At 41.7% G+C, this 144,179-nt stretch overlaps 1 pseudogene; it reads left to right on the forward strand.

Annotated features, from left to right (window-relative positions):
* The first annotated feature begins 128,415 nt into the window (after positions 1-128,415).
* Positions 128,416-128,532, forward strand: LOC124742900 (annotated as a pseudogene).
* The last annotated feature ends 15,647 nt before the right edge of the window (positions 128,533-144,179 follow it).

Consider the following 144,179-nt stretch of genomic DNA (forward strand, 5'->3'; position numbering starts at 1 on the left):
GGAGACTATATGGTACGAAGCTAAACGTGAAACTACCTGCGAGAAGTACCATAACTGAGTACTGACGTAAATAATTATCAACTTGTGAAGCAGGCAGAATAATAGCTAACTGCAACTATTAATAACATAACAAATATCACCAAAACACATAGGCCTAAATGAAAAGAACCACCACAACCAAAACTGTGAAATGTGAAACTGAGGACCGAGTATTTTGTCAGTAAAAAAAATCCATTTTCAGCATTAGTTATATGAGATCTAGAAGTTTGACAAGTTTATTATGGAAGATACTTCTGTATAGATCATTTAATGTATAGGATAAGGGAAGGGATTAAAAAGGGCTAAATGAGAACTAAAGCTGTTTTCATTATTTGTTGCCTAGTATAAACATGTCCGCAGCTCGTCATAGCGTTCTCGCTTTCCGAGCACGGGGACCCGTGTTCGATTCCTGGCGGGGTTAGGGATTTTCACCTGCCTCGACATGAATAGGTGTTGTGTCGTCTTCATCATCATTCATTCCCATTACGGTCAGAGGAAGGCAACGGCAAACCACCTCCACTAGGACCTTGCCTAGTAAGCGGTGCTGGTGTCCCGCATTGTCCCCTACACTCTATTTCGGGGTATGGGACTTCATTATCATCATCAACATCATCATCAGTATAAGCATAAACAGATGAACTGTTACCAGCAACTAAGTGTATATAAAGTAAGAGACAGTAATATTCAGTGTAACTAGTAATCTTGTGGTAAACATCTTTTTTTTTTTTCAAGTTTAATTTCCATAGAATAAGTATGAGATGCACTTACACATTGAATACCACCAGCCGGCCGTTGTGGCCGAGCGGTTCTAGGCGCTTCAGTCCGGAACAGCGCTGTTGCTACGGTCGCAGGTATGAATCCTGCTCGCGCATGGATGTGTGTGATGTCCTTAGGCTAGTTAGGTTTAAGTAGTCGTACATCTAGGGGACTGATGACCTCAGAAGTTAAGTCCCATAGTGCTTAGAATCATTTCATCCATTTTTTAATACTACCAACTAAATGACAATTAGTTAAAACTGATAGTGAACTGTATGTAAACAGAGTGCGTTCTCTGGTCACACTTGTGCTATGTAGGGTGACACTAAACTGAGCTGATCATATACTGAAAGAAAGATATACAGGCCATGTAATAACTATACTCATACCGTAAATATTGGTATGCAAGCAGCATGAAAGACAGCATTTCTAGTACACTCCTGGAAATGGAAAAAAAATATATTGACACCGGTGTGTCAGACCCACCATACTTGCTCCGGACACTGCGAGAGGGCTGTACAAGCAATGATCACACGCACGGCACAGCGGACACACCAGGAACCGCGGTGTTGGCCGTCGAATGGCGCTTGCTGCGCAGCATTTGTGCACCGCTGCCGTCAGTGTCAGCCAGTTTGCCGTGGCATACGGAGCTCCATCGCAGTCTTTAACACTGGTAGCATGCCGCGACAGCGTGGACGTGAACCGTATGTGCAGTTAACGGACTTTGAGCGAGGGCATATGGTGGGCATGCGGGAGGCCGGGTGGACGTACCGCCCAATTGCTCAACACGTGGGGCGTGAGGTCTCCACAGTACATCGATGTTGTCGCCAGTGGTCGGCGGAAGGTGCACGTGCCCGTCGACCTGGGACTGGACCGCAGCGACGCACGGATGCACGCCAAGACCGTAGGATCCTACGCAGTGCCGTAGGGGACCGCACCGCCACTTCCCAGCAAATTAGGGACACTGTTGCTCCTGGGGTATCGGCGAGGACCATTCGCAACCGTCTCCATGAAGCTGGGCTACGGTCCCGCACACCGTTAGGCCGTCTTCCGCTCACGCCCCAACATCGTGCAGCCCGCCTCCAGTGGTGTCGCGACAGGCGTGAATGGAGGGACGAATGGAGACGTGTCGTCTTCAGCGATGAGAGTCGCTTCTGCCTTGGTGCCAATGATGGTCGTATGCGTGTTTGGCGCCGTGCAGGTGAGCGCCACAATCAGGACTGCATACGACCGAGGCACACAGGGCCAACACCCGGCATCATGGTGTGGGGAGCGATCTCCTACACTGGCCGTACACCACTGGTGATCGTCGAGGGGACACTGAATAGTGCACGGTACATCCAAACCGTCATCGAACCCATCGTTCTACCACTCCTAGACCGGCAAGGGAACTTGCTGTTCCAACAGGACAATGCACGTCCGCATGTATCCCGTGCCACCCAACGTGCTCTAGAAGGTGTAAGTCAACTACCCTGGCCAGCAAGATCTCCGGATCTGTCTCCCATTGAGCATGTTTGGGACTGGATGAAGCGTCGTCTTACGCGGTCTGCACGTCCAGCACGAACGCTGGTCCAACTGAGGCGCCAGGTGGAAATGGCATGGCAAGCCGTTCCACAGGACTACATCCAGCATCTCTACGATCGTCTCCATGGGAGAATAGCAGCCTGCATTGCTGCGAAAGGTGGATATACACTGTACTACTGCCGACATTGTGCATGCTCTGTTGCCTGTGTCTATGTGCCTGTGGTTCTGTCGGTGTGATCATGTGATGTATCTGACCCCAGGAATGTGTCAATAAAGTTTCCCCTTCCTGGGACAATGAATTCACGGTGTTCTTATTTCAATTTCCAGGAGTGTACATAAGTCAAGCAGAAGCTAGTACAAGGTGCTATTGGACTGATATTTTATTTTGTATGTGAATATTTATATGTATGCTAATCTCTTGTTTATGTATATCATGTGAGATGATATGAATTGTATTTTGAATTAGAGAATTTCTTATGCAAAAGTGTAGTGTCACAATTTCATCAACATGATACATTATATGTTAAATGATGTGAGACCGCGAGTTATGTGATTTTACGCGGAGCAGGAGCTCAGAATTTTTGCCACATGCGATTTTGGCGGCATGTGTTTATTTTGTGATCGCGGTCTGTGTTGTTTGGATTTTGTTTGTGCTTTGCTCGTTGCCGATTCGTATCTAGAACGGGGTTATTTCATGAGCACATGGTAATATGACGACAAACCAAGTAATGGTACTGAATCTATGAAATATAAAATGAGGGAAATAAAGAATTTTGTGAATATCAAACCACGCGCAATGCATAGTAACGAAAATGGCTAACATTATAAAGCTACACAAGCGACACATTATTCATATACAGTACGCCACTTATAAGAAAGACAAATGTAAAAACTACATCAGTAGTTTGTACAAGAAGTACATGCGATCCAGGGAAAGAACAGACTGGTGTCGATAGGAAAATGGGACTCATTTATTTGTGAGTGTTTTTATGAAAGAAGGTTCAGACGTAAATTGGTGGACAGTGGTCGCAATAGGACACTCAAGCGAGTGACGTTGTGGATCCAAAATGTGTAAAGTAAATAAGTGTTATGCAAAGTGAACAGTTCATATTTCAAACTCACCGTTGTGAACTGCACCCCAGCCAACGCAGTGAGAAGTCCGATGGACGCGACTTTTCTTCGATGCGTACACACACGTTGACGCACATATCCGCACACAAAAGCGACGTGCTGAACTTATAAAAGAGATTATTGCACTGGGGAGATAATGAACAAATAAAAAGCTTCCTCGTCAACAAACAAACACGTGTGAAAGCGTGCCTAATTGTCGCTGTACACAAACTTCGCAGTTATACACTGAATGATTTTTTTTTAACAATTGTAATCAGTGGCTCTGCAGAGACGTTCTTGAAATACCTGTGGTGAACACTACAAAGCCGAGACGAGGACTGTTTGTTAAGCCAGCAGTCAAGAACTCAACACATTTAGTTCGAAAATACTCCATGATCTGTAGACAGTGGTGCCAATTACAAACTAGTGATAAATAAAGTTCCCTAAAGATAAACCGGAAACCTGGATCGCAAGAACAATACAAATGCTAGACAATAATGAAAGTGAAACCCATTGTACTAATAAAATTTTTCTGTAGGGCAGATCTGTGATACAGTACTAATTTTTGTAGAGCTGATACTGCTTTGCTTTGATCTGCATGTATCAACGGCCGCAGCCGGTCGTCACTTGTGTGGAGCAAGCACGAATGGCGGCGTGACCAGCCACCAGAGCCCTCTCCACGCATTCCAGCTATGATGGGCATTTGCTGGGCAGCGGGTTTTCTGGAATCGTCACCAGAGGTCACCAAACGAACTGACGGTCCCGCCTCCTCAACAGAGCGCGCCAGATCGAGAAAGTCTGTTGTGTCAATCGGACGCGCCGCGCGTGTTTCGTAGCTACAGACAATTGCGTAAAGATTTTTATTTAAAAAAATCAGTAAGTAAGAAAAAGAGATAACAAACTCAGGCAGAACTTATATCTGCAGTACTGAATTTCTGTATATTGACTATGTGGTGTCACCGCCAGACACCACACTTGCTAGGTGGTAGCTTAAATCGGCCGCGGTCCATTTAGTACATGTCGGACCCGCGTGTCGCCACTGTGTAATCGCAGACCTAGCGCCACCACCAAGGCAGGTCTCGTGATACGAGAGAGCACTCGCCCCAGTTGTACGAGAACCTAGCTACCGCCCAGTTGTACGAGAACCTAGCTACCGACCAGTTGTACGAAGCCTTTCTCTCTCATTAGCCGAGAGACAGAATAGCCATCAGCTAAGTTAATGGCAACGAACTAGCAAGGCGCCATTTGTATCAGTGCATATAGCTTACGAGTATTCAAGAGAGATGTATTCCAAAGAACAATTAAAAGATAAGTAATAAGCATCTACATACTTTTCTTCTTATTCATTTATAAGTTCTCATGTTCCAGACTTCACGCCCGTTTGCTTTAGCAGTGCGTGCACTATCGGCTACAGCGTTAGTCTAGCATTCATTTTCAGCCATCAACTTCACGGTGTCGGCCCAGCTACCGACACAACAGACTAAACCTTTATGAAGATTTTCTAAATGACAAATGTATTTGAATAAATTTTAAAAAATATGTACACAAAGACAATAAAGTATAAAGTGTATGAACCAAACATTTTCTCTAAAAGAACTGCCAAATGGACAGTGTATTTTATTAGCGATTCTGTTGGAATATGATATTTATTTACACCTCACAATGCATACTAATCTTACTCCAGTTGAACCCTCGTTTTGTATTTTTAAGGACAAAATAAGAAACAAATGTTCGAGGAGTCAATGACATGTCACTTTCTAGAATAATTAATAGAATAACGCCCAATCTTTTAATGAAGGCTAAAATATATTTCCATTAAATTTTCTCTGTGTAATTAAATCTGTAAGGTAAGGCGAAATGGTCACGATTAATGTAAGGAAGGTACTTTTTTGCTGTTACGGTAAAGAATGTTCCAGAGAAATATTTTTGTATCGATACTGTAACGCAAGTGGAAGGCAGTCGACGTAATTTGTTTTTGGATTGTATAAAAGCAGGAGCAGTGAGCTCTCAGTCGCTCACGTTTGGTTTCGCTGGCTGTTTCACAAAACGTAAGAATCGCTCTCGCGTCTATAATATTTGATTGAATAGTTACGCTGATTTAATTACAATAACCATATTTAAATTAATAACCTACTTTCCTTTTTCATTAATTCCACATATCAAATTATTATGCTGCTGTTACCAGACTATTATTTCAGCGTCCCTGAGATCTCTTTCAGCGGTCGTCATTATCAGTTTCCTCGCAATGTAATTACGCAAACTGCGTAAATTTGAGACCAATCACTGGCCTCTAAACAATGCGGTCGGTCAACGTTCTCGTCGGTCTGATGGGAATCTGATGCTGGTTGGCGGAATATATAATTTCATTATCCACAAGTAAAAATTTTCTATGCACCATTTTACCATTTCAGAAGCTTTGACACCAACAAAACCGATAAATATAATATTACACTAATTTAAAAAAATACCTTTAATGTTATACAGTGTAACCTTCTTCCATTGTAACCTCATCTGGATTAACCATTTTTTGCCGTAACCAATTTCCAGTATAAACATTTCCCAGTATAATTATTGTCAGTGTAAACCTTTCTACGGTCTAATCAGTTCCAGAGTAACCAGTCTTCCCTGAAGCAGTTTCTACACTAACATTTTCCCACTGTGTCCTCTCCCAGTGTAACCATTTCCAATGCAGCCATTTTCCATTGTAATTGTATATCAACATAACTGTTTCCCAATGTAGCGTTCTGCAGTGAACAATTTTTTAGTGTAACTTTTTCCTAGTCAAAACATTTGCCAGAGTAATTAATTCACGGTGTAAGCATTTTCCGGTGTAACTGTTTTACAGTGTAAATGAGTACTGAGGTAGATTTTTCCGCCATTTTCTGTATATGTGTAACAGTGTAATGGTTTTCCAGTATGACTGTTTCTAAATTGTCACATTTCCAGATGTACCCCTTTCCAGGGTAACCATTTTCCAGTCTAAATTTCTTCCGCTTTACCATTTCCAGTGTAATCATGTTCCTTATTTCCAATGTTGCCTTTAGTCTGGTAAACCACTTCCACTTTAACTATTTTCCAGTGTAACTGTTCTCCAGGGAAGCTGTATTCCAGTTCAAAATGTTCAAATGTGTTTGAAATCTTATGGGACTTAACTCCTAAGGTCATCAGTCCCTAAGCTTACACAGTACTTAACCTAAATTATCCTAAGGACAAACACACACACCCATGCCCGGGGGAGGACTCGAACCTCTGCCGGGACCAGCCGCACAGTCCACAACTGCAGCGCCCCCGACTGCTCGGCTACTCTCGCGCGGCTGTATTCCAGTGTAACAGTAATTTAGTCTAGGTATTTTCCAGTATAAGTACTTTCCATTGTAACTATTTTCGTGCAGACATTTTCAGTGAACCATTTCCAGTGCAATTAATCTCCAGTGCAACCATTTTCCAATGCAATTATTTTCCAGTGCAACCATTTTCTAGTGCAACCATTTTGTAGTGTAACTGTTTCCCAGTGTAAAAATTTTCCATTATACCCACTTTTCCACATAAACATCTTCCAGAGTAAAGCCTTTATCAGTGTAAACATTTTGCAGCATAGCCATTTTCCAGTGTAACTGTTCCCCCTGTAAACATTTTCCAGCGTAACCATTGACAGTGTACCTGGTTTTCATTGTAACCATTTCTGGTAAAACATTTTTCAAGTGTAAACTTTTGCATTGTTACTATTTTATTGTGTCACTGCTTTCTAATGCAACAATTTTCCAGTGCAAGATTCATCTAGTACAACCATTTTCCAGTGTACCATTTTCCAGTGTAACCATTAAATGGTGTGCCATTTCCAGTGGTACGGTTTTGGAGTGTATTCGTTTGCCAGTGTAAGTGTTTTCAAGAGTTACTTAGTCTGGTTAAACTTTTGCAGTGTAACGTTTGCTCAAGACTTGTTCCAATAAGCAAAACATACAGATTCCTGATGTCATATCCTCAGGTCAGCACGCTTATCTGGTGAGCACTAACCATGAAGCCCTTAAGTGTGATGCCTTAATATCACTGATGTTTCACTGACTAGCTTCATGTAGTGGTATCATTAGCACATGTTTACACTGGGAAACACTTACACATGAAAATGTTTATACTGCGAAATAATTACCCTGCGAGCTTTTACACAGGACAATGGTTCCACTATAAAACACTGGGAAACTGTTACGCTTTATAAATCTTTCTGTTAAAATGTGTATGTTTGACATGTGTATCTACGGTTAAAGTTTGGCATTTTCAAGAGGCAGTTTGTTGGCTCTAACATAGGCTTTTACAATTTTTGCTGTGACATAGGTTCTCGCAATTTTTGTGGTAACATGCATTGTTACAATTTTTACTACAAATATAGGCTGTTACAATTTTTGCTGTGACATAGGTTCTAGCAATTTTTGCGGTAACATGCATTGTTACAATTTTTACTACAATTTTGGTTGTTTAATGATCTTCTTTACCACGTAGCATAAATTAAGCGTGTATTCAGGGTAACAGTAGTCACTCATTACACCCACACACTGACAGCTATTGATGACACAAAATTGTCTTAAGACCAAATAACGAACACTGCCAAGTAATGACACATACACTATCACATTTTGGGAGTTAGAATGTCAGTTTCTGGTGTCACAAATCTAATTCAGTTACGCATCCCCTTTTGTTTGTGTAAAATAGCAATATCGTGCGTGAACATGGTTGTGGTCATCAGAGTTTAGGTCCTATGTTTTTGAGTGTCAGATAATGGTTTCTCAATGTGCTATGTGGCAGCTGACATTATCTTATGATGACTAATGAGAGATAGACGGTTGTTTTTCCAGATTTCATCAATGATTCGTGTGAAACTATTATAATGTAGCAATCACCATTAGCTGTCCTGAGATTGCTCACGGGCCTGCATTCCCTGGATAGAATTTTTTTCGAGATTTTCTACGACAATGAACACGAGGCCGTTCTGGTACTTTGTCCTTCAAGCAGAACAACCAGCAAGATCCAATAGTGGTCACATGCATCAATACCAAAATCCAGCAGATGCGTTAAACACTTGATGCAAGCATAAATAAGACAGTACAGCCCCCCCCCCCTTTCATATTCTTCTCCCATCAACAATAGACTGTAAGGTTATTAGAACAGAAATCGCAAAAACAGGCAGTAGTGGCGGCGACTTCTCAGCCGAGGTGCCACGGGTCCAGATCGCTTCCGCACGAGGCGCCGTTGACGACGAGAACGTCGACGCCCTCGCAGATGTATCGGACGTGTCGGCGGCTCAGAAGTGCCGGACGCTTCGATGGGGAGAGCCGCAGCGGTGGGTGGTAGGGGCTCTCCAGCGCCCTGTAGGCGGAATAAAGAAGCTTGAGAATTTCGCCACCAAACAACAGTCTACGTACTTCAGTGGATTGTTTCAAAGTAAATGACAAAAAATTGCGTTAATTCCAAAGGCTATCAGTTAGCGTGAATGTCGTAACAATGCTGTTCTAATTTTCAAATTATCGAAAGCACATGTTAGTCGACTTGGCAGTTCACAGACATTCGTGTGATCAGCTCACTGGTGCTCGTAGCTGTTAAGACACTGTTCTACGTGGGTGACTATCAAGACGGTCATACGGAGTGTTTTGCAAACACGTCTTTCACTCGCTAAATAGTTCACTACTGAAACCTGGTACTTTATACTTTGTGGATCATGTTGCGCAGAAACGAAATTGACATAGGTTGTCAATCAAGCAGACGTAACAGCACCTGTAATGTTGTCAGTATACCTAACTCAATTATTGCCTGGTATCAACAGCATCAGGTGTCTACAAGCCACTATCACCGTATGGTGAACCTAAGGAAATGCAAAGATAATTACAAAAAATTTCCAATAGGTGTACTAATGGCAGCACTCTCTAACTAAACGTAAATACAAGATAATGTCTATAAAATAGATAAGTAGCCGTAATTCTGCCCGACTAGACATGTCTCGGCATATAAGAATTTAGAGGTAATTACAAGAACCAATACAGAGTGGGATAAATACTTCAATCAGTATCAACAAACGAAAATGTAGGTCAACGATTATGGAGGTCAGAGGCTTCTTGGAACGGTTCTGCGAAAATACACTGCATACATAGGAACATTTTACGAAAGGCACCAGATATAACAGTTCCGCGGTATTGCCCTTGCGTTAAAGGAGTTCTCATGAAGTAGGAACGTCTGCTCGCATACAACGAATTCAGAAGCGTACTCCTAGCGTGGGAAGCGGTCGGTTTAGCCCATACGAAAAGAGTAACAGAGATGCACGCCTTACTTTAATGTCACTCTTTGGACGAAAGAAAGTGCACTTCACCTGAAACTTTGTTGGCTAATTTAGAGATCCTTTATCTGAATAGGAGTGTACGACATTATACTGCCGTCGTCAACATCACAAAGAGAACATCAGAACAAGAGACTAGGATGGCACAGGGGTGGCTACACAGTCACGTTTCCTCACTCAAGACGAGAATGAATTTTCACAGATATTCGTTCACATTGTTAGGAAGAACACTCCACCATGTACCACACTCTGGGTTGTGGAGTATATTGATAAATGCAGATTTACCACTTCGGATTGTCAGCAGTGAATGTAAACTGAAAGCTTACGAAGAATACGCACATTAAGGAATTGCTTATATAATAGACGATGCCACTATATTTTCTGCTAATTAGTAAGTTCTTTGACGGAGTGAGTACTTTCTCTTGCTTTCCTGCCTCACTCGCCGGTCTAAATGAGAAGGGCGATAAAGTTAGGAAAAATATAACTGATTCAATGGTTAGCAGACATTCAATCCATCCACACTTCATTCGCAAAGCAGCACAGAATATAATGAAGCGATAATGGTACCAGAAGAACTCCCTGCCACACACAAAGCAAGACTGAAGTGTCTAGGACACAAACGCTAATTAGAGAGTTGAGTTAGCTGATCGATACTTACTCCCAACATTACATTTGTGAATAAAAAATGGTGCGATAAGAACACTTTCGAGGACAGTTGCCACTCCAGTCGTACAATTTGTGAAATCCAAGTGGATAAATTATTTTAACAAAGCCTTATTGGAGTTCCAGGGAAACGCGACAGAGTTTAGTAACTAGTGGATGAGTTAAATGCAATGAGGTTGCCACTGTTCCGTTTGCCCTGTCATTAGCTACATAACACGATAGGCCTCACCTGCAGAGTGTTTGGGACCGCAGTTCGGCTCTGCTCCTCCTCTTCCACGTCCTCCTCCATCTCCTGGTATCCGGCGCCCAGGCAGCATAGGTTCCTGATGCGTTGGAAGATCTGCATACACAAAACAAGGTGTGAGACAGTGGCCAGAGCAAGCGAATTGCAACGCAATTTAATACATGCTGCTGATGCTCTACAGTACAGGTAACGCAAGAATCACGAGCTTCGTCCTCTTTGCTGAAAAACACCTGAGTGTTTGCAAAGTGTGTGGAACCATAGTTTGGCATCCTTCAGAACAAACAAACGTTGAAGTTTCAGATACTGCATCTGCGTTACTAGCAAGCAGCAATTACCTTGTGTTATGAAAGTTCTATGTATTCTGCGTCATCGAATCGGTAGACTCAACAAACACTAGACATCTCCCGCCCTACAATGCCATTACTACAGTTTATCTTCCCCTTCGTCGTACCAACTGAGAAGTGAGAACAAGCTATTGTCTCAGTCTACGTGTATACTGCAACTGGAATTCTGCATTCGAATAGTAATGGCGGCTGTTTGGGGACGTACCGTGTGGCGTCCAGATCGTCTTCCCTCTCCAATAGGATGAGGACGCGAAGCGTGGTGTGGTGTCTCTGAAGAACGGGACGGCTCGGTGTCCACACTAGTCCAGCAGGCAGACCAGGCGCCACCAGTGTCCTGGAGAAAAAAAATTATGAAGTTTGAAATAGCGCCGTCTTGCAATGGTGTGCTCGACAGATGTGTATGGCAAGGATATAAGAATTAGTGGTAATCTAAAGTTGCTGCCTTAGTATTGAAAGGTTCGTGTTACGGACTATACGAATCTAAACGAGAAACTTGGTGTCAGCTTCTTTTTTTCTGTCGTGGACTAACTTCAAGACAAAAGATATTAGGGTGTAATTTTGTTGGAAGTTATAACACTGTGATTTTTATTAGGTTCACTTTACTTGTAAGTGATCCGCTATGTAATGCAGTGGGGTATGTGTCGCTGTTATTATTGTTTCATTTGTCTTCAGTTTGAATACATGTTCGATGCAACTTTCAAAGCTAGACAGAAATGTGCAAGCCTCTCATGGTCAGCCCCATTTTCTTTAACCTGTTTTTAGTAGTCACATCTTGCTCTCCTTGTACAATGGTTAGCTCCTTTCCCCCTCCACACACGTTCTTCTCTACATGACCACAGTTATCATAGCTTAATAATTTGCAATTAGTTCCACCATTAAACTGTATTGTAAGTGTCTTCCTGAATCGTTGCAATACCTCCTAATTAGCTGACCAGCTTACCCATCCATTCTTCAGCATTCTTCTGTAGATGGCGCTAGGCAATCAGGATTATGACCTTACTGAGTCGTAAAGTAAATTCCAACACTAACTGCACAAAGATATTTGCAAACTAAGCGTGTGTTTCTCAGACACTTAATAAAAGTGACGAGGGCGCATTCTGTTTACTCTGCAAAGTAAATAGGCCAGGAAAAAAACGTTGTATAGGTGCAAGACGCCGTCTGCACTGCTAACATGTAATGACTGGCGGATATATCCAGTAGTTGCCTCCAGACCACTCCTATAACGGAAGAGTACGGAATCTGCGGTACTTACCCCTCCAGCTCCACGCTCTTCCTGTCCATGCAGGCGGTTTCCAAGCAACAGAAGAAAGAACTCGTCCCGCGTCACAGCTCGCACCTATTGGGGGAGAGAATACGACTGTAGACAACGAAGATTTAGTTGAAGTGTTGGGATGGTGTAATATTCAACATATCTGGACTGTTCGCTTCTGTATCAGTCATCACACTTTCTAGGCACTCGATAAATATTTACATTTGTGTTGTCTGATAACAATAAAAAAAATAGGAATATTCGAGCCATCGTGCTATCGTTGGTCAGTCCGAATCTTAAAGCTGACGCTGTCGAGTCTTGTCTGCATGTGGAATTACATGGAAACCTTCGTAAAAGACTGGTAATACACAGTATTTACAAGAACCAAGGGGCAAGAGTCAGAATGGAAAAGTAAGAGACAGGTGTTCTCATTAAAAGCGTAGTAAAACCGGGATGCAGTCTTCCTTCCCTATTGCCATTGCTGTACATCAAAGAAGCAATGACGAAAATAAGAGAAAGGTTCAAGGACGCAATTAAAATTCTGCGTGAAAGAATAGCAGTGGTAAAATTCGCAAATGAGGTTTCAACCCTCTGTGAATGGGAGAACGGTTTACTAAACATCATGTAGAGTGAACTGAGCAGTGTAATGAGCAGACAATGTGCCCTCTGAGGAAAACAACGAATAAACAAAAGAGAGTGGGTGGCGGGGGGGGGGGGGGAGAATTCTCCAACGTTGGAAACAAAATCTCACAAGACGGTTAAAGCGAGAAAGCTTCAAGAAGTAGACCAGAACAGATGAAGACGGTGATCCCCGGTAAATGGAGCCTGCTAATATCAAACACAGGTCTTAATTCGGGGATTAAATGTCTTAAGTTTATACGTCTGTAACACGTTATGAGCCATGGGAGAATCTGAAACGAAGAGAACTGAAGCGTTTTGAAAGTGTTGTTGGAGACTTCCATTAAAATTCAGAGGACTGGAGAGATAAGAAATAATGAGTTCCTCCGGTGAGAAAGAAGGAATATATGAAAACACACGGACTTGAATAATGATCTTCATTAAATGAAATCTGTCACTATATCAGGGAATACATTCCATTTTACCACAGCGAGCTGCAGAGTGTCAAATATTTAGCTGAAAGCACATCTTGCAATGCGTTCAACAAATAATTCAGGACGATGATGTTAAAAGGTATTATGAGACGAAGAGGTGGGCACAGACTTTTTCTGTTCTTGCTGGCCGCTTCAAACTGGTCGGAGGACTGACTGCATTTAGTTTCCGTCTCATAAAAAATTCAGTGCATCCTAACGCCTATAAGGCTCTCTCTATATACATCACCAGAGCAAGCGATACACCGTTAATCAACCACACGAGCTGCAATGGTGTCTTTCATCGCCAGGTCATGCAGCAGGTCTTTTACATGAGATTCCTCTGTCACAAAACGCTGCGACATCACTATCTGCTGCTCTACTCTGACGTTCCCTGTAATCAGGTTCCTTCGCATTCTCAATACGGTCTTGCTACTCGTAGCCAACGCCATAAGTAGCTTGTTGTTGAGTGCTTTTGGACACTTCAGTTCTTTCAGTTACGTTAAACTGTTTGCGTCCCGGCAGAGTCTAACTGACTCGAAACAAAAACGAATGAACAATTGTCATCCCCTACAATTTAAGTTTTGCTCTCGGAAGCAATGTAACACGACGATACTCACCTGCAAGGTGTCTTCTTCTGGAGAGGCGTCGTCCCACATGCGCGTCTCCTCCGTCTCCCCTGGCGCTGCTGACAGGCAGCAGAACCACTCCCTCACACGAGAAAACATCTGTGCAGAGGAGGCACCACGTGAGATGTAGTCCAGGCAATACACAGGGACAAACATTACAGGAACAATTTCGCTGCAAATCTTGTAATATTAAATACCTCAATCATTAGGGAAATTGGGATTTTTCTGTAGTTACTACACTGTCGTTTAATAGGGAAGATTGAAATGTACATGGGATCTGTTAATGTTTGAGTGTCGGTATCATTCGGCTTTGGTTACATTCGGTTCCTTGGTAGCGCTAGGTACTTACAGTGTGTGTTATACTTCTGGATAGACCGTCTTTTGGTTTACGATATCCTGCCCCCCTCCCCCCGCTCCCCTTTCCCGCTAAACCACCAGAAAACGAATCTTTAAACTGTTGGGCACAACTGTCTCTCGTACCATTTGTTGCTTGAAAATGAATGTGTGTTCAGATGACGAAATATTGGCGATGGTCGAGGATGGTTCCCGGCTTTATTCCCATAAGTTAGGATTTCAGTGAAGAAGTGGTCGTCAATAGTTACTTGTGTTACATACACGTCAAGATGATAAACCCAATGGAGCCATCAGTCCAAGGATCTTACAAGATTTGTTTGTGATTTCATGAATGGTGGTGTGTGCAAAATCTGTTGGAGGTGCTGGACACCTAAGGGTGACAAAAAAGTTATTAGAAGGGAAACGGTTTAGCAACTATAATCTCTGAACGTCGGAAAATGCTATGTTACTCGAGAGTAACGAAAGTTGTCAACATCTGTACTTATGGTAGAAGTTCATTCGCTCATGAGAGAACAATGCATTCAAATGATCGATGTTGAAACATTAGTGCAACCCTTTTGAGCCACCTTAGTAAAAGCAATGTCTGCCATTCAAGATATTCACAGCAACACCAACACTGGGAATGCACCATCTGATAATGAAACGCACGAACCCAACCGCACAAGAACTCTCACGGCAACGTAGCACACTTCTTGCTGGAATACAACTAAGAAACATTCGGGAAGGCGACTCTGAGTTGAATTTGTGGTGTTATTTTCTTCGAGGTCAGTTAGTGAGTAAATTTGTTCAGGCCAACTACAATATGGGCATGGTTTAAAACAAATGAATCTTATGGTAGTAAAACATTTATGATGTTCGTAGGAACTACTTTCACCACATTTTTGCAATTGGTACATCTAATATGTTTATTTTCTTCAGTTTTAAATACTTCTCCTAAATACAAAGATTATAGACAGTAAATTCGATTACCGTAATTCAGTTTCTCGTGCTACAATACGAAAATAACTTAACGTAAGGCTACCAAAGTAGCACCGCTCACTGCATTCCGGAAATGAAACAGCAGTAAAAGCAGAGTTTACAGGTATGTAAACATACAATAGAAGAAGAATGGGTAGCTCTGAGGGATGAAGCAGTGAAGGCAGCAGACGATGAAGTAGGTAAAAAGACGAGGGCTAGTAGAAATTCTTGGGTAACAGAAGATATATTGAGTTTAATTGATGAAAGGAAAAAATATAAAAATGCAGGGATGGCTAGAGGACAAATGTAAGGATGTAGAGGTTTATCTCACTAGGGGTAAGATAGATACTGTCTACAAGAAAATTAAAGAGACCTTTGGAGATAAGAGAACCAGTTGTATGAATATGAAGAGTTCAGATGGAAACCCAGTTCTAAGCAAAGAAGGGAAAGCAGAAAGGTGGAAGGAGTATATAGAGGGTCTATACAAGGGCAATGTTCATGAGGACAATATTATGGAAATGGAAGAGGATGTAGATGAAGATGAAATGGGAGATACGATACTGCGTGAAGAGTTTGACAGAGCACTGAAAGACCTGAGTCGAAACAAGGCCCCAGGAGTAGACAACGTTACATTAGAATTACTGACGGGCTTGGGAGAGCCAATCTTGACTAAACTCTACCATATGGTGAGCAATATGTATGAGACAGGCGAAATACCCTCAGACTTCAAGAAGAATAAAATAATTCCAATCCCAAAGAAAGCAGGTGTTGACGGATGTGAAAATTACCGAACTATCAGTTTAATAAGTCACAGCTGCAAAATACTAACACGAATTCTTTACAGACGAATGGAAAAACTGGTAGAAGCCGACCTCGGGGAAGATAAGTTTGGATTCCGTAGAAATATTGGAACACGGGAGGCAATACTGACCCTACGACTTATCTTAGAAGCTGGATTAAGAAAAGGCAAACCTACATTTCTAGGATTTGTAGAGTTAGAGAAAGATCTTGACAATGTTGACTGGAATACCCTCTTTCAAATTCTGAAGGTGGCATGGTTAAAATACAGGGAGCGAAAGGCTATTTACAATTTGTACAGAAACCAGATGGCAGTTATAAGAGTCGAGGGGCATGAAAGGGAAGCAGTGGTTGGGAAGGGAGTGAGACAGGGTTGTAGCCTCTCCCCGATGTTATTTCATCTGTATATTGAGCAAGCAGTGAAGGAAACAAAAGAAAAATTCGGAGTAGGTATTAAAATCCATGGAGAAGAAATAAAAACTTTGAGGTTCGCCGAAGACATTGTAATTCTGTAAGTGACAGCAAAGGACTTGGAAGAGCAGTTGAACGGAATGGACAGTGTCTTGAAAGGAGGATATAAGATGAACATCAATAAAAGCAAAACCAGGATTATGGAATGTAGTCGAATTAAGTCGGGTGATGCTGAGGGAATTAGATTAGGAAATAAGACACTTAAAGTAGTAAAGGAATTTTGCTATTTGGGGAGCAAAATAACTGATGATGGTCGAAGTAGAGAGGATACAAAATGTAGACTGGCAATGGCAAGGAAAGCGTTTCTGAAGAAGACAAATTTGTTAACATCGAGTATAGATTTAAGTGTCAGGAAGTCGTTTCCGAAAGTATTTGTATGGAGTGTAGCCATGTATGGAAGTGAAACATGGACGATAAATAGTTTGGACAAGAAGAGAACAGAAGCTTTCGATATGTGGTGCTACAGAAGAATGCTGAAGATTCGATTGGTAGATCACATAACTAATGTGATGGTACTGAATAGAACTGGGGAGAAGAGAAGTTTGTTGCACAACTTGACAAGAAGAAGGGACCGGTTGGTAGGACATGTTCTGAGGCATCAAGGGATAACAAATCCAGCTTTGTAGGGCAGCGTGGAGGGTAAAAATCGTAGAGGGAGACCAAGAGATGAATACACTAAGCAGATTCAGAAGGATGTAGGTTGCAGTAGGTACAGGGAGATGAAGAAGCTTTCACAGGATAGATTAGCATGGAGAGCTGCATCAAACCTGTCTCAGGACTGAAGACTACAACAACAACAATAGGTATGTGACGCACAGCATCCCCTACAGACTGTTGTCAGTATTTTCTAGGTAATTAGTATGAAAGGTAATATTGTATGAAAGCGTTTTCTGTAGATGATTTGCTAAAGAGGCAGATTTTTGGAGGAGACAGTAGGATTTAGATCTACTCTAAATGCAAATCTAACTAGAAGAGGAAATGGGCTGAGGCCCTGTGATTTGGCGCGGACTATGTGAGACGCCCTGTCCAGGTTCCTAGAGTATTTCACGTGAGTGACTGTACGAAAATGTAAAATGTTCACTCGTAGATTATGAGCGATTTTTGAGCAGCAGATCACTTATTGTCGTGGCAGCCCAGTAGTCAAACACACCGATTAGTAATTCGTCGGCTTGAATTGGTTTCCACTTCTACCACCTTTCTTTCATTTTTGTTTAGTCTCTGCGATGTTAAGCGATTGATTATAAAATTTAAATATCTTTAAACAGTTCAGTAAAATTAATATATTCAATTTAGTCATGATTGCCACCCTTGTATGTCCAAAGGCTATAGGCCACCAAATTGTAGCACACTGCTAAAATTTTCCTTGGACCACCACTGAGTGGATGCGTATCACCGCCTCAGCCTCCGGCACTGGCAAACTACACTTTAAAATATGCGTTGCCAATAAAAGCTGTTTAACTTCTGAGGGAGTTCTCTGACTTCGGAGTCGCCACGGATCCGTCATCATCTCCTGAGGCCACCCATACCCGACATCTTGCGTTCTTGGATGACTACATAATAGTCAAGAACCTGGACTGCTATGTTTTAACCAGGGAAAAAGCAGAATTGAAATATTGATCTCCATCTCTGTTTATAAGGTCACGAGCTCGTGTCATCTCAACGGTGTCCTCAATAACACTATACCAGTAGCTGTAAGTGTGTGCCGGCCATGGTGGCCGAGCGATTCTAGGCGCTTCAGCCGGGAACCGCGCGTCTGCTACGGTCGCAGGTTCAAACCGGCCTCGGGCATGGATGTGTGTGATGTCCTTAGGTTAGTTAGGTTTAAGTAGTTCTAAGTTCTAGGGGACTGATGACCTCAGATGTTAAGTCCCAGAGTGCTCAGAGCCATTTGAACCATTTCTAAGTCTGTGCCAGAGGTGTATTGTTTTATTCTACTGTGCGACAGATACGGAAGCCATTTTCTGCAATCACAGGTTTGCTCGGCTAATGTAAATGTGTGTCACGCTTCTGGTCTGTATACCGGTCCTCTATTATCCTGATCGCGGCACCGATGTGATACATGCAACAACTGCGCAAGATATCGTAGACACCTGCCTTACGCAAACCAAGACCATCCTTTCTTTACGTACGGTAAAACGAGCCTCATTTTGCATAGTGTGCTTTAAAGGCACTTCACACAATGATTCCCATAATGTTTCGTCAGAATACGATCAATTCTCTTTGGAAATGCCACATACGTAAGGGAAAAATAACTGTGGATTCAGAATTTTCTCCTCTTAAACAGGCAGTATTTCCAATAGGACTGGTTGTATGTGGATCGCTATGACACACAGTTTTCATGGACGATGGGAAAGGGCCATGATATATGGAGTCCTTACACGAAGCCGAACTAGTAGGAAACTAAGTATCGTGGTTTGTACGAAATTGTAGTCTCATTGCATCCGTTATTGGAAACATTGTAAGAAAGACGAAGTATGTCATCATAAGTGGTGGAGGTACTAAATTACTTTAGTGCGCTGCAAACGACTCGATCTTTGTGTTCGTAAGTCTGTCCAACGTGTTGTGGCCTCATCTCACTTTGCTCATCTTCTTCGTGAACCCTTAGGAAAACGCCCACTGAAATATGTATGGAGTGAAAGGTTAAATTTTATGGCCATCTGGCTTCTTCTGAAACACTTCTGGTTGCTTCTAATTGGATCGTATAAAATGTCTTGTGTATGACTTGTTGAGCACGAAGAAGATGTCCTGATTAGAAATATCGTTGTATCGACATACGTAGAATAACATTGGGTGCGACGGATATTTGTCATGCGTGCTTTGAAATACTGTCCGAAATTCAAGTTCTAGAGATAAAAAAGAAATAACAAAAGAAATTGTTTCTTATGGTTTTTTATCATCGCCAGAAAGCCAATGGTAAATATGGGCTCTCTATTTCATTACTGACTTACGAGGTGTGGCTAGAAAAAAACCGGACTAGTACTGGTGAAACAATAAAACGAATGTAATAAGGCTGAAAGTCGCGTGGCCTCTCACGTGACTCTCGCCCCGCCTACTGCTCGAGTTTCATCTGCCTCCTGCACTCAGTCTGCCCGTGGCGTCTGTTTTAAGTAGTTGACGTTTTGTCTGTGCGTCGGAAAATGTTGAGTGTACAGAAAGAACAGCGTGTTAACATCAAATTTTGTTTCAAACTAGGAAAATCTGCAAGTGAAACGTTTGTAATGTTACAACAAGTGTACGGCGATGATTGTTTATCGCGAACACAAGTGTTTGAGTGGTTTAAACGATTTAAAGATGGCCGCGAAGACACCATTGATGACACTCGCACTGGCAGACCATTGTCAGCAAAAACTGATGCAAACGTTGAAAAAATCGGTAAACTTGTTCGACAAGATCTCCGTTTAACAATCAGAGCAGTGTCTGAGTTAACAGGAGTTGACAAGGAAAGTGTTAGGCAGATTCTTCATGAAAGTTTCAACATGAACAAAGTGTGTTCAAAAATGGTTCCAAAGTGTCTCACAATTGAACAGAAGGAACGCCGAAGAATGATTTGTTCTGACATCCTGGAAAACATTGAAAGTGATCCCACCTTCTTACAAAATGTTATTACTTGCGATGAATCGTGGTTTTTTACTTACTCGTACGATCCCGAAACCAAACGCCAATCGATGCACTGGAAAACTCCTGGTTCTCCACGACAAAAAAAAGCACGAATGTCAAAATCGAAATTCAAGGCAATGATGATTGTTTTTTTTTTTTTTTGACATCAAAGGGATTGTGCACATTGATTGGGTACCAGAGGGACAAACAGTGAATCAGCATTACTACATTAGCATCCTGGCTACCCTACGTGAGCGAGTACGGCGAAAACGGAACGATTTGTGGAGAAAAAAGTCATGGGTCCTTCACCAAGACAATGCCCCAGCTCACAGTGCGTTGTCAGTGAAGACGTTTTTGGCAAAACACAACATTCCCATCTTAGATCATCCACCCTACTCACCTGATTTGGCCCCCTGTGACTTTTTTCTTTTCCCTAAAGTCAAGTCAGCTTTGAAAGGAACTAGATTTGAGACTGTTGAAGCAGTAAAAGAAAAAGCGACGGAAGTAATGTATGGACTTACCGAAAATGATCTGCAGCATTGCTATGAACAGTGGAAAATTCGTATGGAGCGGTGTAGAGACCGAGGAGGAGAGTACATTGAAGGAGATAACAAGAAATTGTAAATAATTGTAAATAAATGTTTTTTCCAGCATCAGTCCGGTTTTTTTCTAGCCGCACCTCGTATGTCTTATTGGATTCCAGATCATGATTTCCTATCACAATTCGTTACATTTATCGCTATCCATCATGTCCCAATCTTAGTACCATGCTTACGGAAACGCCCTGGATGACAAAATGATCCCATAACTTAGCACCTAACGCCGAACTGACGTACAAACTACCGAATCCACTATTCTCACCACACCAGATTTCTGCTAAATTTCCACAAAGCAACTGTTTCACCACGGTTTATCTTAGTGCTCAGATGTTTTCCGATCATCTGCAGAGAGAAAAAGTATCCCCTGTTTCGTACAAGCGGCTGATGGCGATATCAATTATCTACATTTCCTAAAATATGGTATTTTTTTTTGTCAGTTCATACATACAAACTGTATAGAAAAATGGAGCTGGAGATTGGATGTCTTACGTAAGCAATAAGAGTAAAACCTATATCAATTGGATTGTAAAGCACAATCTTCACTTCAAACACTCTGAGAGCGGTTAACTACACTTCACACGAAGATATCAAGTGTCACACTCCAGCACAATATAACGCTAAGCCCACAACCACATGAAGGTCCGAACACGTTAAAATATGCCTGTAGTCCGACATATATTTTTAAAACCCTCGAAGGCGGAATTCTTCAACAACAACGGGCGCTAAATTATCCTAAGGACAAACACACACACCCATGCCCGAGGGAGGACTCGAACCTCCGCCGGGACCAGCCAAACAGTCCATGACTCCTGCGCCCCTAGACCGCTCTGCTAATCCCGCGCGGCTTTCGATTATCCCCCATAAATGTTCAACGGGACTCACATCGGGTGACCTGGATGGGCAAACTATTAGCTCCAGTTTTCTGTTCTTCACACCAATCGCTAACAACTGTGTCCCGGTGACATGGCGCATTGTTGTCCATAAAAATTCCATCGTCTTTTGGGAACATGAAAGGCTGCAAATGGTCTCCAAGTTGTGGAAAATAACAAATCCAGTTAATGATCGATTCAGCTGGACAAGAGGACGCAGTTCATTCCATGAATGGAGCCCCCACCAACTTGCACAGTGCCTTCTTGACAACTTGGGTCCATGGCTTCGTGGGCTCTGCTCCACACCCGAACCTTACCGTCAGCTCTTACAAACTGAAGTCACGGCTCATCTGACCGGGCCACGGATTTCCAGTCACCTAGGGTGCAACCGATATGATGAAGGGCCCAGGCAAGGCGCTGCAGGCGATGTTGTGCTGTTAGTAAAGGCACTCGCGTCCCTCTTCTGCTGCAATGGCCCATTAACGCCAAATTTCACCTCATTGTCCTCACGGATATGTTCGTTGTACGTCCAACATTGATTTCTTGGTTATTTCACGCAGTGTTGCTTGTCTTTTCGCCCTGACTACTCTACTCAATGGTGTTGCTCTCGGTCGTTACGTAAAAGCCACTTTGTCCGTTTTGAGTGGCAATGCCTGAAATTTCATAATTTTGGTGCACTCTTAAGATTGCGGATGTCAGTATTTTGAATTCTCTAACTACTTCCGAAATGGAATGTCCAATGCGTCTAGCCTCAACTACCATTCCACGTTCGGAGTCTGTTAATTCCAGTTGTGTGGCTGTAATCACTTAGAAAATCTTTTCACTCGAACTACCTGTGTACAGCTGACTGCTCCGACAATTCACCGCCCTTTTACATCTTGTATTAGCGATGCGTCAGCCAAATGTATATGTGCATTTCGCTATCCTTGTCACCTCAGTGTACAAATGGCGTACATAACATGAGCCCACAGAAAATTATATGCTTACGGGGGCAACAACAAGAGGAGCACAGATGCGAACGCTGGACTGCTTAGTAGTGCTCTGGTGCACACCCTGAATAACCAGCTAACTGTATTTTATGCTAGTAATTAGCGAATGTTTCGTGCATTATACCATAGCTCTGTTTTGAAAGAAGTTAGTGAGGCAATAAGCCTTAATTCACGGTCTCATTTAACGCAAACGGAACTTTTCCTGAATAAAATTTGCTGTTTTGAAAAACAAATTACTACTTGAATTCTGATCAAGTAATGCGGGTAATCATTTTATACTCTTCTTTACAGGTACTTGTGAGGCCTCTTCTCTCTCTCTCTCTCTCTCTCTCTCTCTCTCTCTCTCTCTCTCTCTCTCTCTCTCTGTCTCTCTCTCTCTGTCTCTCTCTTTCTGTCACACAAAAACACATCCCCTGAAGAAATGTCGTGTGGCAAGGGCCTCCCGTCAGGCAGACCGGTAGGCTGGTGCAAGTCTCCTTAGGTGCCGCCATTTCGGCTACTTGCATATCACTGAGGATGATGTTATAATGATGAAAACCCAGTCCCCAAGCTGAGAAAATCTCCAACCCAGCAGGGAATCGAACCCGGGCCCTTAGCACGGCACTCTGCCGAGCTGACCGCTCAGCTATGGAGGCGACATCCACTGATGAGCCTGCTGTTTATGATCACCTGCTTGTTCCACATTCGGAATGCAGTATATAATCGATTCTGCGTGGCGTGTATGCAATAAGGCCTAGATAGGTATCTGGTGGTATGTAACATCAGTGTCTACGCACATTCCTTTAAATTACAAGCCGGGTTGTATGTGATCGGAGCATGGGACCGAAGCGTCTCGGATATATTCCACATTCAATTGGATTCTGATCATGTGAATTCTGACCCTGTGAAAGGGAAAGTTATTCTGTTGGACGATGTGATACTCGTGCACCAAAATACCAATCTTAAAGGAATGCAAGGGGTCCGCAATAACATATACGTAATTAACAGCTGCCATGGTGCCTCCATCTACTACCTCAGGTCCCATGGAAGCCCTGGTGAATGTTCTCCATCGCACAATAGGTCCCACCGAACAGCGTCTTTAGCCCGATGCATATTCCGGGCAGCCATTCACCTGGTAGATCGTGTATCTGTTGCAACCAGAAACGCAATGCGTCCGTCCAGGCGGTAAGTTTCTACTAGTCATCCGTCTAATCTCGGTGATGTTATGCCCACTGCATTAGCAACTGACGATGTCATTGGATCAACATTGGAACGTTCACAGCCCGTGGTCTATAAGTTGGCATTGTTGCCGCTAGATCGCGGAGTCCCAGATCCGACCCTCAGTTGAGATTTTCTTTGCTTTGGAACTGGGTCTTTGTACTGTCCTGATCTTTTATTCTCACCCTCTTTTCAAAGACTTACAAGTCGCCGAACTGGCATCAAATAGAAGGACTTTCATTTGGCGGCCGAACGAACGCAGGCTAGTTCTCAGAGACAACTATTTATCACGAAAACACGCTGGGGTCGTCAGCACTACAACCACATGTTCAACTACTTGCACTGCACAGTGTGTTCAGAAATGCCTGACACTGCAGCAGCATTGTACTCCGTCGTCAGATCTACCACAGATCCCACCTGTCCCACTTTACAGAGTGGGTAAATCAGTGACCTCCACGTTCTGTCTCGCAGTTGGTACGCCAACAACTTGTCGACTACTTGTGCTTTTACCGTCCTTGAACAACATACCATTGACAGCAGCCAAAACAGCCGACCCTTTTCGCCGTTTTTGAGATCCCCATTCCCAGTCGCCTGACCAAAGCAATCCGCCCGTTACAAAAGTCGCTTATGTCAGTGATTTTCCACTTTTGCGGCACATAGCGTCTATCTAATATGTGGACAAAAGCAATAACAGAAGAATGGAAAGGAAAACTTAGGACCTTTTACATGACGATCAGTTTCGATTTAGGAAAGGTAAAGGCAGCAGAGGTGCAGAAACTTCCTGCCAGATTAAAACTTTGTGCTGGACCGAGACTCGAACTCGGGACCTTTGCCTTTCGCAAGCAAGTGATCTACCGTCTGAGCTACCGCATCTCAACACACGACGCCTCCTAACAGCTACAATTCTGCCTATACGTCGTCTCCTACCTTCCAAACTTCACAGATACTCTTCTGGGAACCTTGCAGAACTAGCACTCCTGGAAGAACAGTTTTACTCTGCCAGGAAATTTCATATTAGCGCACACTCCGCTGCAGAGTGAAAATCTCATTCTTGAAGCATCCTCCAGGCTGTGGGTAAGCCATGTTTCCGCAATATCCATTCTTCCAGGAGTGCTAGTTCTGCACGGTTCGCAGAAGATCTTCTATGAAGTCTGGAAGATAGGAGAAGAGGTACCGGCAGAAATGAGGCTGTGAGGACGTGTCGTGAGTCGCGCTTATGTAGCTCAGACGGTAGAGCACTGGCCCGCGAAAGGCAAAAGTGCCGAGTTCGAGTCCCGGTCAGGCACACAGTTTTAATCTGCCAAGAAGTTTCATATCAGCGCACACTGCGCTGCAGAGTGAAAATCTCACTCTAGCAAAGATGCAGTTCTGCCAGTGCACTTCATAATGGAAAAAAGTTGTAAGAAAAATCGAGGAACCTGTTTAGGATTTGTCGACCAGTGTTGGACAATGCTAAATGGTGCAAGATGTTTAAATTTCTGAAAAAAGTAGGGATAAGCTTCAGGGAAAGATGAATAATTATATGAAAGGAACAAGAACCAAGAGGGAATAATAAGAAATTCAATCCTGAAATTCAGTTTAACTGGAAGAGGTATAGGGGTAATCAGTAAAGCGACATATGAAAATTTGTGCCAGACCAGGATTCCAAGCCGGATTTGTTACACATCGCGAGTGGTCGTCTTACCGCTTAGAATACTCGAGAACGCTCCTCGGACCGACCCGGAGTTCCATGTGCCACTCACCTATCTATTTCTTCTCATAGATTATTAACGGCTTTACCAGTACACTGGTAGCGTAAGTAGTACCGTGTCCGCTCGCGTAAGTGGGAAATCTGGGTTCGAGTCCCGTTCCGGCCGCTGTAGGTAGTGTATTTATACCTACTATAGTTAGTTTGAATTCCAGGAATAAACTTCAGCATTCGAAGCTCTACATCCACATCAAATAGGAACAATAAGAATGGAAGACCAAGAACGAAGTGATACGAGTAAAAATGCTGTATGGCAGGGATGCACTTCTTCGTCCTTACTGTTCAGTCTACAAGGGCATGCTGAGAAGTATTGTCTCCAAATGTTTTATTCTGTTCTCAGTATTGGCTGAAGTATTACATTTCATCAATAATACACGGTCGACTTTCCTGCTTTTCTGATGCAGATCTTGGCGCTAGACGGCTCCGAATTATAACGTGTAATATGGCGGTGCGTACTTCAAAACGTCGTTGCTGTGATGCAGTGTCTAACCGCAGAAGACTTTCTCCACACAAGGAGCACCGTCTCTTTCAACATGACAATGCCAGAACACACAAGAGGGCTGCGGCATCTGGAACAATCCGACGCCTTGGCTTCAGGCCCCATCCGACTTTCATCAGTTTCTAAAACCTAAAGACCAATTTCGAGGACTTTACTTTGATTGCGCTGCAGTGGTGCAACCAGAGGTGGGGTAGTGTCACCATCAACAAAGTCAAACAGTCTACAGTGACGGTATCAAAAAACTAGTCTCTTGTTGGGAGACGCGTGTTCGTATCGATGGTGACTGTTGAAGATAAATACACTACTGGCCACTAAAATTGCTACACCACGAACTTGACGTGCTACAGACGCAAAATTTAACCCACAGGTAGAAGATGCTGTGATATGCAAATGATTAGCTTTTCAGAGCATTCATACAAGATTATCGCCGGTCGTGAAACCTACAACGTGCTGACATGAAGAAAGTTTCCAACCGATTTCTCATACACAAACAGCAGTTGACCGGCGTTTTCTGGTGAAACGTTATTGTGATGTCTCGTGTAAGGAGGAAAAAGGCGTACTATCACGTTTCCGACTTTGATAAAGGTCGGATTGTAGCCCATGGGGATTGCGGTTTATCGTTGTTCGAGATCCAGTGACTGTTAGCAGAATATGGAATCGGTGGGTTCAGGAGAGTAATACGGAACGCCGTGCTGGATCCCAACGGCCTCGTATCACTAGCAGTCGAGATGACATGCATCTTATCAGCATGGCTGTAAGGGATCGTGCAGCCACGTTTCGATCCCTGGGTCAACAGATGGGGACGTTTGCAAGACAACAACCACCTGCACGAACAGTTCGATGACGTTTCCAGCAGCATGGACTATCAGCTCAGATACCATAGATGCGGCTACCCTTGATGCTGCATCACAGACAGGAGTGCCTGCGATGGTGTACTCAACGAGGAACCTCGGTGCACGAATGGCAAAACGTCATTATTTCGGATGAATCCAGGTTCTGTTTACAGCATCATGATGGTCGCATCCGTGTTTGGCGACATCGTGGTGAACGCACACTGGAAGCGTGTATTCGTCATCGCCATACTGGCGTATCACCCGGCGTGATGGTATGGGGTACCATAGTTTAAACGTCTCGTTCTCCTCTTGTTCGCATTGACGGGACTTTGAACAGTGGACGTCACATTTCAGATGTGTTACCATCCGTGGCTCTACCATTCATTCGATCCCTGCGAAACCCTACATTTCAGCAGGATAATGCACGCCCGCATGTTGCAGGTCCTGTACGGGCCTTTCTGGTTACAGAAAATGTTCGACTGCTGCCCTGGCCAGCACATTCTCCAGATGTCTCACCAGTTGAAAACGTCTGGTCAATAGTGGCCGAGCAACTGGTTCGTCACAATACGCCAGTCACTACTCGTGATGAACTGTGGTATCGTGTTGAAGCTGCATGGGCAGCTTTATCTGTACACGCCATCCAAATTTTGTTTGACTCAATGCCCAGGCGTATCAAGTTCGGTGTTACGGCATGAGGTAGTTGTTCTGGATGCTGATTTCTCAGGATGTATGCACCCAAATTGGGTGAAAATGTAATCACATTTCAGTTCTAGTATAATATATTTGTCCAATGAATACCCGTTTATCATCCGAATTTCTTCTTGGTGTAGCAATTTTAATGGCCAGTAGAGTATGTAGACGTGAACAATAAAGATGAAGAATAGTAATACAGTTTGTTTTATTTTAAAAAGTTTAAGAGTTTCTAAATAGATAATTCGAAGCTGTTGCGTTTCAGCTTGCCCTCGTATATCTTGAACAGGCAAAGGTGAAAATAAACAAAGGCTTCTAGAGGGGATTAAAAATCGGGTTCAAAGTATATCAATGATAACATTCGCTGGTGAGAATTATTACCCACAGGAAAGTGAAGAAAAATTACAGATCTCTTGAATGGAATGAACAGTGTACTGAGTATAAAATACAATTTAAGAGTGAACCGAAGAAACATGAAACTAATGATGAGCAGCAGAGTTGAGTTCTGCGATGAAAGGAAGAAATTGTGCCACCGTATAAGCAAAATTTTACACGACGGATGAAGCAAGCACAAAATAGAAAGCGGGTTATGACAGGCAAAGAGGGCATTCCTGACCAAAAATAGTCTGCTAGTATCAAACTTCAGGTTCTGTCTGAGGGAAGAAACGTCTGATAATGGATGTTTGGAGCACATTACAGAGTGGAAGCGAATTGTGGACTGTGGACGTCAGTCCCGATAGCTGAATGGTCAGCGTGACGGAGTACCGTCCTATGGGACCGGGTTCGATTCTCGGCTGAGTCAGAGATTTTCTCCTCTCGGGGACTGGGTGTTGCGTTGTCTTCATCAGCGTTTCAACTCCATCCGACGCACAGGTCGCCCAATGTGGCGACGAATGTAATAAGACCTGCACCAAGGCGGCTGGGCCTGCCCCGCTAGGGGCCTCTCGACCACTGACGCCAACCGCTCATTTCCATTTTTTTCCATGCGCTGTGGAAAAACCGGAAAAGAAGCGATTCATTGTGTTTCAGATGCAGTGCTATAGAGAATGTTGGAAAATGTGTGTACTCGTTAAGATACGGAATGAGGAGGTTCTCTGCGGTATTGGCAAATAAATGAACATAGACAAAACACTGAAAAAAGGACAGGATGATACGACGAGTGTTAACACATAAGAGAATAATTTCCATGCTGCTAGAGGAAGGTGTAGAGGGTAAAAACTGTAGGGAAAGACATCACGTCCGAGAAATAATTGAGTACTTCGGTGCAGGAGCTATGCTGATGTGAACAGGTAGACACAGGAGAGAAATTCGTGACGAACTGCATCGACCCAGTCAGAAGACCGATCCTTGAATCGGAAAACAGAATCTTCGATAGAATGTCTCCTCATTTGTTCCGCGCCATGTATATATTTGCCTTTTATTTTAATTTTTAAAACTTCCACAATAAAACTCTTTCTCGACGTCTGGAAGAAAATCCGTAGATATTCTGATTATGTGTAAGACACATTAGCGGCAAGACGCAATAAATCTTCAATTCCCAGTACCAATGGGAATGTTACGGAGGTAGCAAACACGATTTTCGGAAATTCGTTCACCAAAGAAGACAAAGCAAATATTCCAGAATTCGAATCAAGAACAGCTGCCAACATGAGTAACTTAGAAGCTGATATGCTCGGTGTAGCTAAACAGCTTAAATCACTTAATAAAAGGCAATGTCACCGCTCCAGACTCTATACCAGCTGGGTTACTTTCAGGGTATCCTGATAAAATAGCTCGGTACTTAGCAATCATATACAGCCGCTCGCTCGACGGGAGATCCTTATCTAAACATTGGAAAGTTTCACGGCTCACAAAAATACTCAGAAAATGAAATAGGAGTAATCCGCTACCTATACACCCAAATCACTAACGTAAATCTGAAGTAGAATTTTGGAGCGTATACTGCGTCCGAAGATTATGAACCGCCTCTATAAAATGATGTATTGATAAATAGGCAACACGGATTCAGAAAATATTGGTCTTGTGAAACACAACTACCTCTTTTTACTCACGAAGGAATGAGTGCTATCGACAGGGGATGTCAAATTAATTCTCATTTTGAGAAGACAGAAAAAGTGATCTGTTTTCTTTGCTGAAACAATCTGAAGTCAAGATCGCCTTTTTCTATTGTGAAACGCTATCATTTTAAGTTTCACCTCATGCCAAGTTGTCATGCGGCTGAAAAACAACGCTTTCAAAAGATCTGTCGTAACTAAAATATTTAAGTTCATATTTTTAAATAGTTCAATTTAGACAAACCTTTTATGATGTGATGTTTTTAATGTACATGAGAACTTGAATGAGATTTTCACTCGGCAGCGGAGTGTGCACTGATATGAAACTTCCTGGCAGATTAAAACTGTGTGCCGGACCGTGACTCGAACTCGGGACCTTTGCCTTTCGCGGGCAAGTGCTCTACCAACTGAGCTACCCAAGCACGACTCACCTGTTCTCACAGCTTTACTTCTGCCAGTTTCTCGTCTCCTGCCTTCCAAACTTACAGAATGTCTCCTGCGAACACTGCGGAACTAGCAGTCCTGAAAGAAAGGATATTGCGGAGACATGGCTTAGCCACAGCCTGGGGGATGTTTCCAGAACGAGATTTTCACTCTGCAGCAGAGTGTGCGCTGATATTGTAACCTCCCCACAAAAATAATAAAAAATGAATTTAAAAAAGTGTAACCTCCCCACAAAAATATTTTAATGAATTTTAAATATTAATAATTGAATGTAACCTCTGAACAAAAATTGGTTCCCATTTGTTATCTCCGTGCAGAAATGCATTCACATTTAATGTACCCACCAAATTCTTTTCTCATTTGATGTTAAGTTCGAAACAGAAAAATTCCTAAACCAAAAAATAATAGAAAATTCAGTAACCTGGTAAATTTTATGACGACAGCAGCGCTGCGCCACGGCCCTGTACTCTGATTAAAAAAAGCAAAAGCTCTTACCTCAATAAAAACTGCGAATATATCTGCTCTTACCTAAAAATATTTTCGGCACAGCTTCGTGCAATGCTGGCCTATATTTTTGTGATTCTTGAAAGGAATGATCATGCATTGGACATATTCTTTAAATTGAAATGAATGCTTTTTTTAAAAAAAAAATTACTTTGTATTATAAAAATTATTATTGGGGCATTTTTTTGAAAGAAATTGGATGACAGTTAACATACATTACTAGATATGCGCAAGGCTACTTCTTTACCTTCTACAATAATACTCATCCTCCAGAGTCGCGACCAGAGCAGACTGCCGACACGCGCAGACACGCGCAGACCACCGCCGACTACTGAAGACTACCAAAGACTACTCTAGACTACTGTCGACTCACGCAGAGTACTGCATACTAGCACAGACTAATGCCGACTAGCGACAAGCAACAACTAACTGCTCTCTGGTCAGAGACTCTCCTAAATCTTGCCTGTTGCAGGCAGCGCATATAGCGCATACCTCTTACATAACCCTCCACTGGGGGGCAAAAATTTGGCAGCGATGGTGAGTCAATTGGACTTGCCATGAGCAACAAATTTTTCTTAATTAACTAAGTTTACAATCACAGAATATATACATATATATAAGTGCAGAACATGAATAAAATACAGTGCACAAGCACTGAGTACAGAGCGTATCAAGCAATGACAAAATATATACGCAATGAGTACAAAACATATTAACAAATGACAAAAGTGCACACACACTGTTGTTCATAATATATCAGCAAATCACAAAATGTATACGCAATGAATACAAATCACATTAACAAATGACGTAAAGTTCGCACGCACTGTAGTTCAGAATATATCAGCAAATCACAAAATGTATAGGCAATGAGTACAAATCATATAAACAAATGACATAAAGTGCACACGCACTGTAGTTCAGAACATATCAGCAAATCACAAAATATATGTGCAATGAATACAAATCATATTAACAAATGACATATAATGCACACGCACTGTAGTTTTTTTTCACTATTTTACAAGAACTAGGATAGGAAAGGGAAGGTTTGCAACATGGTTGTAGCACATTAGGTTGCATGCAGCTGCACTGAAAGTCCATACCTTTCTACAGAAGCACAACACCAAGTGAGACATTGTGAAGTTCTTTTCCCTGAAGTATTAATCAGTGTAGCCAAGACACTGAAATGTCGTATTAATATTCCATGTTATCATTTTGGTAGTACATTAAGTACACCAAACAGTGGGACCATAATAACATCTCCATCGCTCAAGGTGGTGGACAGCATGTCGTGTCAACACCGCGTTCTTGTAAGGTACACCAACGTAGAATTAGTGCAAAAACCAAATATAGTGCTCCATGAGCATGAGGATAGACAGGACAAACGGATATTGCAGTAATTTCTGGTAATTAGGTCAGAAGGTGAAGGACATTAAGTCACATGCTAATCTTCATTGAGAATTACACTAAAATAACAACTGATTTGAGGAATTCGTGGCACTCATCGCCCAGTTACTGAACATTTCTGTACCATGTATGAAGTATTACAGAATAATGTTCATAAGTAATCTGTTTACAGAGAACATTGGCACTCATTGACCAGTTACAAACCATCAGAAGTCATCAATCAAAACAGGAGCTAATGAGTGTAGCATTAAGCTACTGGTATTCATATATATAGCATGAAAGTGACATAATACAAATTTAAAGTATAAGAAACAGTGGCATTCATTGGTCAGCAAGTACTGAATATTACAAAACATTTCTCATCATTCAAGTGACATATGACATATTTAAAAATAATTATTGTCACTCATTGGCCAGTTACAAATCATCAGAAATCATCAGTCAAAAGAGGAGCTAATGAGTGTAGCATCAAGCTACTGGTATTCATATATATATAGCATAAAAGTGACATAATACAAATTTAAGAAATAAGAAACAGTGGCATTCGTTGGTCAGCAAGTATTGAATATTACAAAATATTTTCATCATTCAAGCGACATATTTAAAATTAATTATTGGCACTCAGTGGCCAGTTACAAAACATCAGAAGTCATCAGTCAAAACAGGAGCTAATGAGAGTAGAGCATGCATGCATTATTACAAAATATCATTCACTATTACTCAGAACTCATCATTCAAGTGAAATATGACATATTTAAAAAATGTAACACTCAGTAACTATTACTCAAAGTCTGTAATTACAAAACATCATTCAGTATTACTCATAACTCTGGGACTGGTAATACTTTTTTTTTGTGCTAACAATGCATTGCGTTGGGATCGATAATTAATTACTGGGGCATAACAATATTTGCATTTGACTTATTGCTGCAAATGAAGATGGGTAACGTCATTCGTCATGAGTCAGCTGTAGCAAGGTTATGAAACAAATAGAGTGTATGTGATCACATTCATAAATGACACAGGTTTAATGACCAACTGCTTATAGCACATTAATTTCATGAATAATTTCTCCTGCAAAAAATACAAAATGGATTATTAAGCTGAAAGAAGAGACGCATATTATGCTGAAAAGTAGTGAACTTCGAATTAAAAGGTAATAAAATGTGTATTAAATATATATGTCCTCTATCTGTCCATTCCAAAACCTTCAGTCATCATACCATGCGACATAAGACATACTGTCAAAACGAACTGCAACAAATACTTAAATAACTACATATCATTTCTTAACTAAAAGTAAATATATAAACGTCATCTGCAAAGAAAAACTTCATTATCATTACTATCATCACCTGCAAAGAAGAACTTCATTATCCATATCACCATAATTCCATTATTATTATCACCTGTAAAAAAAAACTTCATTACCCATATTAGCATATTCTGCATCGCTATTCATCATTCATTATCATCTGCAAAAAAGTCACTTCATTATACAACAATTCATAGTATATAGTTCCTTATTTCTAGCATATTTCATCACTAAAACTAAGATGTGTAGTTCTGTCTGACAGCCTGCATCAATCGCCTCGTATTCTGAAAGAAAAAATTAGTTAAGACTGCTATCATACGATGTGTATAGTATATTCTTGTTAATTCTTGTTAATTCTGATCCATTTACTCTTCGTGTCGAGGTATTGCATCTTCTTTCGTTCATTCCGAAGGTGTAATTCCCATACTTTATTTCTTTTCCACGTTATATCTTTCTGAAAATGATGAACAATGATTAATGTCTTGCATATAAATCATATACTCATTAAATAAAAGCTGGTTTATAGTGATATAATTGAGCATACAGCATAGCATGACAGAAAACGTAATATGTCAAAAGCATAGACAGTGTTCAGATGCAAAAGAGTACACAGAATATCTCAATATGCCAGCAAAAAAAAAAAAAAAAAAGGAAAATAGTCACGATGTTGAGCTATCATAAGGCATAATGTCAAAAACAACTGGTGTTTGTTTTATCTTAAATATTTTATAGTGCATACAAACAAAACAGTAAAACAATCATACATGCATGAAAAATGGAAAATGTGCACGGTCTGATGTGTAACGGCAAGAAATGCGACCAGTTAACCTTACCTTGCCGGGAACTTGCCAAGAAAAAATACGATAATCAACAGTAAGTAATCACATAAATATAATTGCATAAGTGGTCATAAAATGTGTAAGTTGATCTGGAAAAAATGTGCACGGTCTGATGTGTAACGACAAGAAAAGCGACCTGCTAACCTTACCTTGCCGGGCACTTGCCAAGAAAAATACGAAAATCGTCAGTAAGTGTTCACATAAATATAATTGCATAAGTGGTCATAAAAAGTGTAAGTTCATCTGGAAAAAAATGTGCACGGTCTGATGTGTAACGACAAGAAAAGCCTCTGTTGGATAAATAGTGCGTACGTACTAATATCTTCTGTCCAATGTGAAAGGCACGGCGTGTACAAACCTGTTTTTGCTGTCTTCTCCGGCGCTCTGCGGCACGTTTGATGTTGTTCAGCGTAATGTCAATTATTTCATGGTGTCGTAGTCTTTAATTTTGTTAGGTGGCTCAACATTTCTCAGTATAACAGTCGGAGATAGCATAGTAGATTCATTTGGTATCGAATTAATTACGTCCTGGAATGAGAATATGTGTGTGTCTCAATCAATATGTTTTTTATGGCAGTATATTCTACATCGTTTACCAATTTCTTTCATTAGTCGTTCACAAGGGTTCGACGAAGCATGGTACCTGGATATATAGATCGGAGAAATGTTTCTAGCTCGTAACATACGTGTCCATATAGCAGATTAAAACTGTGGTCCATTGTCGGAAATTACTTTCAACACATGCCCTATATGAAATAGAAAATGTTTTACAAAGGCTTTCGAAACAGTTTTAGCAGTAGCTATGCGTAACGGAGTGAATTTAACAAATTTTGAAGTGAGTTCAACAGCGACAAAGATGTGTCATAAACCTCTATTACTTTTGGGAACCGGACCAAAAATGTCTACAGCGGCCATGTGTCTCAATTTAACAGGTACAATGGGATGTAATGGAGGAATATGTGGAGTCGTATCTGACTTAGCTCTCTGGCAGATTTTACATGACGCTAAAAGTCGTCGAATACGTTTCTCCATGTTGGTAAAATATCAGTTCTGTCTCAGTATAAGAAAACATTTTCTGGCTCCGTAATGTGCGTAACTTAAATGAGCATACCAACTTAATTTGTTAACAAGCTCGTCAGGAATGCATAATAACCAATTGTTGCTGTCAGGGTGAGAGCGGCGAAACAGAATGTTATTGCGTACAGTGTAATGGTTTCTAATGGTAACATTATTCCTATCTTGCCAAAGGTGTTTAATTTCTTTCCATACGTTGTCTTTACTCTGCTCTTGTGCTATGTCTCGTAATGACGACGAAATGAAATTCTCAAATGCAACTTGTTGAATGTACATGACGCTGAAATTTGCTTTGCAGAAGTTGGTTGCGATGTCTCGCTGATTGTTGCTGAGAGAACGGGATAGTGCGTCTGCTACAACAATTTGTGTACCGGGGATGTGAACAATTGTAAAATTAAATTCCTGCAAATAAAGTTTCCATTTGCTTAATCTGTCGTGTGTAAATTTAGCGGAAAGTAGAAACTGTATAGCTCTATGATCTGTGTAAACGGTCGTATGTCTTCCATACAGAAAATGCCGAAATCTCGTAAATGCCCATACAACACATAATGCTTCAAGTTCTGTAACAGAATAATTGCGTTCAGCAGGTGACAGAATGCGACTCGCAAAGGCGATGTTTTTAATTACTGGACAACCATCTTCTTCAATTCCCTGAAAAATGTGTACGCCTAAGAGGTGTTAGAACTGTCGGTGGCAATGGAAAAATTCCTAGTAAGACCTGCGTGTGACAAAAGTGGTGCATTCAACAAAGCTTCTTTCAGGTTCGCAAATTCAGAATGTGCTTGCCTATCCCAGGACCAAATAGTGTTTTTACCTGTCAATTGACATAATCTAGGGGTGTCCAAAGCAGGGTAATGAATAAATTTACGAAAAAAATTTAACTAAACCCAAAAAACTGCGTAGTTGTTTCTTCGACGTAGGAACAGTAATGTCACGTAAAGCTTGAAGTTTTTCCGGGTCAGGCGCAATGCCCTCTGCTGAAATAACATGTCCAAGAAATTTTATAGAAGTTTTGCCAGAGATTAACTGTGAGTCCTTGTGCACGAAAAGTTCGTAACAGTTGCTCAAGAATCAGATTGTGTTCAGAACAGTTAGCTTCTGCAACAAGAATGTCGTCTACATACGTTGTGATTCTGTCTTTAAGTTCTGTCGGAAGCATTGTATTCAAACCACGAATAAATGCTGCTGAAGAAATAGTTAAACCGAACGGTAATTTACAAAATTGATAACAGTCACCAAAACAGAGAAAAGCCGTGTACTTTCTGCAGTCCGGGTGGAGTTGAATTTGCCAAAATCCCGATTTCAAATCTAATGTGCAATAAATAGCAGTACCATGAAATTTCTGTAGAAGTTCTTCTAGTGTCTGTGGGCGATCCGTTTCATTAATAATAATGTCATTGATGTGCCGCGAATCAAGTACGAGGCGAAGTGAACCATCCCTTTTCTTAACAATATGGAGCGGGTTTATGTACGGACTAACTGCCGGTTCAATAATTCCTTGGTCAAGCATAGCTTGCAATTCTTTCTTAACTTGTTCTCTCTGTGAATATACGGAATGGGATAATGTTTGGCTTTAAATGTGTCGTGCTGTTTAACTTGAAATTCCTACATAAAACCGGACATAGTACCAGGAACGTTGTCAAAAACTGGAGCTTGCTGTAAAAGAATTTTGCGTAGTTGCGTGCGTTCGTCGTCTGTATTTACAGTGCTCTGTTTAACTTTGTCAGAAATCATCTGTATAACGTCATAGTCGGCTTCGTCTGGAGTATTATAGTTGTGTACGTACGTATCTGAGAACAATGTGGAATGACAGTCTATGTTACGTGATGCGGAAATGACCTCTGTACGATTAATTGTTTGTTCTTCTGCAGATAAAGATTGCTGAAATTCTAAAGCCAGTTGTACATTTTCATCCTTTAACATTAAATAGGAGCTTTGAAAGTCAATAACTGCGTCGTGTTGTACCAGAAAATTCGTACCTAAAATAACGTCTGTCGTCAATAAGCGGACAATCCAAAAATTTGAGTGAAATGTATGACCTGCAATACAAGATGATAAATGTGTCTGTAATTTTACATCTACTCCTTTACCAGATACTGCTCCTTTTACTTTAGTTTTGCCTAATGGTAACGTTGGATAAGTATTCTCTTTGTTACATTCGTTGAAAGTTTCCTCATTTATGACTGACATAGGAGATCCAGAATCGATTACTGCTGAAAATTTCGATGATCCAATTTTTACTTCAATGACAGGATGTGAAATGGTTTTTTGAATAACTGGTCTTTCCTGCAAAAGAGTGTCTCGGATGTCGTCAAAAGTAATAACATTTTCGTGAACAAGATTCTGCGTGTCAAAAGTATTACCTGCGTTGCTGGAAGATGCAACCTGTACTGTATCGAGTCAAATTCTATCTGACGTGCTGTTATTTTCGCGAGGATGCTGTGGCATTTCCACTATTTGAACTGTTCTGTTATTTCTTCCTGACGCATTACGTTCGGAATGATATCTACCGTCTGGTTCATTCATGATAATCTGTTGTTGTGGATGAGTCTGCTTTTGGTAAGACCGACTGTTATTAAACGTACACTGAAACTTGTGCTCATTATTTTTACGTCTGTCATGATATTCATTGCTATATGGTGCATTGCGATAGGAATTGAAATGGTGTGTTTTCTGTGAGTACTGATTTCCTTGTTGCTGTGCGTTACTATTTGTTGGAGCTGACGCCATGCGTGTGGGCGGCGAACCATTAAAGCTTGCTTGATCTTGTACATTACATTGTTGGTTAGGTATGCTAACCGGCCGGCTTTCATGCTGTTGCGATGAAAAACGTCTATTGTTACCAAAATGTGGTTCCTGTTGCTGATAATTTTGACGATACTGATAATTAAAATTTTGTCTGTTATTAAAGTTCTCGCGGTTGTCATTTCTGGAGCGTCTAATGAAATTGTCACTTTCGGTAAAATTTGTCACATCAGGTTTTCTTTACACGTTCATAATTAGAGATAGATCGATAGTTGAAGAGCTGTTTTAATACATATAAAGGATAGTAGAAGAGAAGGCAGCAGTGCAGAAAACTAAAGATAAAACAGCACTATTACGGCTCGGGGCCATGTGCACGCTACGGCACATATTCATTTAAGCGTAATGAATCCCCTGAGGTCAATTACACGCTGCAAATAAATTTTAGTTTCTGCATTCTCCTCATGAATTTTCAGTCTCCAACTTTGTCCGATTACGAAACCATTTTGTTGGCGCTGTCCTATACAGAGAGGAATGTTCGTCATAAGAAAATAAGAGAAATCAGAGCTGGAACGGAAAGATTAATGTGTTCGTTTTTCGCGCGTGCTGATCGAGAGTGGAAAGGTAGAGAAATAGGTGGTTCGATCAACCTTCCGCCAGGCACTTAGTTGTAAATTGCAGAATAGTCATGAACATGTAAATATACCGAGTCACCTGCCCGAAGTGGCACGAGTCATTCCGTCTCCTGGTGGTTTGCGGGGACAGTGTTGTGGCTCGTCGGTGTAATCGCCCATACACACGAGCACACATTCCCTCTCTCTCTCTCATTTTCTCTCTCTCCCTCACACACACACACACCCATATATATTAGCTGCTAATGACTCACCATATGCACCAGGATGCGAAAGAAAATGAATGTCCAGGAGGTGACGAGATCAACTTCTCCGAAATGTATGTGTTACACTTCACAAAGTAGACATCGTCGACATTCCATTGCGACCGTTACGTTGCACCATGATACTGTATTATAAATGGCGCCCTGCAGTGATCACGAAAGTACACACCATAAAGATAGAGGGCAAACACTTTCGGAGTTACCGACGGTATAGGACGTTCAGCTAGGAATACACTCCCGAAGAATGCATACAGACTCATACTTGTGTAACGGTGAGAACAGATGGAATGTGATGGCATGCAACCGCATGCGAAACAGTCTACTGTAGAGCTTATTGTGAAACTGGCTATCCTCTGTGGCATAGCTGCAGATAGGGTAATAGTATGTTTAATCAGCATGGAAAAAGCAGACATCGAGCGATAGAATTTGTCCAGTGGTTCAAGGTAGTATGAACTGCAATGTCACCCTTTTCCGGAGGGTTAGTTTGCTCTAAAAGAGTATGATTTTTATACGCAGGCCAGGAATCAATCGAAGAAAGTTATTTTGACCAGCTGTTGGCCTAAATACCATAGGTGTAGTTCTCGTACGGCCACTTTCTCACTCTACTTTGCAGTGACGTAAATATTCCCTACTGCCCTTTCAAGATCACGCACACAAGGAAAAAACGTAGATGGCAGAGCCCCTCCAACTTCTCGTAGCACAATAAATAACTTTCAAGTCAGTTTACCATCTAGATTAACAGTTAGCATTATTGTGTAAGAATGCGCTGAATCACTGAAGTTAATTGAACCTGATACAACTGTCTAGTGCCTCTAATTTCTAGGGCTCCTTTCATACGCATTTCCTCTTCAAATCTCAGTTGAAGAAAAATTCGTCATTGAACGTTGGGATACGTTTATTTATGTCACCTATAAATCTGTGGGCCGATATAGCAGTTTGCTGTGCATCGCCAAGTTGACTCTTTGTTTGCCATTTACTTATCTTATGTCTTCCGATTTTGAAGCAGTGTTTCTAGCTACGTAACCACCCGCTGCTTCCCTCGAAATCACTTTCATATACGTCACGCGCCATTTCATCTGCATAAGCACATCCTGTAAACTGTATCGAGCATCCTTGACACGTGTAAACAATGTTTGTTGTAACAACTGCGCCTTGTCCTCCGTTCAATATCGGCAGCTTTTTAAGGCACTACACGTCATGTCGTTGCGGATTTATTGTAATCTGTCAGTTGTTCTTTTCTTATTATGCTCTGGTTTATCTTCCATGTACGTAATTACGTTTAGTACGCGCTCCTTGGCCAATGATCGTCCTTTGCTACGTCTCACTGAAGACAGGGTTTATGGCACCGTGTGTGACGTGATGGCTCAACACCTGTTTCAGTATCACTTTCACTTGTTAAGCACATACCGTCATCATTGACTCCTCACGTACATTGTCTGCACAATCGAGCGTATACGACACCCCAGATTTTACTGACTTATCTTGCACAAACGTTAATATTTCATATACTACCACTTTCCCTCCGTGCGAAATTCCTTGGGTTCCTTCTTGCCGAAATGTCAACTTCAGCAACTGTCGTTGTAGGTATGATGCAATGTTTGCTTTGTTTATCGTTGCCGTTGCTCTGCTTTGTATCAACACCACTAGCATTGTAACATTATTATGAGATACTCGTCAACCAGGAAGTTCAACAACTACGCTCTATAGCCTCATGCTGTGCTCACCATTGGATACCTCCAGTCCCGCCCCCTGTTTCATTTAGCAGCCAATACTGTGGTTGCGTGATAGACGCTACGTGGCTCGTGGGATACTGTAAACATCATTGGCCTTTGCGACCTGACACTCAAGGGCTTCCTTGTTAGCATAAGAGTGTCAGATCAATCCATCAGACACAAAATACGAGCCACATTCATTCGGACAGGATAACATATTTGTCCCAGCCCTTGTGCGAGTTGGCACGGGAAACCACATTCAACAGTCTGTCCCTCATTAGTATAACCAATACGCCAATAACGGCGTAAGTATTCAGGTACACAGTTGACAACTGCACACTCTCGGGACACAGCTAAAAGTTTAGGAACAATCATGAGGTCATTACAACAGGAGATAATTTTGCTACGGCTTAGGCTCGAGATCAATTGCTTTGTGTAATGACACCTTTCATATCAAGTTACTTAAAGTCATATATTTTGTGTTGTGGGTTGGCAGGAGAGCCAACATCGTGTTATTAGAGGAAGTCGAAAGGCACGCGTTTAACTCACGCAGGCTGGCGTGGGGTCTGGAACAGGACAAGGAAATAAGAATTTAGAAAAACGGACGTAGCTTGTGGAATACTTAACTTTAATCCATTAATGATGAGCGTCGCTCTTGAATGTACATTATTCACAATATCAATAGTAAATGAACATGGCGACGTGCTAGGTCGTAGCAAATGACGTAGCTGAAGGCTATGCTAACTATCGTCTCGGCAAATGAGAGCGTTTTTTGTCAGTGAACCACCGCTAGCAAAGTCGGTTGTACCAGTGGGGCGAGTGCTAGGAAGTCTCTCTAGACCTGCCGTGTGGCGGCGCTCGGTCTGCAATCACTGATAGTGGCGACACGCGGGTCCGACGTATACTAACGGACCGTGGCCGATTTAAAGGCTACCACCTAGCAAGTGTGGTGTCTTCCGGTGACACCACATTTTGTAAACCCTCGACGCAAATTTTGTAAATGCCTCGTCGCTACTGCAGAGGAGACCGAGTTACCACTGTTGTTACGGTAGGTCGAGTTTATGAGTTCGTGAAACGGCTTCTGGTGCGGTACACCGCACCCCGCGAAGATACACTCCTGGAAATTGAAATAATAACACCGTGAATTCATTGTCCCAGGAAGGGGAAACTTTATTGACACATTCCTGGCGTCAGATACATCACATGATCACACTGACAGAACCACAGGCACATAGACACAGGCAACAGAGCATGCACAATGTCGGCACTAGTACAGTGTATATCAACCTTTCGCAGCAATGCAGGCTGCTATTCTCCCATGGAGACGATCGTAGAGATGCTGGATGTAGTCCTGTGGAACGGCTTGCCATGCCATTTCCACCTGGCGCCTCAGTTGGACCAGCGTTCGTGTTGGACGTGCAGACCGCGTGAGACGACGCTTCATCCAGTCCCAAACATGCTCAATGGGGGACAGATCCGGAGATCTTGCTGGCCAGGGTAGTTGACTTACACCTTCTAGAGCACGTTGGGTGGCACGGGATACATGCGGACGTTCATTGTCCTGTTGGAACAGCAAGTTCCCTTGCCGGTCTAGGAATGGTAGAACGATGGGTTCGATGACGGTTTGGATGTACCGTGCACTATTCAGTGTCCCCTCGACGATCACCAGTGGTGTACGGATAGTGTAGGAGATCGCTCCCCACACAATGATGCCAGGTGTTGGCCCTGTGTGCCTCGGTCGTATGCAGTCCTGATTGTGGCGCTCACCTGCACGGCGCCAAACACGCATACGACCATCATTGGCACCAAGGCACAAGCGACTCTCATCGCTGAAGACGACACGTCTCCATTCGTCCCTCCATTCACGCCTGTCGCGACACCACTGGAGGCGGGCTGCACGATGTTGGGGCGTGAGTGGAAGACGGCCTAACGGTGTGCGGGACCGTAGCCCAGCTTCATGGAGACGGTTGCGAATGGTCCTCGCCGATACCCCAGGAGCAACAGTGTCCCTAATTTGCTGGGAAGTGGCGGTGCGTTCCCCTACGGCACTGCGTAGGATCCTACGGTCTTGGCGTGCATCCGTGCGTCGCTGCGGTCCGGTCCCAGGTCGACGGGCACGTGCACCTTCCGCCGACCACTGGCGACAACATCGATGTACTGTGGAGACCTCACGCCCCACGTGTTGAGCAATTCGGCGGTACGTCCACCCGGCCTCCCGCATGCCCACTATACGCCCTCGCTCAAAGTCCGTCAACTGCACATACGGTTCACGTCCACGCTGTCGCGGCATGCTACCAGTGTTAAAGACTGCGATGGAACTCCGTATGCCACGGCAAACTGGCTGACACTGACGGCGGCGGTGCACAAATGCTGCGCAGCTAGCGCCATTCGACGGCCAACACCGCGGTTCCTGGTGTGTCCGCTGTGCCGTGCGTGTGATCATTGCTTGTACAGCCCTCTCGCATTGTCCGGAGGAAGTATGGTGGGTCTGACACACCGGTGTCAATGTGTTCTTTTTTCCATTTCCAGGAGTGTAATTTCTCCCTTCCACTGTTACACAGCTGCGCCTCAGGGTCAGGTAACATGATAGGAGGACGAAGGCTCTAAGGCACTCCAACAAATTAGTAACAAAATCACACCAACGCGTTAAAATGTTTATTTATCTTTGTGATTTGTTGAATAATGAAGTCTGCGACACTGCATGATATATAACACAAAAAGCCCTCAATGGCTAAGTGCAAATAATCGTAGGTAAACTTCACAGTATAGAGCATATGCAATTTACAACTTCTGATAGTTCACTAAACGACGTTCCCTGTCTAAATCAGTCCTGGATGGTGTTCTGTAAACAGCTGGGGGAGATCTGCATTTCTCTCTTTCTTGAAGGCTTCTGGCGGATTGTACTCGGCCGGCAGCACTCCGAGGCGAAGCCGGTATTTTCATCAGCGCCGCCCGTGGTGCAGGTGGAACTCGCACAACAGGCGAGTCTCTATGGCAATGGCATCAGCTAGCATCTTTGGACCTGTGTTGCTTTTTCCCTGGCTGTGTCTTGTTCAGACGACACAGTAATATGAACTTCCAATACATATCCCAGACTAACACAATCCACTCAAAATGATGGCCTGTGTTCGACGTCAACATGCATAACCGCCCACAGGCGGCATGTGTCGGCACCAGCAGTGGAGGGTATACACCACGTGACGGCAAATGTGGAAAACAGTGCTGTCGTCTTTGTAATTAGAAAGGGGAGCTATTTAACTGACGTCCAAAAGGTCATTGTTATTGGCTTTCGGACCAAAGGTGCAAACATTTCCGAAACGGCTAAGGTTGTGAAAAGTTCGATTTGTTAAAGTAGGCCGTGCATCGCAAAATGCTACCCAAAACGACGCTGAGGAAATAGTGGTGCACGAAGGACAGTAGATGATGGGGGTGAACGATGCCTGCGAAGATTTGTACAGGATAGTGGACATGCTGCTGTAGAACAGCTGACCGCCCAGACGAACCAAGGGGCTATCAAGAGTATCTCCTCAACGACCGTTCAGCGAATGTTGCTGTCTTTAGGCCTCCGCAGCAGGTGCCTGGTTCACACACCCGTGCTGACTGACGCTCATCGACAACGGAAGACGGAAATCGCACGCCAGTACCGCTACTGGAAGCCACTGTAGGCGATACGTGGCCTTTCGAGGTGAATCAAGTTTTATGTTCCATAGTGCAGACGGCATTGGCGCGTACGGGGTGGAAGATCTGAAAGCAGACATCCTGTAATAGCGTTATGGTCTGGATAGTGCAGCTGATGCATTCCCTGGATGATCTCGACATTCTGGAAGGCATAGTCGACAACACAAGTTTGCATCTGTCCTAGGGGACAGCGTCCACAGTTGCACGCAGCTTGTTCTTCCTCGGCACACTGGCATCTGCCCTTTGGAAAATTCACACAGCTCACTGTGTATGAGCGTGATTTGAAGAGCACCGGGATTAGTTTATTGTATACCCCTGGCCACGAAACTCCCCGGATCTGACCCATCGAGAATCCGTGGAACAACCACGAACAGTTCTTCGCAACAAGAAGAAGCCTACAGCAGCTGGCCACGAGAATGGGGCCAGGATGGTTCCACATTCCTGTCGGTACCTCCCACACCCTCACTGACTTTCTTCCTGCGGTCTGCGCTGCTAAAAGTGATTATCCAGGCTTCCAACATTTGGTAACATTAATGTGACTGTAAAGTGTAGTGAGGCCCGTTCAGACAAACTGAATGTAGCGAACAATCAGATCTACTGGGCAGTGATCAGTTTTTCAACACATTACATACATTTGTTCTTCGATTCTTATAGATCAAAATAATCGCAAATTATACTCAGTAAATGCTAGTATACTGAGCTGGTTCACAGGCATCCAATAATACCAACGTTCGTTTCATGCGGAAACTTGGTTCATCCCTGCTACGCGCCGGTTCGGGGCATTAATCTGGTGGCGGGGGATGGAAGCCAGCGCCTCGAGCCCACAGAAGAATCACAAGTTTGCATCTGACCTAGGGAACCGCATCCACCGTTGCACGCAACTTGTTCTTCCTCGGCACACTGGCATCCGCCCGTTGGAAAATTCAACGTGTCACACAGCTCACTGTGTATGACCGTGATTTGAAGAGCACGCCTGTCTCACCTAAACAGCTGTTAGTGTTACAATGCCAGGCCGACCCTTGGAGACTTCTGAGCGCCGTTCCTTGTGTGTTATGTAGTAATTTCCCTGTTTGGATTTCAGTTATTTGGTTGATGTGTGGCTTTCAGCCGAGTACCAGTATCCGTTAATTCAATGTTCTTGCCTTGCCCTTAAGGCATGAGATTGTTATATTTTTATATGGGGCTTTCAGTCGACTTTTACTGCAGCTGCAGAGGATGGCTTCCTACTGTACTGCGTATTTCCGAGCGTAAAAGCTGACGGCAAAAATTACGCGCATTATATTTTCAATCACCAAATGAACCCAAAAATACAACAGACAATAATTAGCCGTGCACAGCTCGTGTCCATCCCATTAATTGTTTGTCATCTTCTATTACGGTAGTGCCGCCTCGTTTTCTTATTCCATTTACTGGCGTCACTAACTTCCTGTGTTAGTTACCCGTGAGTGGCAGCAGCAGCGCGTATCGATTAGCGCAATGTCATACCATCTCTGGAGCGACCGATAGTATTTCCGGACCATCGTGTGTCAGGTAGTCAGTGAGTGGGAGACTCATCAGCAGTGCAGTCGCGACAGAGCGGCAGTCGCGGACGGACCAGCAGTCCAGTCAGTCGGTTGGCGTGGAGCAGCAAGCAAGCAACCGTCACAGAGAGTCGGGCTGGAGCCGCTGGCTGCGTGCACGCGCGGTTGGAGTGTGCGTTGCTGCTTGCGAGTGCTACGAAGTTCGTCGCCCACCGATCTTGGACACCTCACTTAACTTACTATCGACCCCCAGCTGTTTACATTTCTTCGTTTGATCCTGGTTGTCGCTTTTGGGACATTCCCGTGAGCAACGACATGTGTGTATTTCAGTCGGCTAAGATTCCAGCCATCTTCTGGTGGAATTTAACTTAATTTATTCCCTGTTATGGGAGTTCACCAGCAGTATATTCTGCCGTGTGGCCGTTGACGTTCCGGTTACCTGCCCTGGTCGTTGACGTAATTTTAGGCAGTGTATTCTCCTCGGCATGTTGTTGCTGTCCAGCACGGCGTGTAGTTCGACAGGTGAGGCGTTGTTGGTCGTTGTGGGCGCCAGTATTCTGTGTGTAGTGTATTGAAATCTTGTGATCGTTTTGCTGGTTGCGTGGAGCGGAACTGATTTGTTTGATTGGTCGGTCGGCAGCCTGTCGGTGGGTTTGCCTCCAAATTAAGAAGTCATTAGACAGGCTGCGGATCTCACCTAAATGGGTGTTAGTGTTACAATCCCAGGTTGACCCTAGGAAACTTCTGAGCGCCCTTCCTTGTGTGTTATCTAGTAATTTCCCTGTTTGGATTTTAGTTATTTGGTTGATGTGTGCCTTTCAGTCCAGTAAAAATATCTGTTAAATTAATGTTCTTGTCTAGCCCTTAAGACATGAGATTGTTATGCACTAGTGGCCATTAAAATTGTTGCACCACGAAGATGACGTGCTACATACGAAGAAGATGCTGTGATATGCAAATGATTAGCTTTTCAGATCATTCACACAAGGTTGGCACCGGTGGCGTCACCTACAACGTGGTGACATGAGGAAAGATTGCAACCGATTTCTCATACACAAACAGTAGTTGACCAGCGTTGCCTGGTGAAACGTTCTTGTGATGCCGCGTGTAAAGAGGAGAAATGCATATAATCACGTTTCCGACTTTCATAAGGGCCGGATTGCAGCCTATCGCGATTGCGGCTTATCGTATCGCGACATTGCTGCTAGTGTTCGTCGAGATACAATGACTGTTAGCAGAATATGGAATCGGTGGGTTCAGGAGGGTAATACGGAACGCCGTGCTGGATCGCAACGGCCTCGTATCACTAGCAGTAGAGATGACAGGCATCTTATTCGCATGGCTGTAACGGATAATGCAGCCACGTCTTGGTCCCTGAGTCTACAGATGGGGGCGTTTGCAACACAACAACCATCAACACGAACAGTTCGACGACGTTTGCAGCAACATAGACCATCAGCTCGGAGACCGTGGCTGCGGTTACCCTTGACCCTGAATCACAGACAGGAGCGCCTGCGATGGTGTACTCAACGACAAACCTGGGTGCACCAATGGCAAAACGTCATTATTTCGGATGAATTCAGGTTCTGTTTACAGCATCATGTTGGTCGCATCAGTGTTAGACGACTTCGCGGTGAACGCACATTGGAAGCGTGTATTCGTCATGACCATACTGGTGTATCACCAGGCGTGATGGTATTGGGTGCCACTGGTTACACGTCTCGATCACCTCTTGTTCGCACTGACGGCACTTTGAACAGTGGACGTTACATTTCAGACGTGTTACTACCCGTGGTTCTACCCTTCAATGGATCCCTGCGAAACCCTACATTTCAGCAGGATAATGCACGACAGCATGTTGCAGGTCCTGTACGGGCCTTTCTGGATGGTCACCCATCCAAGTGCCGGCCAGGTCCGACAGCGCTTAACTTCGGTGATCTGACGGGAACCGGTGTATCCACTGCGGCAAGGCCGTTGCTGGAGACGTATAACAGCATCTCAAATATCACAAAGGCCAACAATAAAGTGTATCACGAAACTGACGGTCAGAAGGAGATTCTAGAAATATGACCTGGTGCCTAAGACATTGATGATTTAAACGAAGTCTTAAAACACTCTGAAAAAGGAGTTGAACTAAGCACAAACATCAATACCCTTAAATCTTAAATACGAACAGAGAATGCGACGATCGACTTTAGGCAGAAAGATTCAAAAGGTTCTCTGTTAGGTTTTGCGAAAGACTATGTTTTGGTGAAGGATTTCAGTACATTTTACTAATCAGATTATGCTGTGGTAGTACTACCAGTCAGCACAATCCACGTTGAGTGTAACATAGATGCAAACTCATGTCACAACGATAAATTGATTCACTCTATTTACGGATTCTTCCCTAAAGTTGGAACTGAGTATAAGATAGTTCAGACTTACACAAACGCCATGTACCTCCCGGTGAAAGTTTAGACTTTGAACTACCTTGAGTTACGTATTGTGGATCAGAATGATCGATTTGTCGACTTTCGGTGTGAAGAAATCATTCTTCGTCTACATCTAAGACAAGATGGGGGTAAGGTATAAAGCTAGCACGCAGGGCTCATTGTCATTGTGTCACAGCATCGCAAGATGATAACATGCATTAATTACGAGTTCCTTATTTCAGTTGGTCCCAAGCCATGTGATGACGTTTTCAACTTACCGCAGTCAGTCAAGTATGATGATAGGATTATACATCATGAATTCCCGTCGCATAAGTGCTACACCTTAAAAACATTTAACAAAAATTATGGAATTAGGATTGTTATTCAACACCAGGACACTTTAACACTACCTTGCAAGAGCTTCTTACATCTGGACTGCACATTTAAGGTAACTGATGGCACTGCGGTAACACTCTCGAAACTGACACGTGATGCGTTAGTATTCCTGTTTCAGGAGATTCGTTATGAACTAAATGAAATAGAAATCGAGCGCACACGTTATACCGGACTAGTATCAACCCTTCAGACGTGCGTTTCAGCCTCAACCTTCGATTTGAATAGCTTGGAAAATGTGAGCTGGTTCATAGATGGAACAGATGTCGGATAAAGTCGATTTACTGCTCGCTTCCATTTTTAATGTAGGAGGCTATGGGTGCACTCGTCGACTGAATGAGTGCATCGAATACAGCTATCATAACTCCCCCGTCTGGCACTAACATTTCCTCATGCTCCTTCCACACCGACAACTCATATCTCAGCCTGTTGTGACGGTAGCACCACACAAAGCCACCAACGATAAAGGCAGATAATAAATTTAAACAAACTTCACAAATTTAAATAAATTTTATCAAATTTATAGAAATTTAAGCAAATTATATTGGAATTTAATGGCATCATGAGTAGTCTCTAGAGCAGGCAACACTACTTTAACCCCTCTTCAGCTGCAAGAGAAATATCTTAGAGCAAAATTCCCTCCAAGGTTCGAAATTCCCGCCCATTTTGGAAGAGGATAACGCACATCATGCAAAAAAGTCGGAAAGGAAGGACCTGCAGAATTTCCTGCCATTATTCAAGCTTCCCAGCTGTTGGGGGGGGGGGGGGGGGGTGAGGGCGTGGACTTTCCCGCCCAAAATCCGCCATCTTGAATAATGGTATTCACGTCATCAGCTAACGTCACGGCCGCTATCTTGGATAACGATACTCGCGTCATCAGCTGACGTCACGGTCTCCACCTTGGATGACGTCAGTGGGGCCGCACCGGCCTAGTTCTCTTACTGACGTGATGTGTGGCTAATGAGCAGCCACTCAACCATGAAATCCAAGTTTTATCACCTCCTGCCTAACTGACATAGTACTTGCATTGGATCCCGACACAGTTTGGAATTCTTGTGTGATGGTCTGGATAGATGCCTACCTATTACACATTACGACCCTCGTCAACTGTCGGCAGTCTCTTGCCAGTCAACAGAGATGGTCGGCCTGTCCGCTTTTGTGTTGTACATGTCCCTTCACGTTTCCACTTCACTGTCACATCGGAAAAAGCGGAGCTAGAGATGTTTAGGAGTGTGGAAATCTCTCGTGTAGACGTATGACACTAGTGACACCCAATCACCTGACCACGTTCGAATTCCATGATTTCCATGGAGCTCCCCAATCTGCTCTCTCATGATGCCTGAGAGTACCGAGATTGCTGATCTACATCTACGTCTACATGGTTACTCTGCATTTCACTCTTAAGTGCCTGGCAGAGGTTCATCGAACCATTTTCATACTACTTCTCTACCATTCAACTCTCGAAAGGTGCGTGGAAAAAAGGAACACCTAAATCTTTCCGTTCGAGCTCTGGTTTCTCTTATTTTATTATGATGTTCATTTCTCCCTAGGTAGGTTGGTGTCAACAAAATATTTTCGCATTCGGAAGAGGAAGTTGGTGATTGAAATTTCATAAATAGATCTCGTCGTAAAAAAACTGCCATTGTTTCAGTGACGGCCACCCCAAATGTTGTATCATATCAGTGACACTCTCACCCCTATTGCGCGATAACACGAAACGAGCTGCCCTTCTTTTCACTTTTTCGCTGTCCTACGTCAATCCTACCTGGTAAATATTCGATACTGCGTAGCAATATTCCAGCAGGAGACTGACAAGTGTAATGTAGGCTGTCTCTTTAGTGGGTTTGTCGCATCTTCTGAGTGTTCTGCCAACAAAGCGCAGTGTTTGTTTCGCCTTCCCCACAATATTATCTATGTGGTCTTTCCAATTTAAGTTGCTCTTAATTTTAATTAATAGGTACTTAGTCGAATTGACAGCCCTTAGATTTGTTCGATTTATCGTATACCCGTAATTTATCGGATTTCCATTAGCACCCATGTGGATGACTCGCACATTTCTTCGTTCAGTGCCAATTGTCACTTTACGCAGCATACAGAAATTCTCTCTAGATCATTTGTAGTTGGAATTGATCGTCTGATGATTTTACTAGATGGTAAATTACAGCGTCATCTGCAAGCAATCTAAGGGGGCTGCTCAGATTTTCACGTAGATCATTTATGTAAATCAGGAACAGCAGAGGGCCTATGGACACTACTTTGCGGAATGCCAGATATCACTTCTGTTTACTCTATGATTTACTGTCTATCACTACAAACTGAGACCTCTCTGAGAGGAAATCACGAATTCAGCCACACAACTGAGACGATACTCCATACTCACGCCATGTGACTAATAGTCGCTTGTGAGGAGCGGTACAAAATACTTCTGAGATCCCTTGTCAATAGCACACATTAATTCATGGGAATAAAGAGCTAGCTGCTTTGCACAAGAACGATATTTTCTGTGTCCGTGTTGGTTATGTACCTTTAAGTCATTTTCTTTACGGTGATTCATAATGTTCAAGTACAGTATATGCTCCAAAATCGTATTGCAAATTGAGGTCAGTGATATGGGTCTGTAATTAATTGGGTTGGTCCTATTTCCTTTCTTGAATATTGGTGTGACCTGTGCTACTTTCCAGTCTTTAGGAACAGACCTTTCGTCAAGTGAGCGGTTGAATATGATGGCTAAGAAAAGCCCTATTTTGCCAGCATACTCTGAAAGGAACCTGACTGGTATATCATCTTGACCGGAAGACGTGCCTTTCTTAGGTGATTTTACTTGTTTCACAACACCGAAGATATCTACTTTTAAGTCACTCATGCTAACAGTTGTTCTGGTTTCAAATTCTGGAACATTTACTTCGTCTTCTTTCGTGAAGGAATAACAGAAAATTGTGTTCATTAACTCGTCTTTAGTGACATTATCTTCGGTAACATTCCCATCGCCATCGCGGAATGACGGTATTGGCTGTTTTTCCCATTGGTGTACTTTACATAATACCAGAATCTCTTTGAGTTTTCTGCCATTTTTTGAGTCAATGTTTCATTGTGGAAACTATTAAAAGCATCTCGCATTGACGGCCGCACTAAATTTCGAGCTTCCGTGAAACTTAGCCAGCCTTGGGGACTTCGCTTTCTTCTGAATTTGGCATGCTTTTTTCGTTGCTTCTACAACAGTGTTCTGACGTGTTTTGTGTACTGTGGTGGATCAATCCCGTCTCTTATTAACTTATTCAGTATGAATCTATGTACTGCTGTCGATACTGTATCTTTGAATTTGAGCCATATCTGGTCTACACTTACATAATTAGCTTGGAAGGAATGGGGATTCTCTCTTAGGAAGGCATCGACTGAATTTTATCTGCCGTTTTAAAGAGATATTTTTTGGGTTTATTTTTAGTGGTTTTCGTTGATATGGTTTTAAGCCTCGCTGCAATGACCTTGTGTTCACTAATCCCTGTATCCGTCATGACGCTCTCTGTTGGATCAAGGTTATTTGTCGCTAAGAGGTCAAGTGTGTTTTCTCAAACATTTACAATTCGTGTGGGCTCATGAACTAATTGTGCAAAGTAATTCTCAGAGAAAGTATTTAGTACAATTTCGAAAGATGTTTTCTGTCTTCTACCGGCTTTCAACGTGTACTTTCGCCAACAAATCTGGTGTAAATTGAAGTCTCCACCAATTATAACTGTATGAGTGGAGCACTTATTTGTAATGAGATTCAAGTTTTCTTTGAACTGTTCAGCTATTATACCACCTGAGTCCGGGGGGGGGGGGGGGGGGGTCGGGTCGGTAGAAGGAGCCAATTATTATTTTCATACGGCTGTCTCTACCCACAGTAATTCACGGGAACTACCTATTTCAACTTCACTACAAGATAAACTACTACCATCAGACACAAACACACTACCACCTACTTTATGTAATGTATCGTTTCTGAACACGGTTTGCGTATTTGTAAAAATTTCGGCAGAATTCATCTCCGCCTTTAGCCATCTTTCTGTTCCTATAACGATTTCAGCTTCAGTGTTTTATATCAGCGCTTGAAGCTCTGGTAGTTTTCCAACACAGCTACGAAAATTTACAACTACAATACCGACTGTTGCTTGGAGTACCTGGCAGTACGTGGCAGCACAATGCACCTAATATGAAAAAACTATATTTTTGGGGGTGTCCCAAGTGTACATTGTCACGGTGGTTCATTTATGGTATATAAATCAAAGGCCAGCATTTTTTAATACGTGGGTAATTCGTCTAGCTGAATCTTTGCTATGTGTATACACACCAGATACACTGATATAGTATTGAAACAATCAAGAAGAGATACACTCCTGGAAATGGAAAAAAGAACACATTGACACCGGTGTGTCAGACCCACCATACTTGCTCCGGACACTGCGAGAGGGCTGTACAAGCAATGATCACACGCACGGCACAGCGGACACACCAGGAACCGCGGTGTTGGCCATCGAATGGCGCTAGCTGCACAGCATTTGTGCACCGCCGCCGTCAGTGTCAGCCAGTTTGCCGTGGCATACGGAGCTCCATCGCAGTCTTTAACACTGGTAGCATGCCGCGACAGCGTGGACGTGAACCGTATGTGCAGTTGACGGACTTTGAGCGAGGGCGTATAGTGGACATGCGGGAGGCCGGGTGGACGTACCGCCGAATTGCTCAACACGTGGGGCGTGAGGTCTCCACAGTACATCGATGTTGTCGCCAGTGGTCGGCGGAAGGTGCACGTGCCCGTCGACCTGGGACCGGACCGCAGCGACGCACGGATGCACGCCAAGACCGTAGGATCCTACGCAGTGCCGTAGGGGACCGCACCGCCACTTCCCAGCAAATTAGGGATACTGTTGCTCCTGGGGTATCGGCGAGGACCATTCGCAACCGTCTCCATAAAGCTGGGCTACGGTCCCGCACACCGTTAGGCCGTCTTCCGCTCAAGCCCCAACATCGTGCAGCCCGCCTCCAGTGGTGTCGCGACAGGCGTGAATGGAGGGACGAATGGAGACGTGTCGTCTTCAGCAATGAGAGTCGCTTCTGCCTTGGTGCCAATGATGGTGGTATGCGTGTTTGGCGCCGTGCAGGTGAGCGCCACAATCAGGACTGCATACACCCGAGGCACACAGGGCCAACACCCGGCATCATGGTGTGGGGAGCGATCTCCTACACTGGCCGTACACCACTGGTGATCGTCGAGGGGACACTGAATAGTGCACGGTACATCCAAACCGTCATCGAACCCATCGTTCTACCATTCCTAGACCGGCAAGGGAACTTGCTGTTCCAACAGGACAATGCACGTCCGCATGTATCCCGTGCCACCCAACGTGCTCTAGAAGGTGTAAGTCAACTACCCTGGCCAGCAAGATCTCCGGATCTGTCCCCCATTGAGCATGTTTGGGACTGGATGAAGCGTCGTCTCACGCGGTCTGCACGTCCAGCATGAACGCTGGTCCAACTGAGGCGCCAGGTGGAAATGGCATGGCAAGCCGTTCCACAGGACTACATCCAGCATCTCTACGATCGTCTCCATGGGAGAATAGCAGCCTGCATTGCTGCGAAAGGTGGATATACACTGTACTAGTGCCGACATTGTGCATGCTCTGTTGCCTGTGTCTATGTGCCTGAGGTTCTGTCAGTGTGATCATGTGATGTATCTGACCCCAGGAATGTGTCAATAAAGTTTCCCCTTCCTGGGACAATGAATTCACGGTGTTCTTATTTCAATTTCCAGGAGTGTATTTTCTACAGATATTTATCAAAAAACTTTCATCCCTTAGTTATCTACAGCACACTCTGGTAACAAAGAGTAATCTGATTTATGCATAACAATGAGCTGTTTAGGGCAATCTGTATTAATTACAACGAACGATCGTCTTTAATACTAAGACAATACACACTATATATTGCACTGGCATTTATCTTGGTTCGGTCAGTAACCAAAGCATCGTACGTGGCTCGTTAATCTCTAACGTAAGTGGAACCAACCAACTGAGTCCTGTAAGTACAGATTAGAAGTAGTGTTGGCGACAAATTTGGTGCTACAAAAATGGGAAAGAAAATGGACTATACAATTTTCTTCCATTGTTGCTCAGAGCGATGATGACGTGGTCTGATCACCCAAATCTACGTCACACAGTCTTTCTTGTGATTAGTGGACATAGGTGTCATTTTACATTTTAAAATCATGTTCTGTGTTTTCTCGAAGTATCATTCTGCAACTGACTTCTGTTTGCGAGCAGCAATGAAAGTCGCTTACAGTGGTTAAGTAGGAGTTCTTTTGATTTTTTGCACAATACGCTCTACAGGTCTTCGCTGAACACCGGCTAAATTCTCAAGTCTACAATTCTTCTAACGTTTCATCTAGAGAATAGCAAAGCTACAAAATACCTAGCCACATCTCTATGACAAATATTCCTACTGTGAACATCCACGACCATACCGTAAGGACTTATGTTCGCTCCATTAACTTATACGCTAAGAAACCATAATCGGCATAATGTGGTTCTATTTACATATATGCTTACTGAAAGCATAGGTATCCTCGTTGAAACGTGAGAAGTATGTATTCCACATAGATTCCTCAGTGAAGGTCATCAGCTTCAGGATGTAAGGCTTAGATCTATTTCAGCTGATAAGTTCTGCCATCTTTTCTAAGCCTGCCCCTGACTTCATTGGTCTATCGTTTTGTACAACCGGAGCTGTCTTGGGTAGTCTAGATTAGCACATCCGTTGCAAGTACTATAACAAGTTAGTTGTTCTTGTGTCTCATCATTCCGCCAATTATGGCTTAAACTCCCAGATCTTCTTGCTTGTCTTATGAATAGCAAGAGCATTTTTCTCCTATATGTGCATACCTTGGTTGGATCCAATAGTTAAAGTTTCTCTCCCATATAGTAGTAATGATTACATAATTACATTATACAAACTAAACAGAAATTCTTCCCATACTTTGTGGAACAGTCAGAACTCTAGTGTATCCATGAATTGTCTAAATATGCCAAGTTTGATGTGTGGGGCCTGTTTTGTGGCATACGTTACGTAAAACCACAAATACGTGTACATCGAGACTTAGTCAACTATATTGTTATGTTTGTTAGTTATAAACTTTAAGTAATAGATAGTATCTGCATATCAGTATTTTAGAACATACTTCATAGTAAAAGTTCAGTAATCTTATGTCTATGAAAGCGGAGTATGGGTTCCGCTACCATTCTTAAAATCTTACTGTGCTTCCTCCATTCTGCAGTATTTAACTAACATATTTTTATTCAATGTATTAATCCGTGTATAGAAGTTACTAAGGTATTGTATATTAAGCGAGCTCCATGTTTTTATTATCAGTTCCAGATGGTTTTCTGTTCCTTCTTTCATTAAATACCTCCAACAGCTCTTATCTTGTCAAATGGTCAACACGGATCGTGGCAGTACTCATTACGAGAATTTCCCTCTTTACAGAAAGACTATAACTTTTTAAAATAATCTAATATCACTCACTGTAATATTCGTTTGGTTTCAAGAATTTGTAGACAATGCGGCACCTTTACAGCAAAGAAGTTGAAGCGTTAGTGCTGTGTTCCACAGCTGTTTCATGACGATATAAATATGTTCCAGTGTGACGTCAGCTTAGTTAGTACGACAAATTTCAACTGACTAAAATGGCGTCCGGTGGTAACTTTCACGGCGTCCTCCTCTTCCAAGTAACTTACTTCGCAGCGTTCAGTCTCTTAGTGCTGTCTGCGACACCTGGAAGAGAACCGCCACTGTAAATGTTCTACAGAGGAAAGACTAAATTTTTCACAAATGAGACAAAGTAAAATACTAATGGCTGTTGTTATAGTTCATTGCTGACACTCAAAGGAAAGTGGCGGACGTAATAACGTGAACACACATAAATTAACATGAACATCCAGGTGGTTTAAATCAGGACGAAAGCGTGTGTGCATTGGTCTGTATAAACTCTGAATATATGCTAACGATTCTTTACACACGCACACGCACACACACACACACACACACACACACACACACAAACACACACACACACACAGAGAGAGAGAGAGAGAGAGAGAGAGAGAGAGAGAGAGACAGAGAGAGAGACAGAGAAAGCTTAGTTCCGTAACAGATACTATTTTTCCCAGAACTGGCTACAGTGCTTTGAATGTGACTGTTGTGAAAGGCAAATACGAAATTTAGTTTCATTAAAATATACGTCTAGTAGATTACATGTACTGTTATTTTTCTTAGTAAGGGCGTTGTCACCTGAACTATGATATTTCGTGCTATGAACAATGCATGTCTTATTGAACGAAAAGGTTACCTAAAATATTATCAGGTTTCGATGTGCCCTTTTCTTTCTATATGGCCATGGGAGCCATTGCAAATGATTATATGACATAACAAAAAATTAATGGAACACTTCAATGGGTACGTTTCCCTCCTACTTAACCACTTACTTCTGTGTGGATAAAACTATTGCCATATATACCATTACAGAAACGCCACTATGGATTGCACGTTTCTTCTGACGTTCTCTTTTCTATATGAGCACAACAGTAAGGAACAGTATAGACGTCTACTCTTCGGACAAGATGAAATGCATCTCTTGTTTGATAGTCTCGGATTTCTAATCCTTGCAACACTGTAAAATGTACATTACCGTAGCTGGTTAGAGGTGCAATGACAGTTACTGTTTGCTGGAAGCCGTTTTGGTGCTTGTCAGAATGCAGCTAGTCAATCAAAATTTTGTAAGATTATTTTGCATGAACGCCATCATTACTACTAGGAAGAATAATTTAGGAAAGAATCCAATTTCACCATACGTACTCTTGGTTTAGTAATTGTGGTTGCTCTTTCACGTTTCCACTTCACAATCACATACACAACAACTGACTTGGACAGTTTTAGTAGGTTTGAAACGTCGGTAATGTAATTGTTATTCACATTACGCCCACTGACTGGATCACGTTAGAGGCCACTAACAGATCAGGTAGAACATTCTCTACTAAATAATGATAACGTTGGCCGTTGATCCTGAGTGGAAGAAAGCGAGGCCCTTCCAAACTGTCATCAACTATGCCGGCCCAAATGTTGACAGTAAATCTTTGTTGATAACTTGCTTCCACAGATGCGTGGGGATTGACGTCCGCCCATACATGCCTACTGCGAAAATTTGCACTCTGATCTCGCTCAAACTCGTTGGAGAAAATGAGTTGTAAGACAGAAACAAAGTGTTTTCAGATCAATGTTAATATAAAATAATTTATGCCTCTGCATGTGAGGAACGTATCCTGCAATTTGTGCCACATTGTTGTTACACACTGTGTAATTGTCCACACAAACCATTAAGCAGAAGATGTCAGTGCGTTTTCTCGGTATACGATAGATGCACTTACCGTGTAAGTGATCAGGAGCCAAAGTGCCATAAAGTGCAGCTCTGGTGTTCTCCATTTGTGAGTTCGCCATTTAACAAAAGATCAGTATTAATAAAGTCAGGTTTTGCGCACTTGGCGGTAAATAGTAAACGTGAACTTAAGAGTGACAGGGTGTGAGTGGATGAACGGTTAACGAAGATTCTGTCCTGTGAATTTTAGTATTCGAAACATTGTAGCTACCTCCATTTTGGCATGTTCTAGAGAGAGATCTGATAATAGCGCCCTTGAGAACTAGATACCTACGTCAGCATCGTTATGGGTATTCACGTTATATTCAACTGTTGTTATTTTACTGTGGCAGAAAAGAAATAAACTGAAAGGAAAAAGTCAACAAAGAAACATATTTACAACAAATCTGGACCGAATGAATGCTGTGTTGGAGAAACATTGACAGGATGTGCTATTAAATATTATATTCTCACATTTTGCCAGAAACTTCCTCGCTGTTGACTACAGTGAATTTTCCTTCAAAACACGTACTTCCCACGCAAAACGAAATGTGTTTCAAGTACGTAGAATAACGTGAAAAATAAGACAGTACATCCTTTCCAATAATTCTCTGTTACTGTGACGGTCTCGTACGTACAACAACGTAATGACATGAGTGCTATATCCCACACTGAATATGCAAGTGTTTGTGACGTTACTGGATCTACTGTCAGCACAATTTAGGCGAGAGCCCAGCAGTAACTGTTTTTCCTGTCACACTCTCTCACGCAATGGAGAACTCTGCTGTGCCACCACATCGCCTTATATGGTAAGGACGTATAATCGTAACACAATATATAAAGTTTCACGTCCCATTATTTGTAACTAATTATTAGCTTTACTATTATGAACTTTGCTATTATGTAAAAATACACACCAGTAATAGGTGCATAAAACAAAGTTGCAGTAATATCCCCATAAAATATGAGGAAAACTGTATTAGGAACTGCGATAAAACACCCCGTATCACATTGCTACTTTTAATTTTCATTAAAATGTTGCATGAACAACAATTATTGAAAAGATAGGCTACAATAGAGTAGAATCTTATAGCTGAAGAGTTGCACGTTAAGAAATAAGAAACTGCACATTAAATGTTGTGTGACATTGTGGTTAGTCATTTCCACTAATGTCAGATATCACAGAGCACGTCTTTATTGATCGAACCATGTATTTCTCCCGAAAATATTCCCTCCGTATTCAACTGATACATATAGTCAATTGACATTATAGGCCTCTTAATTTTACTGTGGTAGTTATCCTCCTCTTTTTTATATCTATCTGTCAATAATAGTAAGAATTGACTGTAATTACATATTCATGTCTGTTGCATATTACCATATTATTATCAACGGAGTGGGACTGAATTTACTGATAATTTAATTATATCAATTGCTAAATTACTCTCTATAATGATATTCGCATACTATAGGACGAAAGTAAAATATAAGTGCCAAATTTACCTATAAATGGTTTCATTTTATTATCAGATGCCGTACATTTATTAAAGTTTCAGAACGTACGTAACTTTGTTTGATATTCTGTATGAGCAACCAGATTATATTTTTACTAATGTTAGGTAATAAATATGCCTTTTGACACCTTTCAGTACTACAGTAAGTATTTATTATATGCCGGAGGTATAGATATGTAGAGAGTCCTGTTATACAATTGACAATTAGTTTCGATACTGAGGCTAGACCACTGTCCAACGAATATTTGGGTTTAGCTCGCGTTCCACAACAGTTATCGACATAAGTCATTCTAATGAACATCGTCAACCAGTCGCGCACAGCTCTGATGTTTTAACCTGGCAGACAGCTGCAGGCACAAACAATAGTGAAGTCAGACAGCTGAGGGGAGAGAAGTTGTCTTAGGAGCGTGCCCCGCCTGTCTCTTTCACGGCTACCGGCCTACATGCACACTGGTTTTATGATTCTACAAAAGCAGAATCTTTATATTCGTTGAACTGTGCAAGTAGTATTCCAACCTCATGATCGATTTGCTATAGTTTTTTATTCAGATCAACATAAGAAAAGCAAATAACGAAGAACTCACAACAGAAAGCAAAGTGGATTTGGAAGCGGCTGGTGTGCAACTGCATGCTGGGGTTGGCAGTGTCGTAAGCGAGATACTTAAGGCCACTCCCCTAACCCGTACCTTCTGCATCGATATTTCAAAAGAACCCCTCCACCCCCCCCCCCCCCCCACGCCCACACACACACACACACACACACACACACACACACACACACACCACAAACCGCCATGTGTATAAAATATTTTAAAATATTTAAAAATGTATTCCACACAATCACTCTTCGAAGATGATAAAACAATGGACTATCTCACTTAATATAATATTCCGGGTTATTATGCCACTGCAGGACGAATGTATTTTTGAAACGCAATGTTCTTTAAGGGAGATGTAGGTTTTTCCCCAAATTCAACGCACACACAGCTTTGCAACTGACTTATGTGAAATTCCGTCTTCGGGTGCTCTCGTGCTGAGGCGTGACAACAGACTTATTGAAAACTCGAGCTCATATCCACGGTTATCAGTTGTTATCGTTATGCTACCATCATTCGGTGGAAGACTGGTAGAAACCTTTTTCACCACTGGAATTCAAACGCCATTCTGTTTCACATCCTTCTTCAGATTACAAATACGTCCCCATGGACTCTAGCCATTGCGAATATCCAATTTAGGTTACCAATAACTCTTATCAAATCTGATACACACACACACACACACACACACACACACACACACACACACTGAGGGAACGAGAGAGAGAGAGAGAGAGAGAGTCAGCTGAGATGTTCTATACATATATATCCTCTTACCACCCGTCACAAGTTTCAAGTAACCCGTGATTTGTGGCTGCTTTCCTCTAGGCACTTAACACTTACAGTTTGGAAGAGCATAAACAAACACAAAAATAGCCCCCATAATAGAAGTGTATTTCACATTTACGTGCAGTGCAATTGTAACCACGTTTGGGTATCACATCCCATATCAGCACACACGTAAAAATATTAAGAAATGTGATAAGCCCTTCAGCTACATTCTTTTCGATCCTCTTCACTTTTAATTTAACACTGATGAAAAAAAATCGCATTCCTAAAAACTTATTAACTTAGAGTACTAAAATTTCCGATCACAGGTTAATGTAAGCGCGAGATAAGCCATTGCACAAGTGAACTGTGGTTACAGTCGTAATCAGTGTAACCGCCAGAATCTTGAACGCAGACATGCGCCTTGCACCATGATACTGAAAACATCATAAATACTAATCAATGTAGAATTATTAAGAACTCAAATAACAAGCCGGTAGAATTCAAGAATGTACCGTAATTGATTGGAGACATTATGTCACTCATTTTTACTTTTAATTACAAATTAAACTATTAATCTCTATGTTATTAAAACTACACCAAACAAAGAGAATAAAAAGTGTTGGTTTCTGTATGTAAATGAAAAAAACTGTAATTATTTTGTATCTGGATGTTTGTTTTCTTATTCATTGTCCTGCAGGAAAGAAGGAAAGAAAGAAAAGATGGATCTTCAAAAGTCTCTTCTAATTCCACGCACGTGAATATAAGGAAAGATATGCCTACAGCTTCGGTTATTTTATATGAATACCTGTTATGCATTCTCTGGCATAATTCAGCATTCAGTAACGAAGTAGGAAGTTCGAGTCCTCCATCGGACATGGATGTGGGTGTTGTTCATGGCGTAAGTTAGTTTAAGTTAGAGTAAGTAGTGTGTAGCCTTAGGGACGGATGTCCTAAGAATTTTTGGTCCCTTAAGACCTTATCACAAATTTCCAGATTTTAGAGGCATTGACACGGAAAATTAGACAAGTGGTGCACAAAATGGAGATGTATGATTATTACCTAACTTCAAACCAAAGCCTCTGTGTGCAATGAAAATAAACTATCATAACATTATTTCCACGTCTGTGCGACGCTAACCGTCAAGTACCACCGATTCCCAGAATTCCTGCTTTCACATCCCCAACGTCCTCCTTAGCGTGGTCTACTGTCTTCGAATATTCAACAGCAAAACCTTTCCACGATACATAACACCTCCATCTTGATGGGTATTACAGGAGACTGCGTGCATAACAGGAAAAAAAATTGACACGTTTTGTGCTGAAATTGGCCAATAATGTGCCGAAATCGTCTAATGCAACGGCGATTCTCCATGGCACAAGATTGTGGCAAGATTCCGGAAGTATGTAAAATTGGTTATTTACAAAATTCATCTGTGTTCCAAGTTCTGTAGTTGTGGATTTCCATAATTCATCACGTGAAGGGTATCCTCACTTCTGCCACCGACTCAAAACCGGCACAGTTAGGACAACGTAACGTCCACAATTATTTCTAATGAGCAATAGTACTAGCTGCTTTACGTGAGTCGATACACATCTACAGTTATTGCATAAACAAATCCGCCCCTCACAACATTTTCTAAGTCATTTCCAATGAATATAGATTCCATTCCTTCAACAAAGCGCTTGTGTGAAAACTCATTTTACTGACCAAGTTTGAAGATAACGTTGATAGAGAGGTCTGCTGTCGAGGCTTACACTAAACTATCTATAGTATCTAGGGATAGTCAGAAGATTGTGTGTAGTAGGAAACTAGTGCTACAATGGATTCCTTATGGTTTCCAGAGCTACTTAGCATAGCATGGTTTATGCAGATTCTAATGACATAACACAGCACATAGCACAAGGTTATGCTGAGTGAGATGTGTGAAAGAACTAAATAATTAGAGGAGTAACTGGGAATAATACAATAATATGATGCAGGCTTGACTGGCTTCTGTACTGGTATTCAAGCATGTATTTCTCACGATACTTACATACTTTTGTAAAAGTGAAGTACCACATATGGTGAAGTGTATTTGGTACAGATGTTTCGCTTCCCGCCGACATGGGGCATTGCAAGGGAGATACTGCTTGTGTGACAAAGTGTTAATGAATCATGATATGTTGCACTAGCCTCCCTGAATAGCAGCCAGTGTAATACGGTATGACTGCATCTGACATCTATCTGCATTAACTGATTGAAGGCCACCACCTGCAAGTCGGCATTTGGATTTCTTGTGCTGCCAGCGGTTGATGTTGATTAAATGAAGACATGATGAACTGTCAGTGCTGCTTGGTCTGTCCAGTGGTTGCAGCCACACTTGACCTCTAGCTGTCTGCACGTGTAGAAAGCACTCCAGGCACACGAGATTCGTACTCAGGATGCTAACAAGAGGGAGATGCCACCTCGTGTGTGCGGCCCCACGGACCGGCCGCATGTGGGATTACTGGCAGTTGTATTTTCTATTAGTAATAAAAGCATAGTCATTGTTCTCTAATCAGTTCCTGCAATGTCTTCCAGCAGGACAAACATGGGAAATCTGTGATGTGGTATATATGTTCAGCACCTAGAGTTTTGTGTGTCTACATGTGCATATGAGTGTGTAGGTAGAAGGCAAGGGCATTTGGTTTTAGACACAGGGGGTATATTGCATTTTAAATTTGGAGAAAAAAAACGTTAAGAAGAGAAGAGTGTACTAGATACACTGTATAGCATCACATGTCAGGTGTAAATGGCTTTCACAGCTTGATTTGTGAGATGTGGTAGATCAAATGGACCCATCTATTTCCGAGGGACTCATTCCTATTCCTTATTATTTGCAAAAAAATCATATATGATGAACGTATCCATTAGGGCAGTACAGCGAAATTTGGCGTTAATAGGCCAAGGCAGCAAACGACCGACGTAAGTGCCCATGCTAATAGCACAATATCGCCTACAGCGGCTCTCCTGTCTCATGAAAATATCGGTTGCACCCCAAACGACTGTAAAACTGTGGCCTAATCTGGTAAGTCCCGATTTCGATTGGCAAGAACCGATGGTAAGGTTAGAGTATGGGCACACCCCACGAAGCCATGGATCCAAGACACTATGCAAGTTGGTGGTGGCTCTATAATAGTGTGGGCTGTGTGTACACGGAAGGGACTGGCCCTCTGGTCCAACTGAATCGATAAGTGACTGGAAATTTTTACGTTCATCTACTTGCAGATCGTCTGCAGCCATTCATGAACTTCATGTTCCCAAACTACGCCAGAATTTTTCTGGACGACAATGCGTCATGTCACCAGGCCACAATTGTTCACGATTGATTTCAAGAACATTCTGAACAGCTTGAGCCAATGATATGGCCACCCATATCACCCGACATGAATCCCATCGAACATTTATGAGACGTAATCAAGAGATCAGTTCGTACACAAAACCCTGCACCGGCAACCTTTCGCAACTATGGACGGTTCTATAGGCAGCACAGTTTAATATTTCGGAAAGGGATTCCTAACGACTTTTTGAGTGCATGTAACATCGAGACGCTGCACTAGGCCAGGCAAAAGAAGATCGACACGAAATTAGAAGGTATCCCATGACTTTTTCACCTCAGTGTATGTGATGATATTGTAACAGCAATTGTTTCATGCATTTTCCGATTTTCAGTTGTAAAATATGTAACAGTGTATTTCATCTTCTTACCGGTGTACACATGCCCGATCTAAGTTCTTTAGGTTTATGATAATATGTTAAAGTACGTGCAGATCGTAAATGTGAATCCCAAAACCCATTGAAAATGACAGTTTCACTGCAAATAAATGTATAAGGCAGCTCTATAGCTGTGGCTACTGGTGTATTATAATTCTTTTCTGCCAAGATTGAAACATGGGTTACTTTAAACTTGGGACAAGTTTACTGCATGTGGGTGTATAAACTACGGACTGTAGCTTTACCCCCATTTTTAAGTCACGAACTGTTTTTTAGAGCTGCGGGCAGAGACAATTCGTAGTGACGTCGTAGTTCACCATATTTAGTTATGTGTTACTTCCACCCAAAGGCCTAACAAAGTGAATGGAATGAGGAGTATTGGGAGTTTGTAACAGCTAATTAAGCCAATTAAAACGTAAGCAATTGCGCTTGTATACCCACTGCTCCATTACCGCTGTTTTGTCTATATCATACACTTGCAGTACTTAACGTCATTAATTAAGGGCAAGAAAATTTTTGATTTCACAGGCGGCTGTACATCGATATGACCTTTTTATCTCAGTCGGCGAATATTGATTTTTTAGCAGTGCATTGATGAAATATTACAATTGCGCCTAGCGCAGCTCACTTCAACGACCTTTCTTTCTCTTTCCAACTCGTTTGTGTCACGTGCGGTGATATGAAATCCATTGTAATCGTCCAAGAGCGTGGGTAATTGGCATATCGTGTGGACCAAACTACCACTTTCTCTCCTGAAAACTAGCGTTTAAGAGAAATGCTATCTGTGGTCTACCTCCTCCGCTATAGTGGTCTTCAGATTGATCTGATTGAAGTGTTCGTGAAAACGCTCTAGTTGCTCTCCGCTATTCTCCCACGACACATATTTATCATCTATGTAACACAACCATATGTTCCTTTTTTCCGGAGTTCGTGTCTGTTCTTCAAATTTTTGCACAAAGAAAATTTCTATCACTGAACTTAAAGGACTTCCCATTGCCATGCAATGCGTCTCTCCGCAAAATTCATCGTTGCATCTGAACTAAATGACCATGATATAATATTTAAACAACGAACGAATAAGTACTAGATGAACATAAGAACAGCTGCATCAGGAAGGACTACAGGTCGGCTCTTGGAGAACGTGCTTTGCGCCCACGAGACCCCCAGAGTCGATCTGATAAGACTAAAGCACTGGCAGTCACAGCGGATACTACTAAATACTACACTGAAAGGCCGTACAAATTACTAAACGCACCGATCTTAATCGGAAGGAGGAGAGTATGAAACTGAATGGTTTCCCGTTTCCCTCAATGAAGAAGGTTTGTAGCAGTACATGGCTATGATTAATAGCAACAGCAGACGGCGGCAACCGACAATGGTGACCTGCGCTTTAGGTTTCAAAGCATGTCACATCAACGTCCATGCGGGAACACGAGGAAACGGAATTTTGCTTCAGTCAGTTTCCCAAGGAGGATCTGTATCGGAGCTTCGAGAAAGTTACAACGCCACCGTAGTTGTGCTTCGCAGATTGGGACGACACGTTGACCAGTACTGGCCATTAAAATTGCTACACCAAGAAGGAATGCAGATGATAAACGTGTATTCATTGGACAAATATATTATACTAGAAGTGACACGTGATTACATTTTCATGCAATTTGGGTGCATAGATCCTGAGAAATCAGTCCCTAGAACAACCACATCTTTCTGTAATAACGGCCTTGATACGCCTGGGCATTGAGTCAAACAGAGCTTGGATGGCGTGTACAGGTACAGCTGCCTATGCAGCTTCAACACGATACCACAGTTCATCAAGAGTAGTGACTAGCGTATTGTGACGAACCAGTTGCTCGGCCACAATTGACCAAACGTTTTCAGTTGGTGAGAGATCAGGAGAACGTGCTGGCCAGGGCAGCAGTCGAACATTTCCTGTATCCAGAAAGGCCTGTACAGGACCTGCATCATGCAGTCATGCATTATACTGCTGTAATGTAGGGTTTCCCAGGGATCGAATGAAGGGTAGAGCCACAGGTCGTAACACATCTGACATGTAACGCCCACTGTTCAAGGTGCCGTCATTGTGAACAAGAGGTGACCGATACGTGTAACCAACGGCACCCCATACCATCACGCCGGGGGATACGCCAGTATGGTGACGACGAATACACGCTTCCAATGTGCGCTCACCGCGATGTCGCCAAACACGGATGCGCCCATCATGATGCTATAAACAGAACCTGGATTGATTCGAAATAACGAAGTTTTGCCATTCGTGCACCCAGGTTCGTCGTTGAGTACACCATCGCAGGCGTTCCTGTCTGTGATGCAGCGTCAAGGGTAACCGCAGCCATGGTCTCGAAGCTGATAGTCCCTCCTGCAGCAAACGTCGTCGGACTGTTCATGCAGATGGTTGTTGTCTTGCAAACGTCCCCATGTGTTGACTCGGGGATCGAGACGTGGCTGCACGATCCGTTACAGCCATGCGGATAAGTTGCCTGTCATCTCCACTGATAGTGATAAGAGGCCGTTGGGATCCAGCACGGCGTTCCGTATTACCCTCATGAACCCACAGATTCCATATTCTGCTAACAGTCATTGGATCTCGACCAACGCGAGCAGCAATGTCGCTATACGATAAACCTCAATCGCGATAGGCTACAGTCCGACCTTTATCAAAGTCGGAAACGTGATAGTAAGCATTTCTGCTCCTTACATGAGGCATCACAACAACGTTTCACCAGGCAACGCCAGTCAACTGCTGTTTGTGTGTGAGAAATCGATTGGAGACCTTCCTCATGTCAGGACGTTGTAAGTGTCACCACCGGCGCCAACGTTGTGTGAAAGCTCTGAAAAGTTAATCATTTGCATATCACAGCATCTTCTTCCTGTCGGTTAAATTTCGGGTCTGTAGCACGTCATCTTCGTGGTGTAGCAATTTTAATGGCCAGTAGTGAATTTCATGAATTCGTCATCGTGTGTTTCAGTGTCTGCAGCAGCCGTACTCATTCTCCTATGAGTAACCAATGCACATCTCTGCATTTCCTGTTAAAATAAGAAGTGGATTTATTTACCTAGCCCTGGACTTTCAACTTTCATTTCTATATCTTGGTTACTGTTCACAGTCACATCAAAATCAAAATAAACTCGTTTCATCAAAGATTTACATAAGCCACGAGTCGTCACAATTAGTACATTGCCCTGAGGTCCTAAAATCTTGTCCTTCGTTGCATCGTAGCGGATGCGGCTGTCGATGTTTATTTCTCAAAGCACAGCACAGTTTTTCTTCTAACACAGTAAATGTATTAGTCATATCTCTTAAAATTATTTAAATTTCTTCAGAAATACCTGTATTGCGCTTAAAATTTTCTTCTAGTTTTGAAGCTTTGCACGATAGGGCAAAAGAATATTGCGCTTTCTCAAATATGTGTAAGCTTTTCGAGATATGAACTTTAAAGTTAGGTTGTTGGCAATATCCTGGGGACTCCATTTGATCCGTGATCCGCCTTTTGCCTCGTAACAAACAGTGAACTTATGCCGTAGTGTAACATTTAGATAATACATTTTCTGCCTTCTTCCGTTTCTCTTTTTTAACAAGACGCGGCTGACAGCTTTGATCTTTTTCAGGACTGCATCACGTTCTACTTGAGTCAAGGCTCCTACTGCTCTCTTTCGCACATCTCTACTGTCATAGCCTTGAGCTCGCTTATTGAGCCTCACGTAGCGTCTGGAATGTATGCGCGGCATTCGCACACTCCCGGCTGTTTACCGGATTACGACATAGCGCGAGGTGCACCGTGAGATGCTTGGCCGCTGGCCCGCCAGTAATGCGCAACCTTATACTGTCTAGCTACGCTGCGTCCCACCAACGGACTTACGAGGTGTGTGAGCGTAGTCCTGCAAGAGGCGTATAGTGGTTACCCTGCAATAATGGAGTAACTTTGAGGCTACCCATTGACGTAGTGTGGACTTGGAAAATTAAACTTTCAGAATATATAGATAAAACTGTAAAATGAGAGAGCTGGAACGTTTGGGGTGTACGTTAAAATAAGATTCGCAGTCAATAAGGGTATTTTAAAGCCCGTTCAGGTCAAAGATACAATATAAGTTATAACTGAAAACAAATTTTAATACGTTATGATTGTATGTAGAAAGAGCGCCTCTACTCTGTGCTATCGTACGAGTACACAAGCCAGTATTCAGCCAGTATAGAGTACGTTATATTGGACCTTACGCTGGTTTACCTATATAGGTATATGTTTTATTTTTTTCCGTTTTTATCCATTCTTTCGCCTAAGTAGTTTACGGCAAAGATCAAAACGCGGTATTCCCTCAGCGATCAAGCCTGTGTGGATCTAGCGAGGAAAGATGAAGAACATTAATTTTACTGTGTATGTAAAAACTCCTATTGGATGTTTCGTGAATCTTGTACTGTCTCTCTTTTTCGTTCCATGATGGAGAGATGATGTGGATTTCTGTTTAGTTCATTAATAATGTGACATACGTTAATTCTTACAGTACAAAGATAACTTCATTTACTGGTTCCTTAATTCACCTGATCTATCTGCGTTACCGGTATCTGTAATACTTCGGAGAAGCAAGAAATTTAAGCAGAACAAGCTGGAGGCCGAACGCTGTCTCCAAGACTCTATGAACTATCAACTGATAATCCAATTTAATATGTTTCAGATTGTTCACGTATATGGAAAATCATAAACCTGACTGTTTTGGAGTGTGCGTCGCTGTAGAGAGACAGGCCCCTGTTTTGCGGTGCCAACAAATATCCAACGTAATTATTAAAATTATTAATTAATCAGTAGAAGTGGCACCGCTCTATGGACTGCTGTTCTGTTTCCAGTTCGAAGAGATGAACCCATGATTCATCGCCAGTGACTACGTTCTACAAGAAATTGTGACGGTCGACCACATATAGCACAATCAGTTCCGCACAGATGGTCCTTCGTTGCTCATTCTGGCCTTCTGTTAGGCGGCGAGGAACCCAGCGACTGCACACTTTTGAGTACCCCAACTGGTTGGGGTGTCAGCCAGCACTATCAACAAAAAGGGGTAGCGAGGTGTTTGTGATCCGTCGTTTATCTCGAATAAGAACGTCCGCAAGTTCCAACACTGCAGGAGTCACGTCTGTGTGCGGTCGGACAGGTATGCCCGACCTTGTTGCGATGATGGCAGACGCCTCGCCCGACGGGTCGCCGTGCTTTTGTTTTCTGCCAGGTATCCCTAGATATTCTGCAGGCATCTACGAGTATTTGCGGTGCTCAGATTTTTCGACAAAATTAGCTCAATGACAGCTAGGAACGAACCTCTGTTACTGATGCCAATTGGAATGGATATGTATAGTGCCACCACGTATCGAAACTTCTTGTAATTATAGTGACTGAAGCGGGAATATTCCACAAAAAATTCCGAATTGTTCAACCGCAACATGCCGAAGAAAAGTAAGTATAGCATAGTCTTTTCAATTTGCTTTTTGGAAGCTCTCATTTCTTCTGTAGGGGCTTTTGCTGTGTTTAGTGCAGCAAAAACCTGGAGACTGATAGGTCGATACTGTATTTCTGGGCTGGGGTTGGCTATAACTTGGTACAACAGTGGTCTCGCTCAAGACTGACGAAACGCAGATCTGGATGTTGCCCTTTCTGCTATAACCCACTGTTATGGGAGTATGGTAATATAGCATCACAAATCAGCATTCTTATGTCGTGTGACTCAACGGCCTAGCAACTCAAATTTGACCGATAGTTTAATAAATTTTTTCTATTAAACTGTGGCTATAAAGGTCCAAACATAAAAGGATCGGCTTTTCAAATAATCTTAAATTTATCAAGTTTTCTAATGATGTCAAATGTCTTTGACAATCTGTTAAAAGTAAATGTAGTAATAGATATTGTTTAAAAAGAAATAAAGCATAATAATGAATAGTTTCTATGATTGTAAGGAAGTCGGTATTCCATTTTGGTCTTTGAACCCGTGGGTCTGGGGATAACGCTGGCGCCAAGTGACGCGGAAAGAACCTAAGACACGAAAAAGACAGCGGCCGCAGTCAAGCTGGCCTGGTGTGTGTACGTAGTTGTGCCATGGCTAGCGATGCCAATATTCAGTCGGTGCTAAGACCGTGCGTAATCAAATGAAAGTTGGTTTGGCAGCGGTATTAGTGTCTGCTTAGATCCTAGTTTCTGGAAGGAAAAAAAAATGCATAACTGATCTAAGATGGAATGTGGAGCCCACGCAACTTGAAGAGAAATGACGACTGCAATAATAATGAATAATAATAAATTAGTTCCATGTTACTCGAGACGTGAAGAACCTAGATAATTATCATTCAACAGTCTTAAAATACAGAATGACAACTACCATAGACAGTACCTCCATTAAATATAATGTAATACTTCATATCTAATTATTGCATAGCGTATTTTTTTAAAAAAAAGTGTCTGTTTATGTCACTATTTTAAAGTCACAAACTGAATACCAATATCCTTGTTACTGTCGTTAAACAATTTTGGGTAAATATAAACCGTCAAAGATTATATAAAAATTATTTCAGAGTTGCGACAGTGCGACATTGTCACAAGTGTATTTACCTGGAAAATACAGTTTTAAATTTATTTGTGTAGATATAATACCATTGGTAGCATTGCTGATTCACTTAATGCTTCAGATCTTGAGATTACTTTCACTTAATTTTCAGTTATTTAATTTTCACTAATACGTAACTGCAACTTGAATCCACCACTATCCCAAGTTAAACATTGACAATTGAATGTATAACAGTAAATTCGTTTCAGTAACAACTCCTGAAATAATTAAGTTATATTGGCCCTTCAGAGCTGGTAATCACAATTCCTACTAGAATTAGTAACCTTTTTTAAGAGGAACTGTTGCACGGTAAGATAATACCTTTCTAAATTTCGATTGCTACCGCGGTGAATATAAAACTACAAGGAAGTAAGTGCAGCGTATTCAGTGTAATATACTTTCATGTGTGGCGAAATTATTGCAAATCGAGCCCCGTGATCCTCATCGCACTTCGGAGACAGAACCAACAGAGAATAAGTTGCCAGGAAATTACAAAATTCCGGTAGGTTTCACAAGGTCAAATCAGTAATCATACACTCCTGGAAATGGAAAAAAGAACACATTGACACCGGTGTGTCAGACCCACCATAATTGCTCCGGACACTACGAGAGGGCTGTACAAGCAATGATCACACGCACGGCACTGCGGACACACCAGGAACCGCGGTGTTGGCCGTCGAATGGCGCTAGCTGCGCAGCATTTGTGCACCGCCGCCGTCAGTGTCAACCAGTTTGCCGTGGCATACGGAGCTCCATCGCAGTCTTTAACACTGGTAGCATGCCGCGACAGCGTGGACGTGAACCGTATGTGCAGTTGACGGACTTTGAGCGAGGGCGTATAGTGGGCATGCGGGAGGCCGGGTGGACGTACCGCCGAATTGCTCAACACGTGGGGCGTGAAGTCTCCACAGTACATCGATGTTGTCGCCAGTGGTCGGCGGAAGGTGCACGTGCCCGTCGACCTGGGACCGGACCGCAGCGACGCACAGATGCACGCCAAGACCGTAGGATCCTACGCATTGCCGTAGGGGACCGCACCGCCACTTCCCAGCAAATTAGGGACACTGTTGCTCCTGGGGTATCGGCGAGGACCATTCGCAACCGTCTCCATGAAGCTGGGCTACGGTCCCGCACACCGTTAGGCCGTCTTCCGCTCACGCCCCAACATCGTGCAGCCCGCCTCCAGTGGTGTCGCGACAGGCGTGAATGGAGGGACGAATGGAGACGTGTCGTCTTCAGCGATGAGAGTCGCTTCTGCCTTGGTGCCAATGATGGTCGTATGCGTGTTTGGCGCCGTGCAGGTGAGCGCCACAATCAGGACTGCATACGACCGAGGCACACAGGGCCAACACCCGGCATCATGGTGTGGGGAGCGATCTCCTACACTGGCCGTACACCACTGGTGATCGTCGAGGGGACACTGAATAGTGCACGGTACATCCAAACCGTCATCGAACCCATCGTTCTACCATTCCTAGACCGGCAAGGGAACGTGCTGTTCCAACAGGACAATGCACGTCCGCATGTATCCCGTGCCACCCAACGTGCTCTAGAAGGTGTAAGTCAACTACCCTGGCCAGCAAGATCTCCGGATCTGTCCCCCATTGAGTATGTTTGGGACTGGATGAAGCGTCGTCTCACGCGGTCTGCACGTCCAGCACGAACGCTGGTCCAACTGCGGCGCCAGGTGGAAATGGCATGGCAAGCCGTTCCACAGGACTACATCCAGCATCTCTACGATCGTCTCCATGGGAGAATAGCAGCCTGCATTGCTGCGAAAGGTGGATATACACTGTACTAGTGCCGACATTGTGCATGCTCTGTTGCCTGTGTCTATGTGCCTGTGGTTCTGTCAGTGTGATCATGTGATGTATCTGACCCCAGGAATGTGTCAATAAAGTTTCCCCTTCCTGGGACAATGAATTCACGGTGTTCTTATTTCAATTTCCAGGAGTGTATATTGTTAGAGTGAGTAAAAGTACTAAGAGTTATATGCTGCAGGTTAAATATCAATGCTCACCTCAGTGAACAGGAGGCATTAGTTTTCAGTGAAGAGAAACAGGGTACTCAGTGAGGCCATTTTTTTGTGACGATACGCGAAGCAGGGACTGGGTAAAGGGCCGTGCTTCCGTTATACCGGGCGGGACAGCAGCCCGTTTCTTCGTGGCTCCGTAAGTGTCGAAGCATTTTCTTTCCAGGCGCTTAAAACATTATTCTGTACCATATTTAACATCACAGAAAGTAAGCACAGCATTTACAATAGTTGAAAGTTGGTAGCTTTTTAGTCAGAAAGAAATATTTTCCCTGCTTCGAAAAGATTAAAAAGTTTGATTGAACGAGATTTCTGTAGTGCAAAATTAAAAGGCGGTTGGGTCACATGTGGAATCGGTGGGTTCGGTAACACATTACACGTGAGATCTGAGACTAATGTTGTATCATCTGATGATAGTGATATAATGAGATAATAACCATGCAGCCCGACGTTGGTCAAAGAATATCACAGCCGCAAACAATTAATACATTAGTTCTGTAGTCTTTCAGACTTCGAGTATTGTCGGTAAGTAACTTGATTATGTGGCTGCAGGACATGTTCTTGCTTACATTACCTACTGTTAAGACGCCCTGGGTCTTCGTACTTACGTACCTGTCGTATGAAATGGGTTTCGAAATTCTACGTATGGTCCACAATTATTTATTTATTTTTTTTTTTTTTTGTCATCAGTCTACTGACTGGTTTGATGCAGCCGAAACGAATTCCTTTCCTGTGCTAACCTCTTCATCTCAGAGTAGCACCTGCAACCTGCGTCCTCAATTATTTGCTTGACGTTTTCCAATCTCTCTCTTCCTCTACAGTTTTTGCCCTCTACAGCTCTCTCTAGTACCATGGAAGTCATTCCCTCATGTCTTAGATGTCCTATCGTCCTGTCCCTTCTCCTTATCAGTGTTTTCCACATATTCCTTTCCTCTCCAATTCTGCGTAGAACTTCCTCATTCCTTACCTTATCAGTCCACCTAATTTTAAACATTCGTCTATAGCACCACATCTCAAATGCATCGATTCTCTTCTGTTCCGGTTTTCCCACAGTCCATGTTTCACTACCGTACAATGCTGTACTCCAGACGTACATCCTCAGAAATTTCTTCCTCAAATCAAGGCCGGTATTTGATATTAGTAGACTTCTCTTGGCCAGAAATGCCTTTTTTGCCATAGCGAGTCTGCTTTTGATGTCCTCCTTGCTCCGTCCGTGATTGGTTATTTTACTGCCTAGGTAGCAGAATTCCTTAACTTCATTGACTTCGTGACCATCAATCCTGATGTTAAGTTTCTCGCTGTTCTCATTTCTACTACTTCTCATTACCTTCGTCTTTCTCCGATTTACTCTCAAACCACACTGTGTACTCATTAGACTGTTCATTCCGTTCAGCAGATCATTTAATCCTTCTTCACTTTCGCTCAGGGTAGCAATGTCATCAGTGAATCGTACCATTGATATCCTGTCCCCTTGTATTTTAATTCCACTCCTGAACCTTTCTTTTATTTCCATCATTGCTTCCTCGATGTACAGATTGAAGAGTAGGGGCGAAAGGCTGCTGCATTGTCTTACACCCTTCTTAATACGAGCACTTCGTTCTTGATCGTCCACTCTTATCATTGCCCATTGGTTGTTGTACATATTGTATATGACCCGTCTCTCCCTATAGCTTACCCCAACTTTTTTCAGAATCTCGAACAGCTTGCACCATTTTATATTGTCGAACGCTTTTTCCAGGTCCGCAAATCCTATGAAAGTGTCTTGATTTTTCTTTAGCCTTGCTTCCATTATTAGCCGTAACGTCAGAATTGCCTCTCTCGTCCCTTTACTTTTCCTAAAGCCAAACTCATCGTCACCTAGCGCAATCTCGATTTTGTTTTCCATTCTTCTGTATATTATTCTTGTAAGCAGCTTCGATGCATTAGCTGTTAAGCTGATTGTGCGATAATTCTCGCACTTGTCAGCTCTTGCCGTCTTCGGAATTGTGTGGATGATGCTTTTCCGAAAGTCAGATGGTATATCGCCAGACTCATATATTCTACATACCAACGTGAACAGTCGTTTTGTTGCTACTTCCACCAATGATTTTTGAAATTCTGATGGAATGTTATCTATCCCTTCTGCCTTATTTGACCGTAAGTCCTCCAAAGCTCTTTCAAATTCCGATTCTAATGGTGGAACCCCTATCTCTTCTAAATCGACTCCTATTTCTTCTTCTATCACATCAGACAAATCTTCACCCTCATAGAGGCTTTCAATGTATTCTTACCACCTATCTGCTCTCTCTTCTGCATTTAACAGTGGAATTCCCGTTGCACTCTTAATGTTACCACCGTTGCTTTTAATGTCACCAAAGGTGGTTTTGACTTTCCTGTATGCTGAGTCTGTCCTTCCGACAAACATACCTTTTTCGATGTCTTCCCATTTTTCCTGCCGCCATTTCGTCTTAACTCCCCTGTACTTCCTATTTATTTTATTCCTAACCGACTTGTATTTCTGTATTCCTGATTTTCCCGGAACATTTTTGTACTTCCTCCTTTCATCAATCAACTGAAGTATTTCTTCTGTTACCCATGGTTTCTTCGCAGCTACCTTCTTTGTACCTATGTTTTCCTTCCCAACTTCTGTGATGGCCCTTTTTAGACATGTCCATTCCTCTTCAACTGTACTGCCTACTGCGCTATTCCTTATTGCTGTATCTATAGCGTTAGAGAACTTCAAACGTATCTCGTCATTCCTTAGTGCTTCCGTATCCCACTTCCTTGCGTATTGATTCTTCCTGACTAATGTCTTGAACTTCAGCCTACTCTTCATCACTACTATATTGTGATTTGAGTCTATCTCTGCTCCTGGGTACGCCTTACAATCCAGTTCCTGATTTCGGAATTTCTGTCTGACCATGATGTAATCTGATTGAAATCTTCCCGTATCTCCCGGCCTTTTCCAAGTATACCTCCTCCTCTTGTGATTCTTGAACAGGGTATTCGCTATTACTAGCTGAAACTTGTTACAGAACTCAATTAGTCTTTCTCCTCTTTCATTCCTTGTCCCAAGCCCATATTATCCTGTAACCTTTTCTTCTACTCCTAGCCCTACAACTGCATTCCAGTCGCCCATGACTATCAGATTTTCGTCCCACTTTACATACTGCATTACCCTTTCAATATCCTCATACACTTTCTCTATCTGTTCATCTTCAGCTTGCGACGTCGGCATGTATACCTGAACTATCGTTGTCGGTGTAGGTCTGCTGTCGATTCTGATTAGAACAACCCAGTCACTGAACTGTTCACAATAACACACCCTCTGCCCTACCTTCCTATTCAATACGAATCCGACACCTGTTATACCATTTTCTGCTGCTGTTGATATTACCCGATACTCATCTGACCAGAAATCCTTGTCTTCCTTCCACTTCACTTCACTGACCCCTACTATATCTAGATTGAGCCTTTGCATTTCCCTTTTCAGATTTTCTAGTTTCCCTACCACGTTCAAGCTTCTGACATTCCACGCCATGACTCGTAGAACGTTATCCTTTCGTTGATTATTCAATCTTTTTCTCATGGTAACCTCCCCCTTGGCAGTCCCCTCCCGGAGATCCGAATGGGGGACTATTCCGGAATCTTTGGCCAATGGAGAGCTCATCATGACACATCTTCAATTACAGGCCACATGTAATGTGGATACACGTTACTTGTCTTTAATGCAGTGGTTTCCATTGCCTTCTGCATCCTCATGTCGTTGATCATTGCTGATTCTTCCGCCTTTAGGGGCAATTTCCCACCCCTACGACAAGAGAGTGCCCTGAACCTCTATCCGCTCCTCTGCCCTCTTTGACAAGGCCGTTGGCAGAATGAGGCTGACTTCTTATGCCGGAAGTTTTCGGCCGCCAATGCTGATTATTTATCAAAATTTAGGCAGCTGAGGGGATCGAACCCGGGACCGAACACGTTTTGATTATGAATCAAAGACGCTACCCTAGACCACGGGTACTCCACAACTATACTGGACGCTAATTCATTTCTGGAATTCGTAGTCCCATTCGCATCCACAGTCGCTAACACGTTATGGGCACATCGATTCATCTCTCTTGTTTGATTACGAACCAGTACATGCTATTCGATTCACATGTAGGTTTCAGTCCATCAAACAATATCACATAATTATGTTATTCAGCCGGCTGTGTTGGCCGTCGGTCCTAGGCGCTTCAGCTGTTACGGTCGCAGGTTAGAATCCTGACTCGAGCATGGATGTGTATGATGCCCTTTGGTTAGTTAGGTTTAAGTAGTTCTAAATCTAGGGGACTCATGACCTCAGATGTTAAGTCCCATAGTGCTCAGAGCCATTTGAACCATAATTATATTATTCAAAATGGTTCAAAAGGCTCTGAGCACTATCGGACTTAACATCTGAGGTCATCAGTCCCATAGAACTACTTAAGCCCAACCAAACTGAGCACATCACAGACACATCCATGCCTGAGGTAGGATTCGAACCTGCGACAGTAGCAGCAGTGTGGTTCCGGACTGGAACCTCTCTTGTGAAACTTAATTTAAAACTAGATTATAGATGTGATATGGCATAGGTCATCCTTCGATCCATTGTAGAACTTAGAAACCCACTCAGGGAATATTCGTTCACATTTTTGTTGAACGCAGTTGGTTTTTTTCCATCCTGCATTAAAACATTTCCTTTTATAAATAGTGCAATTTTTAAAGAATGTTTTGTGAGTAGAATAAAATTTCCAATGGTAAACTTAACTTATTTTTCGAAGTTATTTTACCAGCTAACTAAAAATAGGAAAGCCTTGAACCCCTTCCACTAAATTTAGTTAGTATTAAGAGTCTTTTACATGGAGTGCAGTGGAGCTGACGCTGAAATCATTAAGTATTTGGTTATATCATCGCTAGTCTCACTGAACTCTTTTGAACTCTACATGTCGTGTGTGGTCTGGCGTCTCCTTACCAGCAACAGGTCCCAGGTTCAGACTAGCCAATTCCCTAAAAACACGCTCAGAGCGACGTTGCGCGAAAGTGGTAGGGAGACACTATATAGAACAAACAAAAACCACGCAGAATGTTAGAATGTGTTCACGAGAGTCAAGCTCTAGGGATACATGGTATTTCAGCGCAAATGTCAGAAAGCTTTTGCTGATTTCATGATACAGCTAACCGCTGACTTAAAATCAAAAGGGAAAATTATGTCCAGAGTAATTTCAGTTTTCTTTAGAAATTATTTTTACATACAGTAAAGGATTGATTGGTTGGTTTAGAGACGTAAGAAACCAAAGAAATAATAATATTTTAAGATAAAATTTTAGCTGACTTATGGTGCTGAACACATTTAATGGTACGAAAGACACCTTTTCTAGTGGGAGCATAGACAAGGTGTTTGAATTGCCGAACTGAATTAAGTGTGACACGTTTGTTTGTGTGGCCATCCTCCGCAGCAAGCATATAAATACTCGTTTTGTAAATCAAACTGCCTTTTCCTGCTGCTATAGCAAAATGTTATTTGGCTATAGCAGCAGGGAAAGGCAGTTTGATTTACAAGACAAGTATGAATTAAGTGTGTTTGGCTAGTACTATAAATCAATTTTTTTGTTGCTAAACTGTCTGTGAATGAATCGATTCTACTGGGAAGGGAGTTCAGCGCCGAATCTATAGGCATTAGGGAAGCTATACCATTGTTGGCAGCCACACCACAGATGTATTTCGATAGCTGTCAACCTCCAGCACTAACGGGAGCCGCAGATTGACGCATCGTTCGACACAGTACGCGGCCAAGTGGATTATGGTTCAAAATGGTTTAAATGGCTCTGAGCACTATGGCACATAACATCTGAAGTCATCAGTCCCCTAGAACATACAACTACTTAAACCTAACGAACCTAAGGGTATCACACACATCCATGCCCGAGGCAGGATTCGAACCTGCGACCGTAGCGGTCGCGCGGTTCCAGACTGAAGCGCCTAGAACCGCTCGGACACACCGCCCGGCAAAGTGGATCATGAATTTCTGCAGAGGTGGCTGGACTGCGAACGATCTAAAATTTGATGACAGAACACCGATCGTGCGCTGTTTTTGTGATAGTGAAGTGCTTCGAAGAAATGCTCCAAGCAAAATGTGATTTCAAATGAGTGTAAGTAGAGTTGTCTCGAATGATTGCTAAATTTATATGATTTATGTTTATCTGCTAATTTAATAAATATTCCGTTTTTTTTTGTAATTCTTGTTACAGTTAGTAAATTTAAGCTGATGATAGATTATGACACACTAGCAGATACATGGTGTTCAATACACAACTAAAAAGATGCTTACATTATGGTTCTGACATGTAAGTAATAAATTTTGTTTATTATAGTATGTATTTATTTATTATGTTACGTATGTCAGATACGAAGTGATTGAATGTACCAAGTTATCGAACTAATATGCCACATTAAATGCAGGTATGTAACGTATCCCGTATGTAGGCGAGTTATTCCTTATTTAAATATTAATGTAACATACTAGTTAAGTTTGTGAAGTGGTCAGGTTGAGTCAGATCAAGTGGAGACACACACTTTTTGAGTGGTGCGCTCAAGTGACCGATTCTGAGGACTTTTCGTTCAGAACTTGAGAAAGATTTTGTAAGTTATTCGTTTATCTTTTATTTAATAATACTGTGCATTTTATTAACTGGCAATTCTAGCCAGTGCTTGGACTGTATAACTAAAGGTTCACAGCTAAAGGATTTTTTGCAGCGAGTTAGTTGCTGGGGACGAAAGCAAACGTGCGCTGAGAGACCTTATGACTGCTTCCACCAAATGTTTTGAAACAGAGACGCGGATAGCCTAATTACCTAAGGTGAGAGCAACATCAATTAAACTCACAACAGGTTTGTTGATATGGGATGCTGTTCAGAGAGTATCTACTCAGCAGAAAACCATTAGGCGAAGTGGCAGCTAGAATGAGAAATTCTCAAGTTATGTAATGACATTAAGTTTTGTTACCACTGACAGTGATCTTTATGTCAGATTTAAAGAAGTCGGAAGTATCATCATAACATTTTTTCTTGATGATGGGCTGTTTACTGGAAGGAGTACAGATGGTTTTCCTGAAGTTCTGAACAAGCTGAACCAGAAGTTTGAAATAACATTTGTCATATCTTGAAACGTAAATTAAAATAAGTTCATCGGGAATTTTAGGATATTAACCTATTTATAGAAAGAAATTCTCAAGATAGTTTTAGTTTTACTGTTTAAAAGCAGCAGGTACGGCTACAGAGCATATAATGGTGACAGATGAACAAAATCTCGTCAGCGATGAGCCATTGGTAAGGACTTAGCACTAATGAGAAACTATGGGGAGTCTGCTGTACATTGCAATAAAATATCTCGCCCATACATTTGATTTTATTATTAATTACTCAGAAAGATTTGGATATAAATCAATGGATTGTCACTGTAAAACGGTAGAACGAATCTTTCAGTGCGTAAAATAAATTATCAGTTGTGCTATATTCTTTGATGAACGTTACACACTACCTTCCTATTGTTATTCTAATTATAGAGATGATATCCCAACTAGATGCTCCACCAATGGAGGTCTTATCTTGGAAAAGGGACCTATTGTATGGCATGCTCGAAAGGAACGTCTAATGACAACTTCATTAGCTGAAACAAAATACCAATCCACCGTCTCCTCGATCTGTCTATATGTTGGATACGAAACTTTGGACAAGAACTTCGAATTTCAGCTCTGAAAGAATTGTGACAACAATGCGCTGACAATCAAGCTGTCATACATACGTTAAAGAACACCTATGAAGAAAAAAATGACAGGGAGAAGTAACATATAGAAATTCCACGGAAGTTTATCTAGCAGGATAACAGACTGACTATAATAATTAAACTTCTAGGACGTCCAGTCCATCATATTGACTTACTGCCTCAACCACAGAGTCGTAAGGTGTTCGAAGAGTTCAGAAAAGAAATTAAGGAACAGTACTGAGAGTTACTTGTTTTTATAGCTTGTTGTTACATGATGTGCTGACTGTTTATATACCTGTATACATGTTCCACATATTTTTTTAATAATAATATAGCCGTTACCCTATGTTGAATTAGTTGTTTTTCATCCAAGCACGTTATATGTGAAAAAGGTATATTAATGTTATTCCAAATATGGCTAAACTGTTACTTATCATTAAAACCAGAATTTATAAAGAAATTACCACAAAGGAAGATCATATGTAGTTACACACGACGAAGAACCTTCATTAGAAAGTAACCTAACATCGTGGAGACAATGAGGAAGCGTAATACTCTCTCTGATATATAGTACTAAGGTCATGTAAAAGGTTTATTAGATACCATCATCACTGCTCCAAAATGACGCTATTATAAACATGTAATTCCATTCATACATAAGTACAGCGATGGGTAGAATTGTTGAGAGTACTTCCTAACCAATTAATCACTTACAGCTGTTAAATATGTCTAATTACTAACTAATGAAAGAAGAACGTGATCTGTCATTTTCGGGGATTCTTGGATGCCTTAACAACACTTGAGAATTGACGGATAATGCTATAAAAGGAATTTAAATACGATGAACATATGTTATTAACATTACGATAAATAATTTATCTGCCTGAGGATACCCTCGAAGTCATATAAATTTTCTCAATACAATAAAGGAATACATAGGTCAAATAAAATAATATAATTATATACACGTATTTTTAACGATGACAGGGCAGGTGGTCGGCAGTATACTTGTTCAAAGAATGGTTTCGGTAATTTCCTGAATTGAAAAACTTGGAATACTTTAATGAGCATGAAAATCCATCCTTCCCAATCTAGCGCCAGTGACTATACAAATGCACCGTCTCACCCGGCTACACCCAATATACAGTGCTCTTACAATTGTAGATACTTGGAACATGTAAGTTTAATAACACAAAAAATAATAACATAAAAATAATAACATACCATTCATTGTCTCCATTCTCCTCGCTGCCCAAAGCCACACGCACTTGCAGAAGACGTGAAGACCACGACTACGCTGATGCTCAGCTGCTACATCTCCAAGTCCTCGCTACTGCCTCTCTGAAGTGCAGGGTCAGCGTTCTGCCAGGATAAGTGAGACATCGAGCTGAGGCAGACGGTGAGACATTTGTATTACACTCCTTGGATGTAAGACTTTCCTCCCAATATCGTTACTTTGCCGACGTATGTTATTAAGTCAAACATTTATATTAGTTATAGCTTATTTTATCAAACGATAGCGTGAGTAACTTACTTAATCAGTAATTCTATGGCATGCATTACTTAAGATCTAGACTTTGGTGGCCTTGTGAAGAATGTATTCGACATTTCTCTGCCTACTTTTTTCTGATGTGCAGAAAACACTTGTAGATAAATTCATTTGGTTCGGTAAGGACGCTAATATCATTTAACTGGTTCCTCACAATGGATTCGTGGTACTTTCGTTAATATTGTAACGGCCCTTGCCTGCAGTTCTAAAACTATTCCGGTGTGTCCTGTATTTAATCATCTGAAAACAATCTCATAGTTCTAAACTGTTTAATAATACAACTAGTATGTAATAACAGGCCACTGGCTGTTACACATTCATGGCAAGTGACTTATTTTCTGTTTCATACACAATCTTATCATTTATGTTGAATGTGTGAGAGTTATTTTATCTCTTTAAATTGAACTGAACACTTTTGATATCTTCGTGTTCACTGTCGGCGTGTTATATATTGCCAATTGTAAACATCGCTGACAGATAAACCAAAGTGCTCGATGCAGTCCGTCGATCTGACCAAAGCGGTCATAGCAACTCCTAAAATTCAACACAAATAAAATATAAAAATGACGAACAAGTAGATAGTCCGTTCTCATGTCGCAATAATGTAAACCAATACTGAGTCATATAAATTAGAAATACAAAATATAGAAGCTGATGAGACGAAAGTGGGAAATTATGTTTTTGAGGTGTAAAAAATATCCTCTGCAAAAGAACGAAAGTAATGAAATCCGCTTATCGAAAAAGCCAGATAAAAACGAAAAGTTGTGACTGTTGCTTTCCATGACGCAAAAAAGTAGGAAATTTAGCGAGTCGACTGCAATTTGCAATATTTTCGGGGTACATGAAAGCTCTAAAAAATTGAATTGCTGACTCCTGAATCACTGCCTCCTGCCAAAAGAAACGGATATTGAAATGTAACGGGTGTATCCGTGCAGCAAAAAAATACAGCGCGGGGAACAAATAAATGAAATGACTAAATAAATGTTAGAGATCAAAGACATGAAACTATAGGTTCATATGTTAAACTGACAATAACACAGAAACGGAGCCTCTATCTCCCAAAACAAGTAGTACGGCGAATAAGAATCATATATTGCAAAGAAAATATAACACTCAGTAATGTCAGGATCATGTAAATTGTAATCACTGTTTCGCTCGTTACTACGATAACCAAAGATAATGTTTAAAATGTGAATGATTGGCAGCCACGGGAATACGTTATTGCACTGGCAGTAATATCTAGTAATACTGTATACATTATCGTTGGTGTAACTTAGCGCTCGCCACTATATTACGATTTTAAAATGCTCGTAAACGACTGTTTGTGTTGAGATAACACAGTCGTAAGGAATTGGATACACCGATATAACTATATTTCCTTTACAGTTTTGACATAGTGATCAATGAACGTGTCGTGTTTGCTTCTGGTTTTTCGTGCAGACGACGGAAGATGGAATGACAAAAAAACATCTCAATGCATGAACAAATAGAAACATCTTACGTATTTTTGCTTTTGTACTGTATGTAAGCCTAAAAATTACATTACAATTTGTCTTAACTGACGTACCGCCACTCCTAAGTAGTTCATACGTATTTTATGGGTCTGAACAGAAAGAGTATTAAGAGACGTAGCCTAATGATGTATTCGTGATCAATGGCACTGTAATCGTGCCAAAGGCTGGTATCACCGTTCAATAGCATCGGTGAAGCAGGGATGTGGAGTGACGCGGCGTTCGTGTGGGTGGAGTGAAGAGGGAAGTTAGTTACTTCCGAGCAGTCGCATGGTACGGTTGACGCTCTCGACTGCGGCAGCTGGACAATTGCCTATATGAGTCAGCCATGTTTCTGAGGAGACTATATGGTACGAAGTTAAACGTCTTCTGGGTGGAAGCATTGTGATACACACAAGGAGCGGCGTGAGTCCCCTGAGTGGAATCTTGGGAGACTCTGTCGAGCATAAATGGTGTATGAATCAGTGTTGTGTGTTTGTGTAAGCCAGTCCTTGGTCATTTGAGTAATTGCAATAGAACATATGCTTCAGAGAAATTTCTGCACTTAAGTAAGAAAACAGTCTTGTTCGTGTGTATAAGGGAGACGGCCAAGGACTCAGCTTCTTTTGGGTGTGGATAAACGAAAGCAATAGATCCCGACCTGCGACACTCCCAAAGTGAATTAGTAGACGATTTCTGTAAGAAAGATTGATACAACAGAATCGTTATTAATATGTTAATATGGTCAATCTTTCTGCGTATTTTATATTAGCTCTTTGGTCTTGGGTGATGTTGCAGGGTTTGAGTTTTAATTAAGAGGCGATGTGAAGGCATTGGTCAGCCTTAATAATATATTAATCCTTTACTTAGATAAGGATGACCTGATTTGTTGCTTTTAATAAAAATACAAGTTCTGATAAACTGATCGTTTTGAAGATCTCATTGATTTTGTGGGACGATAATGGAGATCTAAAAAGAGGCTACCAATACGTAATGCTTCCCTTGATGCATTTACCATGTTTACCTAGTTTTGCCCCATCAAAGCAGCAACAACACAAGCTGTGGTTAAGAATCCGAAAAATAATTTTCTTTTTCATTTTGGGCCACCCCATTTCATTGCTGTTAATTATGTTTTTGGTGCCTAGTATCTCTTGATTATTACGATTTTTCACTTTTCCACAAAGGGAGAGGGCATACCTGGGTAAAAGCAGTTCGCAAGCAGTACGGGTCTCCTACAAATGTTTTATGTGTGTATTCCCAGAAGTTTCGTGAAGAACAAATGAACTTAACTGGTCAGACGGGAAGGCTCCAAGAAGACGCTCTTTCTCCATATTCCCTTCGTATCTGTCACATTCTTAGCAAGTGATCACCAGAAGCAAGATTCCTGTTCTTGAAAATATGATGAAATTTGGAAAGTGTCTTATAAGAGTTCATCACCGAGTTGAGATGAGTGTTGCTTAGCGAACGTGTCACAACGAAAATGAAAACCAATGGAGGAATTGAGAGAAAAAAATAGTTAATGGGCGCAAAGAAAAAACCTAATGTCCTATAGCGGCAGTTTAGGCGAAATGAAGACGGAATACAGACTGATCGGGATGCAGTTATTTACCTCTCAAAGGAAAGGTTACTAACGAAGAGGCATAAATTAAATGTATCTACAAAAACCTTATTTAATTTTTTATTATTCTTCAATTTCTGATACATGCATCAACTAATCACGCTGCTTTACTGGTGCTACTGCATTTATTAATCTTTTAGTAATTTTGATCAACTTCGAACTTGCTTCAAGTATAATGCTCGTTATAAAACTGCCCTTGAAGTAGGACGTGTTATTTGTCTGATAAAATGTGTCTTTATTGCTTTGCGTGTTCTTTCGAAAACCATGGTCTACTTTAAACCTCCACATAACTTGGTGTTCTCATGATAAGGTACTGTAATGTATGTTCTGAACACAATTAGTATTCTAATATTGGCTCAGGTGCAGAATTTGTTCAGACCACCTCGCAAAGCTCACAACGGCACATTTTCTTTTGTTTTTTTGGAAAATCGCAGTAGTACAAAAAAAATGGTTCAAATGGCTCTGAGCACTATGGGACTTAACATCTATGGTCATCAGTCCCCTAGAACTTAGAACTACTTAAACCTAACTAACCTAAGGACATCACACAACACCCAGCCATCACGAGGCAGAGATACGGGCGCGGGCGCAGTAGTACAATTCATAAGGTTCTTGTCGTTAGGTGAGGTCAGATGGCGGCTTCAAGCTTCAGTAACAGATACGCCTCAACCAGAGTAGTAATGTACGAGTATGTCAGTGTAATCATCGTACGCTAGATAACGAGTGACAGCATCGAACTCAATGGTACAACATCATAGCTTAAAACAGCTACAGGGTATCGAACTTTCGAATTCAGCTCCTTTCTCGATATCGTGTGCTTCCTCAGCTAGGAGTTACGGTGTTTACCAGTGAGTAGAGAATTGCTGTCATCATTAAACAGAATTTTCACTCCATGTGTTCAACTGTCTGGGAAGCCATTGATACATATTACGAACAGAACAGACCATAATATACGTTCGTGAATATTTCCCATGTTAATATTTTCACGCCGATATTTGTTTCACTAACAATTAAACATCATCTGGAATGTGGATCATTGTATCTCTCTAGGCATGGCTGTACTATTTGTTAGCTGTTCTACTTATTTCAAATGCTCACAGTTTGTTTAGCAATAGTTAATTTTCAAGAGTGGCCAACACGTACGTCACAAAAACGATGTCGTAAATAGAAGAAATAGTCACGATTGGGAATAAATGATAAGTTTATCTAGCTTTACCCCGTGATAGCAGCGACGACACAAGCTGCTGTTAAGAATCTGAAAAATATTTTTCTAATTTTTGGATCACCTCAATACACTGTTGTTAGTAATGTTATTAGTAGCTCATTTCTCGTGATTATTAAGATACTTCATATTTTCAAAAAGGAGTCGGTAAAAGTAGCTGGCAAGGAGAACGTGCCTTCTACTAAAGCACGATCCCAGCTGTTTCGTGAATAAGACATGGAATTCATCGCTCAAACTAGGAGACTTCAAGAAGCACCTGTCCCTCTGTTTTCCTTTCGCATCCATCGCATTTTTAGAAAATGGACGCCTCAAGGAAGCCTCACGTTCGTGGAAATGTTGGTGACAAAATTCGAAATGTGCGTTTATCACCATATTGAGATGAGCGTTGTATTGAAAATCTGTCATCAAGAAACAGAAAAATAATCGAAGAGCTGAGAAAAAAGATACAGTTAAACAGTGCAAAGCAAAGAAAAAAAGGAAGTCCTATGCAGCAAAGTAGGTGAAATGAGAAGAGAATACAGACTGACAGGGATATTGTTAATGTACTTCTCAAAGACGAGGTCTTTAACGAAGAGGGTTATGAAAGTGCAAATAAAAAATAGCCGCCAAAACCTTGTTTTATTCTTTATTATTCATCACTTTCTGATTCGTACTGTAATAACTCGTGCTGCAATAGTAGTTTTAATGTATTTGTTACTCTTTTATTAGTTTTGATCAACTTCGACATTACGAAAAATGTTATCCTAGTTATAAAAGTGCTCTTAGATAGATATCGCGCTGTTTGTCTTTGATGAAAAGTTTTTTATTCTTTGTGTGTTGTTATCTCATATTCTGAACGTAATCAAACTACCTCGTGAAGTTTAAAACGTTATTTCGCTTCAAAACATCATATTTGTACTATTCATAAAGTTCTTGACGTTAGATGAGGTCGGATGGCAGTATCAAGCTTCGGTAACCAGATGCGCTTCACCAATTTAGTAATGTTCGAGTACGTCTGTGTTGGTAGCGTATGCTTGGTAACGAACGATAGCACCAAACACAATGACACCACATCACGACTCAAAAACGCTATGCGGTATCAAAGTTTCAAATCCAGCTCCCTTGACGATTCGTGTGCCTTCTCAGCCAGGAAGTTTGGTGTTTACCAGTGATTAGAATGTTGCTGTCCTCTTCAAGCAAAATTTTCGGTACATTTCTTCAAAGGTTCTGGAAATCATTGATACATATTACGAACAGAACAGAAGATAATATACGTTCGCGAATATTTCCCATGTTCATGTTTTCAGTTTGATATTTGTTTCACTACCAATTAAACATAATCTAGTGGCGGTCATCCTACTTTTTAGGCATGGCTAGACTATCAGTTAGCTATTCTACTTATTCCAAATGCTAACAGTTTGTTTGGAATATTTTACTGTCGAGAGTGGCCAACACGTACGTCAGAAAAGCGATGTCAGAAATAAAAGAAACAGTCGGGCTTGGGATTAAAATTCAGAGCTGAAGAGCATCAGTGATATCATTGACTGGTGACATTGACATCTTCAGTGAAGGTACGGCAGTATCCCAGAACGTACTGAATCGTACAACAAGTCCCTAACCCCCAGGATGGAACATGAGTACTCCAGCTGTCTGATTGCACTTTTATTCGTGTGAAAGTGAACGGTACATTTGTAACTACTTTGCGATTGTTCTGGCTGAAGGGGAAGGGGAGGGGGGTGGGTACCAGCTGAGTAATCACCTACTGGGATATGGGAATCCGGCTAAACAACACATCCAAGAGAACAGTTACACACGTCGTTAATCCGCCGGCCGGATCAAATCCGTGGCTGTCGCACTTTCAGTCCTGGAAGCGGCGCTATAAAAAGCAAGCCTATCTGGGCAGATGAAAACTGTGGGATCTCGTCGACTCGTCTCACATAGGGTACCTAAGGGATGCTGCATTCTCGGAATGCTATACAACATTTCAAGCAAAATCACATTAACAGTTTTTATTACAAATAAGAAGAATGACAATTCTGAAAACGAATAACTGAGGGCGTTGGATGCAGCTGCTAGTCAGAGATGAAATGTTTACTCAGTGGAGGAAGTCTTGGAGTGCCTCATCAAAGCTGTCAAGAAACTAATGGTTCATACAAACATCTCAAAAACCTTGGACAGATCTAATGATATTGCAGTAACACTGTCATCCAAACCCAGAGGCTTCCTTTACATTTGCGACATCGCCCATACAGCTAGCGTCAGAATGACTTTTTTAATATTGAAATGTATCACAGCCTCAAACCATTTGTACAAAACATGCTATAACCGCAAATTAAGCCAATGGTGTAATAAAAATAAAATGAATTCATTAATAAAATATTAGGGTTCATATAATTAATCATAGATACTTATTACATATTTAGCCAATCAAAACGATTTCATTCATAAAGAAATGAGAGTCCGTATGACTAATCATATTTACTACATATTTATTACATTATAGTGCAAAAAATCGTTTTTCCTTCATTCGTATTTCCGCTTCTACTATGGAATCTTATAGCAGATCCATACTTTCAGGTCTTCTGTCTGTAAAAGAACTTTAATGTTCGTTGGTAATGCCAGAAGACATTATTCGCTGCCATGGTTTCGTGGTTCCTTAACATCTTCTGTCGTGGTCGATGGCGTTAATTAGGTTAACTCCTTCTTCACTTGGTATTCAAATGAAGAAGTTGGGATGATGTTGAGGCGACAGAGGTGTATTCGAGACCCCAAAAAGTGTCGTTTTCGCCATAAAGTCTCTACTCTAACCTGAATTTCGATAGCAAGGACGTAATGGGAGATTAGGTACCGCAGTGGCACAGTAGTATCTCACTTTCATTTCATAAGAGTGGCGCAGGTCGTTGCTTTGGCGACCATTGTTTCTTGTCCTTATGGCATGTTGGAGAAACTCAGGAACGACCTTACTGTGTTCCACTATACCAGTGCAGAGCGCTTCTCTGGCCAGAGTATTTACCTCGTCAGAAGTGGGTACTAGTACATTTGTAGACTCTGTAATGACCGATGCTCTCCTTCGGTTATCTTGGAAGTTTGACTCTTCTTGGTTAACAAATGAGTGTTCACAGAAATTGCATAAGCTAAGGCACTACAGGGCTGTTATGTGATAACGTCTGAAATGCAATATTTTATTCTGTATCAGTTGTCATTATGTAAGCATGACACAAGATGGCGAGCAAATAAAAGGACAAGCATCAAGAGTAATAATGAAGCTGAAAACATTATTGATAGTTTTAATATTAAATAAGATTTACTTTCAGCCGTGCCCCATGCATATCAGAGGACTGCCACTATTTATTCAGTGCCTCATAAAGTATTGTCAACGTTGGTGGAGCACAGCATGGTCATCGCAGATAGCGCTTACCGTCAGCCTCCAGTAAAGATTTAGGAAGCATCTGAGACGCGCACCACAACACAGACCTTAGACTTGTTGAGTGATGTTTCAGTTTCGTAAGCTTTTTCTATAGTTTGTCAATTGGCGCAAATCCTTGGGAGAGCTGCTGTCCACATACTGTTGGGAAGCCATATCTTTCCGCAATCCAATAAACAATCAATTTCCATAAATACACTCAACATGGAGAAGCGTGGATAAGGACTCAATAATCGAGACCATAGGAAAGTAATTTCACATCCGGCCAGCGACTTGATTTCAATTAAACACGGTTTAACTTGATGGTTCTTTACAAATGTTTCTCGTAATGTCTGAATTCAGTCATCATTAGTTAATTTAGTAGTTCACTCAGCAGTGTCTCGTGAAAAAATTAAAAACAATGGTTTCAATTTTCTCTATGTGCATTGTTTCACTTAATAGTGGAAACATAAACTCTTGAATATATTTATTATAGAGTGTATTTTTTAGCTTGGTGTAAAACCGTGCCACACAGCATTGCTAAGCAAGATTCATGGATTAACCGTAGGCAAGATACACGTTCAGACGGTCGATTGGATGACTGTGGAGGAGATAACTCCAAATGGGTAGGTCAGCAGGGACCATGCTACTAATGTTACAACACTCATCCCTTCTGCAACCTTACTGACACTCTAATGTCATCACAAACAACATCATGTTAGTGTTACTGTAATTGGTCCAAATTTCCTACCATATTTCTATATCATCAGAATCGGTTTCACCTGATTATGCAGACAACTGTTCTTAATATTTTCCGAACATATTCCAGCACATGTGTGTCATCATCAGTGATTCATTCTTTATACCTTAGTGGTAAGACTGTTTTCTATTGAAAAGAGTTTTCTAAAGTAACAATTTATCTGTGTAACTATTTTACAGTGTAAGAGTTTTCCAGGTAGACCATTTCCCTGTATAACTGGTTACGGCGTAACCTTTTCCAGTGTTAGGATTATCCAGATGAATCATCCTCCAGAATACCAATTTTGAAGTGTATCTGTTTCAATGCAACCATTTACCAATGCAACTGATTCTAATGCTACCTTTCAGCTTGTAACCACATCCAGTCAAAACTGTATCTAGTGCAAACACCTCCTGATCAACCATTTTCTGGTGTAACCATTTCCCAGGATAACGATTTCCGTTGGAATCATCTTCCAGTCGACCCATTTCCACTGTAACCAGTCTCCTTTGTAAGCATTCCCAGTGTAACTCTTTTCCATTATAACTATTTCCAGTGTGACCATTCCCAGCGTAACCATTTTCCATTCTGTTTTATAGTGTAACTATTTCCAGTGTAACTGGTTTCCGTGTTAACTGTTTGCAGTATAACCATTATGCATTGAAACCATTTTCCGGTGCAAATGCATTCCAGTGTAAACATTCTCCACCATTGCCTTTCTGCAGTGTGTCTGTTTCCATGTAAGCATTTGCGTGTCTCATTATGTCTGATTTCACCTTTTCCCCTTGTCTCCATTACCAGTTGAAATGATGCTTCTTTGAATAATTAATAGAATATGCCCCAATCTTTCAATTAAAACTAAAATACATTAAGAATAAATTTTCTCTGTGCAAATGAAATGATAGTATGGCATTTTTGGCCGGGAGGCCTTATCTGAGGAAGTTCGGCCGCCGAGTGCGATTCTTATTGCAGTCGACGCCACTTTGGGTGACTCGCCTGCCGTTGATGAGGATGAAATAATTATGAGGACAACACAATACCCAGTCCACGAGCGGCGAAGATCTCCAGCCCGACCGCGAATCGTACCCGGGCTATGGGAGTTAAGCACGTTAGCAGTCAGCTAAGCAGACGGACTTCTTTGTGTACATAAATCTGTGAAGTAAGGAGAATAGGTCACGATTAAATGTAAGGAATGTATTTTTTTGCTGTCCCGGTGACGAATGTTCCAGAGAAATGTTTCTCAATCGAAACAGTAACGCAAGTTGAAGGCAGTCGCCGTAATTTGTTTTTGTATTTTATAAAAGCAGGAGCTGTGAGCTTTCTCTCCCTCGTTTGTTTTCGATAGCTATTTCACAAGATGTAAGTGTCGCTATCGTATCTATAACGTTTGGTTCAATAATTACACTAATTTTATTAAAATAGTTGTGATTAAATTAACAATCTACTTTTCATTTTCACTAATTCCACGTATCAAATTATTGTGCTGCATTTTAGAACTTTTTCAGGCTGCAGTGAAGGAGAGCTGCCGACGAAATGTATGGTGGCCACAGCTGAACGCTGCTAGTGTTCAGTCTGCTTTTACTTTACCAGACTTTTATTTTAGCGTTCCTGAATCTCTTATACCGTTCGTCTCTATAAGTATCCAGGCAACGTAATGATGCAAACTCCGTAATTTGGAGATCGGTCACTGGCCTTTAGACAATACCTTCGGTCAACGTCTCAGCGGTGTAATCGGAATCTGATGACGGTTGGCGGAATATATAATTTCATTATCCACAAGTAAAAATTTTCTATGCACCATTTAACCATTTCAGAAGCTTTGCCACCAGCGAAAGCGATAATTATAATATTACTCTATTTAAAAAAAAAATACCAGTAATATTAATTTGCGCAACCAGCGTGGGGTTCGAACCAAAAACTGTATGATTTTAGTTGATGCTTGTTTGTTCTGTTTTTCGTGAATCAACTATATTGCTGGAGTCAAGAAGAAAGTGACAGGTACACGAAAAATAATTGAAATTAACTCATGTAACGGGAATTAGGGCGGACTGCAAGTAGAAACACGGAAAAAAGCATGGTTATCAACATCTTACCAGTTGCCTCTGCTTTCGTAGTCTGCAACGTGTAGCTCGTTTAATTCATGGTCAGTTTTGGATTTTCTGCCTTGGGCGTAGATTGTAATTGCAGTAGGCATTGTTGCTAAATGGTTCAAATGGCTCTGAGCACTATGGGACGGAGGTCATCAGTCCCCTAGAACTTAGAACTACTTAAACCCAAGTAACCTAAGGATATCAAACACATCCATGCCCGAGGCAGGATTCGAACCTGCGACCGTAGCGGTCGTGCGGTTCCAGACTGAACGTTGTTGCTAAGCACCATACTAAGATGGCTCGTGTTCCGCTGCGCGCAAATGAAATGAAAACGAGTGATAGTGGATTGTTTTAGTTTGAAGCATCCATATTTCAATTTTGGTAATACAACAATTAGTTGCTGGTCAATTTACGCTAATTATTCAATGTTTTGTCAAGAGATTTTATTTCAAAGTATATTTTCAATTTGTGTTGCGACAATGATAGGTAAACCTGAAAACACGGATTCCGCAAATGATAGTGTTTCTGAAAATAGCGTCGATGGCGGTAACAACAGTACGGATGCAACGATGGCAGAATCCGATGCTGAAAATGTGGAGGCAGAAGGTAATACGCAGGCACAAGCAATTGAAAGTTCCGAGCAAATACCTCCTGCCGCTGTAGATCCTTTTTCTCTGTTATTCAATAAAATTTCTGAGATGGTTAATGCTCGCGATAAGGAACTGTTAAAGACAGTTAATGCACGCGATTAAGCGCATGCTTCACGCATAAATACTACTCCTGTTGAGAGAGATGTAGCGCTGACATCTCAAATTTCTCAGGTAAATGAGGAATTAGTAAACGAGTTAAACACTGGTTTAGCAGCAATAGCATCCGAAATTACCAGCCTAAAGGAGGCATATAAGAATTTACCAGCAACGGTTGCCAAGCTATCAACAGATGTGGAAACAATGCAATCAGCAGAGAAGATGATGGAAGATGGAATGCGCGAATTAACACAACGTGTCGACAGCCTGTCTGTAGAAACAAAAGAAGAAGTGTTAAAAATCAGGTTACATGAGCAGAGTGAAAAATTAAATACCGAATTCTCCAAGTGGGTTGAGGAGAAAGACAAGATACACAGCATAAAATAGATTCAGAGTGGAAAAGCGCAATACAAAGGGCTGGGAGCGAAGCGATGGCCGAACTCGGCACCTCAAAACAAACGCTCCGCTCGGAAAAAGAGCACATAAAGCACATGATACATCAAGACCTTCCACAGTGGCGAGACGAAGTTTTGTCACAGGTGAGAGAAGTGCGGCGTGCGGTGGGAGCAATATCAAGAGAAGCACCGACTATCGATACGCATATGCAGGACGCGTACATTGCAGTTCACGGACATACTTTGAAGCATATCAGCCTGTAAACCCCAATGTACAACAATCGTGTGATGAGATTGGGGCAGGTGCAACCTTAACAGAGAACTTTCAGGAAGAAATCCTGTTGAAACACATACAATTTCAGGTCCTAATCCCACAAATAAGACAAGTCCATCCTGTAGTTTTTATACGTTCATTCAGCAAAGTGTTGCCCACGTCATGGAATTAGAGGCAGAGAATACAATTCATTGCCTCCAATATACAAGGAGACAGTGCTTTATGGGTAGGATGACCAGACGTCCGTATTAATCCGGACATGTCCTCCTTTTTAGCTCTTTGGCCAGGGTCCGGGCGGATTTTTACAGTGTCCCGCTTTATCACAAAGCTGAGCGTAATACAGCTAAATTAACAATTCGTCCCGTTCTATTGTTCTTTTCTTACATACTTTAACTATTGGCACAGTCTTCGTGATAAACACGTACCAAGGCGGTGTTAGTATGTGGCATCAGGGTCGCCGATGATATCGTTGATCGACCTATAAGCGAATGCATATATCGATTATTTAAAATTTTCGTTTCCTATCTTCGCTTTGTATTGGCTTGGCTTCCTGTAGTCCACGTGTGATTTGTGAGTGTAATATTTAACCGAGTGAGTTACATAAAGTATTTGGCTACGTCTAAACGAAAGTGTACGTTTTCTAATTCCTTTCCTGCAAATATCCGGCTTTCAAGAAAGGGAGAAATGAATTTGAAGCGGAATGTAAGGTATGTGGAGCTGGAACGTACGTCTCAGTGGCCAATAAAGGTAATAAATAACTCGACAGATTAACTGTCATGATTTTATTTCATTGTTTCATTGTCATTCAATTTATTGGTATTCGGAAGGTTAAAGTGCAGTTTACATGTCGTCAGCGGCTGTTTGAATTGTAGATGTTGGTAGCGGTGCGTCGAATGAAAGGAGGTGAATAGTCATACGTTTTTCACTTTTGTAAACAATTCCGTGTTGTTGACATAACAAAAAAATTGTCGCCACAATCAATGTTTTTAATTTTTGATATTGCTCCGTTAACCACCACCTGACCATCAGTAACAATAAACTACTAGTTTTGCCGGTATTCCCGGCAGTCACGTGACTTGTCCAAAGCTGACAGGTGGTATCCTCATCTGCATTTGACCCGTTTAATGTCTCCTCTTTTTTCTTCCTTTGTCCTCCTTTTTGAAGCTGTTTGTCCTCCTTTTTAAACAATTGCATCTGGTCACCCTATTCATGGGCTACCGAAGCCGCAGAGAACTGTATACATTATGAACAATTTGAAAAAGGTTTTTCTGGCTAAGTACTGGTCAGTGGGCATACAATAACGCCTTAGAAAGCAGGTCTTCAGCCCACAAATTTACAACCCAAAGCAGGATGGACTTCGGAAGTACTTCGAAAAATTCGTTCATTTAAAGAGGTTAAGGGACGAACTGGTAGAGCACAAAGATGTATTGCGAATCTTAAAGGCATAGTTTCCTCTGCACATAACGGAAAATTTATTAACAGTCCCTGATTTTGACCATGAATACTTTTTGTCAGTGCTTGATACCATGGACCTAATACAAGATGATGCGAAAACCAGCACTGCCAACAATGGCTCGCAGTCCGCTAATAGGAACGGCCACGGCCAAAATAATAGCCGTAACGGTGGGTCGCAAAGTAATGGAGGTACGTCGCAAAACCGGACATGCACATCAGAACGGCAACAATGGTGGTCCACAAAGCGGACAGGCATTCTTTCAAAGGCAGAGTCGAAATAGTAATCGGTACCATGCCGGTTACCAAAATAATCGAAGCGGGAACCGACAAAATAATAATAAGAATCAAGTCCACAATAATCAGTGGTCGCAAAATAATCAAGAGCAGTGTACGCCGGTAAAACAAAGTAGAAATAACTACAATCGGGACGTCCAGATGTTGAGGTAGCTGAAGCGCCACCGACAACGTCCGGGGTGTCAAACTAAACGCGACTGTATCAAGCTTCCGCGGGATGGAATGGGGGCAATAGTTTGAATGAACAGATAGGCATGCTCCGATACAACGATGAGACTGACATCTGTCAAGAGTTATTTAATGAGGTAGACAATAATATTGAAGGTCCCTAGGAGTACATACAAGCCGCCGTTCAAGCAGTTGTGGGAGGTATTCCCACGACATTGATTTTAGATACCGGTGCAAGTGTAAACGTGATAGAAGCCAATTTCTTTAAGAAATTTGCGCAGTCTGTGAAGATTCCGACTTTGCCAGTTCAAAACTGCGTGGTATCTGGTGCCATTGGTGCCAGAGGCCAGACTGTTACGCTGCAGGCACGGATGGGTATAGAATTCGGGAACGGAGCGGATCAATGCACGTTTCTCGTCATGAAAATTTAACCGTGTCCTGTCCTGTAGGCATGGAATTCATGCTGGAACGGGACGTAATGATCGACCTCCCACGCTCGAAATGCCATATAAGGTGAGGAGTTTGTTCTGAATCTGAGAAAAACAAAAGCAAAATACAGCAGACTTTGTCAAGGAATTCAAGTTAAAATTATCAGGAACACAATGCTGTGGGTGCAAGACTATTCAAAGAAATGGTTCAAATGTCTCTGAGCACTATGGGACTCAACTGCTGTGGTCATTAGTACCCTAGAACTTAGAACTACTTAAACCTGCCCGAGGCAGGATTCGAACCTGCGACCATAGCAGCAAGACTATTCACAGTATACGAAACTTGGGCCTCAACTAAAGAACAGTGGGCAAAACGAAAAAATTCTTCGTTCATACGATGCAAATACGATGAACCAAAAACCTTATCGGATGAACAGAAAAAGGGATTACGTATATTACTCAAGAAATAGATCGAGGTATTTTCATTAAAGCCTGGCATTATTAAGGATTATGTTTACCGGATGGAAGTACTATCGCATAAAACTTGCTGCCAAGCAACCTATTCTGTCCCGTGGTTCAAAAGGGAGGCTGTCAAACAGGAGCTTCAGATGATGATACAGTGGCGTGGTATAGAGCCTTCTGCTTAGCCATACAGCAGCTCATTGTTAGCTGTGGGCAAAGCTGGCGAAGGGGTGCTCCATGTTCTTGATGCACAATCTATCAACAAAATAATTGTTCCCGTAAGAATCACTCTGCACTGTGAATATGTACAATATTTGAAATTTTATGCTGAACCTGTCATACTATGAAAGTCCATTGCACCATCAAGAATGTATACTAATGTACCATAACTAAGTGACATAAATATTACCAGTGATATAAAGATAGCATTAGAAGGCGATAAAACTGGTGGCGTTTGTGTGACATTAGAAACAATAATGATCTTTTAGTTTTAAGTATTTGCTGAATTTATGTAGTAATTAGGAAGTTTTCTGTGTGTTTTCATGAAAGTATGTTTATGTTGTCAGAAGTGACAGTGTAATGAGAAAGTATCATTACGTCACTACGTGGCAGTGCGCCATATAACGTGATAAAATAATACTGAAGTATTTCGCAAATTTAACAAAACTGACGTCTATCAGTTAATATGATCTGCAAAAGTTATTGTAATTTCTGTTCTTTCTGAAAAAGGGTCGACTCTCTTCCCTTTTGTTTCTTGGTAGTGTAAGAAGCCAGTATGTGACGAGGCACGAAAACGTTTAAGTTTCTTGCAATATTTAGACTAAATATAATCAAATATTACTTAAAAGTGTCGCTAATATTTTACTGTATATTCATGAAGGTATATATGAGAATCATTCATGCAATATTCGCGCAGAGGTCAACGCCATTATTCTAAATGATAACGGCCCAAAGCTGTCATAAATATTTTACTATTTGCTAACTTTGACAAATAAAAATAAATGTAAATGTAGGATATTTCTGTTGATTGGCGGTTCTTCCTTTGATGCAATAATGGTAGTCAGTTTTTCCAATATTGAATCACAATTATGTAACATGATTTCAGTAATTCTTTGATCCCCACTTAACGGAAATTGCGAGAATCTCCTCAGCACTGAATTGCATAAAAATAAAACAAGTAATTAATTGCGCAGCTGTATATATGGGATATTGTGTGTTTGTGGTGTCTTTTAATACAAAAACAACGTGTCGGCCAAACTACCTGCGAGAAGTACCATAACTGAGTCACTGACGTAAATAATTTTCAACTTGTGAAGCAGGCAGAATAATATCTAATGCAACTATTCATAACATAACAAATATCACCAATACACATAGGGCTGCATGAAAAGAACCACCATAACCAAAACTGTGAAATGTGAAACTGAGGACCGAGTATTTTGTCAGTAAAAAAATTCCATTTTCAGCATTAGTTATATGAGGTCTAGAAGTTTGACAAATTTATTATGGAAGATACTTCTGTATAGATCATTTAATGTATAGGATTAGGGAAAGTGATTAAAAAGGGCTAAATGAGAACTAAAGCTGTTTTCATTATTTGTTGCCTAGTATAAACATGTCCACAGCTCGTCATAGCGTTCTCGCTTCCCGAGCATGGGGACCCGTGTTCGATTCCTGGCGGGGTCAGGGATTTTCACCTGCCTCGAGATGAATAGGTGTTGTGTCGTCTTCATCATCATTCATTCCCATTATGGTCAGAGGAAGGCAACGCAAACCACCTCCACTAGGACCTTGCCTAGTAAGCGGTGCGGGTGTCCCGCATTGTCCCCTACGCTCTATTACGGGGAATGGGACTTCATTATCATCATCATCATCATCATTATCATCATCAGTATAAGCAGAAACAGATGACCTGTTACCTGCAACTAAGTGTATTTAGAGTAAGAGACAGTAATATTCAGTGTAACTAGTAATCTTGTGGTAAACATCTTTCATTTTTCAAGTTTAATTTCCGCATGAATGTGTGTGAGGTCCTTAGGCTAGTTAGGTTTAAGTAGTTGTACATCTAGGGGACTGATGACCTCAGAAGTTAAATCCCATAGTGCTTAGAATCATTTCATCCATTTTTAATACTACCAACTAAATGACAATTAGTTAAAAGTGATAGTGAACTGTATGTAAACAGAGTGCATTCTCTGGTCACTCTTGTGCTATGTAGGGTGACACCAAACTGAGCTGATCATATACTGAAAGAAAGATGTACAGGCCATGTAATAACTATACTCATACTGTAAATATTAGTATGCAAGCAGCATGAAAGACAGCATTTCTAGTATATAAGTCAAGCAGAAGCTAGTACAAGGTGCTATTGGACTGATATTTTATTTTGTATGTGAATATTTATATGTATGCTAATCTCTTGTTTATCTATTTCATGTGAGATGATATGAATTGTATTTTGAATTAGAGAATTTCTTAAGCAAAAGTGTACTGTCACAATTTCATCAACATGATCCATTATATGTTAAATGATGTGAGACCGTGAGTTATGTGAGATTATGCGGAGCAGGAGCTCAGAATTTGGCCACATGCGATTTCGGCGGCATGTGGTAATTTTGTGATCGCGGTCTGTGTTGTTTGGATTTTGTTTGTGCTTTGCTCGTTGCCGATTCGTATCTAGAACGGGGTTATTTCATGAGTACATGGTAACATGACGACAAACCTAGTAATGGTACTCAACCTATGAAGTATAAAATGAGGGAAATAAAGAATTTTGTGAATATCAAACCACACATTATTCATATACATTACGCCACTTATAAGAAAGACAAATGTAAAAACTATATCAGTAGTTTGTACAAGAAGTACATGCGATCCAGGGAAAGAACAGACTGGTGTCGATAAGAAAATGGGACTCATTTATTTGTGAGTGTTTTTATGAAAGAAGGTTCAGACGTATATTGGTGGACAGTGGTCGCAATAGGACACTCAAGCGAGTGACGTTGTGGATCCAAAATGTGTAAAGTAAATAAGTGTTATGCAAAGTGAACAGTTCATATTTCAAACTCACCGTTGTGAACTGCACCCCAGCCAATGCAGTGAGAAGTCCAATGCACGTGACTTTTCTTCGATGTGTACACACACGATGACGCACATATCCGCACACAAAAGCGACGTGCTGAACTTATAAAAGATATTATTGCACTGGGGAGATAATGAACAAATAAAAAGCTTCCTCGTCAACAAACAAACACGTGTGAAAGCGTGCCTAATTGTCGCTGCACACAAACTTCGCAGTTATACACTGAATGATTTTTTTTTTTTAACAATTGTAATCAATGGCTCTGCAGAGACGTTCTTGAAATACCAGTGGTGAACACTACAAAGCCTAGACGAGTACTGTTTGTTAAGCCAGCAGTCAAGAACTCAACACATTTAGTTCGAAAATACTCCATGATCTGTAGACAGTGGTGCCAACTACAAACTAGTGATAAATAAAGATCCCTAAAGATAAACGGGAAACCTGGATCGCAAGAACAATACAAATGCTAGACAATAATGAAAGTGAAACCCATTGTACTAATCAAATTTTCCTGTAGGGCAGATCTGCGATACAGTACTAATTTTTGTAGAGCTGATACCGCTTTGCTTTGATCTGCATGTATCAACGGCCGCAGTCGGTCGTCACTTGTGTGGAGCAAGCACGAATGGCGGCGTGGCCAGCCACCAGAGCCCTTTCCACGCATTCCAGCTATGGTGGGGATTTGCTGGGCAGCGAGTTTTCTCGAATCGTCACCAGAGGTCACCAAACGAACTGACGGTCCCGTCTCCTCAACAGAGCGTGCCAGATCGAGAAAGTCTGTTGTGTCAATCGGATGCGCCGCGCGTGTTTCGTAGCTACAGACAATTGCGTGAAGATTTTTATTTGAAAAAATCAGTAAGTAAGAAAATGAGATAACAAACTCAGGCAGAATTTTTGTCTGCAGTACTGAATTTCTGTATATTGACTAAACCTTTATGAAGATTTTCTAAATGACAAATGTATTTGAATAAACTTTAAAAAACATGTACACAAAGACAATAAAGTGTAAAGTGTATGAACCAAACATTTTCTCTAAAAGAACTGCCAAATGGACAGTGTATTATATTAGTGATGCTGTTGGAATATGATATTTATTTACACCTCACAATGCATACTAATCTTACTCTAGTTGAACCCTCATTTTGTATTTTTAAGGACAAAATAAGAAACAAATGTTCGAGGAGTCAATGACATGTCACTTTCTTGAATAATTAATAGAATAACGCCCAATCTTTTAATGAAGGCTAAAATATATTACCAATAATTTTTCTCTGTGTAATTAAAGCTGTAAAGTAAGGCGAAATGGTCACGATTAATGTAAGTAAGGTACTTTTTTGCTGTTACGGTAAAGAATGTTCCAGAGAAATATTTTTGTATCGGTACTGTAACGCAAGTGGAAGGCAGTCGACGTAATTTGTTTTTGGATTGTATAAAAGCAGGAGCAGTGAGCTCTCAGTCTCTCGCGTTTGTTTTCGCTGGCTGTTTCACAAAACGGAAGAATCGCTCTCGCGTCTATAATATTTGATTGAATAGTTACGCTAATTTAATAACAATAACCATATTTAAATTAACAAGCTACTTTCCTTTTTCATTAATTCCACATATCAAAATATTATGCTGCTGTTACCAGACTATTATTTCAGCGTCCCTGAGGTCTCTTTCAGCGGTCGTCATTATCAGTTTCCTTGCAATGTACTTACGCAAACTGCGTAAATTTGAGACCGATCACTGGCCTCTAAACAATGCCGTCGGTCCACGTTCTCGTCGGTCTGATGGGAATCTGATGCTGGTTGACGGAATATTTAATTTCATTATCCACAAGTTAAAATTTTCTATGCACCATTTTACCATTTCAGAAGCTTTGACACCAACAAAACGGATAAATATAACATTACATTAATTTAAAAGAATACCTTTAATGTTATACAGTGTAACCGTCTTCCATTGTAACCTCTTCTGGATTAACCATTTTTTGCTGTTACCAATTTCCAGTATAAACATTTTCCAGTATAATTATTGTCAGTGTAAACCTTTCTACGGTCTAATCAGTTCCAGAGTAACCAGTCTTCCCTGAAGCAGTTTCTACACTAACATGTTCCCACTGTGTCCTCTCCCAGTGTAACCATTTCCAATGCAGCCATTTTCCATTGTAATTGTATATCAACATAACTGTTTTCCAATGTAGCGTTCTGCAGTGAACAATTTTTTAGTGTAACTTTTTCCTAGTCAAAACATAATTAATTCGCGGTGTAAGCATTTTCCAGTGTAACTGTTTTACAGTGTAAGTGAGTACTGAGGTAGATTTTTCCGCCATTTTCTGTATATGTGTTACAGTTTAATGGTTTTCCAGTCTGACTGTTTCTAAAACGTCACATTTCCAGATGTACCCCTTTCCAGTGTAACCATTTTCCCGTCTAAATTTCCTCCGCTTTACCATTTCCAGTGTAATCATGTTCCTTATTTCCAATGTTGCCTTTAGTCTGGTAAACCACTTCCACTTTAACTATTTTCCAGTGTACCTGTTCTCCAGGGAAGCTGTATTCCAGTTCAAAATGTTCAAATGTGTTTGAAATTTTATGGGACTTAACTGCTAAGGTCATCCGTCCCTAAGCTTACACAGTACCTAACCTAAATTATCCTAAGGACAAACACACACACCCATGTCCAGGGGAGGACTCGAACCTCTGCCGGGACCAGCCCCACAGTCCACGACTGCAGCGCCCCCGACTGCTCGGCTACTCTCGCGCGGCTGTATTCCAGTGTAACAGTAATTTAGTCTAGGTATTTTCCAGTATAAGTACTTTCCATTGTAACTATTTTCGTGCACAAATTTTGAGTGTAACCATTTCCAGTGCAATCAATCTCCAGTGCAACCATTTTCCAATGCAATCATTTTCCAGTGCAATCATTTTCCAGTGCAACCATTTTGTAGTGTAACTGTTTCCCAGTGTAACTGTATTCAGTGTAAAAATTTTCCATGATACCCACTTTTCCACAAAAAAATCTTCCAGAGTAAAGCCTTTATCAGTGTAAACATTTTCCAGCATAGCCATTTTCCAGTGTAACTGTTCCCCCTGTGATCATTTTCCAGCGTAACCTTTGACAGTGTACCTGGTTTTCATTGTAACCATTTCTGGTAAAACATTTTTCAAGTGTAAACTTTTGCATTGTTACTATTTTATAGTGTCACTGCTTTCAATTGCAACAATTTTCCAGTGCAAGATTCATCTAGTACAACCATTTTCCAGTGTACCATTTTCCAGTGTAACCATTAGATGGTGTGCCATTTCCAGTGGTACTGTTTTGGAGTGTATTAGTTTGCCAGTGAATGTGTTTTCAAGAGTTACTTAGTCTGGTTAAACTTTTGCAGTGTAACCGTTTCCTCAAGACTTGTTCCAATAAGAAAAACATACAGATTCCTGATGTCATATCCTCATGTCAGCACGCTTATCTGGTGAGCACTAACCGTGAAGCCCTTAAGTGTGATGCCTTAATGTCACGAATGTTTCACTGACTTTAGCTTCATGTAGTGGTATCATTAGCAGATGTTTACACTGGAAAACACTTACACATGAAAATGTTTATACTGCGAAATAATTACCCTGCGAGCTTTTACACAGGACAATGGTTCCACTATAAAGCAGTCACACTGGGAAACTGTTACGCTTTATAAATCTTTCTGTTAAAGTGTGTATGTTTGACATGTATATCTACGGTTAAAGTTTGGCCTTATCAGGAGGCTATTTGTTGGCTCTAACATAGGTTTTACAATTTTTGCTGTCACATAGGTTCTCGCATTTTTTGCGGTAACATGCATTGTTACAATTTTACTACAAATATAGGCTGTTACAATATTTGCTGTGACATAGGTTCTAGCAATTTTTGCAGTAACATGCATTGTTCAAACTTTTACTACAATTTTGGTTGTTTAATGATCTTCTTTACCACGCAGCATAAATTAAGTGTGTTTTCAGGGTAACAGTAGTCACCCATTACACCCACACACTGACAGCTATTGCCGACACAAACTTGTCTAAAGGCCAAATAACAAACACTGCCAAGTTATGACACATACACTATCACATTTTGAGAGTTAGAATGTCAGTTTCTGGTGTCACAGATCTATTTCAGTTACACATCCCCTTTTGTTTGTGTAAAATAGCAGTATCGTGCGTGAACATGGTTGTGGTCAACAGAGTTTAGGTCCTATGTTTTTGTGTGTCAGATAATGGTTTCTCAATGTGCTATGTGGCAGCTGACATTATCTTATGATGACTAATGAGAGATAGACAGTTGTTTTTCCAGATTTCATCAATGATTCGTGTTAAACCATTATAATGTAGCAATCACCATTAGCTGTCCTGAGAATGCTCACGGGCCTGCATTTCCTGGATCAAGTTTTTTTGGAGATTTTCTACGACAATGAACATGAGGCCGTTCTGGTACTTTGTCCTTCAAGCACAACATCCAGCAAGATCCAATAGTGGTCACACGCGTCAATACCAAAATCCAGCAGATGCGTTAAACACTTGATGCAAGCATAAATAATTGAATGAATAAATAATATGTAAAAGACGGTATTAAATGTGCAGCACACTTTATTAAATAGTAAGGGAGTACTACCCCCCCCCCCTTCATACATCTTCTCCCATCAACAATAGACTGTAGGTTTATTAGAACAGAAATCGTAAAAACAGGCAGTAATGGCGGCGACTTCTCAGCCGAGGTGCCACGGGTCCAGATCGCTTCCAAATTCAGGAACTACAACACAGTTGCCAGAAGCACTCTAAACATTAGAAACGTTCACTGTCCGATCAGAGAGACTGGGACATAGAACATAAAATTCTCAGAAATATTTTTGAAGCAATACACGTTATTTTGATAAAGAAAGCGATCAAAGAATTGTAAGAACATACAGACAGACTCATAGTCACAATCGTAAAACGCCTACTGACGTCACACGGACACACATATTAATCAGCAACAAGATACTCATGAAGAGGGTTTTTGATGCACTAAACATATCAACCGCAAACGCAGTTGCTTTCAACAAGTAGAAGAAGACCGAAATCTAAAAGAAATCAATGGGGAAAGTATAAATGAAAGAGTCAAAATCAGAAACAAATTTATGAACTCTTAATTTTAAATAAAATAAATGAAAAAAACAGGGGGAAATATGGAGGAAACAAAGAAAAGAAGAACACAGTCAAAGAATGAAGAAACTTTTGGAAGAGAAAAAAGAAACAAGAAAAAATTGGAAAATCTAGTAACAACGTAGTTAAAACAGTTTCTTAGAGGGAAAAACGTGTTGTAATTGCAATAAATGCAACATTCACGTTGGCAAATGGATTTATTATTTCCAAATCAATTCAAACTGTATAATGTTCACCATGATTATTCCGGTTTTGGCATACGAAGACTAATGTTTGACAGTGGAGTGGGACTTTATTTAGCACACACTAATCGCGATATAATTTTACACATTTTACGTTTCTAATTGTTAACGCGTGTTTCATGTGTATCTGAAACGAAAAGCTGTGTAGTAGTAGCAGCTTATCGCTGTCAGGCAAACATGTGAAACATTTGTTAAGTCAGTTATTTGTAAAGTAAGTATTTAGACTCAACACTGACAGTCGGAACTGTAAAATTTTCTATTTTACCGAAAGTAGGTGTTTCAGATTGCGTATGAACATAAGGGTAGCAAAAAGAAATAAACTGATGATTTCGAGGAAATTAGGGATCAAACTGTGACTCTGTTTTTTTGAAGTGTATTGCTGTGCATCTCGTGATTTAGTGAATTTTAACCACCGTTGTATAAATACACACAGATCCACCGTAAAGTTAGGAATGCGTCGCCACCGACTAGACATTTCGTAGTGAATTTCGGAGCTACATATTTGGCGCTGTATGTTTTGATATATTCCCCGTTACAGGCATGCATACGAAAGAACATGTGAGGTATGAATATGACACTTATATAGGAGTAATAAAAGATTTGTAGTCATTTCCACTGCAGACAGTAAGATTTTGCCAGTTTTAAGCTGAGAAATCATACCTACTCGGTCTTCAAGTGCAACATGAAATAATGGGTATTTAATGGAATGCACTCCACGAAAAGATGCTCCGTAATTTCTGTTTGGAACATTAATATCCCCTTTTAAACTATATCTAGCTATTCTTTTTTCATTGCCTGTTATTTCTCGAGTCACTTTCAAAATGTTGTATCCATTGGCATGATTTTATCATTAGGAATTGCAACATATTTTATTGGATGAGATACATGGACGATATCCACCACCAATAATCAGTCTGCTGGATGAAGCTATAAACACAACACACAGACAAAATTCACAGTAGAGAAAGAACATTACACCCAAACAAAATTTTTTGTTTATAACCATAAAAAAAGAAAAGAAGACACAGCATAGCTTTGAAATTTACCGGAAACCTATATCTACCATAAAGTACGTCTATACCAACTACAATGTAACATATGCGATGAAAGGTACACTATGTGACCAAATGTATCTGGACACCCACAATAGGTGCAGTGCTGCCACCTACTGCCAGGTACTCCATATCAGCGACATCAGTAATCAATAGACATCGTTAGTGAGCAAAATGGGCGCTCCGCGGAACTCACGGACTTCGAACTTGGTCAGGTGACTGGGTGTCACTTGTATTATACGTTTGTATGCGAGATTTCCACACTCCGTCCGATGTGGTAGTGAAGTGGAAACATGAAGGGACACGTACAGCACAAAAGCGTAGAGGCCGACCTCGTCTGTTGGCTGACAGCGACCACTATCAGTTGAAGAGGGACGTAATGTGTAATAGGCAGACATCTATCCAGACCATCACACAGGAATTCCAAACCGCTTCAGGGTCCACTGCAAGTATTATGATAGTTCCGGGGGAGGTGGGAAAACTTCGCTGCTCATATGCCACACATCACGCCGGTAAATGCAAAACGACGCCTCGCTTGGTGCAAAGAGTGTAAACATTGGATGATTGAACAGTGCAAAAACGTTGCGTGGAATGACGAATCACGGTACACAATGTGGCGATCCGATGGCAGGGTGTGGATATGGCGAATGCCCGGTGAACGTCATCTGCCAAGGTGTGCAGTGCCAGCAGTAAAATTAGGAGGCGGTGGTGTTATGGTGTGGTCGTGTTTTTTGTGGAGGAGGCTTGCACCCGTTGTTGTTTTCCGTGGAGCCATCACAGCACAGGGCACCTTCTTGCTTCTCACTGTTGAAGAGCAATTCGGGGATGGCGACTGCATCTTTCTACACGATCAAGGACATTATCATAATTTACGGCCTGTGGTAGAGTGGTTACACAACAATAACATCCCTGTAATGGACTAGCCTGCACAGAGTCCTGACCTGAATCCTATTGAACACTTCTGGGATGTTTTGGAATGCCAACTTCGTGCCAGGCCCCACCGACCGACATCGATATCTCTTCTCAGTGCCGCACTCCGTGAAGAATGGGGTGCCATTCCTCAAGAGACCTTGCAGCACCTGATTGAACGTATGCCTGCGAGAGAGGAAGCTTTCACCAAGGCTAAGGGTGGCCCAACACCATACTGAATTCCAGGATGACCACGAACTTGCAAGTCATTTTCAGCCAGGAGGCCAGATGCGTTTGATCACATAGTGTATGAGGGCAAACCAGCAGTACATTTTACACTTGGCACAAAGAACATATCAGTGCATGGTAATATCGGACAAACCATTAAGCATTTGCAGAACATTTAAGAGAAAATAGTCATCAATTTACTACAAGAGAGAAAGATATGAAAAAAGTCAGAATAAATAACGAAAGACGCGCTAAACGTTAAAAGATAATTATCACATAGAAAAAACAAAGACTGAAATGAAGCTACCACTAAATTACCGTGTGGATATGACTAACCACTCACTGTTTAGACTGACTGATCATATAACAGACAGATATTTCCAATGAATGATCACAAGTCCCACTTCCTCCTATGTATGGTAAAATTAAAATGGAAAATAAAAATAACAAATTAAATTAAGGAAAAATATAAATATTAAAAACAAAAATATCTACTAATTCAGGAAATTGGTAAATAAGAAAATAATAATAAAATGCGTAAAAAGACATATACACACAAACACACAAAACTCACATCAACATACATACAAACAAAAAAAAAAAGGAAACAAATAAAATTGGGATATTTGGCAATGCTTACGGGAAAAAGCTACACTCTAGACATGGATATTGGCAGTTACAAGGCTGTAAGTCGAAAACAGAGTGACCGCTAGGAAAACCGCAAAAATATACACTAGTTTTTCGCCTGAGAGAAAGCTGTTTCGTCAACAAACAATGATTTGGGCGTTGAAATATAAGTGCCTTTCCATTTTACTGTAAAAATTTCAATGAACTGTTTCAAATTTGTACTTAACCCATTTGTACAAACAAAAACCTAAATGTGCAAACGAAAAAATCGTTCCTGTAATATTTCATGACACCCGCTGCGGATGGATTGTAAATAAGGCGAAACCTGTCTGGGTGCATAAGATACATAAAAAAACTTAACGTGCTGCAATCTATAGCTGTTTTTCTTCCAGACGGCTGTAATTCGTATCAAAATGTGCATAAATGGCCTCCACAAGAAAACCGATTTTGTCATTGCTTAGAGTGGGTCTCTGGTAGCGTCAGGCAGGGCGCGAGTTCGCCGACAAAAACGATTTTGCTTCCCCGGTACCGTTCCACGTTTCTAAGAGCTTTAATTGTGCAGCCAATTCCGAAGTCATTGTCAATAGGAAGTCCTACAGTAGTTTGTACAGCCCTCCCGACCACGTTTTAATATCTGCATAAACGCAACCTTTTGTTCCTTCGTGCTTTGAACCATTCGTGTAAATCTTTTTGAGGTTCCTCCTGCATTAAGTTCATAAAGGATGTCATTTTAGTCATCAGAATTTAACGACACTGCGTGGTGTACATAGATGGAAGAGTCCGTTCAAAAATTTACATGATAACAGCATAAATCTCACACATGTATGGATCCGTCAGTATACCGTTTAATTTGTACACACTCTTGAACTTCTGGTGGAAGAACTTGAAACTTAAGCCTGGTAGGTACAACAAACGTTCCAGTGATTCTAGAAATGCATTCACACTGATCAGTCTAGTTCTCTCGTGCAAACGTGCCACTTCATCGGCTTCCGAGACTAATTTAGGGTTGGTTTAGCAGCGATAAATACGGTCCTAATCGAAATAATCTATCATCAATCATTAGTAGAGCTTTTGGATTCAGGACTTCCTTGCTGACAGAACTCAATAAGTCGCTCTTGACAGGAAAATATTGACCCTTTTAAAGGCAATTTCTGGGGTATCCCAAGCAAGCGTGATGGGAACTTTACTGTTTACAGCGTGTATAAATTATCTAGCAGAAAACATTGGAAGCTCTTAAGACTGTTCGCAGATGATGCGGTTGTCTATAAGAAAGTAACAATCCCCGAAGATAGTGCCCATTTAAAAAATTACCTGCAGAGGATTGATGAATTTTGCAGGCTTAAGCAGTTGACCCTGAACGTAAATAAATGTAGCATATGGCGCATACGGAGGAAAAGAAATCCACTACTGCACTCTTCACCAAATGTAACTCACGGGGGAAGGAAATGGCTTACAAGGCACTTCTTGGACAAAACCACAAGTATCATTCATCAATGTTGGATACCTACCAGGCCGGACTGATAGGAGTGATAGACAAAATCCAACGAAGAGCTGCGCGCTTTGTCATGGATTCGTTTTCTCGACGCGAAAGAGTTACAGAAATACCCCATTGGCAGTCGCTACAAGTCAAGAGTTGTGCATCAAGGAGAGGCTTTCTATTGAAATTTCGTGAGAAAATTTTTGGAAAAAGTCGGGCAACACACGATTTCCCCTACATATAGCTCACGAAAGGACCAGGACTTGAAAATTTGATACATTACAACTAAATCCGAGACTTAACGACATTCGTTCTTCCCATGGACCAATCGTGAGTGGAAAAGGGAAGGGGAGCGTCAGTTAATATTGCCAGAAGTACCCTCCGCCACACAAGGTTACGTGGTTTGCAGGGTGACGTAAATTATCATCAGTGTTCTACTTGTAGCTGCCTACTGCACCCACAGCTGCATCTATATTTCCACAGGCCACCTTACGGTGTGTGGCCGAGGGTACACTGGCTACCACTGTGATTTCCCCCTTCTTCTGTTCCAGTCGCGAATGGCTCGTGGGAAGAGCGATAGCTGGTAACACTCTCTGTATGGGCTTGAATCCATCTAATTTTACCCTCGTGGTCTTTTGGCGAGATACACGCAGCAGGGAGCAATATCTTGTAGGTCGACTCTTTCAGGGGCATACGTTCCTGCAACTTTAAAATTAAAGGAGACGGTTTTCCAGGACACTTTCCTTGCAATCTTGGTACATCCATAGTTGAGATGGAGGACAGTGGGACGTGACGTCAGCTGGTATAAATTTATATTAAAAATGAAGTAATTCCTCCAGCTGTATTTAAGGTATCGATTTTATTTTGGCAACTAGTTTCCTTGTTGTAACAACGTCATCTTGAGGCCCATACACTTGTTGACGTCAACTGCGTGCGGTTGCCCCTGTAGTTGGCTGAGCATTTCTGGTAGTCTTTCGAGCTTACTGTGTGAACCCTTCAGGAAATACGCTGCTCTTCTTTCCATTGCTCGAACGACTGTTTTGTAAGCTACTTCCTTTGATGACGGACTAAAGCTCCTGGCGGTTCTTACAATGAATAATTGTATGAAATCTGCCTTACCCGCCTTTGGTTTTATGACGTCTTTCCATATTAAATGGCTCCCTTACTCGTACTCATAGACATTTATCGATGTTACTCCCTCCAGCGATTGTCCTCCAATTGCACACAATCATGGGTCTTTATGCCTGTTTATGCACTTCCTGCTCCAAGTGTCGATTCTCTGCAGGTCTTTCTGCATTTCGCTACTGTTTTCTACTTTTATGGCTTCTCTTATAACAACATCACAAGCTAAAAGCCGTATGGAACTTCCGACGTCATCCGCTAGGTCGATTATATGGACGATTCCCAAATTTGAGAACGAAAATACCTTTCGCAAAATGATTCACTGCCAACCAATATTCCTCAATGAAAATTGGACCGTCCGTAGAAGTAATCGTACAGTACAACATAAAAGGTAACTAAAATCGTTCGCAATAACGCGAAAAGAAATTACACCTCTATTCAAAGTCAATAATTACACTGAAGTTATCGCGATGTATGATAGTCCCTTAGATATTACAAAAGGTGGTACTTGGTTAATAATAGGTCGTGTGATCAGGATGGAGATAATGCACGATGTGCAATGTGCTACCACCTGGCCACAGCGTTGGCAAGAAGTCTCTGTGGTGTGGTGCTTCATTCGTAAGCCAGCGCGAATGACAAGTGCTGGGTGGTCGTTGTTTTATGTCGTTGTGCAGCAGTACGTCTCCCCACGCAGCCCACACATGATCGATAGGTTTTCAATAGAGGGAATGGTAACTAAACCAGTCCATTCGCCGAATAAACTCTCGCTCCGAGAGTTCCTCCACCTGCATTGTTCGATACGGTTGGCATTGTCATCCACTAAAAAGGGAAAGGACCGAGTGTTTCCCTAAAAAGACAGACATGGGGAAGGAGTATATTCTCACAGTAACGTTGACCGTTGAGTGTACCATGTTGAAAGATTTGCGATGGTGACAGGACACCAGGAACTGCACCAACTATGAATAGGGTCGCTTGCTCTTCTCGGATTACTGATTCTCGACGTTCCCTCATATGGCGAGAGGTGGTATCACGTAATTCATACAGGAACACTGTCGAACATGAACGTTTTGGAGGTCCAGACAGTGTGGTGTGAGGAGTCATAATGACGCAGGGACCAAAAAGAGAAACTCCGTAACCTTCGAAAATTAGAAAAAAATAAACACCCTTAGCTGCTTACATGCGTTGACGAGGACAGATGAAAATGTGTTCCCCGACCGGGACTCGAACCCAGGATCTCCTGCTTGCATGGCAGACGCTCTATCCAACTGAGCCTCTGAGTTCTCGGTGGCTCAGGTGGATAGAGCGTCTGCCATGTAAGTAGGAGATCCCGGGTTCGAGTCCCGGTCGGGGCACACATTTTCATCTGTCCCCGTTGACGTATGTCAACGCCTGTAAGCAGCTAAGGGTGTTCATTTCATTGTAATTTCATTCTAACGAGCACCATGGTCACCGATGGTAGCTGTTCTTCCGGACGTGCCCGAAAGAACAGATACCATCATAGTATATACCTTTGAAAATGGTACAGTCCCTGCTCAACGGAATTGTAGCACTGTACTTCTTTCCTATGTGCGCATTTTTGGGCTGCATTGCGCTCTCACTTCATATTTAGGGTTCCGTATCACAATCGATAGCAATGTATTCCTTATAGGATCACTTTATAGTGCGTTGCCTGTGTGTCTGCTTGTCCATCAATTAAAACCACTTTCTCCCAGGAATGGGTAGTGGTATGAAGTTAAAATTTGTCAGATACCAAAGTCTGCGGTTCCTTGGAAGTGTAAGTAATTTCAGCTTCTGAGTCAATGTGATCAAAACATACGGCCGTATTTGAAACATATTTTGATTCTCGTAAGCTCTTTCATCAAAACCTACGGTGAACTATCTACATTCTGTTGACCCTGGACGGTTAGCGGTAAAAGACATGCTTGGAAACAAAGAGCTATTGGGAACTAAACTCGTAGGGATCATGGATTTTTCAGTTTTCGTTTTAACCTAATCTTCAGCTCTCAACAATATGTGGTGTCGCCAGAAACAACACGTGGTTCGGCCTACACGTTAGACTGCACGTCTCCATTCCACGGTTTCATAACTGGGATCGGTTGAGGACACGCAAGTCGCCCAATAGAACGACTTGCACCAAGTCAATGAGCAACGCCAAATTATTATTATTATTGTTATCATCAGTATACGTAATTAAGTCTGTACGAATCTCTAAGTGCCCGACACTTAACTGCACTTATCAAGGTTTTTTTATTTTATATATAAAAATGTGCGACCTCATCGAAAAGGGCAGGTGGGGGAGAGAATATTCCGCGAATGTACTTAACTTCCCGGTCCCCCCGACTTAGATCTCTCGAGAACGTGCGAGGAGTGTTGCGGAGATATACCGCAGCACGTCCGTATACACCAACGGCGGTTCAGCAGAAATAGATCGTGCTAAGACAAGAATTCCTTACCAGTCTAGGGGACTGGATGGGATCACGCCTCTCAGCATGCATTACTGTCCATGGTGATCACACAAGCTGTTAAGAACGATGTCCCGCCTTTTGTAAAGTTCAGGTGACCATCACAAATCGTGGTGATATCAGTGTAATTTTAGTCTTTGACTAAAAGTGCAATTCATGTTGGTCTCACTGCATATTTCTTGTTGTTACCTTCTGGACTGTCCTGTCCTGTAGCTGTTATTTCTACGTACGGTCAAATTTTCACCAAGGGATGTTTCCTGTAATGACTCATCGTGCGAACGTTACTTTCGTCCTTCAGTTTTACACAGCACTGTACATATTCTGGAAAGTGAAATCCCAATAGCATTTCCATGGTTTACGCCGTAATTTCTGTGCGCTAAAAATTCTTCAGTCTTATTACACAGTTGGTCTGATATTTGTGGTGTAACGACGTATTAGTTTTCGTTTGATATATGTATGACCATGTGCAGACTTCGTCACCTACGTCAGTTACAACCCACTTCAAAAATGATTCATATTCTTTTAAATTGTTATAGGATGGTTCTTGAACGAAACTGTAAAACATCCGTTGAGTCGTGTGCAAAGAATTACATCACTTGGGCCAATTGGGTTTTTTGTAACTTTTCCGAATTTAAATTTCGTTTGTTTCTCCTCAGAAATTATATTGACATACGTTATCTTGATCTGATCGATATCAGAATCACACATTAAATAAACCTTTTAGACTCAAAGTTTCGGTGAACGACGTAAGAATTACTAATCTTGTCAAATATATTATTAATCCGTTCACACAATTCTTCATAAATAAATCTTCAAGACACGTGTTTCAACTTTAGTAGCATACGCTATTTTATTAGCTTCCTACACATACAGATGTGAACTTGAGCGTTGACAGACAGTGACTAACTTTTCAATAAGGTTAAGATCATTATGACGTCATTGTTGTACAAACAGAGTATAAAAATTCATTTTTAATTTTTTAGAAACACGACGCAACAACTCGGTTCCAGGATCTTCTGTTGCTCCTTGGCTGTCGACCCGCGACGTATAGCGGCCAGCAATTTCCTCTCTGGTCGCGGCAACGAAGATGCTGTCCCCGTTCGTTGCGCCGATCTCTCCGTACATGAAACACATAAAAAAAATACAAAACTTTTAGATAATTCACATTTATTACAAATAATAAGAAAACACATAAACAAAAACTAAATTAAACTTATAGTCACCTGCAAACTGGGCTGACTTGGTGGATGGGTGACGTTTAATTTCGTCCCACTACATACCCCACCCACAAGCTCAGTTTGTCAGGTTTTAACCGGAATTAAACTGTTCAATATACAATATTTAACTGTTAATACATTTTCCTCACATTTTACGTAACCTAGAGTCCTTGCTATTAGATAGATTTAATCCTTTTAATACGATATTGTTGTGACTGTTTATCATTTCCTCTTAATTGTGCTATTATGGTAATTCGTAACCGAATATAGGGAGATTGCTCCTCTTCAGTTAATAGTTGCTAATAAATACCAATCTAGTACGTTCTTTAACGATGTACATTAGGACAGAGCGTTCAAATTGTGATAGATTAGTTATAGTTTCATTTATTTACTAGAGTTATTCTTTTCAAGAATGTATATTACTAATAAGTTTCTCACAATAACTAATAGTACTATTTACTTTACGTCATTCTCTTCCCTAATGCCTTATTTATGCCTGAGGTCAAGAAGAAATCAAGCAAAACTCTCTTTAGAATCTCGGCACGGCTTTCTTTACCTTCGGACACCTTGTTGGGTAATGGCCATTTATTTAGGAGAAACAAGCGAGAGAGCCCCGTTTGGTGTGTTCTATATTAACACTATTGCAAACCTCTATTAAAGGCACTCTGCTATGTTCTCGTGAGCCATATAGCTCTGGACGCCCATGGTCCCTAAAACTATTAACCATCCCCTTTGGTTCCTACTATCCGAGTAAATTTAAAATATGCAAAATTCCTTTTGACCTAAGAGCAAAATTTCTTCCATATAAATCCCCCTTTGGGTTATCTTTCTCTTTTTGAAGTACCAGTAGATTATTGTAGAACACTTGTTTAAGCTTTCTGTTCTATTCTTTAAAATAATACGTAACTATCACGAAAACTTCACATGAATAAACTATGAACGCTCTTCCGTGTGTAACATATACTAAATATTAACTTATTTAGAAATGAAGGGTTTCATTTGATCAACACTATATAATCCTTTAATTACACCTGATGAAGGTTCCATAAGGAGTAATGCTTTGGGATGTACAATCTTATGTACAACATATGGACCTTCAAAGATAAAGAAGAATTTTCTACATTCCTTATCGATCTTAGAACTTTTAGGATGAGATCGTACTAACACAAGATCTCCTACCTGAAATGAGGGTTCTACAGCCTGTTGATTATAACTTTTAATTCTCCGTTCGGCATTTTTTACAATCTGTTCGCAAACTTTTTCGTCTGGAATATCTTGTTGTATCTCATTTACTGGTGGCCAAGGTAAAGCAGCTAGTAAAGGCTCACCTATAAGTCGTTTGCCTAAAATTTCTATAGGTGATAATCCCGTCGTTAGGTGAGGCAATTCATTTAATATCTTTTCGAATTCAGGCATTAGTTTGGCCCACCGAGTATGTTTATGTACACAATAAGTTCTACATAATCGTCCTAATTCTTTCATGACTCTTTCTACTAAATTACTTTGAGGGTGATATTTCGAAATTAAGATATGTTTGATTCCATATTGTCTTATCATATCTCGAAATCTTTGACTAATAAAGGCACTACCGTTGTCAGACATAAGTCGTTTAGGAATGCCCCAGTTAACAAAGTAATTTCGGGTGAGGCAGCGTATAACGCTTGCTGTATTCGCTCGTTTCAAAGTATACAGTTTCACATGTTTGGACCAACATTCCATTACAACAAACACATAAGTTAATCCTCCTGAACTACGAGGCAGAGGGCCGAAAAAATCTAATGACAGTAGATCCCACAAACCTCGAGGAATTACAGCATATAATTTATAAGGCTTAGATTTGTTATTAACTTTAACCTTTTGACAGGTTTCACAAGCCCTAATAATACTTCTCACAATACGTGACATATTTTTGAAATAATAATACTTCATTAGATGTTTAATACATTTATGAATTCCAAAATGCCCGTAACCTTCATGAATATAAGTAATTAACTCGTCCACAACAGTTTTCGGAATGGAGATTTTCCATCTCTGGTGTTCCCTCTGTGCTTTCCAATACAACAAGTCGTTAAAATATAACCACACACCCCGGGTGTTAACTGTTTCGTCCCCATTATTAAGGTTTTGTTAATTCGTAGAATAACATTTTTCTTTCCTTTATGTAATACGGTAATCCACTAATTAGGACTCGCATTAGATGACTTTCAATTAATTTAGCACGGTTTAAATTCCATTCAAAATAATTCCTATAACCTCTCCACCGTTTAGAATATGGAGGAGGGGCTAACAACTCTAAAGTTAAGTGTTGTTGTTTTCGTCTTGACCAATAATTTTGTTTAAACTGCTTAACAAAATCATCCCAATCCCTGAATTCAGTTCTATGCAGTACTGCCCATTCCGCAGCTTCTGCTTCTAAATGTCCTATTACAAATTGAATGCGTTTTTCATTACTCCATTTAGGAGATAATGATGTTTCAAAAGCTTTTATAAAGATTATAGGGTGCAGTTCGCCTCCTGGTTTGAATACAGGAAATCGACTTGCTACATTTGAATTTGTTGTTATGTCATCCAGACATTCTGCGAGAGAAATAGTCGGATTTTGTTTAGATTGCAGAGACGGAGTTGCATCGGATTGGCTTGCCGTGATTGCCTTATTCATATTGTTGTCGTCCGTGCTAGCAAATTCGATGCGACTGTTGTCTCTGATTATGTTATTACCTCTGCTACCTGAAATGTTCTCGTTATTATCTAATTCCGATAACCGTTTAGTAATTTCCTGTATCCGCATTTCTGTATTGGATACGCGATTAGCTAATATCGATTCTTCACTGTGTTCACGATGTGAACGCTCTGTACCTTCGTCAATATTATTATCTTTGGCAGTCTCAAGATTACTGCATATTTCAGTAATTAAAAATTTCATGTTTTCGATTTCGGTATGGTCCTTTTCTACTTGATGAGTTAATGTCTCTAATTCTACATTATCTATTGAAGAAATCTCTACAGGTTTGGTAGAGACCTCATTAATAGATTTCAATAATTCTCTGCGAACATTTTCTGTTTGCATAGAAGGTTCATCTCGTAACATGTTGTTATTTTTCTGTATTTCATGTACAACTAAGATATTGACACTATCTAGTCTCTCGGTTAAGTCAGTGATATCGTTTCGCATGCGAGCTTTTTCCTCGCGCGATTCCTGGATATATTCTTCTAACCTTTTACAATTATCGGCAATCTTATTACTAAGTCGTACTAATTTTTCTTGCATTTCAACTTTAGAAGACTCTATTTTATCACTTAATTCTCGACTGGTTTCATTAAGATATTCCTGCAACCTGTCTGTTGATTTTGTTAGCTCCCCTTTCAATCTAGCAGTAGATTCCTCGTTAGACTGTTTTAATTCCTGTTTTAGTTCCTCTTTAAATCTAGCAGTAGATTCCTCGTTAGACTGTTTTAATCTAGCCATAGATTCTTCGTTAGACTGTTTCAATTTAGCGATCGCCCTAAAAAGGGATCTCACGCTCCTATCGGACATAGATTGCTCTTCGTCTGACATTTCACTTCCCGACATTATTGTAAGATATTAACTATTTACACACGCAAACTTGTAATCAACAATCCTGTAAAAGCACACTTCCTATGTACAACACTCCACTTCCAACTTGAAACAAACTCACCGGACACTAATATTGTAATTTGTAGTTCTCGATGATCAGTGTGCTGCTATGGGCTGCAGATGTAACAGCCGTCGATGCAGCCGCTGAGATGCTGCGACCCCGCTTCCGCAACCGGCAGGACGCTGAGTCGAACACCGAAAACGTCGCTGGCTGCAACCACGCCCGGCACCGCCGTAGACAGGCGAAGCCCTCAGCAACACCTCTAACACCAGCCGGAGGAACGCCCCGCAGCTGACGTACTGGGCCTATTAGTTTAGGGAGAAAAAAGGTTGTCGGGGTTTGCAGCGTTCAGCTGCTGCCCAACAGATGCGCCTTCTCGTGGAACAACTGCGTGACCGTACTGCTTGGCTGCGGCTCCGTCAGATGCCCACACCCACGAAGTCGCCGCTGGCTGATGAAGGCTCCACGAAAACTCGCGTTGACTTCCGAAGGACTCTTGATGTTTTGTTTCGTACCTGTGTGCCTTAGTTGCACACAAGTCCTGTTTCTAAGGTCGCCACGGTGTGGTGTAACGACGTATTAGTTTTCGTTTGATATATGTATGACCATGTGCAGACTTCGTCACCTACGTCAGTTACAACCCACTTCAAAAATGATTCATATTCTTTTAAATTGTTATAGGATGGTTCTTGAACGAAACTGTAAAACATCCGTTGAGTCGTGTGCAAAGAATTACATCACTTGGGCCAATTGGGTTTTTTGTAACTTTTCCGAATTTAAATTTCGTTTGTTTCTCCTCAGAAATTATATTGACATACGTTATCTTGATCTGATCGATATCAGAATCACACATTAAATAAACCTTTTAGACTCAAAGTTTCGGTGAACGACGTAAGAATTACTAATCTTGTCAAATATATTATTAATCCGTTCACACAATTCTTCATAAATAAATCTTCAAGACACGTGTTTCAACTTTAGTAGCATACGCTATTTTATTAGCTTCCTACACATACAGATGTGAACTTGAGCGTTGACAGACAGTGACTCACTTTTCAATAAGGTTAAGATCATTATGACGTCATTGTTGTACAAACAACGTATAAAAATTCATTTTTAATTTTTTAGAAACACGACGCAACAACTCGGTTCCAGGATCTTCTGTTGCTCCTTGGCTGTCGACCGGCGACGTATAGCGGCCAGCAATTTCCTCTCTGGTCGTGGCAACGAAGATGCTGTCCCCGTTCGTTGCGCCGATCTCTCCGTACATGAAACACATAAAAAAAATACAAAACTTTTAGATAATTCACATTTATTACAAATAATAAGAAAACACATAAACAAAAACTAAATTAAACTTATAGTCACCTGCAAACTGGGCTGACTTGGTGGATGGGTGACGTTTAATTTCGTCCCACTACATATTCCGTAGACTCGTAATATTTTCATCAGGTTGCCGTGCGGAACTGCATGGTACACCGTATGAATTCGGGAGGCGATGTATACTTCATTTTGGGCTTGTGGACGAACAGAGCAAGATGTGTTGTTTTAGGTATCCATGCTGATGCCTATAGAGCAGATTTGCAGTCTCCAGAAATATCACAACAAACGATCATGAAACATGTTCCAAAACACTACAGCAGACCGAAGTCAGAGGTGTGGGCCTATAATTTGATGCGTCAGTTCGATGACCCTTCTTGAAAACGGGAATGACTTTCGTTTTCTCCCAGTCAATAGGAATGCTCCGTTCCTCCAGCGAGCTACGGTACACAGCCGCTAGGAGAGGAGCAACTTCTCTCGCGTACTCCATGTAGAAACGTTTTGGAATCCCGTCAGGTCCAGTGGCTTTCCCCCTGATGAGTGATTTCAGGTTGATTTGACGTTCGTGTGACGATTCAGAGGAGGGACTATAGTCCAGTCTTCCTCAGAGAAACAGTTTTGACGAAAGGACTTCTGGTAATTTGGCTTTCCTTGTGGCGTCCCCCATTTCAATATCATTATTATCATTGAGCATCTGGACTGGTGACTTCGATTCGTATGTTTTTGTCAAGTCGGTAGATAAAATTTTATTTTCGAGTTCGTTGAACGCTTCAAGCGTACCTCTCCTTAAGTTACTTATGGCTTCGTTTAGGTTTTGTTAGTCCGCGAGGCTTTGCCTACGTTTCAATTTGCAGTAGGGTTCTCTTCCCTTTAATATGAATTTCTGTCATAGCTGTCGAACAAAGTCGCGTCTTTTCCATTCCTCACGAGTTTGATCGACAAATATGTTTTTAAAGCGTATTGAACAATTCTCTTGAACTCTATACATTGATGCTCAACATTATCGGTACAGGATATGTAATTTTCACGTTGAACGATTTTAGAATCCTATGCAGTGGTGTTGCAGCGGCCTTATCATCACTGTTTTCCTGATCAACTAAGACAGAAAGTTCTCTGCTCTTGGTGACCAGGAAATCCAGTACGTTCTTTTCGGGAGTCGGTTGTCTGATTAGCTTCTCAATAATATTTTCGAATACGCTATGTAGAAAATTTCACATATTTCCCTGCCCTCAAAACCGGCCATAATCATTTCTCTCCGAGATAAGTTGGTATTTATACCTAATACTACTTTGCAGGAAGCAATTGCAGTGAAGAAATTAGTAGTAGCCTCACTTCTATTAATTGTTATCTACAGATCGCCTGACATGGTCATAATCATACCTAGCCACAATGTATTCGTACTAGGTGGACATCTGTGATTTATTTCACGCTAGTGAGATATCATTTTGCCTGAATGATTGTTGGATCATATTCATTACGTACCTCATCATTGCGTAGTACTATTCCTAAGAATCATATTCTGCATTTTTAAATAGGTATTGTAATTTACTGTTCTAATTTATGGGTTAAATAACAGCGAGATTCCTTAGGAACGGATAACACAGCAGATTTAAAACTTTCTTAGAGCCAATAACAACATATGAACTCAACAAATCTTATCAAGACTAAGGAAAAACAACGCACCAGGGTGTGGTTACATGAACTCTAAATACACTCATGTTCATAAATTAAGGATAATGCTGATACATGGTGAAACAACGCTCTGGTGGGTGGTTTGCGGGTTTAAATCACCTCGGGGTATGACCATGCTGTGCATTCGACCTGCGATCGTCGCACGGTGGCGCTGGTAGCAGTCCACATATGCTGAGGTGTTGTAAGTAGGCTGTTTAAGTTTTTATATTGGTAACGCCACGTAGCGCTCTGTGTGTGCTGTGTGCAGTCTGTGGCTAGTTTGCATTGTTGTCTGCCATTGTAGTGTTGGGCAGTTGGCTGTTAACAGCTCGTAGCGTTGCGCAGTTGGAGGTGAGCCGCGAGCATTGCTGGATGTGGGGAGAGAAATGGCGGAGTTTTGAAATTTGTAAGACTAGATGTCATTTACTGCTATGTATATTATGATTTTTCAACACTGTTAAGGTAAATACATTGTTTGTTCTCTATTAAAATCTTTAATTTGCTAACTATGCCTATCAGCAGTTAGTGCCTTCCGTAGTTTCAATCTTTTATTTAGCTGGCAGTAGTGGCGCTCGTTGTATTGCAGTAGTTCGAGTAAGGAAGATTTTTGTGAGGTAAGTGATTTGTAAACGGTATAGGTTAATGTTAGTCAGGGCCATTCTGTTGTAGGGATTATTGAGAGTCAGATTGCGTTGCGCTAAAAAAAAATTGTGTGTCAGTTTAAGCACAGTCATGTATAATTGTTCAAAGGGGACGTTTCAGTATGTTGGTGCATTTCTGAGTACGGTGCAGCGAGAAAGTGTGCAGACGTTTTCAGACGTGCTAATGGTGACCGTGTTGAAAATGTCTCAAAGAACACACGCTGATGACGTTATGAGGAGTAGAATACTAGGGCGACTGGAGGCTGGTCAAACACAGCCTGTCGTAGCATGGGCCCTGCGTGTGCCACAAAGTGTGATCTCAAGATTAAGGCAACGATTCCAGCAGACAGGAAACGTGTTCAGGCGCTACAGTACAGGACGTCCACAATATGCAACACCACAAGTAGACCAATATCTCACCAGCAGTGCCTGCAGACGGCCACGGAGTACTGCAGGTAGCCCTGCTCGCGACCTTACCACAGCCACTGGAACAGTTGTCTCCAGGCACACAGTCTACAGACGACTGAACAGACATGGTTTATTCGCTCGGAGACCTGCAAGGTGCATTCCACTGACCCCTGGTCACAGGAGAGCCCGTAAAGCCTCGTGTCAAGAACACAGTACATGGTCATTGGAACAGTGGTCCCAGGATATGTTCACGGACGAGTCCACGTATAGTCTGAACAGTAATTCTCGTCGGGTTTTCATCTGGCGTGAACCACGTACCAGGTACCAACCACTTAATGTACTTGAAAGGGACCTGTACGGAGGTAGTGTTTTGGTGGTGTGGGGTGGGTTTATGATTGGTGTACGTAAACCCCTGCATGCCTTTGACAGAGGAACTCTAACAGGTCAGGTGTATCGGGACGTATGTCCTCCTTTTCAGGGGTGCAGTGTGTCCCACCTTCCTCCTGATGGATGATAACGCACAGCCCCAATGAGCTGCCATCGCTGAGGAGTACCTTGAAACGGAAGATATCAGGCGAATGGAGTGGCCTGCCTGTTCTCCAAACATAAACCCCATCGATCACGTCTGGGAAGCTCTCGGTCGACGTATCGCTGCACGCCTTCAAACCCCTACTACTCTTCAGAAGCTCCGACAAGCACTTGTGCAAGAATGGGAGGCTTTACCCCAGCAGCTGCTCGACCACCTTATCTAGAGTATGCCAACCCGTTGAGCGGCCTGTGTACGTGTGCATGGTGATCATATCCTATATTGATGTCGAGGTACAAGGGCAGGAAACAGTGCCTTTTTGTAGCACATGTGTTTCGGGACGGTTTTCTCAACTTATCACCAATACCGTGAAATTACAGATCTGTGTCGTGTGTGTTCCCTATGTGCCTCTGCTATTAGCGCCAGTTTTGTGTAGCGCCACGTTGTGTGGCACCACATTCTGCCATCATCCTTCATTTATGAGCATGGGTGTATTTTTAAGTGTAAGTATCAAAATGATTGATTGTATTAACATTGCTCTTGTGTTTTTATTGCCAACGAGAAAGCATTTAAAAAGACAACCCAAAAGGAATTACTCCGAGTCGCAAGCGATACAATGGTTGGCAGAAAATGCATCAAAATTATAGTGGATTGACGGAATTTCAAATAATACAGGAATTTAGGCAATGATGCCCTCTGCTACCTACTCGCCTTTTTTACTTATGATTAACAAATTCCACATATTTCTTGTCTTCACATTTACAAAAAAAACATAATACTACTATAGACTTAGCTCTATTTGGAGACGGCCGAATTATTTTATTTGGAACCCAAGAAGGTCTATAAAGTTGGTTGCTTGTGAAAATATTGTATCGCTCATCACAACTTCCTTAGAGACGTGTGTTAACGCACTTCCACATATTATAGCGCTGGTAAGTCATGTCGTGGCGACATGAACTCGCCGGTTAGGAAACTACGCAGCTACGGGTTGGGACAAACGTCTTCGTAGCGTCTAAGGAGTCGAGCACTCGTGAAACCGTTGATGGCGATCCGTGACCTTCACTCCAACAACTTTTCTCACAATATTAAAAAATAACATAACTCCGACCCTAGGTTCACATGACATCCTCACCACCACGTAAGCTGATTTACACATGGAACATTATAATCAGTTTTCGCAACGAGAACATGCCCACTAATGTGGTAATCATGAAAATTTAATGGGCGCGTTGCCAAAGACGGCAAGGAAGCCACGATAATTGTAACGCAAAAGATGGACGGGAGAAAAAACACTTCGGTTCAACTCAGCATGGCTCTAAGCAGCGGGAAAACTACCACTTCACAGATAGCAGAAAATGGCAATATCACGATGCAACGAAGGTCACAGAGATTAACTATGTATCATCGACCAGGGAGAATGTCTAGTGACAGTTTGGCAACGTGAAATGGATAAAGAGGAATTTGCGATACCAATATAGAGGCATCTTTGACCTGTGACTTAATAGTAATGCTTTCCTTGACATCATGCCTTGGAGTACATTTCGAATTTAATTGTTCTACACTAATTTTCGATTTCATATTTTTGCTGGTTTCGAGGTAAATTACTTTTCACTCTGCGAGGCGTCTCTGGAACAATACTGCTGTGTGGTAGAAATCTGTATCGTTGTAAAGCTTTCGTAGAGATACTCGATTCGTCCTCTCTCTCTCTCTCTCCCTCGTGTTATTAATTTACAGCTGAGTATTGTATTTGTAACTGGTTTTATCTTTCACTAGTTAATTCACTGAGCCGCCAAAAGACACGCGATAGTGATATGGGCATATACAGATCGCTGTGGATTCAATAGTATCGCGTACGAAAGATACAAAAGGGCAGTGAGTTGGCAGAGCTGTCATTTGTAGTAAGGTGATTCATGTGAAAAAGTTTCCGACGTGATTATGGACGCACGATCAGAACTAACAGACCTTGAACGAGGAATGTTAGCTGGTACTAGATGCATGCGACATTCCTCTTCGGAAATCAGGGAATTCGGTTTTCCGAGATCCACAGTGTGAGGAGTGTGCCGTGTATACCAAATTTCAAACATTACGTCTCAGCAAGGACAACGGAGTGGCCGACATCCCTTCACTTAACGACCGAGAGCAGCAGCGTTTGTGAATGGTTGTCAGTGCTAATAGTAAAGCGACAGTGCGCGAAGTACCACCAGAAATCAATGTGGGACGTACGACGTTAACGTATCCATTAGGACCGAGCCACGAAATTTGGCGTTAATGGTCTGCGGTATCTGACGACAGACGCGACTGCCTTCGCTAACAGCGCTACGATGGCTGAAGTGCCTGTTCTGGGCTCGTGGTCATAACTATTGGATCCCAGACGACTGGAAAACTATGGCGAGCTCACAGGAGTCCCGATTTCAGTTGGCAAGAGCTGATCGTAGGGTTTGAGTATGACGGGGAGCCCACGAGGGCATGGACCCAAGTTATCAACAAGGCACTGTGTAAGCTTATTGTAGATCCATTAAGGTGTGGGGTCTGTTTACATGGAATGTAAAGGACTCTCTGGTCCAGTTGAACCGATCACTGACTGGAAGTGGCCACCGCTGGGCGCCGTGTCACCGGCTCATAACGGATTATGATTAGTTTGAAGAACATTCTGTATAATTTGAGTGGATGATTTGGCCACCCACACCATCCGACATGATTCCCGTAGAATATTTATAGGGTATAATCACGAGGTTAGTTCATGCAAAAATTTCTGCGTCGCAACACTTCCGCAATTATGGACGGCTGCAGAGGTAACATGACTCAATACGGCTTCTTGAGTCCAAACCATGCCGAACTACTGCACTATGCCGTGCAAAAGAATGTCCGACACGGTATTAGGAGGTATCTCTCGAATTTTGTCACCTCAATGTACAATTCACGTAATGAAAACTTCCTCGTTCATTAATAGTTAAGTACATTGCCACAAATGTGATGTTGTGTTGAATACCTAGTCTGACGCATAGCCGCCTTGCTCCTTATACCGCTGGTCGATAAAATGACAATCCCCGCAATCCCTACCGAGCGAGGTGGCGCAGTGGTTAGCACACTGGACTCGCATTCGGGAGGACGACGGTTCAAATCCGTCTCCGGCCATCCTGATTTAGGTTTTCCGTGATTTCCCTAAATCGCTTCAGGCAAATGCCGGGATGGTTCCTTTGAAAGGGCACGGCCGATTTCCTTCCCCATCCTTCCCTCACCCGAGCTTGCGCTCCGTCTCTAATGACCTCGTTGTCGACGGGACGTTAAACACTAATATCCTCCTCCTCCCGCAATCCCTATTAAACGTCTGATTGTCTTTGAGAATACTCAAATTCGCTTCATACGCACCGTCACATATTCAATAAGCAAGTCTCAAAAATTAAAGCAACGGAGACTTCAGCTGCGTGACAAGTTAATAAGAAGCGCTAGAATGCGAAAATGTGACTCAGAAGTATACTGTCATTGAGAAACCAGTTACCAACCAGGTATCTGCAACTTGTATCAGCATCCGGAAACAAACCCTAATATACCGGTACCAGTGTCCAATACACATAATGAAACAGAAGTGTCTACGTTGTTCGGATTGTCATTAAATATCTCGTGCTACTAGATGAATAAAGAGTGACACCAAGTTGATGGATCATACCTCTTAGCACTGATGCTTCCGGTGCCCCCAAAGCTGGAGCTAAGGCTTCTTGCGAAGCTCACAGGCCCGAAATGAGCTTTTAGCAGCGGCTGCTGTGCTGTAAAGAAAACTCTATCACTTCAAAAACGAAAATCGATAGTTTCTTCTGGGTTTCTATAAGCGCGCGATTTCGTAACGACACTATTATAGCTTCGGCAGAAATTGCAGTGATGCTAGGCAACGACACAGGTCCCTCCCAACGACCATCCATTGTTAGGAACGTTCCCAGGGATAGTAACTAAGCAAAACCGCCGCGAATTACAAAGGGCACTCTGCAGTCTTTTAGCTTTAGCATTATGCAGGCATTTTGTATTTGTTATGGTTTATAAAGATAAAACATATAAGTACGCAGATATAATAATGCATGCATATTGTGACGTTGGTTCATACGTTACGTCCTATTGACACATCTGGCATCATTAAAGGGAGCGAGTTTTTGCATTAAAATTAGTTACAAGTGAGTAAACAAATTACCTAACTAACGTGCTACTGGAAATATCTAAATGACAACAACGTTTATGTTCACACAGAAGGTAGAGGTAAAAGTTAGTAGAAGTTCTTGCGTCTGTAAAATGTCGATGCGCGAAGCGTCGACTAGCAGCCTCATGCGTTAGCAAAAGATATTGCCGAGAACTCGAGCAAATTCTGGTCATACGTAAAATCGCTAAGCCGTTCTAGGCTTATATTCTGTCAGTCGTTGATCTGTCTGGTGTGGCAGTAGAAGATAGTAAAAGATACTATCACGAATCACATTTATCACGAATTTTTCACACGGTGACAGTCCAAAGCGATGGAAAAATCGCGGTTGGCGTCTAAATATACTAAGGGTAAAAGACCGAACCCGCCGTATTAGAGACCAATAGCCTTAATATCGACCGAGCGAGGTGGCGCACACGGGACTTGCATTCGTGAGGACGACGGTTCAAACCCGTGTACGGCCATCCTGATTTAGGTTTTCTGTGATTTCCCTAAATTGCTTCAGGCAGGTGCCGGGATGTTTCCATTGAAAGGGCACGGCCGATATCCTTCTCTATCCTTCCCTAATCCGATGAGACCGATAACCTCGCTGTCTGATCTCTGCCAGGAAATCAACCCCCCTTAATATCTATTATCTGCAGAATTTGAGAACATATTTTTTATTCGAATAAAACATATTTCCTTCAAATGAAAAAGCTCCTGTCCAAGAATCAGTATGACTTTAGAAAGCATCGTTCGTGCGGAATTTAGCTTACCCTTTTCTGACATGATGTCCTGCGAACCGTGGAGCAACAGCAACTGGCAGATTCCATATTCCTAGACTGCCGATAAGTGTTTTGCACAGTTCCCCACTGCGGTCTGTTAAAGAAGATACGAGCATACGGGTTAGGTACCCAGGTACGTGAGAAGCTCGAAGACTTCGTAAGACGCAGACACTATTCGTTCTCCTCTAGACAAATGTTCAGCAGAGCCAAGGACATCGTCGGGAGTGCCCCAGGAAAGTGAGATAGAACCGCCTTTACTTATGCACACATAATGCTCCCACGGAAAGGGTGACCAGCAATCTGCGGCTGTTTTCTGATGATGCTGTGGCATACTGAGTGATGCCGTCGCTGAGAGACAGTTGGAGGATACAGGCTAACATTGTCAAAATGTTTTGTTTGTGTGATGGAAAAATGTGGGCAACGGCCTTGCCGCAGTGGACGCACCAGTTCCCGTGAGATCACCGAAGTTAAGCGCTGTTGGACGTGGCCGGCATTTGGATGGGTGACCATCCAGCCGCCATGCGCTGTTGCCGTTTTTAGGGGTGCACTTAGCCTTGTGATGCCAATTGAGAAGCTACTCGACCGAATAGTAGCGGCCTCGGTCAAGAATACCATCATAACGACTGGGAGTGCGGTGTGCTGACCCCACGCCCCTCCAATCCGCGTCCTCCTCTGAGGATGACACGGCGGTCGGATGGTCCCGGTAGGCCACTCGTGGCCTGAAGACGGAGTGATGGAAAATGTAGGTTAAAGTGTGTGAACAAGAAAAATAATTCCGCACTGATCGAATACAGCATTAGTAGTGTGCTGAATTATGTTCATTCATCATCCAGGCGTAACGTTGTAAAGCAGCATGAAATGGACCGTGCATGTAAGGATTGTAGTAGGGACAGCAAATGATTGACTGACGACAAGTTTGGTGATGAAGCAGGCCAGGGCAACATGTCGACACACCGTAGAGCATGTCGGGTTACAATAGCGGCATATGGGCGAGCGTTATCCTGTTGGAAAACACTGCCAGGAATTCTGTTCATAAATGGCATCTCAACAGTGCGAATCATCTGATTGACGTACAAATTTATACTCAGGGTGCGTGGTACTACCTCACGAGTGCTCCTGCTGCCATGGGAAGCCACACAACAGGCAATAACTCTAGGCGCAGGTTCAGGATGTCTACCACGCTGCAGATTGGTTGCAGGCCGTCAACTGGCTTTCTTCTAACCAACACACAGTCGTCATTGGCACCGATCAAGAGCCAACTTTCATTAGAATACACAACAGAACTCTTCCCTGCTCTCCAATGAGCTTTTACTTGATAGCAGTGAAGTCTCAAATTGGGGTGGTCTGCGGTCAGTGTAATGCACGCTACAGGGCGTCTCGGTCGGAACTGTCCTGGAAATAACCGATTTGTAACAGTTCATTCTGTCACTGTGGTGCCAGCTGCTTCCCAAATTACTGCTGCAGTTGCAGTATGGTGCGTATGAGCCATACGCCAAACATGATGGTATTCGATCTCGGTAGTGATACTTGGCCATCCGGTACACCGTTCTCGTTGCGACCGTACATTCTTTTGACTATGCATCCGCAATTATATACAATGGCTGCATTCCTGCCAAGTCTTCCTGCAACACCGCAAAGGAACATCCAGCTCCTCATAGTTCTGCTACACGAAATCTTTGAAACTCTGTGGGCTGTTGATAAAAGCGTCTTTGTCTGCTTAAGGGCATTTTTGACTAACATCAACTCACCACGTCCAGTCTCAAAGGTAAGTAAAGCTCACGACCTTTGTAGCGTATATTTAGAGCAAACCTGATTTTCATCGTCATACTGGCACTACTAGCGACACTCGTATGCGAGTGGCTCGAGATTGGGGCAAACATAATCTTTCAGAAATTGAAACATGCCTACGAACTTTCGTTTCTGTTGCACAGCTCCTTCTTGATGCTGTGATTCTTTTCTCCCAGTGTGTGTAGATGTAGATGTACAAGTAGTTTACTGAATCAGAGGGGAGCGACGATGGAAGTGAGCTTATTCACAGCTACGTTTTTTTTTTTTTTTGTTTCACGAAAGCTGTTCCAGAAATAAAAGCTGTTACTGAATACTGGTACACCTTAGAGTAATGACTACAGAGGAAAATTACAGTTAGATGCATTCGACAACGAACGCTGGACAGAAACAAAGCTCACATCGCGTTGACAATGAGCAACTGTTATATGACCCCTCACGTTCTGAGGCCACCTGTCAATGATATACGATTTATCCATTTCATACAAGGAAAACATAAGTCATGTATGTGTTTAACGTGGAAAGGACAGGTGATTGTAAACTTGTTTAAGGGCTGCGACTGGCATTCGCCTGAAGTGGAAACCACGGAAATCTTCAACAGCATGACCGTCCATACTGTCGCCAGTATCTTGAGAATGCACTGCCTTATTCGGTTATACCTAAAATGCAATGGTCTCATATTTGTACAAACTTGGAACAAGTTAGCTTAATGATGCAAAAAATAGTAACATACCATTTGGTCTTTTCATACTTTCAGCTGCCCGCAATCACGCGCAGTTCGGAAGAGTTCATCATCATGACCCTGCTGATGCTGGTGGACCACTGCTACATCTTCAAGTCTTCCGTTCTTCTCTGTGAACTCCTGTGTCAGCCTTCTGCCAGGACGAGTGAGATATCGAGCTGAGGAAGACGGTGAGACGTTAGTATTACGCTCTTTGGGTGTATGACATTTTTGCAAAAAAACTGTTGCTTTACTGACGAATTTTATAAAGTGATACGGCTATTTTACTCTAATATTCTTAATTAATTATAATTTTATGGCATGCTTTACTTAAGACGTAGGATTTGTTGTTTTCTGAATTAATGTAATCGTGCTACCTCTTTCAACTTTTTTTCTGAAGTGCACGAAAGATTGGCAGATGAACTCACTTGTCTCCGCAAGGGTACTACTGACTTTGTAAATACTTCCTTTCAGTGAAGCGCATTAGTAGTTTCAGTTAATATCGTAATGGCCCGTCTCTACTGTTTGAAGATTGATCCACATCTTCTGCGCTTAATCCTCAGAAGAACTGAGTGTAAATAGGATTGGTATGCAACCACAAGCCACTGGCTGCTACACAGTCACGAAAGGATCCAGTTCACTTTGCTATATTCTTTTTTATTTATTCCATGTTAATTGTAAATTGTTAAATATTTTGTGTCTGTTACAAAGTCTCTAGGTTTTCCATTTCCATTTAGTGTGTCAGAGCCGTATTGTCATTCTAACCTGAATTTCAGGAGAGAGAGAGGAGTGCAACAGGACAGTGCACACTCTCCATCAAGTTTTGTTGCATTTTTGGATGTGAATATAGAGGAAACCAATTAGATATGATGATGATAAAGCCATTTGTGAAGAAACTGAAATAGAATTACAGGGAAGATTAGATGAATGGCGCCCCAAGTTTAAAATGTACCAGCTGTCAATAAGCAAAAGCTAAAGTGTAGAAATGATTATTAAGAGGATACCTGCCGTGGGCAGAGATATGCTAGACGGAGAGAAATGGAATGTGCGGAACCCTACTAATTTGTGGGAAGTACAATATCAAGGAATGGAACTGCCAACTGGAAGTACAGTAGACAGTAATAAGGCACAGCCAGGAGTTCGTTTGAGAGCCAAACAGGCCTTGTTTAAAACGTATCTCCAGTCGAATATGACATACAGCTTGGAGTGCTGTGTACGAGCATGACAGATGGCGTTTCTGTGATCAGACGTGTGGAAGACTAGACGAAATAAAATTATGAATGAAGACTTGAGAGAAGTCAGTGACTGATAACTACACGGCTCAAGTGATTTGGACATATGAAGAGGGCGAAGGATAACCGCCTGCAAGACCAATATTTGGACAGAAATGTGTAGGAAAAATACCGGTAGGACGATCCAGAAAAAGACTGCTGGATCAGATTAATACGGCTCTGAATACTAGAACAACAATCCCGGAATGAAGATCAAGACAAGAAGTATATTAAAATACCGCAAAATAGAGGAAAGTTGGCCACAAAAGCCCTACCAGTCTCGCTACAAGTCTATGATGTTGACTTAATTGAGTTTAATGCTTTTTGATCTCTTTACGTTCACTGTCAGTGTATTACATGCTGCCCAACTGCAAACATCCTTGATGCATTAACCAGAGTGTTCGATACCACCAGTCGATCTGACCAATGTCGTCATAACAAGCCCGCAAACGCAGCACAAACCAAATTTCAAAACGACGAGCAGAGAGACTGCTCGTTCAGATGACGCGGAAATACAGTGCCTGATGAAAGAGTAGTACACCTGGAAGTATGAGTTCGACCTTGATCCGATAACGGTGTATGCCACATGGGGATAGTACGTGTAGTAATAACGGTTTCGACATCGTCCACCAAGAGATAGCGTAGTGGCGTAGCTATCAGTGCGCCATCTGTGTCTACCCTTTAGTAGGGAGTGCTCACATCTAGAAGGATCAGTGTGGTGCAAACGTGCAAAGCAAGCAGGCAATCATACCACGGAGACCCGCTTCTCCTTCCGGTAGTCAAGTGAGCCAGTCCAAAAGGAGTCGAATTGTGGCCTTACGGTCTGGGGTGCGATAAGCTAAAACTCTCATTCACCTTTGGTGTTTCTAGAGAGGATCCTAACCAACTCTCGGTTCCTGCAGAATGTTGTTAGACCCGTACTTTTGCCATTCTTGCAACAGGTTGGCGATGTGTTGTACCAATTGCGCGATGCTGGCCCACACACTATCCGTGGAACTCAGTAGGCTCTGCAAGGCGTGCAGCAACTTCCCTGGCCAGCTAGATCTCCAGGCTGATCTCCAGACGAGCACGTGTGGCATGTGAGAAGTGATTCGTGTGACTCGTCAACCAACAAATATTACTGAACTAAGTGAACAGGTCGAGCAGGCATGGTGTACCTTATCCCAGCATAGTATTTGCCATATACATGATCGACTGGATGCCAGAATCAGCGCATGCATCGCAACCCTTGGAGGCTACACCACGAACTAATATGGGTATTTCAGCGTGGGTCAATAACTGGTACTTCAAAACCGCTTGTACTACTGATCTGTAAATATAATCGTTTCATGTACTCCATATGCACTGTCGCAACAATAAATCATGAATGAACTAGAAAACTCTTAAAGAGTTTACAATTTTTTTTCTGGTATTGTATAAACTTCAAATATGGAATCATAAAAATTCGTAATAAAATATACAGAAGCTACTTGCACTAGACAACGGAAAATTAGGATTCTGAGTGGGAAGAAAATATAACAAGCACAAAGTTACGAAAATAATAAAATACACAAAACGAAACAGCTAGAGAAACACGATGCAATGGTCGATTTTCAGGACGATAATAAATTGTAGCAAACCGATTGTAACATAACATTTTCAGTATTTTCCCAGTAAAGCAACATCTTCAAAAATATGAAAGTCTACTTCTGAAACACCACCTCCCGCCACAAAAATTAATTTTAAATGTAACGATAGGATCCATTCAGCAAAATCTACAACGCGAGGAACAAGTAAAGCAAAGGACGAAAATAAAGGTATAAAAGAAGGAGATGATATAAACGATTGATAGGGTAATCTGTAGCACAAATACAGAGCCTCTGACTCTCAAAGCGAGTTGTACGCCTGGAAAGAGTTTTATATTGGAAAAGAAAATATATTAATCAAGAATGCCAAGGTCACGTAAAATTTAATTACTGATTTCGTTCGTTACTTGGTCAACCAATGATAACGTTTAATGTATGACCGATTAGTAGCCACGGACGTACGTTACTAGACTGACAATACTGTGTCCAGTGTCAATGATGTCACTTTGCACTCGCCACCCTATTATGATTCTAAGGAACGTGTAAACAACTGCATCGTACTGACAAGACAGTCGTAAGAAATAGGTATGAACTGACATAACTACGTTTCCTTTAGAATTTAGACATAATGGTCAATACAAGCGTCGCGTTGGGCTGCTATTTTTCGTACAACAGATGGAAGAGACAAGGAAAGGAAATTGTCTCAATGGCTGGTTACGTGTATTTTCTTTTGTACTGTATGTAAGACTAAGTACTCTTACCCGAAGTGCCACCAGTGTTTGAATAGTTTATATACATTTTACGGCTTTCAGCAAAACTAGTTTTAACATACATAGTTTAATGATGTGGCTTTAAGCAAAGGCATAGTTACTGTGTCAGTGGTTGGCACAATCGCTCATTAACATCGCTGGACCAGAGATGTAGATTGGTTCATGTGACTGGAGGCAGTCCGTGTATCTGAAGTGAAGAGAAAAGCTAGTTACTTCTGTACAGTCGCATGGTACGATTGACGCTCTCGACTTCGGTGGCTGGATAATCGTTTACAAGAGTCGCCTATGTTTCGGAAGTTACTGTATTCTATGGTACGTAGTGGGACGTCTTCCGGGTGAAAGCAGTATGACATTCACATGGAACGTCGTGAGTCATAAGCGTATTTGTCCTTGAGCGGAGCGTTAGGAGCCTCCGTCGAGCATGGTTCATGTGTCCTCCATCGTGTACCATACCGACGCATCTTATAGTGATGTGGACTCAACTTAACTCAGTCTTTTCATAATGAGGTGGACTCAACGTGACTCAGTATTTTTATAGTACATTCTGTACATCAAGCATTGATGGCAGTTTGTATATGCGGGGCAGTGCAAGTTATGGAAGCTTCCGATATGGATGTCGCCTTGTCAGACTAGACAAACTACCAACTATAAGTGATTGTTTTCGGGAATGTGTACCTGGATTTGCTCTCGTCGTAACGAACGACTATTGGTTTTTGATATCTAGTTTGAGAGTAGTGGCTGTGAATTTGTGTTGCGTATTTGTGTAATCCAATCAATTGAGTAATTCCTGTGGTACTTATGTTCCAGAGAAATTTGCTGCAATTTATTAAGAAAACAATCTTGTTCATGTGTACAAGGGGCACAAGGGTTGGTGTGGATAACCGAAAGTAATTGATGCCGACGTGCATAACTTACTAACCAAATTTATAGGAATTTCTGTAAGAGGTATTGCTTCTGCGGAATTTTATCAGTTGTTTATGTATTCTAATGTAGGTATTCTCCTCTTGATTTTTTCTGGTGGCTACAAGTATTAATTACGAGGTGACATTACAGACACTGGTCAGCATCCAAAATATCTTTATCGTATTACTTTCACATGGTTGACTTATATTGATCTTTTCTACGAAAGTAAAATTCCTGTAAGATGATCAATATGACTATCTGATGAAAAAAATTCCAGTAGACTTCCTTGTCTTGTTAACTAATTATGACGAATTTGTAGCGATACTTTATGTGAAACTAAGAGAAGAAGAATATCTCATTTCATTCTCGAGTTATTGGGTTTTATAGCTGAAGGAGGGTCGTGCGCGATTGCCCATTCACGTCCTAGCCAATCGCGAATCATGTGGTCTCAACAATCGTCATATCTCATAAACGATTCAAGATATCGATACGAAATGGTAACATGCAATGAGGTTCATTTGTTATATGGTAAATACTCGAAATATTATGTTCAACGAGACATGGAAATAACCCGTCCGCTGCAGTGAGATGTCGGCCGCTCAGGACGCATTCAGACGTCCACAGCACTGTAGGAAAACCCGAGCTGCTCAGGATAACTGTCCATAACACCTACAGAAGGCATAGCAGGACTTCTATACACGCCTCATGGGTAAAAACGTATGAGGGGAATCTTTGGTTTGGGATCCGTAGTACTGCGTCGAGCACACAGTACAGAACGAATACTCAGCAATATCATTCTTTATAATTCGGTACTTCCACACAGGAGATCGACGTTGTAGCTAGCAACAGCCGGTGACGTCTGGTGAGGCAGTGGAATGCTGTAGCACCATAACATTGGCTGCCGACGACGGTGATCTTGCTGACGCTAGTCAGGGAGCACCTCTGCAGTATATGGAGTATTGCTGCTCGGGTGACGTTCACTGCATGCAGCCCATTGTGGCTGACTGGAATGTCTAGGACCATCGAAGTCTCAGGCGATGGTACCAGTTGGGGAGGAGCCTCGTCTTCTTGGACCCATTTCGAATCTCAGAGTTATCGGTACTAGTTGATGACTCGTAGATCGGCGGCTTTGCCTAGCACACGACGTTGCTCGATGGCGCTGCCGCAGGTTGCCCACACATTCGACTCACGACTTGCACGGAGATTCCACTGGGCAAATACAGGACACCGGTGGAATACCACTACGGCTGATTTGGAAACATATAATATGACTTCTCTCCAATCAAAGGTGTCAGCAGTGGCTGAACATTGCCTAGAAAACAGGCAGGAAATACAATTTTAAAAACATCACCTTACTGGGATTTCGTTGTGAAAGAAGCGCTTGAAATTAGAGTAAACAGCAACGGTTTTAACACATACCAGAACTACACACTTAGCAGGACATGGGAACCCGCTTTGGACATTGAGCGAAAGCAAAGACGTGTTCCTGACGCTTGTAGGGACGCGGGAGCGGCAGTTTTAAACATGGCGCCGACCGCTCGAGCCGTGTGACGTCACTCGGTCCCGCGGCGGAACGGAACAGCTAGGAGATGCCCAAAGTGCCTTCGGACTTCTCTGGAAGGTTCTAGATGTTGCCATTACATCTGCACAAGCAGAACGCTGTGCTAGCTCCGGTAGTTAGTGATTTCAACTCCTTATGACGTTGGCGAAGAAAGGTATCGGAAGCTCGAGTGTTTTATTCGAAATACGAGAGGTTTCTTTCCCGTTGGTTTGTATGAAGTTCATGCGGAGTAAGTCGTCTCTGTCTCACGCTCACGAGGAATGTACTGGCTCACACAACGCGTTACACCTATTTCTGCGTAGTCATAAGTTTTAGTGACACACCCCGACCAACTCAAGAAAATAAAGTATTGGCGTATGACTTGTGCCGAAAGAGTTTCCTGCTTCATCTGTCAGCATATTTATTGTTCAGCAAATATTTCGTTTGCTGAAAGCTGACGAGGTACTAGTAGGCTGATGAAATTTGGCACCACAAATGATTATTTCTGTGCAATCGTGTACATTTCCTTAACGTTTACTAGTTTATCATTATCACCAGTCATTTGACAGAAAATTGCTGATTAATTTGTATGTGTGGCAAAAACATTCAGGGCATTAACTGTCATCATCAGTATTTCGTCAGACTTCAGTAGACGAATCATTAGCTGAAACAAAACTACACTGACGGGACGTGTGGGTACACGACTCGCATGCACTCTTTGTTTGATTACGCTTGTGAAGTAATGTGACGGAAACTTTCGGTCGCACGCAGAGGCTCTAAAACAACACATTAAATCCGTAAGCGGTCCGCTGCGAGGTGTGGTTAACGAAACGTCCGTCATTAAAAGTAAAACCATTTTCGGGGCATATTATGGTCGCAGAATTTCGGGTAGTTGTTTTTCACGAATCGTAACTTTATAACGAGTGATCGGCAATTCGACATGTATTCTGGTCCACATGGACGTTCCTGCTTCCCATACTTTTTGTTTATAATCCCTTACGCCCTTTCTCAATGTGTTCCTCAAAGCATTTTTAACCATAATTTTTATCTAGGTTGGAGAGGCCTGCAATTTCGATAATACATGGTCCCGCTTCTGTGCTTTTAGTATTTGGCCATGTGCACCCCTATCTTGTGATTAGATCACCTTTTTATTGCTAATTTTGACTCTATAGAGATTAATTCGAAATTCTGTTACCGGCTATGCGCAGTTAAGGCATTACTTCCCGTAATCCTCGGACTAAATCTGCTATGGTCAAAATTTAGATTTTTTGTAACAGCTGGATCTACGCATTTTTGGAGAATTTTCATTTGTTAGACATATTAACAATAATTTTTGCCAGATATGGACAAAATGTACAAAGCCAGTAGCTTCCTAGAGGCCGTCATCTTGTTCTTTCCCTACCTCTCGGGACATAACGAGGAACTTCATACGTCAGTCTACCATTCATTCAACTGACCACATATGCAGTCTAGCAAATTTTCTTTTTCATTACGGTATAATTCTCTCACATCTAATATAATATCGTAATGGATTATCGAAACAAAGTCGATAGCAACACCTAAAGCTGAATTCTTTCAACTTAATCAATTTTTTTTCGTGTAAATACCATTTTCAGTATACACGAGACATATTTATAAAATACATCCGAAATTGTGGTTTAAGATCCTTATAAGAAATCCATATTACGGCCTCTTAAATCAGTTTAATTCATGAACCGATACTTTGCGGCCACTAACTGAGGATCTACAGCAACTGCAGAGCACAGCGGAATAAAATAATTTTCTTTGGCAACCAACTCATATGGCTAATTCGAATATTTTATGAGGTATGAACAAAGAAACAGTTACAAAATATTCATATTAAATTAAAAGACGTTTCGTCATTTTTTGTCTTTTCCGCCTTTCCCTTAGTTGCATAAATTCGTGGAGGTATTTACCGTCTATGCACATAATTAAAGCCAGTTTTTATTGCCATATGCGTTTCGCTTCATTTATTTGGGAAGCATCTTCAGTGGTGATTTTCAGAGCTGTTAACTCACGTGTGTGGTCCTGGGGATATATTCGTTGGTTTCCATACCGCAGCTGGACGATTTCTGGCGTTCTTCTACCCACATTTGTCACGTTGCATATATCACTTGCACTTTCCATTTCGTGATCAACATATGTGCCATCGCCACGGATGATGCTTCCTAAGTCAATGAAGCGAAACGCATATGGCAGTAAACAAACTGCCTTCAATTAGTTGCACAGACGAAGTAAAAGTTTTTCTTTATAAAAGCAACGTTTAATCAACACCCACTGGAAGACGAATGATCGTATTCTAATTTTCATAAAAATATGACGAATTTTATGCTAATAAGATGACAGGCAGGTTTGAGGATGTAATAGTGGATTCAAATATACTTGTTGTGGCATTAATATACATTCAAATAAATTTAACTGAAAAACTTTTTAAGTCAATAGTAATATCAATGAAAATAGAGCTAGCGTTCAGGCATCTTAATTGTTCTATCATATACCCCACTGGCGAATAAAATTACTACACCACGAAGATGTGGCCGAGCGGTTCTAGGCGCTTCAGTCTGTAACCGCGCTTCTGCTACGGTCGCAGGTTCGAATCCTGCTTGGGGCATGGATGTGTGTGATGTTCTTAGGTTTAATTAGTTGTAAGTGTAGGGGACTGATAACCTCAGATGTTAAGTCCCATAATGGTTAGAGCCATTTGAACCATTTTTTTAATTTTGCAAGTGCTCTTCTGCTGGGCTGAAGGTCCAGATATACTCGTCTGGTTGGCAGTGTTGTGACAAGAATTCCCTCTTGTTGCCAAATTCACCTGAAAAACGCTGTCCCAGATGATGTGTAGCAACGTGGCTCGTTATGCAGCAGTTTGCGGAGTTGAGGATGGTGAGGCAGCAGTGCCTGCCCCTGTAACATCAAACTGGCGGCCCACTTGACCGACAGACGTGGTCCTCTCGAGCTGATGCTGCGATACAGTAGAGAGATAGAGTTAACGCTGCTTGCTTGCCTGTTGTTGCTTAATGTTTGAGTGTCGGTATCATTCGGCTTTGGCTACATTCGGTTCCTTGGTAGCGCTAGGTACTTACAGTGTGCGTTATACTTCTGGACATACCGTCTTTTGGTTTACGATATCCCGGCCCCCTCCCCTCGCTCCCCTTTCCCGCTCAACCACCAGAAAACGAATCTTTAAACTGTTGTGCACAACTGTCTCTCGTACCATTTGTTGCTTGAAAATGAATGTGTGTTCAGATGACGAAATATTGGCGATGGTCGAGGATGGTTCCCGGCTTTATTCCCATAAGTTAGGATTTCAGTGAAGAAGTGGTCGTCAATAGTTACTTGTGTTACATGCACGTCAAGATGATAAACCCAATGGAGCCATCAGTCTAAGGATCTTACAGGATTTGTTTGTGATTTCATGAATGATGGTGTGTGCAAAATCTGTTGGAGGTGCTGGAAACCGAAGGGTGACAAAAAAGTTATTAGAAGGGAAATGGTTTGGCAACTACAATCTCTGAACGTCGGAAAATGCTATGTTACTCGAGAGTAACGAAAGTTGTCAACATCTGTCCTTATGGTAGAAGTTCACTCGCTCATGAGAGAACAATGGGTTCAAATGATCGATGTTGAAACATTAGTGCAACCCTTTTGAGCAACCTTAGTAAAAGCAATGTCCGCCATTCGAGAAATTCACAGTAACACCAACACTGGGAATGCACCATCTGATAATGAAACGCACGAACCCAACCGCACAAGAACTCTCACGGCAACGTAGCACATTTCTTGCTGGAATAGAACTAAGAAACATTCGGGAAGGCGACTCTGAGTTGAATTTGTGGTGTTATTTTCTTCGAGGTCAGTTGGTGAGTAATTTTGCTCAGGCCAACTATAATATGGGCATGGTTAAAACAAATGAATCTTATGGTAGTAAAACATTTATGATGTTCGTAGGAACTACTTTCACCACATTTTTGCAATTGGTACATCTAATATGTTTATTTTCTTTAGTTTTAAATACTTCTCCTAAATACATAGATTGTAGACAGTAAATTCGATTACCGTAATTCAGTTTCTCGTGCTACAAAACGAAAATAACTTAACGTACGGCTACCAAAGTAGCACCGCTCACTGCATTCCGGAAATTAAACAGCAGTAAAAGCAGAGTTTACAGGTATGTAAACATATAATAGAAGAAGATTGGGTAGCTCTGAGGGATGACGTAGTGAAGGCAGCAGAGGATCAAGTAGGTAAAAAGACGAGGGCTAGTAGAAATCCTTGGGTAACAGAAGAAATATTGAGTTTAATTGATGAAAGGAGAAAATATAAAAATGCAGTAAGTGAAGCAGGCGAAAAGGAATACAAACGTCTCAAAAATGAGATCGATAGGAAGTGCAAAATGGCTAAGCAGGGATGGCTAGAGGACAAATGTAAGGATGTAGAAGCCTATCTCACTAGGGGTAAGATAGATACTGTCTACAGGAAAATTAAAGAGACCTTTGGAGATAACAGAATTAGTTGTATGAATATGAAGAGTTCAGATGGAAACCCAGTTCTAAGCAAAGAAGGGAGAGCAGAAAGGTGGAAGGAGTATATAGAGGGTCTATACAAGGGCAATGTTCATGAGGACAATATTATGGAAATGGAAGAGGATGTAGATGAAGATAAAATGGATGATAAGATACTGCGTGAAGAGTTTGACAGAGCACTGAAAGACCTGAGTCGAAACAAGGCCCCGGGAGTAGACAACGTTTCATTAGAACTATTGACGGCCTTGGGAGAGCCAGTCATGACTAAACTCTACCATATGGTGAGCAATATGTATCAGACAGGCGAAATACCCTCAGACTTCAAGAAGAATATAATAATTATAATCCCAAAGAAAGCAGGTGTTGCCAGATGTGAAAATTACCGAACTATCAGTTTAATAAGTCACAGCTGCAAAATACTAACACGACTTCTTTACAGACGAATGGAAAAACTGGTAGAAGCCGACCTCGGGGAAGACCAGTTTGGATTCCGTAGAAATGTTGGAACACGTGATGCAATACTGACCTTACAACTTATCTTAGAAGAAAGATTAAGGAAAGGCAAACCTACGTTTCTAGCATTTGTAGATTTAGAGAAAGCCTTTGACATTGTTGACTGGAATACTCTCTTTCCAATTCTAAAAGTGGCAGGGGTAAAATACAGGGAGGGAAAGGCTATTTACAATTTGTACAGAAATCAGATGGCAATTATAAGAGTCGATGGACATGAAAGGGAAGCAGTGGCTGGGAATGGAGTGAGACAGGGTTGTAGCCTCTCCCTGATGTTATTCAATCTGAATATTGAGCAAACAGTAAAGGAAACAAAAGTAAAATTCGGAGTAGGTATTAAAAATCCATGGAGAAAAAATAAAAACTTTGAGGTTCGCCGATGACATTGTAATTCTGTCAGAGACAGCAAAGGGCTTGGAAGAGCAGTTGAACGGAATGGACAGTGTCTTGAAAGGAGGATATAAGATGAACATCAATAAAAGCAAAACTAGGATTATGGAATGTAGTCGAATTAAGTCGGGTGATGCTGAGGGAATTAGATTAGGAAATAAGACACTTAAAGTAGTAAAGGAATTTTGGTATTTGGGGAGCAAAATAACTAATGATGGTCGAAGTAGAGAGGATATAAAATGTAGACTGGCAATGGCAAGGAAAGCGTTTCTGAAGAAGAGAAATTTGTTAACATCGAGTATAGATTTAAGTGTCAGGAAGTCGTTTCTGAAAGTATTTGTATGGAGTGTAGCCATGTATGGAAGTGAAACATGGACGATAAATAGTTTGGACAAGAAGAGAATAGAAGCTTTCGAAATGTGGTGCTACAGAAGAATGCTGAAGATTCGATGGGTAGATCACATAACTAACGTGATGGTACTGAATAGAACTGTGGAGAAGAGATGTTTGTTGCACAACTTGACAAGAAGAAGGGACCGGTTGGTAGGACATGTTCTGAGGCATCAATGGATAACAAATCTAGCATTGGAGGGCAGCGTGGAGGGTAAAAACCGTAGAGGGAGACCAAGAGATGAATACACTAAGCAGATTCAGAAGGATGTAGCTTGCAGTAGGTACAGGGAGATGAAGAAGGTTGCACAGGATAGATTAGCATGGAGAGCTACATCAAACCAGTCTCAGGACTGAAGACTACAACAACAACAATAGGCATGTGACGCACAGCATCCCCTACAGACTGTTGTCAGTATTATCTAGGTAATTAGTATGAAAGGTAATTTTGTATGAAAGCGTTTTCTGTAGATGATTTGCTAAAGAGGCAGATTTTTGGAGGAGACAGTAGGATTTAGATCTACTCCAAATGCAAACGTAACTAGATGAGGAAATGGGCTGAGGCCCTGTGATTTGGCGCGGACTATGTGAGTGGAAGTACGAAGACGCCCGTTCAGGTTCCTAGAGTATTTGACGTGAGTGACTGTACGAATATGTAAAACGCTCACTCGTTGATTATGAGCGATTTTTGAGCAGCAGTTCACTTATTGTCGTGGCAGCCCAGTAGTCAAACACGCCAATTAGTAATTCGTCGGCTTGAATTGGTTTCCACTTCTACCACCTTCCTTTCATTTTTGTTTCGTCTCTGCGATGTTAAGCGATTGATTATAAAATTTAAATATCTTTAAACAGTTCAGTAAAATTAATGTATTCGATTTGGTTATGATTGCCACCCTTGTACGTCCACAGGCTACAGGCCACCAAATTGTAGCACACTGCTAAAATTTTCCTTGGACCACCACTGAGTGGATGCGTATCACCGCCTCAGCCTCCGGCACAGGCCAACTACACTGTAAAATATGCGTTGCCAATAAAAGCTGTTTAACTTCTGAGGGAGTTCTCTGACTTCGGAGTCGCCACGGATCCGTCATCATCTCCTGAGGCCACCCATACTCGATATCTTGCGTTCTTGGATGACTACATAATAGTCTAGAACCTGGACTGCTAAGTTTTTACCAGGGAAAAAGCAGAATTGAAATATTGATCTCCATCTCTGTTTATAAGGTCACGAGCTCGTGTCATCTCAACGGTGTCCTCAATAACACTATACCAGTAGCTGTAAGTGTGTGCCGGCCACGGTGGCCGAGCGATTCTAGGCGCTTCAGCCGGGAACCGCGCGTCTGCTACGGTCTCAGGTTCAAACCTGCCTCCGGCATGGATGTGTGTGATGTCCTTAGGTTAGTTAGGTTTAAGTAGTTCTAAGTTCTAGGGGACTGATGACATCAGATGTTAAGTCCCAGAGTGCTCAGAGCCATTTGAACCATTTGTAGGTGTGCGCCAGAGGTGTATTGCTTTATTCTACTGTGCGACAGATAGGGAAGCCATTTTCTGCAATCACAGGTTTGCTCGGCTAATGTAAATGTGTGTCACGCTTCTGGTCTGTATACCGGTCCTCTATTATCCTGATCGCGGCACCGATGTGATACATGCAACAACTGCACCAGATATCGTAGACACCTGCCTTACGCAAACCAAGACCATCCTTTCTTTACGTACGGTAAAACGAGCCTCATTTTGCATAGTGTACAGTAAAGGCACTTCACACAATGCTTCCCATAATGTTTCGTCAGA

This window comes from Schistocerca piceifrons, unplaced genomic scaffold (genome assembly GCF_021461385.2).
Source record: "Schistocerca piceifrons isolate TAMUIC-IGC-003096 unplaced genomic scaffold, iqSchPice1.1 HiC_scaffold_2356, whole genome shotgun sequence".
Lineage (NCBI taxonomy): Eukaryota > Metazoa > Arthropoda > Insecta > Orthoptera > Acrididae > Schistocerca > Schistocerca piceifrons.